The sequence below is a fragment of the Pongo pygmaeus genome, chromosome 5 (genome assembly GCF_028885625.2).
Source record: "Pongo pygmaeus isolate AG05252 chromosome 5, NHGRI_mPonPyg2-v2.0_pri, whole genome shotgun sequence".
Taxonomy (NCBI): Eukaryota; Metazoa; Chordata; class Mammalia; order Primates; family Hominidae; genus Pongo; species Pongo pygmaeus.
Window position 1 is genome coordinate 47,373,193 of NC_072378.2, and position 144,179 is coordinate 47,517,371.

At 40.4% G+C, this 144,179-nt stretch overlaps 1 protein-coding gene across 2 annotated transcripts; it reads right to left on the reverse strand.

The window, feature by feature from the left end:
- Positions 1–4,249: 4,249 nt before the first annotated feature.
- ADGRF1 (adhesion G protein-coupled receptor F1) lies at positions 4,250–55,358 on the reverse strand. 2 transcript variants are annotated; one of them, XM_054493148.2, is made up of 15 exons: positions 54,330–54,367; positions 41,559–41,670; positions 40,273–40,330; positions 38,423–38,572; positions 36,617–36,790; positions 34,533–34,633; positions 33,307–33,365; positions 29,224–29,375; positions 21,176–21,339; positions 18,534–18,722; positions 15,479–16,852; positions 13,788–13,829; positions 12,371–12,430; positions 8,058–8,124; positions 4,250–6,855 (listed from the first exon to the last, which is right to left on the reverse strand). In XM_054493148.2, the coding sequence occupies exons 2-15, from the start codon at positions 41,625–41,627 to the stop codon at positions 6,782–6,784; spliced, it is 2,733 nt and encodes a 910-aa protein (XP_054349123.1). In that variant the 5' UTR covers positions 41,628–41,670; positions 54,330–54,367; the 3' UTR covers positions 4,250–6,781. The 2 variants fall into 2 exon arrangements, with proteins under 2 accessions (XP_054349123.1, XP_054349124.1); XM_054493149.1 differs by lacking the exons at positions 4,250–6,855; positions 8,058–8,124; positions 12,371–12,430; ... (4 more) ...; positions 29,224–29,375; positions 54,330–54,367 and adding exons at positions 32,460–33,070; positions 55,217–55,358.
- Positions 55,359–144,179: the final 88,821 nt, after the last annotated feature.

The following is a 144,179-nucleotide window of genomic DNA, read 5'->3' on the forward strand; positions in this document are numbered from 1 at the left end:
ACTACAGAGTGACCCTCTGTCAGCCCCTTCATTTGTTCCGGAAGCATAAGAGAAATGGAGAAATTTAATCTTTCTAAAATAATTATTTACAGATCTGGAAGAGCTTATTCAACAGAGGGCTATGCAAAGTCTAAACATGAGTTCTATGTGAAACTTCCTGACCCTGGAATTTCTTACTCTGAGGGTCTATTATATCAGTACATCAGTGATCTTCATGTTTCAAACTCAAATAGTCAAGTCAAGGGCCTCATCTTCCCTGACTCTCAGCAGTATTTAACCCAGTTGCTGTCTTTGAAAACCTTTTTGAAATGTTTCTCTGAGCTTCTAGGACACAACATTCTCCTGGTTTTCCTTCTACCTCACAAGGGTGTTCATTCTCACACCTCTTTACTGGATCCTCCTCCTCTCCTCTCCCTTTTTGTAAATGGTGGGGTACACCAAGGATCTCCTCACTTTTCCACCAGTCCCTGCTAGGTGATCTCCTCTGGTCCCATGGCTTTAAGCACCATCCCTATGCTGGTGACCCCAGGAATGTATCTCCAGCCCAGACCTTCCCTTGAACAATGGGTTGGTATACCCAGTGACTCACTTAACATCCCAAATTGATGTCTCACAGTCATCTCAAAGACCTGAAGCAGCTGACTAATACCGCATAAGAGTGGAGAGCACTGAGCCTCCAAGTTCAAGCAAATAAATCAAAGCGACCTCTAATTTTAGGATATCCTGAATGTTTCCTTCAATTTACACAACACACACAGGTGCGTGCACAATTTATTTCTGTTTAATGAAAGTCATGTGAATATGATTTTAAGAGTCAAATAACTCTATGATTCCCTGCTTCTCAGAAACAAATATTTTGAACTGATTTAGCTGGTTCTTTTGGTATTTTTCACTTATTTCTAAATAACATGATTATAATACTACTTCTTGGTTTCTCACTTTTATTGATTTACAAAAGCAAAGAATGAAGATTTATCAGGGGTGTCCAATCTTTTGGCTTCCCCGGGCCACAGTGAAATAAGAAGAATTGTCTTGGGCCATACATAAAATACACTAACACTAACGATAGCTGATGAGCTAAAAAAAAATCACAAAATAAACTCACAATATTTTAAGAAAGTTTATGAATTTACGTTGGGCTACACTCAAAGCCGTCCTCGGCAGCATGCAACCTGTGGGCAGAGGGTTGAACAAGCTTGATTTAGATCTCTTTTGCCATCCTCTCCCCCACCAAAACACTCTCCAGTCTCCACCTTCTCAATATAGTTGCATTGTTATTAGTTTGCTTATATCAAAATCATTTCACATTATTGAGATTGTTTATATTCTATTAATAGCTGAGCTAGGTTGTATGCTTTGTTTTGTTTCTTTTCTGTGCAGCTTTTTGTTTCTGTTAGATGTTGTATTTTCTTTTTACTTGCTTGAATATATGTGTTCTAATCAAAATTCATCCCCAAACTCTCTTTCTCCAGTAAGTAAACCTCTTCTAAATAACACTCAGGTGCATTGTTTTTCTTTTTCTGAGCAATCTCTTCTGAAGATCCAGCCTGGATCTGCCCTGTAACTGCTGTTTGGGAAGTTCCTTTATCACCATCAGAAAGGTTCTATTCCCTCTGCTTCCTTTTCTATTGCATCCTTTGTTTTGCTGGGGCCATGTCTTCATCCTTCTGGGTTTACTCCCATATATGGCATGGCATATTCCTCAACAATTTTGAGGAAAGGGAGCATTGGAGAGAAATTTATTGAAAACTTCCATACATAAAAATATCTTTATTCTTCTTCACATTTAGTTGCTTCTAGGTTGCAATCATTTCTCCTCAACATTTTGACAGTATTCTTCATCGTTTTCTAGCCTATAATATTACTGTGGAGAGTTCTGATAATATTCTGGTTTTTGACCCTTTGTATAAAATCTGTTTTTTTTTTCCTTTCTGAAAGTGTTTAGATCTTCTTTTTGTCTCCTGTGATCTGAAATTTTGCAATGATGTTTCTAACTATGGTTTTACTTTCATCCATCCTACTGAGAATTTGATGGGCAATTTCAATGAGAATCTCATGTTTCTTAGTGATGACATTTTTTCTCCATTTATTTGTTTAATGCCCTTCCTTCTGCTTCTTTCCTCTTTTTTCTGAAAACTGTACTCAAGTTTTGAAACTCTTGGTTTTGTCCTCTAATCCTCTCTTTTCTAATTTACCTCTATTTTTCTTTAATTCTACTTTCTAGATCATTTCCTCAACTTTATCTTCCAATCCTTCTATTGAAGCATTTTATTAATGATATTTTAAATTTCAAAGATATCTTTTTGTTGTCTGTGTATTCCTTGTTATAGCACTCACTTTATAGAGGCAATATCCTACTTGAGGATAAAACTGATTGTCTCTTAGGTCTCCTGCCTTCTAGTATGGTTTTCCCTCCTAATGTGTATTTCTATGTTTGTTTCTTCATTGTTCTAGGTGAGCTTATACCACAGGGCTAAAAGTGAGACTGCATTGCCTCTCCCTGCCTTTTATTTTTTCTTTTTGGCCTCTGCATTTAATACTGGAAGCTTTTGTAAAGTACTTAATGATCCTAGACTGTTTGCTTATATTTCAGACTGAGACACTAAAAAGCTGATTTGATGGTTGGATTGTCTGTGTATGAGGACTCTTGGCCTTCCTGTAGGGAGATTATCTGGAAAAATAATTCCTTAGTAAATGTTCAAAGTCAGTATCTTCAATGTTTCCTCCTGTTATAATCAGATTCTCCAGAGATGCCTGTTCAGACTTGACTTGGGTCGGCTGTGTCCCCACCCAAATCTCATCTTCAACTGTAGCTCCCATAATTCTCACATGTTGTGGGAGGAAACCAGTGGGAGATAATTGAATGATGGAGACAGTTTTCCCCATTCTGTTCTCATGGTAGTAAATAAGTCTCACAAGATTTGGTGGTTTTACAAGGGGAAACCCCTTTCATATTGTTTTTCACTCCCTCTCTTGCCCACTGCCATGTAAGAAGTCCCTTTACTCCTCCTTTGTCTTCCACCATGATTGTGAGGCTTCCCCAGCCATGTGGAACTGTGGGCCCATCAAACCTTTTTTTTTAAATAAATTACCCAGTCTTAGGTATGTGTTTATCAGCAGCATGAGAATGGACTAATACAAGACTCTTGCCTTAAAAATGTAAGACTTGCTGCCATTGTTATATGTTAACTTTCACTAAACCTTTTGTTTTCAGGATGGGAAAACCTCTCCCAACTGATTCTGGTGTCTCTCAGTCCCAGTATCCCATCTTTTTCCACATCTCCATATAATCTATTAGTACAGTGAAGGAAAGGACATTTGCTTGGCTACTTGGGATTAGAGAGGTACCTGGGGAACCAGATGCTTCCTAAATTGAATGTGAACCAACCAACTCTACTATTCAGTCCCATGTTCATCCAAATTCTTAAGGTACCTGGTGCTGCAAAGTCTTAAGTCTCTTGGGGGATTCTGCAGTGTAAAGTAGGTTGCTTCTTGTTTTTCCCCACCGCTGGCTTAATATTTAACTTTCTCAGGTCTTCTAAGTCAGTTCACACCACCCCACCTGCTTTCCAAAGTTGTGTTGCTGTTTTTGCCTCTCTTGTTCCCTATCTTTGGAATTTCATGTCTGTGACCTCCAGTGATCCCTCCCTCCTGGCGTTCACACCTTTTGAAATGCCCTCCCCTCGATTGTGGCCAGGGCCTGTGACTTGGTTCTAACCTGTGAAATATGGCAAAAGTTATGGGTTGTCACTCTCCTAATTATCTTACATTAAACAAGACTCTCTGTTAAAAGCAGACTGGAGTTAGAGACTGTCCTTGCAGGCTTAATATTGTAAGTGGCCAAGTTGGAAAAGCCCATGTGGCGAAAAAAATAGGGGTGGCCTCTAGGGTCTGAGGATGAATTCTAGCCAATAGTCAGCAAAAAGCCACCATTCTCATTCCTACAACCACAAGGGGACAAATTCTGCCAACAACCTGAATGAGTCAGAAGTGAATTCTTCCCCACCTGCACCTCCAGATGACATGACAGTCTATCCAGTACCTTGATGACAGCCCTGTGTAACCCTGAGCAAAGTACAAGCTTAGCTGTGCATGGAATCCACCCATGACCACTTTGAGATAATAAATGTGTGTTGCTTTAAGCTGCTGAGTTTGCAGCAATTTTATATGCAGCACTAAACTATCATAATAAAAATGGAATAAACTATTATAATAGAAAACACAGCAATAGAAAATTACTACAATGCTATTCACTTTTTTATTATTTTATTGTTGTTTTAGTAGCATTTAGTAGCATTTAGTAGCATTTAGTAGATTACGTATGCGTAATCAGTGAATTAGACAAGCATGCACATACATGATATCTGATCAAACATTTTTTTGTCTCTCATCATCCTCATAAAATTTATTCAGTGGGAGAAGCTTTTTCTTCCATCAGATACATTCCAGTTATATGCCAACATACTCAGATAAGATAAGAGCAACATTTTGGTCATTTTAAATAGTTTGGTAATTATGACTTCCAGTTGCCTACAATAAGAAGAAACTACAATAATTTAGTACTAAGTTTTTCTTCCCTCCCCAACTGAGTCTTGTGTTGAGTTGCCTACTTGCACTAGCACATCTTCCCTTGCTAGTTGACATTTTTGCTAAGATTTCTCCCTTTCCTTCAACCCCACCTTGGACACTGAGGTTTCTGGCCTCCCCTTCCCCAAGGTACCAAAAAAAAGAAATTTGTCTTATGAGATAGGGCTGCATTCACATGGTGTCAGGGTTCTCTGGATAGTAATTATGTATAATAAGAGAGGGAGCATTCAAGAACTCCCAGAGAAATTCTCATAGCCCTGACTTCTCATCTTTAGCCTGTGTAGATTCTTTTGTATTCCAGGTGGTCATTTGTGACTCCTTCCTCATCCCACAATCTGGCTTCACCTCCCATTTCTTGATGCTGGGTTCCCTCCACCTCTTTGGACAACCCTATCAGAGAGGACCTAAAAGAGCCCCATGCTGACCTTCACTCTTGCATGTCTCACCATGGTTCATGGGAAACACATACATCCATTGCCCTGACAAACACTAGACATACAGGCTATTCTCAACAAAAAACTCATTCAGGGCTCTACTACCGGAGCTGTGGCCACAATTCTAGGCACAGAATTGTCCTAGAATTCCATCAGCCATGCACCCTAATTGTTGTGGTTCCATAGAAAGCTATCTGAGAAATCTTCTCTCACTAAATTTGAGGTCAAGGAGCAGACATTCCTCCTTTCCTCACTTTTGTGGGTAGGTAGAGTGAGAAGGCTCATACAGCAGTTTTCTGCAAGGAAATCTTTCTCATAAAATTCTGTTGACTGTCATATATATTTGTGGGGTATAGAACCATCTAACAGGTCCTCAGTCATTTCCTTTGAACCTCTCACTTTCATATTTCATGTGTGCTGCACCTTGGTGCCTTGTGGAAATCTAACTTTGAATTTCTCTTAGGTATGCTTATTTAATCTACCACCACTAACTAGAAGTTCCCCCAGCTGTCTTTATTTGCATAGAATGAAGGCTTTCCATGTCAGGAGGCTAAGAGACACTCCCTAAGCCTCTCAAAACAGCAAGGGTGAATCAAAGGCTTGGGTTCCTCTGGGCACTATGGTCACGGTTGAAACTCAGGTAGGTGAGCCAAATGTGATGGAAGTATGGAAGAGAAGTGTTGCTTCACATAGCATCAACTCCTGCTGCTTTGTATGTCATCCAAAAGTGGCACTGGCTGTACAAGAAAATAACTTCCACAAAGTGCCTATGGTGTATTATGAAAGAAAATAAGGATGTTTTAAGGTACCTCCCTGGAAGCTGACAACCAAATTCTCCCTTAATTTCTCTCTTACATAGAATTCTGGGAGTGGGGTACTGTGTAACTGACCTCATAAAGATTTACTAGAGCTGTAGGTAATTTTCAAGGCTTTTATTGGCTGTAGAAATGGTCTGGGAGACAAAAGTCCTAAAAATCCCCAATTCCCCTTAACTGGCTTCACAATCTTTGGCAAGTCACTTTACCTCTCTGAGCCCCCATGCCCTCATCTCTGCACTAGGTCTGCCTTGACACTTTGGTTTGCAGGGTTTAGGACCAGATGAAAGTGCCTTGTAAACTGAAAAATACCACATTACATATCATATCACACTATTATACTTTCTGATAAATGGTTACAAAGCTATCTGAAATGGAAGTTTACATTTTATTTCTGACTAACTTTCAACGTTAAGTGATAGAACCTAAAAAGCAAAAGCAAACATAAAATTCAACTGGAAAATTTGAAAGAGAAATGGTTTTTTCTCTAGGAAATTTGCACTAATAACTTTTTCCCACCCTTCCCCCACCAGTAACTTTTTGACAAGAAAATGAACGTGGCCTATTAATTTATCTAAAGCTATTTCACAAAATTTTCTTCCTTCAATCCAGATTATTGGAAATGCCATGTGAATAATGCTGTTTTATGAAAATAGAAACCATATTTTATAGTCAAGGTACCACTGACACAATTTCCAACAAAACCTACTCTTCTGCATTTATGGAGCACTTTCTTTGAATCAAATCACATGGAAATAAATCTTCTTTTCATTTAATTGAAGACAAAAGGGAACAGTAATGAAGCCACTGAGACATTCTTGTTTTATTCCCAGACCCCTAAATCAGAAAACCGGATCGAATACTGAGCATAATTTCTTCATTGACATTTGTCTCTAAATGTCAAGTTGTTTTGGAAATTTTTTCTTGATTTTATGATTCCTTGCCTTATTCATTTGAGACAAACTGAGTTAGCATGATGTCGTCGGAGGAATCTCCAGTATGAGAAAATGCATAATGGCCTGAAGGGGAAAAAAAAGGAAATAATTATTTTTACTCTGTTGAAATCAAACATGAGACCAAAGTGGAAATTAGCCTGTAGATTATTTTACAACTAGGAACAGTTTTAAAAAGATTCTAGGTAAAGACAAAAAAACTGTGGTTGGTGGAGAGAAATAGCATTTCACCGACACCACAGAGGCTTGCATTTGTCAAGTATCACTTATTTGAGAAATATCATGTTTTTCAAATATTGCTGGGAAATGACATAAAGTAGACTGAGATCACAATATGTTATTGCTGGAAGAATCTTAGTAATCTCTTAGCTTTTTATTTTATAGATGAGGAACAAATGCCCCCAAAAGGTAGAGACTTGTAAAAAGCGCTCAAGCTGACTGGTGGCAATAACAACAGAACCCAAGGGTCCGGGACAAGCACATTCTCCAGACACTTGAACTTTATCTGGAATTTGAATAATTTCAATGGGAATATAAAATGAGTTTCCTACATTAATGATGACATTAACATAACTGAATGCGAAATGGGACTTGAACTCTTAAGTATGATTTCAACTTAGCTTGTAAGGCAATGTCTCCTCCTCCATTTCCATGTTCCAACCTTCTCTCTCCTCCAACAATGCTGTGACTACTTGCAACGTTTAAACACTGGTCTTGCAGTTGCTCAACAGCACAGACTTTAGTAACCGCCAATCAATGAACATAAGGCCAATGCATGTCACAGGTGGAGGAGACAGTGATCTTTCACTCTTAGCAGGTGTGGCCCCTTCCTGCCCAGGGGCATTTTAGGGAGGAGGACATGTGCAACATCAGGGCACAAGCACCTGGCCGCGTGCCCACTGCTCGGCAGCTGGCACAAAGGGGTGATTCTCCAGTAAGGACATACATGGTGTTAGTCTAACCACACTCCTTCCCCTCAAGGCCTCAATGATCCATGCCACAGATTTATGTAATGTCAACTGGGGAAATAGAGATAATTTGTGATGACATTACATAAAGACACTTTCTGGTTCTCCGTAAGCAACAGGTCGCCTACATTGTTCTGTCAGCCCTGAGCACGGTCTGGATGAACTCTGAAAACATGGTTGGCTGATAATCCCACACTTCTCACATGAGTTTCTTACATGTTGCCATTGAATTTTATTCATATGATATACTCATATATTCTTTTCACACCTTTTGTAACCTTTGGTTTTATTGTAACTCACCTTTGTTTTGCAGTGGGTTGAAAGGCTTTGAGAATTTGGGTTTGGCAGATAAATCTGATGAGTTTTGCTGCACAAAATAAAAATAAGTCATTTGGACATTAATAGGATTCTTTTACTGTTGGTCTGCATTTCCTGACTTCCTGATGTCATTCGTGATTCTTTATTCCATTTTCATAGGTGCTATTCTCTTTTCAAGAATTTAGAATGGTTACTTTCTCACTCTTTCTTCTGCTTTAATCTATTTAAAATGCCTAAAAATTTATTTTCAAGTGAATGCTGTGTTCCTGTATATTTTTATAACTTCTAACAACAAACTAGAAAACAGTTTTAAAGGCAGCATTATCCCTTTTCATGTCTATGCTTACATTTCTTTGGATCACATTTGTTACTGGAAGGCAAACCCATGGAGGAAAATGGAGGAAAAACAGTGCTCCGACTAAAACTGATTCCCAATAAAGCTTTGCTTTACTCTTGCTCATCTTAGCTCTCAAACCTACTTTTGAATGATGCTCTGGTCATTGCTACAGAGGCTATATAGACTTCAATAATTTAACAGCTGAATTATAAAATTAAATAAAATATTGAAACAAAAAGCATGGACTTATCGGGAAAGATAAAAGTGTTTACATACATTATATATTTTTCTACTCATTAGTTCATCTTTCATTTGTCCATTAATTTACCATCTCATATTGAATGCCTTGTGTGCCAGATGCTGTTCTGGCACTGGGAATATTGGAAGGAAAAAGTTTCATTCCTTGCTACAGTCTATGCCACTAGGAAACCAAACCAAGGTGGGAAAAACATGTTCTTATTATATTCAGTAGATAGACCAGTGATAGTTTTTCCATTTTCACTGGTATTAAAGCACATTGAGCTCTGAAAAAAAAAAAAAAGCTACAAAAATAAGAATTAAAAAGATTTGAAACTTTCAAAGCAAAATAATTAATTTTCTAGAATTCAGGGCTCAGCAAACATTTAATGTTATAACCCTTTAAAAAAAATCATAAGGTCAGGGATCATGGCACTTAAAATTGCATCCTGTACCATTTGGAGATAGGAATTTTAGGTTGTAACATACTCAACATACTTCCTTGTGGTCTGGGAAGAAGTAGCCTCTTCAGGTGTGTGAAGTTATATGGGTCGAAGCACTTGGCCAAATAACAGGCCGTGAGTTACTGGAACTCAGATGTAGGTCTGTAAATCTATTCTTTGTGGAGGGGGGTCCATTGAGGCCACCAGAGTCTGTGTCTTGGCGAAGAGTTACAGAGAACATGCCTAGGGACAATGGAGGGTCAAGACAGGGGCCTGAGCATGGAGAAGATTTGGGGTCCATACAGTGTGCTGTGGCTTGAAGGATGGTCCTTGCTGAGATTATTGCTGGCTCTTCTTTCATTCCCTTCAGTCAACTATCATAGTCTCACTGCTCTGTTCAGGATCGCTACTTTACTCCTCCTTTAGCTATCTCTCAGAGGATGGCCTTGTCCACTACTTAAGAAAAACAAACAAACAAAAAAAGTATCAAGGTTCGAACTCTCAACATCATGACACTATAAACAAAAATAAAACTCTAAGCCCCTCCAACCAACTGAATGGATCCCCCTCTCAGACAAGGAGATTTCAAAGAAACCTGAAAAACTAGTTGAGGTTATGATGGGAAGTGGGGGTCAGACATGCTTCATTGTACTCTTCTCCCTTTGGAGCTCAGACACAAAACTGAGATCTTAAGACTGATAGAACAAATCCTTTGTAGCAATAAGATACCAAATTCCAACCAAACTCTAGCATAGCATCATACGACAGATAGGTCCTGAAAGAAATCAAAGTATTTTACCACAAAATGTATTTCTTTGACATATTTTGAAATGGCCCTGCAAAGCTGTCTCTTGTGGAAGAAATTTATATTCTGTAGAAAATTCCCTTCCCTTTCCAGATCTTTTTCTGATCCTGAAGAGATTAGCTGAGAGTCTATATCCTTTAAAAGGTCTGAATAGAACACATTTGCATCTCTTGCAACAAAGGGCTTCATGTACATAAAAAGAACCTTGGTCTACACAACCCCTTAGCTTAACCCAGAAACTCCTTTCTATTGATTCCAGGTCTTTAGATAATAACGTAACTCTTTCAACCAATTGCCAATGAGAAAATCTTTGAATCCATCTATGACGTGGAAGCCCTCCTGCCCCTACTTCGAGTTGTCCCATCTTTCCAGAATGAACCAAGATATACCTCGCATGTACTGACTGATGTTTATGTCTCCCTAAAATGTATAAAATCAAGCTGTAATTCAACCATCTTTGGCACACATTCTCAGAACCTCCTGAGGCTGTGTCATGGCTCATGATCCTTAACCGTAGCAAGTAAACTTCTAAATTGATTGAGACCTGTCTCAGATACTTTTTCACTTAGAATCCCAATTTATACATGTTGCTCCTCCTGCATCAGTACGGTACTTCCTGTGTCAAGCTAAGGAGCTAATCCCTCCATCTTCAGTCCGGCCAATCCCTCTGTCTTCCCAGGAGTCCTCTTCTGCCCATTATCCTCTCTTTCTTTCTCTCTCTCATTTGTTTTCAGAGTCTCTTCACTGGCTCACCCCTCCCAACATATGAACTTGTCACATCCTGGCAACTCTAGCCTGTCACTGCTGTGCTGGGTCTACGTCTGGTTACCACTCTCGCTGATTTTGCTCACCAGCGAGTTTCTTGGCAGGAATATTCATCAAGTGTGATCTCTTTCTCACCTTCTCATCATCTGTCATTTGGGGTCCTTGGGGTCCTGCTTTTTCATTCAAACTCTCTAAGAAAATTATAAATGCACATATTTTCTTCTTGAAAATAATGTATATTTATTTCAAAACAAATGAGCCACCTAGCCAGCAACAAACTCTCATTTTTGTCACCTAATTTGGAAATGAAATTGGGGAGAAGGTACAAATACAGACACTGCCTTCTCAGAAGTGTCAGTGCTTGATGTTAGAAACAGAGAGAAACCGTTAGGCATTCTTGCTTTTGCTTTTGTTTTATTTTACTTGGGAGCATTTTTCCTTCTTTGGTTTTCAAAAGAGAAAAATTTTGACTTTCTGCTTTGCAGGGTGGGGAGTGTCCTGTCTCATTATATTCACTAAAGGTTTTATCTTTGATGTAGTCACATGTGCTGTAATTTTCTCCTTTTCTTAAGTGTAGATAATGACTCATTAGTTTCACAACTTCTGGTTTGAGTGATTTTTAGTTCTTCCAGACATAAAATCTAAATTCCAGAATGTGAGAACTTCTGCTTTGAATAACTAGTCCAACATTTATTTTCTACAGTTGAGAAAATTGAAACTTAGAGACTAAGTGACTTTCCTAAGATCACAAAGCCAATTGGTTACAGAGTCAGAAATACAAGGGCAGGACTGGTCCACCTGCTCATGGGCCAGTGCTCCGTAATTTATAGCAGTGCTGTCTACTGAAAAATGCAGATCAAGGAAGATTTTTTAATGCCAGAGGAAAATTTCCTTATTGATTTTTATTTTAAAAAGTTATATTGTCTCTTGTAAAAATCTCTAAATACCCATATAGGTTTGGATGCAGTTAAGTCAGTTGACTTTTATAAAATACAGAAATTCTCTGCTTTAGAACTGAAAGGCCCTCAGTGCCTTGCTGAAAAACAAAAGTCTAAATAACATTGAAAACACAAAATATGTGTTCAAGCACTTTTGTTTCTAAATATACTATCCTCATATGGATTATACTTTTATGGCAAAGAATGAAACAGGAATCCTCCATTTCCTTAAAAACTTGTGAGTTTGTAGACTTAAGAGCTAAGATTGCAAGTAACAGAATCAGTGATACCAGCCTAAAAAAAGAAAATTATTAATACATAATACTTTTATATATTAGAAGTTAACCAAATTTAAAGACAAGAATTTAACCAAGATCTCCCCTTTTATCTGTCTAGAGAAGGAAAAATGGTTTACAGAAGGTTCGGAAAGTCAGATGAAGAAAAGGGCCTTGCTAGTTCTAAATATTGACAAGCAAGTCAGACTAAAGTAAATGCCATTGTTCAAAAGTATTCACTCACAAGCACCCACAGACTTCCATACTTGAGCATCTTTGTAAGTTTCCATGACTTCACAGTCATTCATTTAATCACTCATTCACTCAACAACTCTTTACTATCACTCATGTGCCAGGCTCCATGTCAGATACCAGGAATATAACGGTGAAAGAAAGGGTTTTACACAGAAGTTGGCTTGCAGCAAGACTGTATAAAGAGAAGAATGCAAAACCGGAACTTCATGTATTGGATTCACGGCAGTAGGAGATAATTACCTTTTCTGTTTGCTTCCAAGAACTTAAGGCAGACAAATTGTTGAACAGAAGTTGTCGCAGCTACAAGGGCAACAAAGAAATATTGAGCAGATACACATACAATCATACACAGACAAATCAAGAACAACTGCAAGTTGAAATGGTTAATAGTATTATTTCCTAGAAGCAGTTAGTAGACCATGAATGGATATCTGGTAGAAAGATTATTTTCTTCATCTCTTTACCTATAAACAAAACTAGAATTCAACAAAGAACAACAGTACCAAATGCCATACTCATTCTGATTTTAGACATTAGTAGTTGGCAATAATTGCTAAATTGAAGTGAAGAGTTTCCTAACCACATGAATGGTAAGACAAGGCAATTATTTAGTACAATTAAGAACAGCAAATTGCTTCTTTGTAGATAGCAGTTTGTTCATGTGCAAAATTGTTCCTATAATTAGCAACAATTTTGCTAATTATAAAAATTTTTTATTTTCTTATTAAAACAAAGACTGTACATCTATTAGCTTACGGCCTTCACCTCTCCCAACAGAATTGTTTAATGCTTGGGTTTATGAAACAAGTATATTTAAAATTTTTTTTCTATTATCTTTCATTTAAACTCACTGTTCTTCACTGGGAATTTTATTTAATGTGAGAGGCTATTTATTTATTTATTTTTCTTCAACAGTATACTTTGCGTTTTAAAATATTTTTATTTCCATTGGTTATTGAGGAACAAGTGGTGTTTGGTTACATGAGTAAGTTCTTTAGTGGTGATTTGTGAGATTCTGGTGCACCCATCACCTGAGCAGTATATACTGCACCCAATTTGTAGTCTTTTATCCCTCACCCCCTTCCCATCCTTTTCCCCTGAGTCCCCAAAGTCCATTGTGTCATTCTTATGTCTTTGCATCCTCAAAGCTTATCACCCACTTACGAGTGAAACTATACAATGCTTGGTTTTCCATTCCTGAGTTACTTCACTTAGAATAATAGTCTGTGAGAGGCTATTAACACTTACTGTTTAAAACTCTACAAGTATAGAAGTAGATATATATTTCAGCATATTCTAAATAAATGGGTAGACTAATTGAAAGAATAAAAGAGAATTCACCTCTTAGCAAAGCAATTTTGCTATGGAATTACTGCCATACCATAATTTAAATTAGAAAAGTTAAAGGTAAAAAGAATTCCCCTTTTTTCCAAAAACGTTTACATTACGTGTTTGATTAGTTCTGCAAGCTTTATCAGCAGTGACTGTTTAGTTCCTTTGTTTTCTGACTGAGCCTGACTTCTCTAAAAGCACAGAATTTTATTACAAAAGTACCAATAGTCCAACCTCTTATTATATGAATAAAGGCCTCAGAACAAAGGGGAGGGAGCCTAAGATGTCTGGGCTAGGGGTTAATGAGAGAAATAAGTGCACATACCTTACTGTCCAAGAGTATTCCAAAGCATAAGATAAAAAATCCCTTTAAAAAAAAAGAATAAATCACATGTATTGTATTTTTCTTTTCCAAAAAAGAAAGCATTTATATGTAACACTATTCAATCACCCCACATTGAAACTGTCTTCTTGTCTGTCTCCCTAAGAGACTATAGTCTCCTTGAAAGCAAGAACACCATGTGGCCTCCACAAGTGCATGGCACTATGCAAAGTACTCAAAAAAAATTTTTGTTGATGTCTAAATAAGCAAATGACCAATCGAATGAAGTTTTGCATGTGGAGCTTCATTCTCCCCATCGTACCATCCCAATCCAAAACAAATAGCATCCTTTTTTGTCTGTATCTTAGTCTTTCTTTAGACCAGGAATTTGATGTCTAAGCATCTATGATGGCAGCAGGCACAGAGATCCAATCCTATGGCCAAGTGGAGGGATTTGACCTATATCAGCACCCTTTCCTTCCAGTGCAGGTCTTGGGGAACCCTTGGTAACTGTTTTGGTGGATCTTGAATTCCTTCTCTCAGGCATAGCTCCTTCAGTTGGTGCTTGTTCAGACAGTGTATCACCATAAGACTGTACTCCTGCTCCCCAACAGGAGCACCCTAAACTTGTCACTGCTAGGGGCATGCTCTATGATTGCCATCCATACTAGCACCTGACTGTTCACTGGTTGCTGAATAGATGGAGAACCAACTTTTAGGAAACACCTATTGAGCATTTGTTATGTGCCAGACAATGCGATAAGTGCTAAATTAGCTCATTTAACCCTCACATTTATTTGATGATGTAAGTATCATTATCTCTATTTAAAAGATGAGAGAATTGAGAGACAGAGAGATTAAGCAATGTGCTAGAGGTCACACAGTTTGTAAAGTGATGTGTTTGAGCCCAGACCTATTTAACTCTAGAGTTCGAATGTTTAACCACCACTTCCCTGAGTCATTATCTGAGGTGGTCCAGCAAAACCTTCACTGAACTGGGATTGAAGGCTCTCGTCCAGATTCATCAAAACCTAATGATTGCTTTGTCCACTTCCTCTCTGAACACTCTCTGACTGTGCCAAGTAAAAACCCATTCTTTGTAGCAGAGATTAGCAAACTTTTTCTGTGATGAGCCAGGTGGTAAGTACTTTAGGCTTTGCGGGCTATACGGTTTCTTTTGCAACTACTCAACCCTGCCATTGCAGTGAAAGCAGCCATAGACCATATGTACATAAATAGGCATGGCCGTATTCCAATAAAACTTTATTTACAAAAACAGCCTACTGGTTGCATTTTGCTAGCCCCTTCTCTATTGCACCCTAGGAAATTCCTTTGCACCATTCAGAGTCAACAAGTACTTATGATGTATTTCCCTTTCTCTGTTTAATTTTTTCCCAGAGTTCTGCATAAGAGAAAGAGAACTGAGTCAGCAGCAAGCGAGATAGTTTGCCAGAAGAACCTAATAGATTTAAAGCCTTGTAATGGGTTACTGAAGAAATCCAATATTCTGCTTCAGTATGATAGTAACTAAGTAAGAAAAATATTTTTTTCTATTTATTGTTTCCATGCAGTTTTTCTGATGGTCTTGCTGGAGGCAGGGAGATGAGATAATCTCCAGAGTGGTTTTACCTGCCTGAGTTCTCTACTTATTCCAATCACTTGACAATACAATAGGTTATTGTTATTGTTCTCACCTGGAATGCATTGAGTAAAGCAAAAATAACATGCCAAGCCGGATTCTGGCTGTCCACTATTGTTCCTATTCCAAAGCCCCAGGTGAGCCCTAGCAGAGGGGTCAGAATGAGAAGGCTCTTCCCCATGCGGACGATGGTGGCCTTGTCATCCCGACTCAGTCTTTCCCCAACAGTCGGCCTCCTGAGCTTTGTGAGAACTAGAAGCACCACAACAAAGTTCACAGCCACAATAGCCAGTGCAGGGACAACAAAAGCCAGGAGTGGTTTGCTTCCATTGGACCAGTTAAGCCAACACACATCTTTCCTTTTGTAGGTATTGCTAGGTTGCGTGACAGCAATGGTAATGACAGATATAATGAGAGGGCACCCATAACCCAGGCAAAATCCAACAGCCGTCATCAAATGTTGGGCCATGTGATGGAACACGAGGATGATCCGGTAAGCCAGCAGGATGCCAAGCATGAGCATCCAGAAGAACAAAGAGAGGTAGAAGAAGTGTATAAAGAACACAGCAGCTGTGCAGACTCCAGAAGGGTTCACCGTGGTGTCCACTGTGGCACCAACAATAAACCAGACATCAGCAATCAAGAGGGACAGGGCTATGTTCACCATGCAAATATGACGTGTGTGAGAGGTTTGGCTTCTTTTCATCTGCTTCCAAAACAGAGCCTCGATGATCAGGCATAAAATGAGACTTCCAATGGAGATACCCAGTCCCACATAGGTGATCCATTTTACAACGGGGAAGATTGTAGGGGGGACAAAAGGTGACATCAACATGGAGAAGGAGGTCAAGTGAGTACATCGGCACATCACGATGTCTGGAGTTTCATTCACTAGGTGGCAGCCTGCATCGTTCCACTGCAAATGACTGAAATCCCAAAACACACAATGAGGCTGGCTCAGGTTTGACTCTATCTTGGAAAAAATTAGGAAAACTTCATTTATGGAATAGTTTTGAATAACCGTGGATATCACAGGTCCATTGACCTGAGCATTTCCATTTTTGGAAATGGGTAGAATGTTCCCCAGAGTCAACGAGGCCATGCTGATAATAGTTTCTGGAAGGGATCTCTGGAATTGGTCTGACCCAATTAACACATGGCCTCTGATGGGAATAGATGTATTTTGGGGACACATTTCAATCTGATAGCTGTAACCTCTTTTGGGTTGGCTTTTGGTCACTGGAATCCCTTTCCAGTTAATGAATTTCCGAGAAAAATTCAGAGGAAGAGCTGTCGGAGGCACCAGAGTGCTGATGTTTTCCAATGTCTCTAGAAACCTTGAACTGGCATACTTTTCTTCCTGCAGTAAGACTGTCCAGTTGGTTACTGAGGCTGAATTAAGGATATTGTCAGCTATACTGATGACATCCTGAAACACAAGGATGAGAGTCAATTTGTGTTTTTGAGTAAACAGATAAGAGGACCAGCAGTGGATAGTCATTAGCATTAAGAATAGGAAAAATGCCCAGAGAATTGGCTCAGTCACGAACCACATTAAAACTCATCAATCAAATTTAGCTCAGTTCCTCTGTACAGTAGAAGCTTTGGGCAAAATCTTGGGTCAGCAGAATCATGTAAATCCCAGGGTGATCACCCCAGAGCATCTGTAAATGCACTGGGGCTTCAGGACAAATGAGAAAGCATCCTGCAATTTCAGCTGCACATATGATGTGCATTTCCTCCTCTCTAAGATGTTAAAAATGACTACACTGCTATTCAGGCTGAGGCTCAAAGATGCAGACACTACTTTGTACTGCTTTCCCATATTATGTTTGTTTTGCTAACACCAGAAGTTCAAAACTCACATAAGAGATGCTCAAATTTTTAGGTTTCTTGTTTACTACAGTTTTTGTTTCTTGTTTCCTACTACATAAAGCAAAACAATTTTTAAAGCCTGGACCCAAGCATTGAATTGTCATGGGTTTTAAGAGTCAGTCTTAGTTTGAGATTCATTTTCCAAGCAACTCCTTGGAAGTTGTTACTTCCTCCCACAGAACCCCTTCTCTTGCTTATGGGTCTGGCTCCCAGACACTCTGCTGCAAGCATCTGTCACTCCACCTGAGTCTTACCCTGACCCAGCCCTCTCTGCCTTCTAGTCCAGAATCCCATGATGTTCTACTTCTACTGCCCCTAGAAACTGTTTTCTTTTGCTTTGTGTTTGCCTGCTTTGTTTTCACTCTTCATTTTATTTTTAGCATTTTTGTGTCATTTTGTTTCAGTTGGTCTCTTGTAAACAACATGTGGTCAGGTTTTTAAAAAAACAAATTGGAGTATCTTTTCTTTAACTCAGGGGGTTTAATTTACTGATATTTAGTGTCACTTCTGAAACAATTTTAATCATATATAGTTAAGTATTATTGTGTGATTATTTAACGTATATTATATAATCCAGTTTTGTAAAACATTATACCCTTTAACATATAAAATGTATACACCCAAAATGTTTAGAAGGATATTTATTGAACAAATATTTATTGAGCACATGCTATATATCACTTGTCATTCTTCTAGGTACTGAGGTGATACCTAAAATGTAAGCAGTGTCTATTTTAAAGTGACCAGACTACAGATAATTTATTTTTCTTTTTGCTTATTTGCACTTCCTATAGTGACCAAATATCATTTATGTAATTTGTAAGTTAATCTTTAAATATCCAAACTAAACAATATTCAGTTGATAGAAGGTGTTATGAAGGGAGTTCTTAAAATATACACAGTTCAAGTCTGAGCTTGCGGCCACAGGAAAGAAAAATTATAGATTGCAAACATGTTGAAAAGGCAGTGCCTATGTCACATAGTGCAAAAGCTCACCCCCTCCTCTAAGCCAGGTGCTGCCCAGGTAACCTGCATAAGAGCAGCTCTGTCTTCCTTTGAACTCACACTATTGATCCCGAGTTCCTTGTATACCTCAGAGGAAGCGGTAAAGTTCACATAAAGACGCTTACATGGCTTTCTGTCTTTTCCAATAGTTCCCCATCTTTAAGGCTTTGTCATTCCTCCTACAGGATCAAGCATTTAAAGTGAGCCCTTCAAGCATAGGCAGACCATACCTTCATTGTTGAATTGGACACCCTGAAATGGTTGGCCAGTGACAGAGATGAAATAGTGCTCAGAATCGATACCACCGAAGCCAGATTCCCCACTGTGGTTGATGGGTTTTGCCGAATGATGACCGAAAGATTTTGCACCAAGGATGACACAGCTGCCTCAGTGGCACTGCCTACAATCATACTGAAATTCTAGAAGCAAAAATGGTTAAGTTCTAGAAAACAATTACATGCTATGTTTCATCAAATTTAAATCAGATGTCTTGGCCATATAGAACTAACATTTGTATGGTGTGTTCTAACGTAGGATAATTACATAACAATAGTAACAAAGGCTGTTATTCAGTGATTTCTATATTTTAGACATTGCACTAGATGCTTTACCAGGGATTCATTGAATTCTTTCAACATCCTTTGAGGGAGGTACCATTATTATTTTCATTCACTGAATTCTTTCAATATCCTTTGAGGGAGGTACCATTATTATTTTCATTTTATAGCTAAGTAAACTGAAACTTGCAAAGATTTACTAAAAATCATTTTCATATAAATTATTATCTTAATTATACAGAAACTCATGTTCAATGAGATTTAATGACCTTCCAAAGAGCACTCAGCTGGAAATGTTAGGGTAGGTCTACCGGTACTAATCCTGTTATGTTCACCACGCTACACTGAGAATGCGTTGTAAGATGGGAAGAGACACATACGTGGAGATTTGACTACTGGGCTTGTGCTAGCCCCCGTTTTGTCACAAGATTTGGGTTTTTTATTTTTTTCGAGATGGAGTCTTGCTCTGTCAGCCAGGCTGGAGTGCAGTGGTGTGATCTCAGCTCACTACAACCTCTGCCTCCCAGGTTCAAGAGATTCTCCTGCCTCAGCCTCCCAAGTACCTGGGATTACAGGCACGCACCACCATGCCCAGCTAATTTTTTTTGTATTCTTAGTAGAAACGGGGTTTCACCATGTTGGCCAGGCTGGTCTTGAACTCTTGACCTCGTGATCCGCCCACCTCGGCCTCCCAAAGTGCTAGGATTACAGGCATGAGCCACCATGCCCGGCCCTAGATTTGGAATTTTACTTCTTTCTTGAGGCTCCCATCTACTTTTACTACACCAGGCTAACTTGGAAAGCAGCAAAGGAGGGCAGTCCCCTTCCACTCAACATAAGTCCACTCAGGAGCCCAAATGCCTGCCATTTTCCTTCTTGTTCTTCTCAACTGACAATGCTGTTTTCTGTTCAAGCCACCTGGGATCTGCCTGGAGCGAACTAGTGTCAACTGTTGCTCATGTCCAGAATTGAGGCAACGAAGGCAAGAGCAAGAAGAGACCCCAGAATCCAGCTAATCTAATCCCCTTCCCCAATTTACAGATGAGGAAACTGAGATCCAGAAAAGGAGAAGTAAACATTCCACAGTCCTCTGATGAATACTATTCTGGGGTTTTCTACTACAGCAGCAGCAGCAAGGTCTCTGGCTGGAATAGAAGTTCTGCTCAATATGGAAATCTACTTGCTGAACAGTATCTGTGAACTGGTCTTGGGGTCCTTCTTTTCTGTGACTTGAGTTCTTCTGATTCCTAGATATTTATTTCCTTCTTTCTATATTCCTTGTCTTAATACTTGAACCTTCCTAAGACAGCATCATGTGGAGGGCATAGCACCTGATATGGTTTGGCTCTGTATCCCCACCCAAATCTTATGTCGAGTTATAATTCCCAGCGTTGGAGGTGGGGCCTGGTGGGAGATGATTGGATCATGGAGGTGGTTTCTAACGGTTTAGCACCATCCCCCAAGTGCTGTCTCATGATACAGTTCTCACAAGATCTGGTTGTTTAAAAGTGTGTAGCATCTCCCCCATTCTCTCTCTCTCTCTCCTGTCACCATATGAGGATGTGCTTACTTCCCTTTCACCTCCCACCATGACTGTAAGTTTCCTGAGGCCTCCCCAGATATGCCTTCTGTACATCCTGCATAACTGTGAGTCAAACCTCTTTTCTTTGTAAACTACCCAGTCTCAGTTCTTTATAACAATGTGAGAACAGACTAATACAGCACTGGACTAGGAATAAAGTGACCATGCTTCTAATTCAAAACTATTGCTACCAGAGGAACTATTGGCCTCTTGGTCTTTTGTTTTCTGATCTGTAAAATGAGGTTGGTAAACCAGATGCCCCTTAAGGTCCATTGCAGTTCAGTCATTTTATATGGTTCACCTTTGTCTGACCCACTCCTTGCCCTAATTTCTGGTATAGATATATCCTTACTTGTACTAAGCCTGCTGGCTTATGACTCACACCTTCACTCTTCTCTTTAATTCCCAGGTCTCTGGACTTCTGAGGCCAGCTTAGGTGCTGCTCTACCATCCATCATAGACCTCCTCAGCATTGATACACTCCTCCACAATACCTCTGCCTGACAAAACTATCAAATCTGTCTTTTGAGCTGCAACCTAGACTCTGCTGCCCAGACGCTACCACTCATGCACGACTCCACGGGTTCACCAGGGTCTGATGTCATCCTTGCTCTTTGCATACTGGCCAATGATGCACATAGGTATACTTACCCTCCACCTAGCCATGCTCACTGGGATATTGCCACTCTGAAACTCAAGACCAGGGCAAGTCTACAAAGTGAAAATGCCTCACCTTCTTCAGTTCTTCAAGCTGAGAGAGCACACAAGTCTCCCTGATGACCTGCCACCCAGAGGACTCACACCTGGCTGTGATGTTTCCCCTGTAGCCTCTGCTGCAAGGCAGGGTATATTCATCATCCTTGGACCCAAATCCAAAGACAATGTTGTTACACTGGGCTGGAAACAAAAGAAAACAACGAAGAAAAATGATCCTAGAATATCCTGGCACTCTATATAAACCATGTTGTCATGTTTAAACGTTTTAGAACTCATTTTTGAAGACGAAATCCAGGCAAAATTCAGAAGTAAGAGAATTTTGTCTTTGATGTCCAGCTTCATCTGTCTCAACATTCCTTACTCATTCCTGATGCCTTACCCTCCCTGAGGCTGACTCCTCCTTCCAGGTGTCCGATCTATGCCAACAATATCACTTTTAATGGGCTATCAACTAGTAAGTATTAGGTGATAATAAGGAAAGATGTGATTACTCTCAGGAAATATTTTTACTCTTTAAAGGAACATTAGAAAGCCAGACAATTTTCCAGACACTATAGAATAAAGCAGTAATGTTATGGTTAAAAGATGGGCAGTTGCTATTTGTGGGTAGCACTTCCTACCTGTACCCCTTTAAGCATTTCTCACATTGCAACCAGTTGCTACTCTTGCTGCTGGCCTTTAGTAATGCATTCTTACCATGATTAGAACTAGGAGATGGAGACATTAACTGGAAGATCCACAAGGGCTATGATTTTTTTTTTGTTTTTTGAGATGGAGTTTCGCTCTTGTTGCCCAGGCTGGAGTGCAGTGGTGTGATCTCTGCTCACTGCAACCTCTACCTCCCAGGTTCAAGTGATTCTCCTGCCTCAGCCTCCCTAGTACCTGGGATTACAGGTGCACACCACCATGCCTGGCTATTTATTTATTTATTTATTTATTTATTTATTTATTTATTTTTGTGACTGAGTCTTGCTCTGTCACCCAGGCTGGAGTTAAGTGGAGCGATCTCGGCTCACTGCAACCTCCATCTCCTGGGTTCAAGCGATTCCCCTGCCTTGGCTTCTCAAGTAGCTGGGATTACAGGTGCGTGCCACCATGCCTGGCTAATTTTTTTTTTTGTATTTTTAGTAGAGGCAGGATTTCACTATGTTGGCCAGGCTGGTCTCGAACTTCTGATCTCAGGCAATCTGCCCTCCTTGGCCTCCCAAAGTTTTGGGATTATAGGCTTTAGCCACTGTGCTGGGCCTGGCTAATTTTTGTATTTTTAGTAGAGTCGGGGTTTCACCATGTTGGCTAGGCTGATCTTGAACTCCTGACCTGAAGTGATCTGCCCACTCTGGCCTCCCAAAATGCTAGGATTACAGACTTGAGCCACTGCACCCAGCCAGAGCTAAGATTTTTGTTTTCACCATTGCTGCATTTTAAGTGTCTAGACACTTTGGACTCTCAGTAAATATTTATAGAATAAATGTTGTTGAAAGAGAGTGATACAAATTTTGGTAGGAAAGGTGTAAAATTGAATGTAAAAGGAAAAGATAAAAATATCTGAAGAAAAACAGTTTGTGTGTGTGTGTGCGTGTCTGTCTGTCTGTCTTCATATGTGTTAAAGACATGATTTCTTGGATTGTGACTTAGAAATATTGTCAGCCTCAGAGCTCTTCCAACATGTATGCCAGTCAACTATTGCTGAGCCCTTTCCATCACAGCCTGCAGTGAAGTCAGTTCTCCACACTGTTTACACTAAGAGGTACAGATCAGATTTCCAATTAGCAAGAATTTGAAATAGTCGGTGGAAGTTAAGTTTCATCGTGGTGAGAGGAGGAGCCAAGATGGCCAAATAGGAACAGCTCCGGTCTACAGCTCCCAGCGTGAGCGACGCAGAAGACGGGTGATTTCTGCATTTCCATCTGAGGTACCGTGTTCATCTCACTAGGGAGTGCCAGACAGTGGGCGCAGGTCAGTGGGTGAGTGCACCGTGCGCCAGCCGAAGCAGGGGCGAGGCATTGCCTCACTCGGGAAGTGCAAGGGGTCAGGGAGTTCCCTTTCCAGGGGTGACAGACGGCACCTGGAAAATCGGGTCACTCCCACCCGAATACTGTGCTTTTCCAACGGGCTTAGGAAACGGTGCCCCAGGAGATTATAGCCCGCACTGGCTCAGAGGGTCCTACGCCCACGGAGTCTCGCTGATTGCTAGCACAGCAGTCTGAGATCAAACAGCAAGTCGGCAGCCAGGCTGGGGGAGGGGCGCCCGCCATTGCCCAGGCTCGCTTAGGTAAACAAAGCAGCCGGGAAGCTTGAACTGGGTGGAGCCCACCACAGCTCAAGGAGGCCTGCCTGCCTCTGTAGGCTCCACCTCTAGAGGCAGGGCCCAGACAAACAAAAAGACAGCAGTAACCTCTGCAGACTTAAATGTCCCTGTCTGACAGCTTTGAGGAGAGCAGTGGTTCTCCCAGCACGCAGCTGGAGATCTGGGAACAGGCAGACTGCCTCCTCAAGTGGGTCCCTGACCCCGACCCCTGAGCAGCCTAACTGGGAGGCACCCCCCAGCAGGGGCAGACTGACACCTCACACGGCCGGCCATGTACTCCAACAGACCTGCAGCTGAGGGTCCTGTCTGTTAGAAGGAAAACTAACAGAAAGGACATCCACACCAAAAACCCATCTGTACATCACCATCATCAAAGACCAAAAGTAGATAAAACCACAAAGATAGGGAAAAAACAGAGCAGAAAAACTGGAAACTCTAAAAAGCAGAGTACCTCTCCTCCTCCAAAGGAACGCAGTTCCTCACCAGCAACGGAACAAAGCTGGATGGAGAATGACTTGTCAAGCTGAGAGAAGAAGGCTTCAGATGATCAAATTACTCCGAGCTACGGGAGGATATTAAAACCAAAGGCAAAGAAGTTGAAAACTTTGAAAAAAATTTAGAAGAATGTATAACTAGAATAACTAATACAGAGAAGTGCTTAAAGGAGCTGATGGAGCTGAAAACCAAGGCTCAAGAACTACATGAAGAACGCAGAAGCCTCAGGAGCCGATGTGATCAAATGGAAGAAAAGGTATCAGCCCTGGAAGATGAAATGAATGAAATGAAGCGAGAAGGGAAGTTTAGAGAAAAAAGAATAAAAAGAAACGAGCAAAGCCTCCAAGAAATGTGGGACTATGTGAAAAGACCAAATCTACGTCTGATTGGTGTACCTGAAAGTGACGGGGAGAATGGAACCAAGTTGGAAAACACTCTGCAGGATATTATCCAGGAGAACTTCCCCAATCTAGCAAGGCAGGCCAACATTCAGATTCAGGAAATACAGAGAACGCCACAAAGATACTCCTCGAGAAGAGCAACTCCAAGACACATAATTGTCACATTCACCAAAGTTGAAATGAAGGAAAAAATGTTAAGGGCAGCCAGAGAGAAAGGTCGGGTTACCGTCAAAGGGAAGCCCATCAGACTAACAGCGGATCTCTCGGCAGAAACCCTACAAGCCAGAAGAAAGTGGGGGCCAATATTCAACATTCTTAAAGAAAAGAATTTTCAACCCAGAATTTCATATCCAGCCAAACTAAGCTTCATAAGTGAAGGAGAAATAAAATACTTTACAGACAAGCAAATGCTGAGAGATTTTGTCACCACCAGGCCTGCCCTAAAAGAGCTCCTGAAGGAAGCGCTAAACATGGAAAGGCACAACCGGTACCAGCCAATGCAAAATCACGCCAAAATGTAAAGACCATCAAGACTAGGAAGAGACTGCATCAACTAACGAGCAAAATAACCAGCTAACATCATAATGACAGGATCAAATTCACACATAACAATATTAACTTTAAATGTAAATGGACTAAATGCTCCAATTAAAAGACACAGACTGGCAAATTGGATAAAGACTCAAGACCCATCAGTGTGCTGTATTCAGGAAACCCATCTCACGTGCAGAGACACACATAGGCTCAAAATAAAAGGATGGAGGAAGATCTACCAAGCAAATGGAAAACAAAAAAAGGTAGGGGTTGCAATCCTAGTCTCTGATAAAATAGACTTTAAACCAACAAAGATCAGAAGAGACAAAGAAGGCCATTACATAATGGTAAAGGGATTAATTCAACAAGAAGAGCTAACTATCCTAAATATATATGCACCCAATACAGGAGCACCCAGATTCATAAAGCAAGTCCTGGGTGACCTACAAAGAGACTTAGACTCCCACACATAAATAATGGGAGACTTTAACACCCCACTGTCAACATTAGACAGATCAACGAGACAGAAAGTCAACAAGGATACCCAGGAATTGAACTCAGCTCTGCACCAAGCAGACCTAATAGACATCTACAGAACTCTCCACCCCAAATCAACAGAATATACATTTTTTTCAGCACCACACCACACCTATTCCAAAATTGACCACATACTTGGAAGTAAAGCACTCCTCAATAAATGTAAAAGAACAGAAATTATAACAAACTATCTCTCAGATCACAATGCAATCAAGCTAGAACTCAGGATTAAGAATCTCACTCAAAACCGCTCAACTACATGGAAACTGAACAACCTGCTCCTGAGTGACTACTGGGTACATAATGAAATGAAAGCAGAAATAAAGATGTTCTTTGAAAACAATGAGAACCAAGACACAACATACCAGAATCTCTGGGATGCATTCAAAGCAGTGTGTAGAGGGAAATTTATAGCACTAAATGCCCACAAAAGAAAGCAGGAAAGATCCAAAATTGACACCCTAACATCACAATTAAAAGAACTAGAAAAGCAAGAGCAAACACATTCAAAAGCTAGCAGAAGGCAAGAAATAACTAAAATCAGAGCAGAACTGAAGGAAATAGAGACACAAAAAACCCTTCCAAAAATTATTGAATCCAGGAGCTGGTTTTTTGAAAGGATCAACAAAATTGATAGACCGCTAGCAAGATTAATTAAGGAAAAAAGAGAGAAGAATCAAATAGATGCAATAAAAAATGATAAAGGAGATATCACCACCGATCCCACAGAAATACGAACTACCATCAGAGAATACTACAAACACCTCTACGCAAATAAACTAGAAAATCTAGAAGAAATGGATAAATTCCTCAACACATACACCCTCCCAAGACTAAACCAGGAAGAAGTTGAATCTCTGAATAGACCAATAACAGGAGCTGAAATTGTGGCAATAATCAATAGCTTACCAACCAAAAAAAGTCCAGGACCAGATGGGTTCACAGCCAAATTCTACCAGAGGTACAAGGAGGAACTGGTACCATTCTTTCTGAAACTATTCCAATCAATAGAAAAAGAGGGAATCCTCCCTAACTCATTTTATGAGGCCAGCATCATCCTGATACCAAAGCCTGGCAGAGACACAACTAAAAAAGAGAATTTTAGACCAATATCCCTGATGAACATTGATGCAAAAATCCTCAATAAAATACGGGCAAACAGAATCCAGCAGCACATCAAAAAGCTTATCCACCATGATCAAGTGGGCTTCATCCCTGGGATGCAAGGCTGGTCCAATATACGCAAATCAATAAATGTAATCCAGCATATAAACAGAACCAAAGACAAAAACCACATGATTATCTCAATAGATGCAGAAAAGGCCTTTGACAAAATTCAACAATCCTTCATGCTAAAAACTCTCAATAAATTAGGTATTGATGGGACGTACCTCAAAATCATAAGAGCTATCTATGACAAACCCACAGCCAATATCATACTGAATGGGCAAAAACTGGAAGCATTCCCTTTGAAAACTGGCACAAGACAGGGATGCCCTCTCTCACCACTTCTATTCAACATAGTGTTGGAAGTTCTGACCAGGGCAATTAGGCAGGAGAAGGAAATAAAGGGTATTCAATTAGGAAAAGAGGAAGTCAAATTGTCCCTGTTTGCAGATGACATGATTGTATATCTAGAAAACCCCATTGTCTCAGCCCAAAATCTCCTTAAGCTGATAAGCAACTTCAGCAAAGTCTCAGGATACAAAATCAATGTACAAAAATCACAAGCATTCTTATACATCAATAACAGACAAACAGAGAGCCAAATCATGAGTGAACTCCCATTCACAATTGCTTCAAAGAGAATAAAATACCTAGGAATCCAACTTACAAGGGATGTGAAGGACCTCTTCAAGGAGAACTACAAACCACTGCTCAAGGAAATAAAAGAGGATACAAACAAATGGAAGAACATTCCATGCTCATGGGTAGGAAGAATCAATATCATGAAAATGGCCATCCTTCCCAAGGTAATTTACAGATTCAATGCCATCCCCATCAAGCTACCAATGACTTTCTTCACAGAATTGGAAAAAACTACTTTAAACTTCATATGGAACCAAAAAAGAGCCCGCATCACCAAGTCAATCCTAAGCCAAAAGAACAAAGCTGGAGGCATCATGCTACCTGACTTCAAACTATACTACAAGGCTACAGTAACCAAAACAGCATGGTACTGGTACCAAAACAGAGATATAGATCAATGGAACAGAACAGAGCCGTCAGAAATAATGCCACATATCTACAACTATCTGATCTTTGACAAACCTGAGAAAAACAAGAAATGGGGAAAGGATTCCCTATTTAATAAATGGTGCTGGGAAAACTGGCTAGCCATATGGAGAAAGCCGAAACTGGATCCCTTCCTTACACCTTATACAAAAATCAATTCAAGATGGATTAAAGACTTAAACGTTAGACCTAAAACCATAAAAACCCTAGAAGAAAACCTAGGCATTACCATTCATGACATAGGCATGGGCAAGGACTTCATGTCTAAAACACCAAAAGCAATGGCAACAAAAGCCAAAATTGACAAATGGGATCTAATTAAACTCAAGAGCTTCTGCACAGCAAAAGAAACTACCATCAGAGTGAACAGGCAACCTACAAAATGGGAGAAAATTTTCGCAACCTACTCATCTGACAAAGGGCTAATATCCAGAATGTACAATGAACTCCAACAAATTTACAAGAAAAAAACAAACAACCCCATCAAAAAGTGGGTGAAGGATATGAACAGACACTTCTCAAAAGAAGACATTTATGCAGCCAAAAAACACATGAAAAAATGCTCACCATCACTGGCCATCAGAGAAATGCAAATCAAAACCACAATGAGATACCATCTCACACCAGTTAGAATGGCAATCATTAAAAAGTCAGGAAACAACAGGTGTTGGAGAGGATGTGGAGAAATAGGAACACTTTTACACTGTTGGTGGGACTGTAAACTAGTTCAACCCTTGTGGAAATCAGTGTGGCGATTCCTCAGGGATCTAGAACTAGAAATTCCATTCGACCCAGCCATCCCATTACTGGGTATATACCCAAAGGACTATAAATCATGCTGCTATAAAGACACATGCACACATATGTTTATTGCGGCAATATTCACAATAGCAAAGACTTGGAACCAACCCAAATGTCCAACAATGATAGACTGGATTAAGAAAATGTGGCACATATATACCATGGAATACTATGCAGCCATAAAAAATGATGAGTTCATGTCCTCTGTAGGGACATGGATGAAATTGGAAATCATCATTCTCAGTAAACTATCGCAAGAACAAAAAACCGAACACTGCATATTCTCACTCATAGGTGGGAACTGAACAATGAGAACACATGGACACAGGAAGGGGAGCATCACACAGTGGGGACTGTTGTGGGGTGGGGGGAGGGGGGAGGGATAGCATTGGGAGATATACCTAATGCTAGATGACGAGTTAGTGGGTGCAGCGCACCAGCATGGCACATGTATACATATGTAACTTACCTGCACATTGCGCACATGTACCATAAAACCTAAAGTATAACAATAATGATAATAACAATAATAATAATAATAAAAGAAAAAAAGAAAAAATAAAATTACCTGAATTAGAAAAAAAAAAAAAGTTTCATCGTGGTGCTGGGGGAAACAGCTGCCTATTTGTGCTGAAAGGCAGTTAGAGAACAATTCTTTATTCAAATGTCTCAAATCTACTTCCTGAGGACACAAATGAACTACTAATTCAAGGACTCTCTTAACCTAAGCAGAGGATGGGAATCCAGCATTACCTTTTCCGAACACTCTGAAAGAGCTGTCTTCTAATGGAAACAGCTTGTGAAGGGCTGTCTTAGCCTTCTCGGCCACCTGTTCAATGGCTGACAGCAGTTCAGATGCACTGCTGGAACCAACAACTTCATACCAAGCAACGATGCTTCCATTTCTGCAGTGATTATGGGGAAAGAGAAATGAGATTCACTACTTATTCATTCATTCACTCAGGGCCTACGCTGTGTGTACATGGCATTAGGTCCATAGGAATAAAGCAAACAGAGCTTACATTCTAGTGGATAAGGCAAGGCAAATAAAAAAACAAGTATACGCCAAAAATACATATATATATGATATATATACATAAATACATCTGTATATATACAGATATAATTATGGGGCCCCACATTAAATAAAGCTGGTTATGGAAGGCTTTTTTGTGCTGTGGGTCTTTGAAGCTGAGGCCTGAGGCCAGCTATGCAAAGAAGAAAAGGCCAGCTATGCAAAGAACATTGGTGTGGAATGTCAGCACAAGTAAAGGTCCTAAGGCAGGAAAATGCCTGTAAGTTTGACAAGCTTAAATACTAGGATGATTGAAATTCAACAGCTAGGGAGCAATAGCAGGAGATGATATTGGAGTGGTACCAGCAGTCAGATCTCATAGGACATTAGAGTTGGGATTTCATTCTTTATTAAAAAGTTTTCTTCTTTATTAAAAGGTAGTGACATCATAAGATTTATCTTTTTAAGACCATAAAGGCTGCTGTGTAGAAAACAGATGGAAGGGAAGCAAGCAAGGTACAGAGAACCCAGTTAGGAAAGAGCTGGTGGTGGCTTGAACTAGTTGGGTAGCCATGCATGTGGTCAAATTCAGGTTTTATTTGGAACCAGAGCCATAGAACTTACTAATGGAGAAGATTTGGGATGTGAAAGAAAGAAATCAGTCAATAATAACTCCAAGGAACGGAAAATCAAGTTTTTGTATATTCTTACCATGGAGTACTACTGGACTACAAAAAGGAAGAAAAATGAGGATGAATCTCAATGACATTATGCTGAGTGAAAGACGCCGAACACGCAAAAAAGAAAAAAACTGGATTATTCTACTTATGTGAAGTTCTGGAATAGACTAAACTAACCTGTGATGATAGAAATCATACAAGTGGTTGCTTCTGGTGTGAGGGGATGGCATGGAAAGAGGCTGGAAAGCAACACAAGAGAACTTTCGGGATTATGGGAATGTTCCATCTTGACAGGAAGGGACTTGCACAAGCGTTTTTCAAAGCTGATAGAGTCGTACACAGAGTTTGAGCACATAACTGTGTGCAAATTATACCTCAATAAAAGAAATTATAGCACAGGATGGCTCCAAGGATTGGGTCTCTGCAAGTGGAAGGACAGCATTGCTGTAATGGAAATAGGGAAGACAGTGGGAAAAATAAGTTATAGGTTAGGAAGGGGAGAGTCAGAGGATTCCCAGTTTGGACATGTGACATTTGACATGCCAGCTGGAAAACCAAGTGGAGACTGTCAAGTAGGCAGTTGGTTATTTGAGTCTGGAGTTCAGGAGAGTGCCCGAGCTCAAGTAATAAATTTAGAATCCATCAGCATACAGATGTGTTTGAAGACATGAAAGCACATGAGATCACATACATTAAGTCAATCCTGCAATAACTCATGAGATAAGCAGTGTATCATTCCCATTTTATAGATAGAAGAATGGTTGGGTGAAAAAATTATTAATTACTAATTGATCGGAAGTTCTGCAGCTTAAATTCTTACTACATTGAACTTCTGCTCACGATGTATAAATAAGTGCAGACACCCTTTTGTGCACTGATGGTCACAATACCTTTGCATTGATATGTCCCTTCTATTGATTACAAAGTATTTTCCTGCTTGTTATTGATTTGATTTAATGAAGTTAAACCAGGTTCCACAGGTGTGCAACTGTCCCGTTTGACAGATAAGTAAATACAGTGAGAGATTAAGATTTATTTTAATCTGGGCATGGTGACTCGTGCTTGTAATCCCAGCACTTTGGGAGGCCGAGGTGTGTGAGTAACTTGAGGCCAGAAGTTCGAGACCAGACTGGTCAACATGGTGAAACCCTTCTTTATTTTCTAAAATAATTTTTTAAAAAGAGATTTATTTTAAATCATATATGCAAAAAGTAAAACTTTAGGCTGGGCTTTGTGTCTCATGCCTGTAATGCCAGCATTATGGGAGGCCGAGGTAGGAAGATCGCTAGAGCCCAGGAGTTTAAGACCAGCCTGAGCAACATAGCAAGACCTCAACCAATTAGACAAGCATGATGGCAAGTGCCTGTGATCCTAGCTACTAGGGAGGCATAGGTGGGATTGCTTGAACCCAGGTGGTCAAGGCTGCAGTGAACTGAGATCGCACCACTCCACTCCAGCATGGGCAACAGAGTGAGACCCCATATCAAAACAAAATGAAACAAAACAAAATAAAAAGTTGTAGTTTATAGATTTGTGCCTACTTTTACAGTGATTTGGTCTGCAAATTATTGGAGACAGCTTATAAGATATACATGATAGAATATAAATTACAAGTATAAATAGAAAACAAGGATCACAGAAAAGAAAAATATGAATATTGAAAGTATGATCAACTGTATAAACCTCAATATTAAAAAAAAGCAGTGTTTTTGCTAGTATTGAATTTTAAAGAAAACTATTCATGTATGACTTAAAGGATAGTGCCCAGGACAATATGTTTATAGCAAATACTATTGAAAATTTCCTATGGGTTGGCTGGATGCAGAGGCTCACACCTGTAATCCCAGCAGTTTGGGAAGCCGAGGCAGGTGGATCAAGAGGTCAGGTGATCGAGACCATCCTGGCTAACACAGTGAAACCCCATCTCTACTAAAAATACAAAAAAATTAGCCGGGCGTGGTGGCACACGCCTGTAGTCCCAGCTACTCGGAAGGCAGAGGAAGGAGGATGGCGTGAACCCAGGAGGTGGAGGTTGCAGTGAGCCGAGATTGTGCCACTGCACTCCAGCCTAGGCGACAGAGCGAGACTCCATCTCAAAAAAAAAGAAAAGAAAAGAAGAAAAGAGAAAATTTCCTATGGGTGTTTTTAAGTTAACTGTGAAAAAAATATCACAAGTCAAGTTCTCTGACCTCTAAGCCACTTTCTCTAACAAGCAGACAGACTATTAATAGTTGGTAATTAATGTAAACATGGCTAACTAAACAACTTTTGGAATTAAGGCATAAACAAAAGGATAATTTACTAAATATTTCTTTATTTGCTGTAAACAATGACTACTGGGTTTTGAACTATGATGTATACATGATATCTGTGCAAAGATATCTCACCCAAAGCCCCACTTCTGGCTCCAAATTATGAGGCATCATATCTCCTATGGTTGCTGAAGGAGAAAATCCACCCTTCGACAACCCGCAGCCCTTACCCCCAACCCTCACTTTTTCCCATGCACTGTTACCATGGTCTCCTGCCTTCTTTCAAGTTTCTGCCCTACTGCTATTGTTTGTAGTTCTACTCACTGACCCACAGTTTTGAGAATGCTTTCCAATATTTAAGGTCCTAGGCCAGATGTGGTGGCTCATGCCTGTAATCCCAGCACTCTGGGGGCCGAGGCAGGCGGATCACCTGCGGTCAGGAGTTCGAGACCAGTGTGGCCAACATGGTGAAACCCTGTCTCTACTAAAAATACAAAAAAAGTTAGCTGGATGTGGTGGCAGGTGCCTGTAATTCCAGCTATTTGGGAGGCTGAGGCAAGAGAATCTCTTGAACCCGGTAGGCAGAGGTTGCAGGGTTGCAGTGAGCCTAGATTGTGCCATTGCACTCCAAGCTGGGTGACAAGAGTGACACTCTGTCAAAAAAAAAAAAAAAAAATTTAAGGTCCTAAACTCATTTAAGTGAGAATCTAGGCTTTACTCTTCAGACTTTTTAAAGCATCACAGATCCTTGTTCACTTAGTAAAAATCCTACTATAAAGATGAATTCTGTCCTGTTTTCTGTCAGGGTCACCTAAAAACAGCGCTCTGCCTTTTGCAGAACTGGCGCCCAATTCTGGGGATGCCCTTCTAAGACCATTGTGTTACTTACCGAAATTGGGTGACCTGAACCGACTCAAAACCTTCAATTCTTTCGTATGCTTTTTTAAGCTTAGAAAGAGAACAAAGAGCAATGTGTTAATTCTTCTTCCCATACTTCAGAAAGACATTTGAGCAAAAAATTGATGCAGACAATAAATAAATCAACAGTAGCAAAGGAGCAAAGAAAAGAGATACAGTGGGAAGTAATTGCATGTCATACAAATACAGTTAAAATAACAGTTGTGAATGTATACATACACACACACATATCCATACATATACACGTATAAAATGTATCTTTGAGATTGCTAATAAATTGTGAATAACCAACTGCTTAGAATAGGAGATGAATTTGATGCCAGATCATAGAATAAATTTACCCAAAATCCATTTTTTCCTTATCAAAAACAAGCCATTAATTTTTACAGGTACTTAGACTGAATCCATCTATTAAGTATTTGCTCAGGTCTTCAGTTAGAGCTACACCTGAGCCAGCATTCTAGACAGAGGGACACTGATCTAGTTTTTATGTGACTTTATTATAAAGTTGAGAATTTTGCTCAGTAACTCTCTTCAGCCTCTAACAACAGAGTTTTCTTTACAGAACAAATCCCAAATGCTGACAATTGAGCTTAGATCATGATTTTTTTTTGTTTTTTGATGTGGAGTCTCACTCTGTCGCCCAGGCTGGCGTGCAGTGGCACGATCTCAGCTAACTACAAACTCCACCTCCCGGGTTCAAGCAATTCTCGTGCCTCATCACCTGAGTATCTGGGATTACAGGTGTATGTCACTATGCCCTGCTAATTTTTGTATTTTTTAGTAGAGATTCGGTTTCACCATGCTGGCCAGGCTGGTCTCGAACTCCTGACCTCAAGTGATCTGCCTGCCTCAGCCTCCCAAAGTACTGGGATTACAGGCGTGAGCCACCGCGCCTGACCCATAAAAATTTTTTATAAAAACTAAAAATAGAAAATAATCAAGAAGCCTTAGTATATTGCTAAAATAAGTGAGCAAAACTGAACACAAGAGAAGTGCAAAGAAGTCAGCTGCTAAACTTTCCTAGAAAGAAGATGCTCAGGGAATTTCAACTGTGGGCAGAGAAAATAACTGTTCTGTAATAGCTCACTGAAAATGAATAATTAAGAATAAGTATTAAATATACATGCTGAATTAAAAACGTTTGAACTTGAGTGTAGCAAACAATTCCTTATGTAATAAGTAGACAGTACTTACTTGAATTTCAATTCCATTTGCATATTTGGAGTATATAGCAGAAGATGAATTCAAAAGGTCATTTGTAAACCTTTCATTAATTTTGAAAGTGCCCCAAATCTCTGTAGGAAATAAAAATAAGTTTATAGACATAATAAATTTCTAACTTGATTTTATTAGTAGCATACAATTCTAGAAGTACAATTCGGTATCATCTATTCAACAGTGATATTTCAAATTTTTTTCATAAGAAATGTTCACCTAAAATAACACAGGATGCATACATAAAACCAGAGTTTTCAATTGCAGATTTGGAATAGTAATAGGGAAGTGCTGGTAATCAAGGCAACCTTAAAAGCAGGTAAATGCGTGGCCTCTCAAGTGTCACTAAAGAAGGCATTCACTGAACTCTGAAATGTATCTTCATCTAGGCAATAAGCTTAAGCATTGTCCCTATTAAAAATTAAACGATGACCGTAGCAGCAACACTACTTGCTAACTCCAACACATTCCTTACTTACCCATTGCCAGTACTTCTCTGCAATGGGACAATTCTCTGTGTGGACAAATCCTATTTATCCTTCATTCAGGACCTAGTCAAATATCATCTCTTCCAGAAGGTCTTCTCTAATCCTCAGATGCAGAGTCTTTCTCGCCTCTAAATTCCTACAGTACTTTATCCCTATCTCCCTCCCATCTTCTTACATATTCCTAAACATTGATTTGTGTACATCTCATCTATGCACATCTCCATGGTACTGTGGGAAGCTCCTTATAAGTGTCATCCTTGTGTGATCCAGCTTTGTATCTTTCAAAGATGGATTAGACATGGACCATCTTTTTCTTTCCTTTCTTTATTTTATTTTCTTTTCTTTTCTTTTTTTTTTTTTTAGTCAGGGTCTCACTTTTGTCACCCAGGCTACTGTGCAGTGGCACGATTTTGGCTCACTGCAGCCTCAGTCTCCTGGGTTCAAGCAATCCTCTTCCCTCAGCCCCGCAAGTAGCTGGTACTACAGGCACACACCACCACACCCAGCTAATTTTTGTATTTTTTGTAGAGATGCATTTTTGCCATGTTGCCCAAGCTGGTCTGGAACTCCTCCTGAGCTCAAGCAATCAGCCTGCCTTAGCCTTCCAAATTGCTAGGATTACAAGTGTAAGCCGCTGTGCCCGTCTTTCAAAACATAGGCTTTCATCAACATTCATTGAAGAAATTACATTATTTTCTTTCTTGTATTAGAGTCTGGCCTCTACAACTAGTCTCCTAATTCATAGACAGCAAGAGAAATTCTTCTGTGTGTCCTCCTAGAATTTGCCCGTGATCTGGGTGTAAAGATGGTGGTTAATAAGTAATGTGTTGCCATAACCTGAATTGCTGTAGTCCCAGGAAGGAGATCCAGTATTCCCAATTTAGCTGGGCTATTTCAGGCTCACTCTTTGCTCAGTTCCACCAATATCTGGGGCTTCCAGTTAACTGGAGTAATCATTGCAGGAGCTTCGTAAAGTCCTTTATGCCCTGGAGTCCGTGTCATTTGGCTCATCTCATCTTTCATTGAACATAAACCTAAGTTAACCATAGCTCCCTCAGCTTCCACTGGTTTCCTAAGCTAGACTTTTAGATTTTGTTCTGTTTTAACAAGGCATTCAGTACACATATTTGTTGACAATTGAGAGACTTCTTTTAATGGAATCATTCACTATGTGTTCCTCCCTGCATTCATATCTCTAGACTCCCCTTTTCTTGAAATTGATGTTGGCAAAAGATGTGAAAAGAGAGTAGGAAGACAAATGTTGCTTACTCAAGCAGTTCCTCTTTTTGGAATTTTAGCAACTCTTCCTCAATCTCAATAAAATCATATGATTGCAGAGCTGAGCTGGATGGACCTAAAGGTTGAAGTGACCTTCACATGTCATCATGTGTTTCTGGATCTTCTGTACTATGAAAGCTCTCACTGGGTCCAGCCAGGCCTAACATGATATATCATCACTGTCCTTCAATCTCCCTGTAAACAAACATTGACTAGCTAGACAATGAGCAAGAGTCCCTCCTCTGTTGCATGTTGGGGTGGGAGAAGCCCCAGCCCAGAGCACTCTTAGTTGCTTACTTGTTCTCTCACAGAAATTGACACTCTGGCTGAGGTTGTTGAGATGACATTCACAGCTTGGTAGTGCTCCAGCCGTGTGAAGGTAGCAGTTCTGGGGATCCAGGCATGAGGAAGGAAACCAGGTGTAGCTGTCTTCACAGGTACACTGCAGGACCCCATTCAGGCTGTTGCAGTCTGCACAAAAAATAGAACTCAGTCTCATGGATTCTGGTTTATAAACTGACTACTGCTGAGCAGTGATTTTATTTTATATATGTTTATTTTTCAGATTAACTTCCCACATCTTCTATGAGTTTTGTTTTGTTTTGTTTTGTTGCCTAGGCTAGAATACAGTGGCACGATCTCAGCTCACTGCAACCTCTGCCTCCTGGGTTCAGGTGATTCTTGTGCCTCAGCCTCCTGAGTAGCTGGGATTACAGGCACGCACCATCACCCTGGCTAATTTTTGTATTTTCAGCAGAGACAGTATTTTGCCATGTTGGCCAGGGTGGTCTTGAACTCCTGAGCTCAAGTGATCTGCCCGCCTTGGCCTCCCAAAGTGCTGGGATTACAGGCGTGAGCCACCGCACCCGACCCTGAGTAGTGATTTCTGATCCTTAGCTCTTACATGGAATCTGGACCAAGGATTTGGTTGGTGCAAAAGTAATAGCAATTTTTGCCATTGAAAGTAAAATAATGGTAATATTTCTCACCAAAAGCTAGAAGGATGAAACCAGGACAGCAATATATTCAAGGTAAGAAAATGTCCAACTCAATAAATTCTGAGATTGGTATCAGAAAGCTAACAAACATAAAGCTACAATGGCTGGGATTAGCATGCAAAAGAAGGATGTATGCCCCATACATAGCCACTGCAATGGAAGAGAGAAGCAGAAGAGGACACTTGTAACAGGAGAGTTGTTTAAAGGATTCTAGAGCATATTTGACCACCATCTCATTGGAGGCTCCTTCCCATCCACCTGCCACCACTCCCAAGTAGGCCTTATAAGCAAGATGACAAAGGCAGAGAAACATTTTTGGGGAAGTCATGATGAAAAGTTTCTCTAGTAGCAATTCTGTATGCCTGCCCCCTTCTATTACACCTGAAATTCCCACAAAGTCATCTTTTTTTTCAGTAGATCAAAAACCAGGGCAAAGTCACCAGACACCTTTGTGAAAATATCCATGGTGTGCAGTGAATGGGTCTCAAGCTTTATTGTGACACAGAATCACCTGGAAGATCTCACCCTGGAGTTTCTGATCCTCCAAGTCAAGACGAATGAAGAATTTGCATTTTTGCTAAGTTCCCTAATGCTGCTGCTGCTGGCCTGGGGACCACGCTTTAAGAATCACTGCTTTAGATCAATATTTTAACTTCTCTGAACCCCACCTTTGTGCTTATTAATGCTGTTTGCCAAATATTTCTTGCTGTCTTCCAGGTACACAGGATTGCATATCATAGTCCCCTGAAGTTAAGTGGGGCCATGGAGCCAGTTCTAGCCAATAAGTTGTGGGCAGAGTTACTGTGGTCACTTCTGAGTTAGAGAATTTAATTGCCTATGGAAAACCCTCCAGTGTTTCATTTATTTTTTACTCAGCATGGGTACATATGAGATAGGGTCTGATACATCACTGGGGACTGGTGGCAACAAATACAGCCCTCTGCCAATCTGCAATGGACATGTAGCATGAAGAAGATATAAAGCGTTTGTTCTTTTAAATCACAGAGATTGTAGGGATGATTGTTTCCACAGCATAACCCAACCTAGCCTGACTGATACACCCGCCTTCCCCATTTACACATCCAGTCACCGAGAGCCACCTTACATGTGGTAGCCTTTGCTCTGATAATCTTAATTAGCCCGTGTGACCATAATAATGGAGGCTTCAAGAGCTTCAGAAAATTTCTCAAATCTCTTTTCTCCTTGGAATCTCTATAGGTCACCTGAAGCAGCAGCTGATATTCTTCGACTGGGCCTAAAGACAGAAAGAGAGTCAGAAACCTTTTTTTCTGTCCGTGGGGAAAATATTGCTGAGGAAGTGACTGAGAAACAATCATCAAATTCAGCCTGGAGGTCAAGGACTCTACCATGCTGCTTGTTCTTGAGTTCCTCTCATCCAAACATGGACTAAAAATGAACACTGAGGGCAAACACAAGCAAATGGTTCCCACACATGCCAAATATACATCTGTCCTCTCACTTCTGCCAGGCCAGCTGCCCCAGTGCTGTCTGTCCCTCCCCAGAATCACTCTCTCAATGTTATACACTTCCTCAGAGCACACCCAGAGTCAAGCTTCAGGTGTCAAGACTGAAGGGGGAAGAGGTGAGGAAACCCAAGTCAACCTTCCCTCCCCGGCTGCAAGCTCTGATCTCCTTGAAGTATCTCCAATATAAGACCCCTCAATCTCACACTTACAAAGAGCCCTTTCTTCTCCTGTGAAAATATTCCATTCATTAGCTGCGTTTGGGTATTTATATGAAATCCAAAAGCAAAACAAAACTAAACCTTCCTTTGAGGCTTGATGCACCCTCACCTCCAGCTCATCATTTCTGGACAGCACATTTTCTTTCCCCACGGAGAAGCCATTAACTGATTTTGACAGGGAAAGGAGAGGAATCCTATGAGTCTTCTCCCATCCAAAATTCACTTAAGCCCATTCGCATAAAACTTGACATGAAATTCCCAGGGACTTCAAGGTCTCCCGAAGCTCACCTATGAAAGACCCGACATCTCACACCATTGCACCCCACTCCCATCTCTTACTCTCCCCATCTCCTTACGAACTGGAGCCTCTTCCCCAGGCATTAGAAGTCCCCTCTGAGTGGTGGGAGCTGAGACAAGTCCCACTTCTCATCCACGCAGGTGCGCAGTGGGGAACAGGGTGGCCCTGCTCACATCGTCAAGGGTTAATGGCACTGGTTCTGGAGCCAAATTGACTGGATTTGAATCCTGGTCCCTGTGCCTAGTTCTGTGCCTTAGTTTCACTATCTGTAAAATAAAGATGACCACTGTACCTAACTCAGAGGGTCAGTGTGAGGGTTTAATTCATCTAATGCACTTCAAATAGTCCTGCCACATAGTAACATCCCAATAATAGTTGCTACATTTTTATTGTTATTTTTACTGTCAGGGAAATTGTATTCATGTCATTCCGAGTTGAAATTTTGATTTCATTTTCCCAAAGAAGTGTAGCCTTGCATGTGATAGCCGCTATGGTACTATTAGCACATTGCTGTATGGCATATTTATTGCATGGTAGAAAAACTATTGTGGACTGACCCAGGAACCTAACAACCACATGTGCATCACTGTTTCTGTGAGGAAATGTGTTCAGCACTAGAAACATCAGATCCACAGACTAAATTTCAGAACACAACTCATTTCTGGACTGGGGCTATGGCCATTAATTACATTGTTAGAATCAAGGCACAGAAGAAAAGAGCGTGCGCGAACAGCTACTTGCCAGGTCTGATGTAAGACACTATGCTCTCATGATATTATTTAATCTTCACAAATGTCTTGCTCATAGGAATTACTGTCATTCTCCTTGTACATATTTGGATGTTTAATAATGTGCCTAGGATCATACAACCAGTCAGGGGCACCACTGGGATTAGAACCCTGGTCCTTTGACACCAAAATCCACTGCACCATGCTGTCTAACAGAGCCTCACCCAGATGTTTTTTCTTATTCACAATGAGTTCTCTTTTTGTTTTGATGCCATCATTTCTCTGTTAAAAAGAAAAAAAAAATAGTTATGGTGAGGCTTTGAAGAGTTGTGCTTCATAAGGCATTGCTGAGTTTCCCAGATGAATTAAAATCATGAATCTAAAATCCAAGCCAGAGATGGTGGAGGGGCGGCCGGGGAAGGCCTCACTGGAGTAACTTTTGAGCAAACACCTGAAGGGTAAGAATATGCCTGGCAGGTGAAGGCAGAATGAGGACACCAGAGCTGCTGAGAGAGGAGAGTGAGAGGAGAGGCACAGGAGGTGGGGTCAGAGGGTCTCTGGGGAGGCAGGTTGTGCAGACCTTTATAGGCCATGGAAAAAGGGTTTTACCTTTTCCTTGAGTGAGATGAGAAACCGCTGGGGAGCTTTGAACTGGGGAAAGACATGCTGTAACTTACTTTGTAGCAGGCTCAATCCTGAAGCCCTGCTGAGAACAGATAAGCACAGAAGCAACGAGTGCATTTCTGGGGTTGTTGAAATCATGCAGGCAAGAGACAATGAAGGTGTGGATCAAGGTAGCAGCCATGGAAGGAGTGAGAAGTTTTTGAATTCTGGATATATTTTAAAGGTAAAGCTTTAAAAGTAATGCCAGTGGTTTAGATATGGAATGTGAGAAGAGTCAAGCATAATCCTTCAGGTTTTTTTGCCTAAGTAGCTGGAAAGATAATGATACCACTTGCTGAGATAGGCAACAAGGAGTGGGTTCGATTTTGAACAAATGAAGTTCGGAGGTCCGCTGGGTTCCCAGCTGGAAATAACATGCAGGTAATGGATATGTAAGTGTGGACAGGGGAGAGGTCTCAGATGGAGCTATACAGCTGGGAATCATCAGCATGTAGAGAATATTAAAACCATGATCCTAGATGAAAGCATCACGCAAGCGAGTGTAGATAGGAAAGAGAGTGTCTAAGGATTGCTAATGTCCATCCATGTGATTTTTCTGCATCCAAGAAGCCATAGTAGAGCATGTGTTGAACTGGAAAAGATCTCTAAGATAGTTTAATCAAAGATCCTCCTTTTGCAGTTTGATCATCTAAGCTCCGAAGAGATGAAATGACTTACTTATCCAAGGCCACACAGTGAATGTTGGTAATGTTGAAAAGAGAACTCAGGACTTCTGATCTCAAGTACATTAAATTATGCAGTTGCAGTCCCCTAGAGAGTGAGGGGTTCTAAAAGTGCCAGAACGAGAGATAGTTGAGAAGAGATACGAGACATAGCACCAACTCACCCCCAGGAAGCCACCGTGGCCATCAGTGAAGATGAAGAAAGAAATGAGCCACAGCACTCCAACTTTCATTTTCCCTGGACTGAACAGCAGCAGTCAGGTGCATAGTCTGTGACTAAACAAGCACGGTACCAGGTAAGGCAGAGGCACAAAAACAAGAAATTCAAGCCAAAATGTAAAAATGCACAAAGTGGTAAGGCCTCACTGAGCTGCTCCAAACCCCTGGGCGTTTGATTATGTTTCCACTCCATGGAACCTGTGACATCATGACTTCTGCTCCCGTTGCAGATGTAAATTTCCATCTTTACAAACTTACTAGAAGACTGCTCTAGAGCTCTCTTCCAGGTGATGGTATCTGACTAAACACAGGCTTTTTTTTTAAATCGTGACTTGCTTAACATTGCAACTAGGTGCATTTAACATCAGTCTTTTATATTTCACTGAGGTTTCCTTTTCATTTCAGGAAAGAAAAACATTAAAATAACCAAAGACTCTGTAAACCATTAATACCAGGATATAATTTGAGTGTTTAAGCATATAAATAATAATGAATCAATGCAGAAAATTTCCTTTTTCATAGTAGATATAATTAGCAAAAAGATGTCCTTGAGTTTATGGTTATCTCAAATAATTTAGATAAAACTCAGTACATAGCCCTGGTCACAAGATTAATCACTTATACCCAGGTTATTTTGTATCAAAAAAATCACAAAATGTTAGAATTGTTCTGTCTAATACAGTAGCCATTAGCCATGTGTGGCTATCTAAATTTCAATTACAGTTAAAATTAAATTAAATTTAAAATTCAGTTGCTCAGTCACATTGACCACATTTCCAGTGCTCAGGGGCCACATGTGGCTAGGGGCTACCATATTGGGTAGCTCAACACAGAACGCTTACATCGTTCCTAAGTTTTACTCCACAGCATTGATAGAACTTAAAGGAATATCTTCTTCTGACCTCTCAATGTTTCTTTTACATCTCGCAGGAGAAGATGAGAAAGAACTCAAGAGTCCTCCAGTGGAATAAGTGTCCTTGCTTAGCAGTCCAGAGTACACAGAGTAGGGCTCTCCATCCAGCCCTTACCTTGCTTCCTGGGTGTGCTTAAACTTCATACAAATGCTGCCATCTCTCCAGTGCCACCCTACACTGCCTTCTAATCTAAAAAGCCGGGAAAAGGCATTAGAGACAAGGAAGAACTACCACAGAGGTGGCCTATGTCTCAGCAGAGACCTTTTCTAGGGCTTTCTAGGGCAGCATGAAAAATAAGCAATGTGACATGTACAGCTTTTGAATTTACCTTCTCCTTTTGGAAGAATGATCCTCTTATGTCCCACCTTCCTGTTTGCCAAAGACTCCTTACAAATCTATTGCTTTAAAATTCTTTGGCAGCAGCCTGGGCTCTAGATTATTCTTCAGGGTCTTGTTTCCCCACAGCTTACCTGCTCTGAGTTCTATTCCTTCCCGCCTGCGCTTTCTGCTTTCTAAAAGAGATGAATGTTTGTCTCTAGAGCAGTGTTTTACAAACTTTCTTGACAGGATCCCATAGAAAGAAAGATATGTTATAACATGAATATATGTTTGTGTGTGTGTGTGTGTGTGTACCTTAGATATTTTCTACTTGTTTTTATTTATTTCATTTTTATTAGTAAATTGTTATATTCTACTAAACTGATTTTGCAATACCCTCATGAAGCACAGTCACATTGCAGAGTGGGGGTTGTGCCCCTTCCAGCCCCTTTTCCACTTTTTCTTCACTTTTTTTTTTTTTTTTTTTTTGAGATGGAGTCTCTCTCTGTTGCCCAGGCTGGAGTGCAGTGGCATGATCTCGGCTGACTGCAACCTTCACCCTCCGGGTTCAAGCGATTCTCCTGCCTCAGCCTCATGAGTAGCTGGGATTACAGGCGCCCATCACAACGCCTGGCTAATTTTTGTATTTTTAGTCGAGATGGAGTTTCACCATGTTGGTCAGGCTGGTCTCAAACTCTAGACCTCAGGTGATCCGCCTGCTTCGGCCTCCCAAAATGCTGGGATTACAGGCGTAAGCCACCATGCCCGGCCACTTTTTCTTCACTTCTAGGGAAGGATTTTTAAATTTGAATTCCCGGGAGCTATTTAGACCACAGTTTATAGTGCTGGAGCTTTCAAATGGGATAACAGTCTTGGTGCCTGCGGAGTGATCCGTTCTGCCTCTTTGTGCCAGAGTCTGCTTCCAAATGGGAGACCTGGCCTGCATACGGCTCTCTGCTTGCTCTGTCTGTGTTTCTCTCTCTCTCTCACCTCCTCTCTCACTTTGAAAAATCTTTCTCATACATGTAGTCCAGGCCTGAGGCTGTAAAGCCAGCTTGAGAAGGCCTGAGGACAGCTCTGGGCATTGTGGGAAAGCCTTCTCTCATAGACTCCACCTCTTTATTCCCTCTTCTCCCACCCCAGAGGTATATTCTGGCATCCTTGGACTTGCTACAGATGGTAAACTCTAACAGCGTCAGAGTTTCAGACAAGTGAGGAAGGGAGGGAAGAGAAGGAAAGGAGAAAACATTTAGGAGTTCATTAGAAAATGTGGGTGTCCCCATCTTACCGTAAACCTACTAAATCTTGGACAGGTCAGACCCAGCTATGTATATTATAATTATAATTATTATTATCGAGACATGTTCTTGCTCTGTCACCCAGGCTGGAGGTGCAGTGGTGTAGTCATGGTTCACTGCAGCCTTGACCTCCTGGGTACAAGTGATCCTCCCACCTCAGCCTCCTGAGTAGCTGAGACTACAGGCTAATTCTATTAATTTTTTTTGTAGAGACAAGGTTTCACTATATTGTCCAAGCTGGTCTTAAACTCCTGGGCTTAAGCAATTCTCCCACCTCAGCCTCCAAAGTGGGACTGCAGGCATGAGCCACCATGCCAGGGCAGCCCATGTGTATTATTAAAGCTACACAAGCAATGCTCACATCCAGGCAGGTTTGCGAGCTGTTATTCTAGACTCTTTTAAGTATAAGAAAAACGATTTCTCCAGGGGAAAGCGGCTGAGGGAGAGGTTGTGGCACCTGTGGCCTCCACTGCACCCCCTCCTCCTTAAAAAAATAAAAATAAAATAAAAAATAAAGATTTCTCCACCTAGCCTAGTCCTGTGATAGGAGTTCTACTCTGGGATTTGAAACCAAAGCTCAAGCGAATCAAAATTGTTTTCTTTGCTTCCTTGGTGCATATAGCTCCCTCTGGGATACAGTTGGAAGATTTAGGAAGTAAAAATACAAGGTACCCTCAAAATTTTGAATTTCAAATAAACAATTTTTTTTTTAGTTAAGTATGCCCTGTGCAATATTTGCAACATTATTTGTTGTCTAAAATTATTTGTTTCTTATCTGAAATTCAAATTTAACTGGACATCCTGTATTTGACAACTAGTCAAAGGTGGGAAAAAATGAAATCTCAAGGCACATGGTCAAAATGGGCTCTGTAGCTGTACTAGCCAGGGTCCTGTTCCCAGCTTTGACATTTATCAACTGGATGCCCTTTGGAATTGTCTCAGGTTTTCTATACTTGGTTTACCCATCAAGAATACGGGGAAAATAGTATTTAATTCACAGGCCCTTAGGAGAATTGAATGAGTACTTTGCAAGTAAAATACCCAGAGCAGTGCCTAGTATTTCAACCTTACCATCAGTTTTTATAGTTACTTGCTGGATTGTGTCAGAATTTGACTTCTCTGAGTGCACTTGGGTTAACTGATGGCCATCGCTCTGGAAATGGAGGGATCCCAGCTTTGAAGCAATAAAGTACATTTTTAAAGTAATTGAATTATCTGACTCAAAGGAGGGTCCACAGCAGCAAGGATGTCAGGGATTGCTTTCCTTGTGTTCAGGGTCATCATAAATCCCTCTGAACTTCCCCTTTAGTAAACATAAACCCTATGGTATTTTCATTGCTTCCATTCCAAGCCAGAATGGTCCTGATTATTTAGAAATTCTCAGAATCCTTGTGTCCTTGCCACAGATGAGGAGCTGTTGTTGTCATTAGAGCATGACATGTTTCCATCACACCTTGTGCTGTGGCTGCTGGGGCCAGTGATGCCTGACCTGCAGCTGTGTGGGCACCAGCTTCCTTGGGAAGACTTGGCCATGGTGGGACCCCGCCCCCCTCCCGGCCGCACTTCCTTGAATTCATTCAGTGAATTCATTCCCTGTCCTTCAGTTTACAGGAAACAATCATTAGAACTTGCTATTATGCCTCTGGAGAAGGCTGGCTGTTGTCTCCCTATTCTTTCAGTTATATACTTATGGACTCCAAATATCATTTATTTATGCCAACAGCTGTCTCCTTATCAACAGCAGGCTTAGTTGAAATTGCTCACACCTATACTTTCCAGCATTCTTGGCAGCAATCTAATCTTAGGCACAGTTGAACTCTGCGCTGTTTCTCTGGCATCAATATTTATGGGATTATGTTTCTTTCTCTATAAATAGAATTCCCAGTAGAGCTGTCTCTTTCCTGTCCATCTTGGCCTCACATGCGCCCATGTGCACACACACATTGATGAAAAGAGCAGGTCTCCACATAGGATCTAAAAGAAATCATGACTCAAAAAGAATTAGGCAGGTGACCTGTAAAACCTTAGTTTTGTTTTACCTCTCATTTTATCAGTTTTTGATAACGTTTTCATTGGCATCTATCTTTTCTAGGAACTGTTGGGCCACTTGCCTTTGAGAAAAGCTTCTGTGTGTTTCTGTAACTGGACAGAGACAGAGGAGAAGACAGCTGAGAAAATAGGTGGGAGGACAGAAAAAGATAGCCACTTCCATCTTTGGAAAAGTGGTTGGAAGTTTGGTAAGTTATATGAGCGAGACAAACTTCCTCTGGAAGGACAGTAATTTAAAGTCATTTAAAATCTCAGGGAAGGTCTATATACATGTGTGCACAGTAAAATTGTAAACACCTTTTATATTTTAACATGTTTAACACATTCATGTTTATAAACACAGCAGGAAGAGGTCTGGATGAATTACACGGTAACCTCATGTTTGTACCTCTTCTGTGAGGATTAACTCTGTGGGCTCGGTTTCCTCCTTCATACAGTAAAGGGAAAAATAAAGTGAGCTCAGATCTATTCACATTCGGGTTTCATTATTACATGCCCATTCCCCACATTCTATTTGTAGATTACTTATTTAATTGTTCTTTTATCAACGTCTGGCAGTCACCAAACCTAAGCCTGGAAAGATTACCGATTTCTACTCATTTTTATTCTTGTTTTCTCCTCAGACTGGTTATTAAATTCTTTAACATCTTTTGAGATGAGCTAAGAACCTACTAAGAATTTAATTATTGGGTTCAGAACAGAGGTATAATTTTTAAGAATTCTGGACTTATAAGTCTGGAAGCGACAAAAAGAATTACTTGGCTCAGTCAAACAGGAGCAATCTGCTAAACTTGCATTTGTTCAACTACCGTATACTGAGAGCCTCCAATTTCCCAGGCATTGTGCTATGCACTGGCTGTTAACAATATCGTCATGCAGGATTATCACGCATGGTAGGTCCACACCTCAAGAGAAACTCCAAAAGCCACAATCCAGACCCACTTTTGGGAACTTCTGGTTACCGAGAATCTCTGTTCCGGGATCCCTATTTTAACTCTCCTATGTTTCATTGACTGGTTGTGCCTTCAGAGTCCAGTTTGTGACCCTGCCTCCGAATCTGATCCGTTTCCATCCCAGAATTGAGATATGTGCTTCTAAGTTTGTGTTTCCTTTGCCACTCATTAGAATTTCATTCAGCTCAAGAGTATTTCTCCTGCTGCTGGTGCCTTCAGCCTAGCACAGCTGTCTGCTCCTTCCTAACGAGGATTCTGTTTTTCTATTTAGTCTGCGCTTTGCATCTGAGAAGAGTTTCACTCAGGATGATTTGGTGTTTTTAGCTCATTGCTCAGTATGCCTTCTGGCATTCTAGTAGGGTTCATTTCCCACAGAAGACCAGTCCAGCTTATTTACACTGTAAAAGGCTTAGCTGCAAGCCTCATGGGTTGGCTCTATTCCAAACCCTTGTAACTGAAGATGCTCACCAGCCGCTTCTGGTTCGGTATAGCAGGAGTGACCATGAAACCCTTAAAAGATGATTAACGGCATTCTACAAAAGGTGCCAAGCTCTTTCTTCTAGCCAAGATTTCAGCTTAGAAACAGGACCCAGTCTTCCTGTAATTCCTAGGTAGGGCTCATTTCTCATCTCCTCTACTCGACTTCATTTAAAGTAGGTGAAGTCCAGATAATTTGAGCTTCTTGAATTGTTTGCTTTTAAAAATAAAAAAGTACCTGAGCAGAACTCCAGAGAGGTGATAGCTACCTAATAAAAAGAAATACAATAATTCCTTCTAATTTACAAAGTGTTTTTAATAAGTTTTGATTTGATTATTTTGGCAATTGTGTAAGTGGAATTTATTTTCATTTCACAATTGCAGAAAATGAAAAGGTAACATTTAAATTCTAAATACAAAGAATTTCTTAACTATTTCCCTAAGTTTCTCAGCCCAAAGAATCAAGTATTTCCCTTAGACCATAAGCCAGTTAGTTTTTGTTGCTTGGGGCATGATTTTAATAAAATCATGATTGTTAATTTGATCTCCACCTGAGTTCCTTACAAACAATTCTTTTTTCAGAAAAAGGAAGAACATATATTTCAAAGCTATCTTCCTGTTCCTGCATTAAGTTGCATGTTCTCACTTACAGTGGCAGCTAAGCACTGGGTACACATGAACATAAAGATGGAAACAATCAACACTGGGGACTCCTAGTGCAGAGAGAGAGGGAGACGGGGAAAGGGCTGAAGAGCTACCTATTGGGCCAGGCGCAATGGCTCAAGCCTGTAATCCGAGCAATTTGGGAAGCGGAGGCTGGTGCATTGCTTGAGCTCAGGAGTTCGAGACCAGCCTGGGCAACATGGTGAAACCCCGTCTCTACTAAAAATACAAAAATTAGTCGGGCATGGTGGTATGCACCTGTGGTCCCAGCTACTTGGGAGGCTGAGGTGGGAAAGTCACCTGAGCCCTGGAGGCGGAGGTTGCAGTGAGCCAAGATCGCGCCACTGCACTCCAGCCTGGGAGACAGAGGGAGACCCTGTCTCAAAAACAAAACAAAACAAACAAACAAACAAAAAACAGCTACCTATTGGGTACTATGCTCACTACCTGGTGACAGGATCATTTGTACCCCAAACCTCAACATTACACAATATACCCATATTACAAAACTGCACAGGTACCCCCGATGCTAAAATAAAAGTTGAAATTACACAAGAAAAAACAAGCTATCTTCCTGACAAATATGATTGTCCCCAGTGTCGAAGGAGAGTCAGGAGCCTAAGGCTGGAAACACAAATGATCAGGCCTGCTGGAAAACCCCTGCAGAACAGGCTCTGTGGGACCTTTATATGTGAATGGTCAGATTAAAGATATCACAAACTCTTCTTGGGTGATCTATTTTAAATAGGAGTAAAACATACTTCTCCGACTTCTCATTCAGTGCTTACACTGATAAATCTTCACTGTTTCAAACCTACCAAAACCCACTAATTCTTTACGTTTCCCTTTACATATGAGTAGTATTTTCATCATAATTTTCTTAACAAGTAAAAATAAGTTTTAAAATCATATTCCCCAGATGCTTCTTCTAGAAATAGAACCAGTTGACTGGCATTCCGCCTATCCTGAAAATATCACATCAATTCATCCTCAGAAACCATCAAGATTCTACACCATACAGAATGAAAAGCAAACTCAAGATCATGGCAGTTTTGAACTCCCACAATTTGCCCTCAAACTTCCCTTCTGTTAAGCTTCCTTTCATGCACCTGAATTCCAGGCAAACCAGGATTTAACTTTTAACTTTTCTAAGTTAAAAGGAAAGTGCTGCTTCAAAAGGTTTATATATTTTGAGTTTTTATAGACATGGCCAAATTACCCTCCTAACCTGTACTCATTTATACTCACTGGTAAGGTGCAGAAATGCCTGTTTCATCACTCCATCTACAGTATCTTTTTAATGTTCCCAAACAGATAGGCAAAATTTTTGCCGTATTGTTTTAATTTTCCTGTGTTTGACTATCAGTAAGTTTAAGCATTTTTCAGGGATTTACTGACCATTTGTATTTTTTTCCAGCTTGACTGTTTAAGTCATTTTCCTAAGTTTTCTGTTGGGATGTTCATCTTTTTCTTAAAAATTGTGTGTTAGGAACTCGTTTTGTCTTCGTCGCTCCTGTTATAGGTATTTGCTCATGATTTGTACTTCATCTTTAAACCTTTTGCATTATTTTCTTCTGCACAGAAGATTAAAATGTTCATGAAATCACATCTGTTAATCTTTTCCATTATGGATTTTACTTATTCATTTTTACTTTTAGTTGTATTTAGTGACAGGGTCTCATTCTGCTGCCCAGGCTGGAGTGCCATGCCATGATCATAGCTCACTGTAGCCCCATCCTGGGCTCAAATGATCCTCTTGTCTCAGCCTCCTGAGTGGCTGGGACTATAGGCACACACCTATAGTCCATCCAGCTAATTCTTTTTTAATTTATTTTTTTGCAGAGACATGGTCTTGACATATTGCTCACACTGGTCTTGAACTCCTGGGCTCAAGTGATCCTTCTTCCTCAGCCTCTCAAAGTGCTGAGATTTCAGGTATGAGCCACCACACCCAGCCCCATTATGAATTTTAAACTTAGGGTTGTGTGAAGAATGTGTGGTTTTGTTTGCTTGTTTGTGTTTTGAGGCGGAGTCACGCCCTGTCGCCCAGGCTGAAGTGCAGTGGTGCAATCTCTGCTTACTGCACCCTCTTCCTCCTGGGTTCAAGCGATTCTCCTGCCTCAGCCTCCCGAGTAGCTGGGACTACAGGTGCACGCCACCATGCCCGGCTGATTTTTGTATTTTTAGTAGAGATGGGGTTTCACCATGTTGGCCAGGTTGGTCTCGAACTCCTGACCACAGGTGATCTGCCCGCCTCAGCCTCCAGAAGTGCTGGGATTACAGGCATGAGGCACCATGTCCAGCCGAAGAATGTGTTTTCTATAAAAAGATTGGAAAACATTCTTCTACATTTTAGTCTAACACTTACTTAGTTCTTTAAATTATTTTTAATACACTTAAATCTTCAATCTTTCTTAAGTTAATTTAGGTTTTGGGACAAAATAAGTAAATATTCAATCCTGCTGGAATTTATTTAGGTTTTCAGATTTCCTTTCATTTCCTCCAAGTGAATAGCCAAGTTTGCCAACTATATTTCCCAATGAAACAATTTTTTATCTAGACTACCTTGATAATCTTTATCAATTTTATCTATTTATTTTAAATTTTATTTTTAATTGACAAATAATAATTGTACACATTTATAGAGTACCTAGTGATGTTTTGATATATGTGATATACAGTGATCAGATCAGGGTAATTAGCATATCCATCATCTCAAACGTTTATCATTTCTTTGTGTTGGGAACATTGAATATTCTCCTTCTAGCTATCTGAAACTATATATATTGTTAACTATAATCATTGTACAGTGGTATAGGACACTATAATTTATTCCCCTATCTAGCTGTAAGCTTGTTTAATGAGGCCCACCTTTTTCTATACAATTCTGACCTAAATATATTTATAAAATTCTACACCTATCTACATCTTTTACCAATTACTTGCTTAATTGATACCTTGGTCAACAACATAAAAGAGTATGATATGCCTAAGAAATATATCATTAAGTGTCTTATCAGAAATAATTAGCTTGATTCTCTAAGAGATGAAGCATAGGGAAGTCTCCAAGTAGAGTCAGGCTGCATGCCGTACAAACACAAGTGTAAAAGGTGTTCATGGAAAATATAACCTGCTTAACACAAATTCTCTTTACCCAAAACTTTGCAGGTGTGAATCTGTTGTACTATGACAGGCTGTCCCAACTTCACAAATGTATAATAAATATCTGCTTATCCCAAAACAGTAAAGAAACTCTTATCAGGTTTTAAAGTTTTGTCTTCCAAGAAAGAAGAAAAGAATAAGAAAATTTTCTTAAGGACTTTAAAGTCTTTAGATTTGTGGACCTCTGGAGATTAAAAACTGACATTTGCACTAAGACCAAGAAGACACCATGAGGATCTGATAATGCTCATCAACAAAACGTAACTGGAGTTTGCAGTTTTAGGACTGCATACCTCATTGCTGTTCATCTCTGCATTTTATTTATTCAACTGACTACACGTAGGAAATTCATTTTAACTCTATGAAATGCTAGGGCATATTCCACTTCTATTATTAATTCCCATGACTTTTCATTCTCAACATGCCAGATCCCAGTTTCCATCAGCCACTGACCAGGAGCCTCTATGAGATTATCTGTGGCTTATTGGGGAGGGGAAGTGATAAGAAGGCTTCCCTTCCTTAGTGGTTTTGTGTACTATGGGTTGAGTTTATCAAGGCTTGAACCCAGCTGTGAATGGAAGAGGGTATGTTTCAGACCACGATGCTATAGACCTTTAGTACTATCCCTCCAAGATCCTAAATTGTTTTCACATCTATTAAAACCATGTATCTCTGGGCGTGGTGACTCACGCCTGTAATCCCAGCACTTTGGGAGGCCAAGGCCGGTGGATTACTTGAGGTCAGGAGTTTGAGAAGAGCCCGGCCAATATAGTGAAACTCTGTCTCTGCTAAAAATACAAAAATTAGCCAGGTGTAGTGGCAGGTGCCTGTAATCCCAGCTACTCAGGAGGCTGAGACAGGAGAATCGCTAGAACCTGGGATGTGGAGGTTGCGGTGAGCCAGGATTGTGCCGCTGCACTCCAGCTTGAGCGACAGAGTGAGAGACTCTGTCTCAAAAATAAATAAATAAATAGATAAATAAAATAAAATAAAACCATGTATCTATCCAGTCAAGAAATCTGAAGGCCTTGAAATCTTGCGAGCACTACTCTGCTAAGACAAACACAATTTAGGAAAATCCCAAGACGTATGTATTTGGCAACAGCGTTTCCCCTTCTCTACAAGCTATGGGTGTTCCCTGCCAAAGAACATTACAAAGAGAACCAGGCGGCTGGGCGTGGTGGCTCACGCCTGTAATCCCAGCACTTTGGGAGGCTGAGGCAGGAGGATCACGAGGTCAGGAGATCAGGAAATCGAGACCATCCTGGCTAACACGGTGAAACCCTGTCTCTAATAAAAATACAAAAAATTAGTCAGGCATGGTGGTGGGTGCCTGTAGTCCCAGTTACTCGGGAGGCTGAGGCAGGAGAATGCCGTGAACCCAGGAGGCGGAGCTTGCAGTGAGCCGAGATCACGCCACTGCACTCCAGCCTGGGTGACAGAGCAAGACTCCGTCTCAAAAAATAAAATAAAATAAAATAAAAAAATAACCAGGCAAAATATTTTGAAAGTTACAAATATAAACATTTAGATTAGGTAGGTTACATAACACAGCTTCCTAAGGGTGTCCTTAAGCAAAATTGTGAATTCAGTGATACTTGTCCTGGGGATGCCACCCCCCACTTTGTGACTTGTGCACCCTTGTGACGCACACCCCTACCACTGCTAATGCCCTCAGATACCCAGTACCCTCTTGCTTCTGCCAGTTTTTACTTTACTTACTCTCAGCCAAAGCACTAAAATCATTTATTTATATCCGAATTTGAATGAATGTGTTCATTTACTTTTTTAAAGAGATGTTTGCATTCCTTTAGTTGTGTAATGAAAGACACCAGAAGGCACATTGTTGTGAAAGTATGGTGCTTTCCTTGCCCTCAGCCCAGCAACAGACAGACCCTGTTATGGGGACACTGTCCGTGTTTTTTTAAAGAAATTTACTCTCCTTTTGGAGAAGAAAGACATACGAGGCATCCAACAATAATTCACATCAGCTTGGGGTTGTGCACAAAAGGTGAGTTTGCAAGTTGAGCTTGTCAGACTCCACAGGCATACACTCCTATTTCCAATCTTAATGCTTATTGGCACTATTTTACAAATGAAATAACCAGGACAAGACAACTAAATAATTTGCTCAATGTTTTACTACTTGTCAGTGGTTGAATAAAGTATTATGGGACCATTATTAGAACACTGTTGTCAATTTGGGTTATGGTTAGATAATGAGTGGTGCTTTCTTAATGAAAACAGAGCATTAAAAAAGGCTTGTGTTGCTTCACACAGAGCGCATCTGAAGTGCATACATTTGTTCAGCGGATGAATTTATCTCTCAGGAATCATCTGGGCATGTGTAAATTTCCTTATATTGGTAGCTGTAGACATGAGGGAATATTACCAACATCCTAGAGAAAGGATCACGAAACTCCACAAGACTAAGGGAATGAGTATGAATGAAGGTGGAACATCTAGGAGAGTGCACTTACTGAAAGCACCAGTGTATGTTGCATCCCCACTCCTACCTCTGGTCACATTCATATCCATGCACACACATGTACAAGCACAGACCCGTACACAAGTGGAGTGAATAAAAGAGAGTCCCCACTGTCAGGTAGAGACCCAGGGCCATGTGAAAAAGCTGAGTCTGGTGGAAGAATGTAAGCCTAGGGCACTCCTTCCTAAAATCCATATAGCGTGTTTGTCTCCTTCTACAGTAAGTTTCTTGAGAGATGGATCTTGCTTATTCATTTGTATCCTTGGCATCCTACGTAGGGCTGGGCACAATCAGCTTTCAATACAAAAGTTTGCAAAAAGATTGAATAAATAAATCAATAAAGGAGTGAAAAAAAAAGGCTTGTGTTAATATTCTAACATATTAAAGAATGTACCTTTATTTATTTTTTGTTATTCTCTCCTCTGTTTGTAATCTCCAGCCCATGAATGCTATTATCAAGTTGAGCTTAATGGATCTCAACATGGAAAAGCCAAGGTCATCACTTCTCCACGCCTCTCCCACCTTGACCTTCTTTCTATACCTCCTTCAGTATCTTTCCTTCATGTAGTCTCTGGCATGGTACATTACATAGGCCACCAGGTTTACATAAATGGATTTTTCATGAAAACAAAGAAAAGAGAAAAGAAAAATTATATATTTTCAAGGCCTCTACTAAGAAAATACAGTGTGTCATTTTATATTTATTTGGGGAAGTAGCAGGAGAAATGATTAGTCAATTCTAGGGTTTTTTGGAGTCCTGGGAAGAAGTTAAATTGAGAAGTACTTCCTGGTTATATATGGATTCAGGCAAAGCTTAAACTAATTCACCCTAAGGAAAAATAAGCTTAATTCTCTCAAGCATAATTTTATTTTAAGAGATTGCAAGGGTTAACGTATTATGAATTAGTGAAAACCATAAGACTGATACTTTAACAAGTATCTTTGGTGGAGCCCTTTTTATTCTAGGCAATCTACCTCCCTGGCACATCAGAACAATGGGGGTCCTGTGTTATCACAGAGGGAAGAGTGTGCTTTCAGTCAGAAAATCTGGAGCTTGAGCCTCAGCCAATCACCTCATTATAGTTAGTAAGCCGGTTGAAATCTGTTGTTTCTGCTCATTGCTTTTTCAACTCTGTTCCCTTATTTAACCATTTTCAGGAAATGAGATATTGAAATCAGAATTTTTTCTTCAAGGAGAGAAAAAATAATCTCAGATTAACAGGTAGTATTGGTCATCGTAATACACGTTCTTAGTAATCAAAGTACAGTTATTGGGCTTACCTGTTGATTTATCTCTTCACATCACAACTCGAGGGAGCCCTTCCTTCAGTATACTTGTGGCTCAATCACTTCTTATGCTGTTTGGGAAGAAAGTATTAGTATCTGAGCCACAGCAGCTCACTGGCATGAACACAGGCTCACTGATCCATCAGCAATTCCTGGCACACATTACTGCCTGTGCAGGTAGACAAGCCTGGGACACACCCCCTTCAAGAAGGAAACAAAATACTTTTCTGCTAACTCCGCCTCCCCCTTAAAGTCACTATCAGGTCTGGTAAGAGGAAGGAGCACAGAGCTCAAGACTTAATGATTCTCCCAGCAGACATAGATGGGTGTCTGAAATCACAGAAGGGAAATGGGAGAGAAAAGCTCTAGGGGAATGTGGAACACATTTGCCCTAGATCGGTTTACTACAAAATGCTACTCCATCAAATCTTCCTGTCCAACCTCTAAACACACTGGGTCATACCCTATAAAGCTGGAGGAATGCAATCGTTCATGCATAATTCCAATGAGGAGAGGTGGGTAATTCCTGCGGGGTAGAAATAAGGGTAGATACTGTTTTTCCTTTTCCAACTTTTTCATTTAAGACTAAAGAATCAACTAGCTACTTGCCCAGATAAAACAACCTCAGACTTCTGGGTGGGGTAGTACCGAAGGAGCTGTGGCAAAAGACAGCAACAGGGTGGATGCTGGGGTGGATGCTTTTGGTGTGTTTTTTGTCCTTAGAAAACCTAGAGTGAAACCTGATTAACTTCTTTAGTAAAGATTTGTTTTCTTTCCAAGGAGTCATCCAGTTTGAAAACTATGAAAGGTCAAGATTGTTATGTGCTGTATCTTTAGCCACATTGGCTCATAAGTTACTTTTGGTCAAGGTAATGAGCTACTAACAACCATGTCTAAATTAGCAATTTGTCATTCTGTTATAGAATAACGAAGGGGATAATAATATGTTAATTCTCAAAAATGCCACTGAAAAGAAAGCAAAGGATGTCTCTGAATTCAATTAATTTATTAATTTTCTTTTGTTTCCTTTAAGCACTCCACAAATGACTTGAGCTGGCTTACAATGTTAATGCATAAAATAAAACAGTGTGAGAATAAAAATTTTTAAATCATTATAAAAGCTCTATATAAACTATAAAAAAGGAAACTATAAAACTAAAGAGTCAATTAAGAAAAGTGATGCAAATAATAATCCCTGAAATTATTGTTTCATAAATTTGAAACTTATCTCTAGGGACAGAACTTCCTAACAGTTAAAGAAAAGGGGAAGCTAGTCAGGTACATTGTTCTCACAATCAGAAAAGAGGAAGCATCTATATTTTCATGAAAGAGTAAGTAAATTCTAATAGAAACATCTTTTTTAGAGTGAACAATATTCCCGTCAACATTTGAGCTTCTAATTGCATGTTGAAGACCTTTAGTGCTATGTGGGCCTAAACCCAGTATGACCCACTTGTCTTCCACACCAGCTGGGCCACTGATCCCTATCATACTCATCATGATTGGGTCTGGGTCTAGCCCACTGAAAAAGTTATCAAGAGAATGGGGCTTACCTGACCAACCCCAATTGTCAGGTAGACTCAAGCTTCAACCATTGTTCCTTTGTCCCCCATCAGCCTGGGTGGAAAAAAGCTAATCTCATAATCTGGTTGAGTTAATTCCATTCTCCTTCTGCTTGTTTTCTGCAGGGTTTTGCCTGTTTCACAGTCCACCAATTATAACTGTAGACCAAATTTCGATTCCAAAAGGATAAAGATTTCCAGAAATACATACTCTTACTCAGTAGGTCCAATGTCTAAAGTTTTAAGATGAGAGATGCCATCTTCTCAGTTCAGTGCCACCCCTTTCCTATCGTCTATATTAAATTGCAAGTGTTTTAAGTAATTCACTGACATCCTAGTAGGAATGTGTTTATAAAATGGAATTAACAATCTGCTAATCACTAGGGCAAGAAAGTGGCCATGGAATTGGGTGGAAACAGTTAAAATGACCAACTAGTGTGGAGTTTAAAGTGGTGAGGGCTTGAAGCTGAGATGGAAGCTCTGTTACCCACCTTTGGCTCATTGTGTCATTGCAGCCCAACAACTTCCTAGGGCCAAGGTATGGCCCTCAGAACCAAAGGAAACCCTACGTTGTCTCATTAGACCAAAAACACTTTAGCAGACACGAGTAGGTGAGGCAACCAGTAGACATCAATGATGCCATGAGCACATTGATTTTGGAGAAAATCTGAATCCAAACAGATGAATGCATTTAATAGTCTTTTAATTCCGTGTTTAATAGAAGGAAGTCACAGTATGTCCAATATTCAGATTGCTTCATAAATAAGGTGTGTTTTTGAAACTGATGACTCACCAAAAAGCAGTTGACTCACCCCTTCTAATTTCCTGCTAAGAATCTGTTAGTACACGCAACACTAAATTCCTCAATACTTCCTGGTGAGTTTGAGGAGCTCTCTGGTCCTTGCAAAGGACACAGTGCAAAAGGAAGCAGCATGGGTTTATGCACTGTGGCAGCATTCGGATATCTTGTTACCTTAAGAGCTCAGGACAAAGCCAACCTTCTGAGTTTAGAGCTGTGGAGCTTTGTTGCCCCTCTAGTTTGATTGTAATATTTCACAGGCATGAACAAGATGTTCACTTGAGCATAAGAAGCCAGGTAAACAAATGTATTTTGGTTCATCCTGTCAACTTTACATTCCACAAATGCTGGGGGAAAAAAAAGAAGAAGAAGAAAGTCCTGGGGCTGAAGAAGAGCTTCAAGCCTTCTAACTTCATCTGTTGGTGTTGGTTTAGTGAAGAGTCTGGTTGCTTGGTTTCCAAGCAGAAGAGCAGAGTCCCACGAATAAACAGCAATAAGCCTGAGTCCTGGGAGAAAGAAAATGCAAACAGAATCATGTTATTGAAACTAGTTATCTAAATTCATATGTCAACAAACTGTCCCTGAGTGAGTACTCGGTGTGAGACAATATCTAAATTAGACAGATCAGCAGGTGAACCAGAAAAGGACAGGAACCCAATTAGAGAAGGACCCTGCTGCCCATGTCCATCCATCAGAAGTGCTGGGCATTCTTTGATTTTGGTCATAGAGAAGTTTTACCCCAGGGGCTGCAAACACAAATGGCAGACTTGAGTGATGTGATGATGCAAGAGTGTGAAAGGCCCTGGACTGTTTCAGGTAGTTTTATTCCATAGTTGCAAAATGTTTGAAAGCACTATATATATGTACATGTATATATTGCAAGTATAAATTTTTTAACTGAAAGGAGGAGTAAAAAAGAGAAGAGATGAGTATAAACTGTAAATTTCAGTGAGACAATTTTTCTGACTACTGTGATAAAAGTCTTATCAAAGCTGATACAGGCTTTTCATACTCAGAACAAGGGCTTAAGATAAGGAGAGGTGGGTTTGAAATTATGAAGCTACCTAAGGACAAGTGTTGAACAATGTGACCTATGAGAAATTGCTTTTATCAGAGGGATAGGGTGGCATTGTGTTATAATTGAGACCTGGACAGCTAATTAGAGGAAGAGAAGAACTATCAAGCACTTAGTATCAGCCAACATTTTGTTGTTGTTGCTGAGACAGGGTCTCACTCTGTCGCCCAGGCTGGAGTGTAGTGGCATTATCTCATCTCACTGCAACCTCCGCTTCCCGGGCTCAAGCGATTCTCCAGCCTCAGCCTCCCAAGTAGCTTGGACCACAGGCGTGAGCCACCAATTCTAATTTTTGCATTTTTTGTAGAGACAGGGTTTTGCCATGTTGCCCAGGCTGGTCTCGAACTCCTGAGCTCAAAGCAATCCTCCTGCTTCAGTCTCCCAGAGTGTTGTAATTACAGGTGTAAGTCACAGTTCCTGGCTTAGCAAGTATTTTTTTTTTAATTTTTTGGTTTTTAATTTGTATGGGCACATAGTAGGTATATATTTTTATGGGGTACATGAGATATTTTGATACAGGCATACAATGTGTAATCATCACCTCAAACTTTTGAGGTTATGCAGCATCATTTCTTTGTGTTACAAACATTCCAATTATACACTTTTAGGTATTTTTAAATGTTTAATAAATTGCTGTTGAATATAGTCACCCTGTTGTGCTATCAAATACTAGATCTTATTTATTCTACCTAACGATATTTTTGTACCCATTAACCATCCCCACTCCCCCACTGCCCACTACTCTACTCAGCCTCTGGAAATCATCATTCTTTTGTCTACTTCCATCAGTTTAATTGTTTTAGTTTTAGCTCCCACAAATCAGTGAGAATATGTGAAGTTTGTCTTTCTTTACCTGGCATATTTCACTAAATGTCCTCCAGTTCCATCCACGTTGTTGCAAATGACAGGATCTCATTCTTTTTGTTGTTGTTGTGGGTTTCTTTTTTTTTTTTTTTTTTTTTTTTTTTTTGTGGTGGATCAGCCAACATTTACTGAGTACTTCCTATGTGCCAAGTACTGTTGTGATCATTTTTCTTGTGTTTTTATACTTTCTGCAACCCTATTTTACAGACAATGGAGTCAAGGCATCGAGCAGTTAAGTGAATGGTGAGCCAGAAAATCAACACAACCTGACTTCAAAGTCTGTTCTGTTACACTATTTTCTACTGCTTCCTAAAGACAGATGGAAAATACAAATAGAAGTGCCTGATCCTTGCTAAATAACCAAAGAAAAAGCAAAGGCAAACACAGGTACTAATGAGGTAGAACATTCTTATCATCTGAACCTTCCATAATAAATTGGAGAGCCATCAAAATCCTATAGAGTCCACACTTCATTTTATTCAAGAAGAAAGCTTCAAGTGTCACTAAATTCAAGGTCCTGTGTAAATCTGGCAGTTGGTCAGGACAGTATCTGTGGCCTTTAATCAGTTCAGAATGTACAGTATTGATACAGAATTATTATTCTCTGTACAGAATGTACAGAGAGAACACTGAGAAGAGAAAGCTATAACCTATAAAATAAGTGATAATCCTTTTTCCCCCTCACTCTGTCTGTGTTTAAAATAAGAGTTATACAGCACCAAGAAACCCACCTCTCCAGGCTCAAAAGATCCTCATGAGGCCACAGGAAAGGTACAGCTGCAGGCACCAGAACACATCCCCCCTGCAATCACAGGATGTGCAGGAATTCTACAGGGTCAGGACAGCCTCAATGGAGAACCTGCTATATCTTACAAGAATCCTCCTTTTTACCATGCAGATTCTAGAGTTCCAGACCCTTTACAGTAAGATGCATTTCTCCACCAGCCTACAGCATCAGAGAAAAATAACACAAGCAAGGCTTCTGGAGAACACTCATGAGTCTGCTGGATTAGAGGCTCACACCCAGCAGACTCAGAGTGCAAAGAGTCCTTCCTGTGGATGAGAAACTCTTCTAGAACAAAATTAAGCTGATTCTGTCCCTGGGCACTTTTTCTCTGGTGTCGTGGCCATGCTCAACTTCCTCATGAGGACAAACGTCTGAAAATGTGACCTGAGATTAGGACATTCTTTTTCACTTACTTGTTGTTTCAGCAAACCCCACATTGACTCCAGCACTTCCAAATGTCCTTTAGGCAAAGAGAGACATCTAGTGGCCAAGATTCACAATGTTGTAGAGGCCACCTGTTTACAAAATCACTATGGGGTACAATCACTTAATTTACCATGAAGGTGACTGAGGGACTTAACGGAGGGGGCAGGAGAAGAAGCAGTCCAAACCAGGTAACCTCTGTGACCTGAGTTGCCTTGTCCAGTTTTTCAGGACATAGATTCTGCTTGGAGCAGAGTTCATTCATTCATTCATCTATTTATTCATTTGACAAGCATTTATATTAAATGTCTACTAGGTGCAAGACACTGTGTTAAGCCCCCGGACTTCAAAATCTTTAAATACACTCTTCAAGCATCTATAATGGAGAAGGTAGGCCAGCAACAATCAGTTAAAATATGTTACGATAGGGGCTGAACACACTGTGCCACAGAAGGCTATAGGAGAGGCACTTACATGAATATTTGAGGATAAGAAAAAGTGTTTAAAACACAGGTCTCAAACTGGCACCCTGTGGGCCCCATCTGGCCAGCAGATGTGTTTTGTTTGGACCATGCTTTGTTTTTGTAACTCTGAATTAGTTGCCGACATTTAAACATCAGGGGATTTCACATGAAAATCCAAATTTCAGGTTCTTTTGGAAAATGAGAAGATCTGACAACATTGGTTTGTATTCCTGCAGGGTCACATTCAATTGGAGCTGCTTTCTTAATGTTTTTACATAACAGTCAATAATGTCTCCGCATAACAGCTTCTTTTAATAAAATGTTGGTAAATTTTACATGAACAAGGTGGAAAACTCAAAATTACAAAAGCATATTCAGTAAACTACCCTTGTTCCACAACTAACCAATCTTCACCTACAAAAGCATCCACTTTACCAGTTAGAAATTGTATAAATGCATATCCTTCTCTCACAGTTTACACCAAAGTTAATTTTATCTGGATTTAAAATATAAACACAAAATATGAAACTATAAAGATAGTAGGAGAAAACAGTTGTTGCTGATACATTCTTTAAATAATGTGTTGGTTTAATGGCAAAGGTATTCCTAAAGTAAGAACAAAACCCAGATATCGCAAAAAGAAAAAAAATGTTATTGTTTTGGTGTCTTTACATAAAAAGGAGAAAAGATTCTGCATGGTCAGCAATACAATAAACAGCATCCAAATAGAAATAATGATCTGGAAAAAAACAGGTATTTTCAATTTATTTAATAAATTTTTCCTAATATGCAAATAGTTCTTTGGAATCAATGAAAAAAGACAATCAACCAGATAAATAGACAAAAGGATATAAATAAATCCACCAAAAAAAGCATACAAATAGTTCTAAAGTCTATAAAAAGCAAGGAAACATCTAGGATAACTTGAAAAATGAAGACCAAAGCAATGATGGGATATTATTTTTACCTCTCAGGTAAAAGATCAAAAGCGTTAATGACAATATTGCTGCAGGTAGGAGGAAATAGGCAGTGTCATATACAGCTAGCGGGAATATAAGTCAGTAAATCTGTACCAAATGTTTACATTTACATATCACTTGACTTAGCAATTCTATTTCTAGAAATACAACCTACACACGTACTTTCATATGTGCAAAATGATATGTATACAATGCAGAATTATTTCTAATATGTTAAGATTGAAGTAATCTAAAAGTCCATCAATAGGTGCAGTGAATTGTATTTGTTCAAAATATGTTATATATGCAAGACATGAACTTTTTTGTTTTGAGAAATTGAAATTTTGAGGTTGTTACTATATTGTAATCTAGCTTAAGCAGACTAATACAGAAATTGGTACTAAGAGTGGGGTAAAGCTGCCATAAGAGTAATTTGACAATATATGACATTTGCTTCTTGTCTGGCCAATGAGCAGCAAAGAAATTGTTCTTGGAAACCATATGGGCATGACCTATATAAGAAACATTTGTGCTGGGCATGGTGGCTCACGCCTGTAATCCCAAAACTTTGGGAGGACAAGGTAGGTAGATCACTTGAGGTCTGGAGTTGGAGACCAGCCTTGCCAACATGGCGAAACCCCATCTTCACTACAAATACAAAAATTAGCCAGGCATGGTAGTGCATGCCTGTAATGCTAGCTACTCAGGAGGCTGAGGCAGGAGAATCGCCTGAACCTGGGAGGTGGAGGTTGCAATGAGTCGAGATTGGAACACTGCACTACAGCCTGGGCAACAGAGTGAGACTTCGTCTCAAAAATAAATAAACAAATAAAAATTTAAAAAAGAGAAACGTGTGATAAATGTGAATGGCAGTTAATATGCTGAATGAGTTTCGGGCTTCAAGCAAGAAATTTACAATCCCTTTTACTACAGCTAGTGGCTCTCTTGTCAGTACAGTGCTCTTAAAACATAGTTGTCGCTTCATTTGTTTCATTCCAATCAGCTGCATGTGCCATCATATACGCCTCACATTCTTTTCCAGGCAGTACCTTGAGTCTATCAGGCGTCAGTGGCAGAGCCACACCTTTGGTTTCTTTTCTGGAGTAATTTTATCCACCTGAAAGACTTAGAGCTACCTTACTCATTCCTAATGTTGAAGGAAAAAGATTTGACGGCCATATCCGTGACTCACTTCTTGTTATTAGGCTTGGATATAATTGGTTTTATATCCAAACCAAGATCATCTCAGTTTTATATTTTATTAGTTAGAGATAGGAATTAGTTACATCTTCTCTCTAATAAGTCCCAGAATTTATGGACTTTTGTTTTTTAATTTTACTTCCATTTGCAAAGTAGCTATCTTTTTCTTGAAATACACAGTCTAAACAATCTGTAGCAATTAACTTGTGCTGGTAACATTGTTTTGCATTGACCTACCGATTTGTTTCACACCATGGACTGAATAACATATCTTTTCCTCATTGATTTGAGATGCTACCTTTATTAAATACTAAATTCCTATGTGACTTTGGGTCAATTCATAGATTTTGTATTCATTTCATTTGTCTGTGTCTACTCAAGAACAGCTTAATACTCTTTATTGTGACTTCATCATATATTTATATCTAATATACTAAGTATTCCTCATTATTCTTCCTTTTCAGAATTTTTCTATTTCTGCTTGTTAATTTGTTCACATAAACTTTAGAATAAGCTTGACTTTCCCCCTCCCCACACACCACAAAAACCTATTGATATATTTATTGAGATTATGTTAAGTGTATAGGTAAATTTGGGGATAATTAATGTCTTTTGAGTTCCTCTAAAGAAGAATATGGCTTGATTTTCTACATGATCAAATAAAATAAAATAATTAAGCAGTGCTGATCGTAATTCTGAAAGACACAATTTTGAACATGATAATCTGTAATTTCAACCATAATTTGGGTTGAAATACCAAAAGATCAAAATCTCTAGTCTAAAATCTTGAAAATCACAATAAATCCCAAATGTTGAAACCCTGAAAGCTGAATTCTGGGGAAGGTATGAAGGAGTTTTCAGCTGTAAGCAGGGTTGTTGCATCATGTTAGTTGCATTATGTCAGGCAGAACTATTATTACCTTGTTTTTGTCTTTATTTGCATTTGGAGGGCAATTCAGATGACTGGATTGGCCATGTGATAAGGCAATGGTGAAAGCTTCCTTTTAAAAATGCATTATTTTGGCTGGGTGCGGTGGCTCATGCCTGTAATCCCAGCACTTTGGGAGGCTGAGGTGGGTGATCACCTGAGGTCAGGAGTTTGAGACCAGCCTGGCCAACATGGTGAAACTCCATCTCTACTAAAAATACAAAAATTAGCTGGGCATGGTGGCATGCGCCTGTAATCCCAGCTACTCGGGAGACTGAGGCAGGAGAATCACTTGAACCCAGGAGGCAGAGGTTGCAGTGAGCTGAGATTGCACAACTGCACTCCAGCCTGGGCGACAGAGCGATACTCATCTCAAAAACATAATGCATTATTTGTCTGCACTGGCATTCCTTTCAGCTGATGAAATTCCAGGAGCTTTTAATGAATTAAAGTCGCATTTCCCTGAAGAAGCCAGCAAAGTTACTGACTAGTTTAAAAATAATTATGTGCCTGGTAGTATAGGAAGACACTTATACAACAGTGTTGGGGTTCGATCAGCAGTATAGTTCCCACCATATTTGTAGTCTGTAAAGTGCATGTGGAATGGACTTTGCATGCGCAAAGCAACGTAGAAGTGTGGTACAGAAGACGGGAAAACAATAGGGAATGCTTATGTTGTTGTATGTTGAATCACAGAATTATTTCAAAAAGAGCAAGCACCATATAGAAAATGAAAGTGAACATATTCTCCAAGGAGAATCATACCCTAAAAGGAAGAAAAAGCTGCTATTCATCTCGATGCAAGACTTGAAAATAGAGCTAATGATAGTGAAAGCTGGCCAGCTCTTATGAACTGCCTATGCGCAATTGTGCATAGTCTATCCCTGTAATTGCTTTTTTATATGGTAAATTTTCTTTTGAGTTTTCTTTTCTTTTTTCTTTTTAAATTTTTGATTCCCAACTATTTTAAATTGACAGCATTATTTTTCACAATTTGCTGTGCTATGTATTTCATCTTTGCCTCATTTCCAATACTGGAGGTATAAATTGTGTAAAGACTTTTAGAGAGTTCTAATTCATTCTATGCGTTTTTTATAAACTTGACTCCATGAAAGTACATTTGACTTCATGTGTAAGCATTGTGTGTATATGTAAAAATATTGAAACTCCCTTAGTAAATGAAGAAATGTCCTTTTAGTGCATCTGCTTTTGTAAAAAAGAAAACTGCTCAAGGGTTTGGCTCTTTGAGTGACTGCATATGTGGTGGCGAGTGATCACAGGTTTCTATTGTTCTTCTCAAAAGACGTGGGTTGTCCATCACAGCATTTCAGATTATTGCAGTTATAAAGCTGAGTGTACACAATTACCAGCCATAGTGATACATGATTTCTACATTTCACTTTTTGACCTATTTATGAATACAGTCGTCTGCTCATAACTTATACCCATGCAATTGTTCCTAGTATGCCTAAGTGGACTTGCAAAAACAGTTTTTTATTATAATATAAGTTCTGGGATACATGTGCAGAATGTGCAGGTTTGTTACATAGGTATACACGTGCCATGGTGGTTTGCTGCACCCATCAACCCGTCATCTACATTAGGTATTTCTCCTAATGCTATCCCTCCCCTAACCCCACACCTCCTGACAGGCCCCAGTGTGTGATGTCCCCCTCCCTGTGTCCATATGTTCTCATTGTTCAGATCCCACTTATGAGTGAGAACATGCGGCGTTTGGTTTTCTGTTCCTGTGTTAGTTTGCTGAGAATGATGGTTTCCAGCTTCTTCCATGTCCCTGGAAAGGACATGAATTCATTCTTTTTTATGGCTGCATAGTATTCCATGGTGTATATGTGCCACATTTTCTTAATCTAGTCTATCATTGATGGGCATTTGGGTTGGTTCCAAGTCTTTGCTATTGTGAACAGTGCTGCAATAAACACACATGTGCATGTGTCTTTATTGTAGAATGATTTATAATCCTTTGGGTATATACCCAGTAATGAGATTGCTGGGTCAAATGGTATTTCTGGTTCTAGATCCTTGAGGAATCGCCGGACTGTCTTCCACAATGGTTGAACTAATTTACGTTCCCACCAACAGCGTAAAAGTGTTCCTATTTCTCCACATCCTCTCCAGCATTTGTTGTTTCCTGGCTTTTGAATGATCGCCATTCTAACTGGAGTGAGATGGTATCTCATTGTGGTTTTGATTTGCATTTCTCTAATGACCAGTGATGATGAGCTTTTTTTCATATGTTTGTTGGCCACATAAATGTCTTCTTTTGAGAAGTGTCTGTTCATATCCTTCACCCACTTTTTGATGGGGTTGTTTTTTCTTGTAAATTTGTTTAAGTTCTTTGTAGATGCTGGATATTAGTCCTTTGTCAGACAGATAGGTTGCAAAAATTTTCACCTATTCTGTAAGTTGCCTGTTCACTCTGATGATAGTTTCTTTTGTTGTGCAGAAGGTGTTTAGTTTAATTAGATCCCATATGTCAATTTTGGCTTTTGTTGCCATTGCTTTAGGTGAAAAACATGTGTGTTTTATTGTCTATTTTATTGTGGAAAGTGGGCTATGAAGCGTTCTGTTGTGTTTTTATAATGTTTCTCAAATGAACCACCTTTTAAAAATGAAAATAAAATATCTTTTAAATCATTTTTCCCAGAATTACATTTTTAGGATTTTGATCCTTCAGGATTTCAACCTTCAGAAATATGGTGTTCAGGGCTGTGTCTTTCGGGATTATGACTAAGCCCATTATCAAGGAATGAATCTAACAACTAGGCAGGAGTAATATTAAAATATTTTTAAATGTATTAAAAAACACAGAAGAAGATTCCTCAGTTATATCCCAAGGCTTGTGAGGTGTGATTGTATGCCTTCACGTATCATTAAAATATAAAATGAAATTGAACCTGATGTTAGAAAATATTTTCACCCAGGATAAGATTCTATTGCAAGTTTACCATGAAAGGGCAAATGGATGAAAGATATATCTTTAAAAAGAAATATATTTATTTCATAAAGAAAGAGAGGAATAAAAAGGGAGAATGCAGAGAGACACATAAAGTACGCTCATTTTTGCAATGATTTTTCTGTCCTGGTTACTTATTATTGTTTCTGCTCCTTCTTTATGGTACTGGGGTATAATGTCTATTTGTAGGCCGTTTCTATTTCCCTGCACACAGATGAAATGCAAGTAGGGTCAGGCCATGCACAGTTGTCAATCTATCTCCGGTAACCCCTTTCTTTTTCTCCCCTTCCTCACCTTGGCAGCCCTTCTGCCTGCAACAGCATGGTGGGGGCAGGGTACTGTGAATGATGAGGAATAAGGCCCAAACCTTTCCTGTGAAATATGTGTTCAATGCTTGAGTAAGCATTGATACTGATTATTAATAAGGGAGGAAAATGAGATGAACAAAATTAGAGAATATTTTTCTCAGAAGCAACATGCACTAGCGACTAATAAATTTAGAGTCTAACTTCTCTAAAGTATAACGCTATCCTTGTGTCATCAACTGTCAAAAATTTTCTTAGATCACCATTTATATGTATACATACATATATGTATGCGTAGGTATACTTAATTTAATAGATGATTGATCATGTGGCATAGTCTCCTGCTTTCCAACAATATAAAGTATTGGCAAGGGCGCTGAACAACTATAACACTCATAAAACTGTAGATATGTAAAATTGTACAATCACTTTAGAAAATAGTTGGACAATCATTAATTTAACAATTGTTCATTGTTAATGACAATTGTTACTTTTAGTTATAAGATTAAATATGCACTTACAATTTGACCCAGCAATCCCACTTATAGATATTTACCCAAGGGAAATGAAGGTAATAGACCAACAAAAATTGTTGTATGGGCCAGACATGGTGGCTGAAACCTGTAATCCCAGCACTTTGGGAGGCTGAGATGGGAGGATAACTTGAGGCCAGGAATCTGAGACCAGCCTGAGCAACATGATTAGATCCCATCTCCTAAAAAATTAAACATTAGCCAAATGTGGTGGCACATGCCTGTAGTCCTATCTGTTTAGGAGGCTGAGGCAGAAGGATTGCTTGAGCCCAGGAGGTCAAGGTTGCAGTGATCCATGATCATACCACTGCACTCCAGCCTGGGTAACAGAGTGAGACCCTGTCTCAAAAAAAAAAAAAAAGAGTTGCATGTAATATTCATAGATTTATTTGTAACAAAATCTAAAAGCAATCCAATGTTCATGAACAGGTGAAGGAACAAACAAATTCAGATATAACCATACAATGGGATACTACCAAGGAAGCAATACAGTATTCTTAGCGCAAGACACCTGGAAAAGTAAGCGATAATAAGGACTTTGCACTCTATGGAAAAACCATGTTGTACAAATGCGAGATATTACTTTCCTTGGTTTTAACCTATACTCTTCCTTCAGGATCGCTATCACTCATGGTCTACTTTGGATTACACTTACTGAAGATGCCAGCTAATTCTTTATAGTGCCTCAGTGCCTGTTTTAGTAGATGATCCCAGAACTAAGGTAAGTACTGTGTCAGACACAGTAAAGAAGTATACCAAGTCCCAGGATATAGGGAGCTGACAATTTTGTATAGTAAACAGTACAAATGCAAAAAAATTTGAGAATAGTATTAGACCTTACAATAAACATTTCCAATGCCTGTTGCCTGCCTATGTTCAATAAAAACAACAAAGAAGAGACAAACCATAATAACTTAAGAAGTTAATTAAAACTTTACAATATGCTACATCTGCTGGTCTTCTGTTCTCATAATTGGCACAAAAGAACATGTGGTGGGAAAGCCAATGTACCCATTATGTCACTTTTCAGAGATCAGGGTTCTACTTTTGTTTTTCCTGCTTCTCTTGATAAACCATCATGGTGCTATCATATATTAAAATTTGTATCTTTTGCTAAATTTATTCTGTCTCCAGCATATAACAACACCTCATGTAAGTTATTTTAACTTCTTGTAAAAGATTTTATTTTATTTAACTTAGTTTTAATTTTTAGACCTAAAAGCAGAATGTCGATTATTCTCAAGCTTAGTGCAACTTTCCTACATTCCGTTAGCTCTTATTCACAGGGTTTGATCACATGCTCATACTTTTACTTTATAAGCTGGAAACCTCATTTGTAATTTGTCACATATAAAACTTTTTAATGAAAACTTTTAAACAAATCCACATAAATTTAGATAATTTTGGAGAGGATACAAATTTGTCATGATAAATCCACATTCTTTTTCCTGATTCCCTTACACACCTACTCATAGTTAGGCAGGAGGCCAGGGATAACAGTACAGATACTTAACTGTGGGAAAGCAAACTTAAATGCCTGTCAAATGCCTGAGCATAGCAACATGGCCAGATAAAAGCATGTTTAATTTACTGAGTGTATTAGTCATGGTTCTTCAGAGAAAGAGAATCAATAGGTAAAAGAGAAAGAGAGAGATGGATAGATGGATGGTTGGTTGGACACATAGATAGATAGATAGATAGATAGATAGATAGATAAAAAAGATTTATTATAGGAAACTGGCTCATGTGATTATGGAGGCTGAGAAGTCCCAAGATCTGCACTCAGCAAGCTGGAGACCCAGAGATGATGCGTAACTTCCAGTCTGAGTCTGCAGGCCTGAGAACCAGGAGAACCAGTGGCGGTAGCTCCATGCTTTAGCTCAAGCAGTCAGATGGATAATGTTCCCTCTTATTCAGGAGAGTCAGACTGTGTGTTATATTCAGACCTTCAACTAATGAAGGCTACCCACCCAGGGAGGGCAGCCTGCTTTACTCAGTCTACCAATTCAAATGTTAATCTCACCCTCATAGAAGAATGTCTAACCAAATATCTGGGCACTTCATGGCCTAGTCAAATGGACATATTAAATTGGCCATTGTGCCCAAGTTAACTAACTACAAACTGTCCAGCCCAGAGGTTTCCAATCCATGGCTCTAGATTTTTGATGTTGCTCTTCTGAGATTCTACATGATTAAGTTTTACCATGTTCTTTGAAAATTGTAAAATTGTACTATATTATTGAGACACATCTATTTCACCAACCAGGAATAAAGAAAAATCAGTGAGGTGAATGAGTATCATACAGAAGACAGTGATGGGCTAAGAGCCTGCCATCCCTTGTCTATTGTGTGGAAAATTTCTAGCACTTCATCTGGGTCACCTTGGCCACCCAGATCCCCCTGATATCTCCCACAACATGATATGTAACACGTGAAGAGCCAATGCTAAGTCCAGCTGTCCCCAACAACCCTGACTAGCTATAGCAATCGCTGGACCCTTCACACTCAATCAACATGCATCGTTACTGTTGTACCGTGGCCCAACATCCCATGATTGTCTCCAAGGGCAATGTCTTTTCAGAGTTACCACTTAGGAACAGGGAATATGCAGAGAGTTACTAATATCAGCTCTTCCAGGCATCAGGACACTTTACAGATTTGGCTTGCATAAGAGGTATGAAAATAAAATCCAAGGGAAAGAAAAAGATGCTTTTTACTGACCACTATTTTTGGAGTTTTTAGAAAGGTGGTGTAATGTTTCACAGAACAGATTTCTGCACTAAGAAATGAAGCAAACTGCCCTTCAAAGAAAATTTGAGGATCCACCTTTCTCTATGTTGGGGGCTGTGGGGCAGTGAATTTCCTCCAGGCATAGCAATACCTGGGCAATTTTCCCACTGACTCATGGGACCTGCTGAAGCCGCCTCTTCATGCTGTTGTCTCACAGCAAACACCACAACACTTCCTGCACCCATCCCTCTTTGCACCTACCCCTTCCTTGGAGACACAAATAGACTTTGGATGGAAATAATTGAGGCATTATTTCCTCCTCACTCAGCATTTATGGAACACTTACTAGTGTCAGGAATTTTACATGTATATTCTTAATTAAGTTTCACAATGCAGCCACCTGTGGTGAGTTCTATTTTTCTTCCTTTTTACAGACGATGAAACCAAGGCTTTGAAAGGTTGGCCAGCTCACCCAAAGTCACACAATTAGTGGAAAAGGTGGCTCTGAAAAACAGGTCCATCCAGCTTGGATTCCTGAACTTTTCATCATTTATCTTTAAATAATTGCTTAATGTCTCTTTTTTCACATTTAAAAATCACAAGACTTTAAGTATATGGTTTAAAGCAAACTTTACAAGAAGTCTCAGGGCATTTCAGAGGTTGAAGTTCCCCTATTTGTGCATTGCATAAAAATAGTGTTTCTGAACCTATTGAATTAAAAAAAAAAAAAAAAGTCCCTGTAAAGTTCTTATTTTGGTCCCAGAATATAAATTTAAATTATTGCTTTTAGATTCTTAAAAAGAGTTCAAGCATTTGGGAACAAAGCAATGGAGGCCTTGAATCTGTCTACCTTCTTTATTACTCTATCCAAGATAATATGTATCATAAATATTAAATGTATTAAGTCAAAATAAATTTGATTTAATTAGCTTCATTGAGAGTCAGTGGAGAGGACAGATATAATTGGAAAAAGCTTGGCTTACCTGAGCTAAGCACTAGTGATTCCCACCCTGAGGGAGCACATAGATTAACAAAATACATGGTCAAGTAAACAATAACAGTGAAACTGCTTCACCTATAATGACAGGAATTGGGTTCTAACAGGACTGGTGATGATTGGGCTCCTCCATGTCATCTCATTAGCCTAACAATGATCTTATCCTGTATCCTACGAAATTGAATTCTGGTGATACCACATACAGTGATACAGCAGGTTTTCCTTATCACCAATATAATGGCTAAGAATTGGATCAGCAGATGGCCAAGGGTGTACTGAGCACCTAAGCCGTGTCTGACCATGGAAAATGTATATACATTGCACACACTCTGCCAACCCAACTCCATTCCCCATTTCTTCTCAGAATACCCTTTTGTCTCTCCTTTTCTACCATAAGAAAGAAGTGCAGAGGTTAAAAACAGGAGACAACTGCTGGTTCGAATCCAATTATACTTGATCAATCAGCTAGTGATGTTGAACAAGGTATTTCACCTCCCAAGCCTCATCCATGAGCCTAGAACAATTAATTCCTACCCCATAGGGTTGCTGTAAAGATTAAATGAGATAATGTATGCAGCGTGCTTCGCCAATGACTAGCATATAAGAAATGCTTTCTAAAAAGTTGCTTCCTGGAATATCCAATTGTCTCCTCTCCAATTCTTCAAGTCCTGAGATTTTAACTTACTGAGACTTAAAGCCTGAATCAAGTTCTCCTCCATAAAGTCTCCCTGCCGTTCCTGCGGGAATGGCATCCCTTAAATAGTCAACACCACACAGTTAAGTTTTGGATGATAGGCAACGCCTGAAAAAGAGGTGATGCTATGTGTGTGGGTTGGTGGAGCAGGGAGAGGGCAAACGGACGAACACTAATTCTACGGTGTTGCTTATGCTGGTCTGAGTTGGCCAGCACCGTGTCCCCAGAAGGGGACCAGAGACTATGTTTCTACCCTATCCTCTTTCCTCCTCCAGTCTCTTACTTTGTAGCTATATAACCTAAGGTAAGGCCAGGCTTTGGTTGTTTTATCTGTAAAATGAGCTGATTCTATTCTTCCTAGCTCAAGTCAGAAAGATGAACCAGATCCCAATGTAAGACCTCCTCTAGCTCCATCTTTGAGATTCTCCTGGCACGTGTGGTCCTGAGTGTAGGAGGGTGCATCACCCTGAAGCCAAGTGACCTGCACATCTGGTCACTCTAGAGGCCTCCATTCCCTCCAAGTGAACAGGACATGTTCTTTCTTCCCTCCACCCATTCCAGAATGTGGAATCTCTCTCAAATCAGGCCATGAGCAAAAAGCTGCTAGCACCCAGGCTGCCAGCAGGGCAGTGCCCTGGACTCCCTGGTGTAAACACTGATGAGGAAGGATTGAAGTTTGGCTCTGCCCATGCCTTTCTGTGCTATCTCCAGCCAAAGGCCTGGAGGCTTTCATCTGCTGAGCCAGGCAGTGTTAAACAACAACATTATTCTTCCTTCCTGCCTCGGCTGCACCCCTCCCTCTGGCCACTGTCTCAAAGGAAACAGCCAGTAAGGACTGGACAGTTGCTGCCATTTAGCTTCCTGTAAATGGGGAGGGTGCTGGGAGAGATGGCCAGATTCTCGGCTTCCTTTAACACTGACCGGGTGACTAATCCCAGGGAGAATTAAGAAATGGAAAGAGCAGGGAATTGGAGACTTCTTTTGGCTGGAAAAGAGGGGCAGATTTCTGATCAAAGAGCCCTAATCCAATCGGTAATCAGACAAAACCTGTCTGACTCCAGGTTCTCCCCTAGGCATTGCAGGAGAAGGACCCTGGCAAGAGTGACCAGTCCAAGGCCAACTCTATGCAGCAGTCCAAGGCCACTCTTCCAACAGTGGGAAGGCAGCTGTCCATGGCAGCCATTGTCAGGGTCACTGCATACTGCCATGGACGTTGTGCTTTCCCAAGGGCACTGGCCCAGTCAGAGCTGAACAACCCAGCGTCTCCAACCCTTGCTAAGCTATGTGCTACATCTGCCCAGAGGGGATATCTTTTCCAATTTTCACAAAAGCTCCATAAAGCATGGGCCGTATGTGCGTTCGTGTATCTGTGCCTCACGATTACTATGCCTGGTAGTTTTGCAAATAGAGGATCAGTAGCATCCTTATAGCCAGCTGCCCTTCTGCATCCTCTCAACACCATGACTTATTTCTTCTTTCTTTCTTCCTCCTTTTCCTCTCCCTTCCCAAGTACATTCTCCTTTTCCTCTTCCCCTTTCCCTTCCTTTTCCTTTGACCCTCTCCTTTTCTCTTCCTCTTTGCTCCCAATCTGTTGTCACATGCTAGATGGCCAGCTTATCCCTAAATGCTCAGAAACACCCTGGAAGGAGAGGGGCAAGTAACAGCAGAAGGAAGCCACAAAGAAAAAAGTGTTTGATACTCAGAATAGAATCATTTTCCTTTTTTCTAAAGTGTTGCCTTTTAGTAAGTGGCAGGTCATTTTGTGAGATGGCAGAAAATATCAAGAGGGTGGATTTTTAAAACTTTGACCAGAAAAAACTTGAAAAAGTTATTTAGCTCTCCCTTATACACATTTGTATGCACAAATGCACTGGTAGAGTTAAATTATATTTTCCTTTTTAACTGACTGCTGTAGTAGGCACAATAATGCCCTTCCCGTCCCCAGATATAGCCATGCCCTAATCCCCAGAATCTGTGAATATATGACCTTACGTGGCCAAAGTTTACAGATGTAGTTAAAGCCGCTAGTCAATTGACCTTAAAAATGAGAGATTATCCTGGATTACCTGGTTGTGTCTAATCTAATGACGTAAACCCTCAGAAGCAGAGAAGTTTCTTCAGCTAGAAGCAGAAGAGATATGTGGCAAAACAGGAAGCAAGAGAGATGCAACAGAAGGGGAGGTGAAAGAGATATGAAGCTGGAGAGAGAGACCGACACACAGTTGCAGGCTCTGAAGTGCAGGGGCACCTATGCAAGGACCATAGTGAGGCCTTTAGGAGAACATAGAAAGCATGAGAAGGAAAGTGGGCAGTCATTAAGAGCAAAGACCAGCCCCTGGCTGACAGCCAGCAAGGAAGCATAGACCTCAGTACTACAACCACAAGGAACTGAGTTCTGCCAACGACATAAATAAATTGGAAGTATTTTTTCCCCAGGGCCTCCATTAAGGAATACAGCCTGGCTGACACCCTGAATTTAGCCTAATGAGACCCGTATCAGACTTCTAATCAACAGAATCATGAGAAAATAAAGGGGAAAATAAAGAGAGAAGATATGAAAAGTATTGTAGTCCCCTCTTATCTGTGGGGAATATATTCCAAGATCCCCATTGGATGCCTGAAACCAAACCCAAATGCTGTCAGTCGGAAAACATTTTTGTTCATGTATTTCATCCATTGTATTAGTCCGTTCCCGTACTGCTATAAAGACAAACCTGAGACTGGGTAATCTGTAAAGAAAAGAGGCTTAATTGGCTCACAGTTCTGTGGGCTGTACAGGCTTTGGCTTCTGGAGAGGCCTCAGGAAACTTACAATCATGATGCAAGGCGAAGGGGAAGCAAGCATGGTCTTCCCATGGCCAGCAGGAGACAGAGAGTGAAGTGGGAGGTGCTACATGTGCCTAAACAAGCAGATCTCGTGAGAATTCTGTCATGAAACAGCACTAGGGGGATGGTACTAAACCATTAGAAACCACCCCCTTGATCCAATCACCTCCCACCAGGCTCCACTTCCAACACTGAGGATCACAATTCAGCTTCAGATTTGGGTGGGAACACAGGGCCAAACCATATCACCCATGCGTTTGTCTTTTTTCATCTTAACTAGGCACTTATGCACCGTGGGCTTAACTTTCACATTTTGAAGTGTGACAGGAAAACTAACATGAATTTCTTTTTCCTTCCTCACAATTTCACAGGTGGAAGAGTTGTTCTTACCATAGATCTTAGCAACCTCAGCATACGATTCTTTTTGTTTCCTTATTAAGTCAAGAACTTTCACCTTTTCACATAAAGAAAGCACTTTACGGCTTTTCTTTGGCATATCCGAATTGCCAGCAGTACTACTCTTGTGCTTTAGGGCCATTATTAAGTGAAATAAGGGTTATTTGCACACAGTGCCCTGACACCAGGCAAGTCAATCTGATACCTGGCTTGGCTATGAAATGACTAATGGTCAGGTAGTGTATATACTATGAATACACTGGACAAAGGAATGATTTACATCCTGGGTGAGACAGAGCAGAATGGTACAAGATTTGATTATGCTGGTCATAATGGCACACAATTTAAAACATATGAATTGCTTATTTCTAAAATTTTCCATTTAATATTTTTGGATCATAATTGACCATGGGTAACGTTAACTACAGGAAGTAAAAGTGTAATAAGGGAGGGCTGTTGTACTTTTTTAAAATGACTGAAAAGTCCCCAAATATGGCAAAAGACATAAACTTACATATCTGAGAAACTGAGAGAATCTCAAACAAGATGAATCAAAGGAAATCCACACCAAGATACGTCATAGTAAAATTTCTGAAAACTAAAGACAGAATAAAGCAAACCCTCCAAAATTTAAAATAGTTAATGTCATACAAAGAATGTTCTTCATCCAAAATGTTATCAAACTAGAAAAAACATATTTCTAATCATCTGGAAACCTAAAAATACACCTTGGACTAACCCGTGTCTCAAAGAAGTAACAAAAAAGTTAAAATGCATTAAACTGAATAAAAATAAAAATAAAACATATCAAAATGTGTGGAACATGGTTAAAACAGGGCAGCAAGAAATTTATAAAATTAAATGCATACATTAGAAAACCATCAAAATATTAAATCAATATGATAAGCTCAAAATTTTTCAAGGATTCTCTAGAATTTTCAAGAATCTTGAAAATAAGAGCAAAATAAACCAAAGCAATTAGAAGGAAGAAAATAATAAAGCAGATATTTGTGAAACGAAAACCAGAAAAATAATAGAGAAAAACAATAAAACAAAGAGCTGGTTCTTTGTGAAGCTCGGCAAAATTGGCAAACTTATAGCAATGCTAATTTTTAAAAGGGAGAGAAGACAAATTACCAATATCAGGAATGAAACAGAAGCTATCACTACAGGCCCTGCAGACATCACAAAATAAAGTAATACTACAAACAACACTACACACATCATCTTAACAACCTAAATGAAATGGACCAATTCCTCAAAAAACACAAACTACCACTACTCACCTATTACACAGTGCATGACTGTATGAAATACAGTATTAAATACAGTCATGCACCACATAATGATGTTTCGGTCAACAATGAACTGCATACACAATGGTGGTCCCATAAGATTATAATGGAGCTGAAAAATTCCTATCACCTAGTAATGTCGTCACTGGCCTAACATCACAGTGCAATCCATTTCTCACATGTTTGTGGTGATGCTGGTGGAAACAAGCCTACAGTACCGCCAGTATAAAAGTACAGCATTTACAATTATGTACAATACATAATACCTGATAATGATAATAAATGACTGTTTATACTGGTTTGTATATTTGCTCTACTATACTTTTCTCATATTTTAGAATGTTAGAGTGTACTCTTACTATTTAAAAAAAAAGTTAACTGTAAAACAGCTTCAGGCAGATCCATCGGGAGGTATTCAAGAAGAAGGCATTGTTATCATAGGAGATCATAGCTTCATGCGTGTTATCATCCCTAACACCTTCCAGTGGGACATGATGTGGAGGTGGAAGACAGTGATATTGATAATTCTGACTCTGCTGGCCTAGGCTAATGTGTGTGTTGGTGTCTTAGCTTTCTTTCTTTCTTTTTTTTTTTTTAATTTTGAAATGGGATCTCACTATGTTGCCCAGGATGGCCTCAAACTCCTGGCCTCATGTGATCCTCCCTCAGGCTCCAAGTAGCTAGGACTACAATCACTTGCCACCACACCCAGCTTGGTGTATTAGCTTTTAACAAAATAGTTTCAAAAGTTTAAAAAATATAAAATTTTAAACATAGAAAAAGGCTCACAGAACAAGCATATAAAGAAAATATTTTTGTGTGGTAATACAATTTGAGTTTTAAGCTAAGTGTTATTACAAAAGAATCAAAAAGTTAAAAAAATTAAATGTTTATAAAGCTTAAAACATTACAGTAAGCTAATGTTAATTTATTATTAAAGAAAGAAATTTTTTATGAATTTAGTATAGTCTAAGTATAGTGTTTATAAAGTCTATAGTAGTGTACAGTAATGTCCTAGGCCTTCACATTCACTCACATTCACTTCATATTCAGTCACCACTCACCCACTGACTCACTCAGAGCAACTTCTAGTCCAGCAAGCTTCATTCACAGTAAGTGCCCTATACAGGTGTATTTTTTATAAATTTTTATACCAGAAATCCCCAACCTCTGGGCAGAGGATCAGCACCCCTCCATGGCCAGTTAGGAACTGGGCCACACAGCAGGAGGTGAGCAGTAAGTGAGTGAGTATTACCACTTGAACTCTGCCTCCTTTCAGATCAGCAGCAGCAAGTGATTCTCATAGGAGCATAAACCCTACTGTGACCTGTGCTTGTGAGGGATCTAGATTGCGTGCTCCTTATGAGAATCTAATGCCTGATGATCTGAGGTGGAACAGCTTCATCCCAAAACCACTCCCCAACCTTGTCTGTAGAAAAATTATTTCCCATAAAACAGGTCCCTGATAAGAAAGATTGGGGACTTCTGTTTTATACTGTGTTTTCACTGTACATTTTCTATGTTTAGATATACTTGGATACACAAATCCTTACCATTGTTTTACAGTTGCCAACAGTATTCAGTACGGTAACATGCTATACAGGTTTGTAGACTAGGAGCAATGGGCTATCCCATATAGCCTAAGTGTGTAGTAGGCTATACCACCTAGGTTTGTGTAGGTACACTCTATAATGTTTGAACAGACAAAATTGCCTAAGAATGCATTTCTTAGATAGTATTCCCATCATTAAGTGATATATGACTGTAGATAATTTTTAAAGTCCTCTGACTATTATTACTATAATTTTAAAAACCCCAAAAAGGAAATCTCTAGGATCAGATGGTTTCACTGGAGAATTCTACCAAACATTTAAAGAACAATTAACATAAATTCTACATAATCTCTTCCAGTAAATGAAAGAGAACTGAACACATCTCAATTCACTTCATAAAGCTAGTATTACACTGATACCAAACCAGACAAACACAGTATAAAAAAAGAAAACTACAGACCAATATCCCCTAGAGACAAAAAAAAAAAAAATCTCTAACAAAACATTAGTAAATAGAATTCAGCAAATATAAAAAGGTGTACACCATGACCAAGTGAAGTTTATTTCAGGGATGCAAGGCTAGTTCAATATTCCAATCAATCCATATAATCCACTATACCAAAAGGCTAAAATCACATGATCATATCAATTGATGCAGAAGAAAAGCACTTATCAAAATTCAGTCCCTCTTCATGATTGTTTAAAAAATTTTTCAGAAAATTAGGAATAAGAAGGAACTTCCTTGACTTGATAAGCCACATCTATAAAATGCCTACAGAGAATATTAAGCTTATTAGTGAAAGACTAAATACTTTCCTCCTAAGATCTGAAATGGAGTAAAGACATCCACTCTCACCACTACTTTTAACCAACATGTTGCTGGAACTTCTAGTCAATGCAACAAAACAAGAAAGGAAATGAAAAATATACGGATTGGAATGGAAGAATAAAACTCTCTATATTTGCAAATAGCCTGATTATATAGAAACAAAACATCTATATTTTGTTTTCTATATAGACAAAACAAAAACAAAAAAAATCCTTGAACTAACAAGTGAGTTAGCAAGGTTGCAGAATCAATATGCAAAATTACTTATGTTTCTATATATTAGTGGTTGCATTCCTGGGAATTCTGTAAGCAAATGTTCATGTGCACACACACAAAAGCTGTACACGAATGTTCATAGAAGCTATGTTCATAATAACCCAAAACTGGAAATAACCCAGATGTTCTTCAACAGGTGAATGATTAAGCAAACTGGTACATTCATACAATGGAACACTTCTCAGCAATGAAATGGAACAAAATACTGATACACACAACAACCTCTTTGTTTTGTTTTGTTTTTGAGACGGAGTCTCACTCCGTTGCCCAGGCTGAAGTGCAGTGGCGCCACCTCAGCTCACCGCAATCTCTGCCTCCTGGGTTCAAGCAATTCTGGTGCCTCAGTCTCTCGAGTAGCTGGGATCAAAGGGATGCACCACCATGCCTGGCTAATTTTTGTATTTTTAGTAGAGATGGGGTTTCACCATGTTTTCCAGGCTGGTCTTGAACTCCTGACCTCAGGTGATCCGCCTGCCTCGGCCTCCCAAAGTGCTGGGATTACAGGCCTGAGCCACCGTGCCTGGGCAACAAATCTCCTGATGAATCTCCAGAGAAATATGCTGAGTGAAAAAGCCAACCCTAAAAGGTTACATGCTGTATATTTCCATTACTTAAGATGATTGAAATGACAAAGTTATTGTTATAGAAATGGAGACCAAGTTAGTGATTTTCAGGAGCTAAGATGGGATGTGAATGGAAAAGAAGTAGATGTGACTTTAAAAGGCCAATATGAGGGATCTTTACAGTAATGAAAATGCTACATATCTTGGCTGTACAAATGTCAATATCCTGGCTGTGATATTGAATTCTACATAGTTTTGTATGATATTAAAGATATTACCATTAGGGGTAACAGTACATTGGATCTCTGTATTATTTCTTACAACTATTTGTGATTCTATAATTATCTCAAAATGAAATGTTTAAGAAATTAAATGTATACATCGTGCAACAAGGCAAGGTAAATATGGTACCCACCCACTAAGTTTTTAAGAAAACAAACCACAAATAAAAGTCATGCAAATTCACTGCAATTCACATTCTATGGGTTCCAAGCAACGCATAGCACCATTCCACATTCCAGGCGAGGGGAGTTAGATTCCACCTATTGATGAGTACGTGGTAAGGTCACATTATTTAAAAAAGTGTATGTAATGGGAGATACTGTTGTGGCCAAATACCATCTGCCACAATGAGTAATGTTATTCACCACCATCCTCTTTTTTTCTCTTGAAAAAGTGCCTGAGGAGGAATGAATGAATCCTTTACTTCATTTACTCCTTATTTTTTATCATATCCCTCATCCCTTCTCTTTCAAAAGTAACTCTCTCTCCATCTCCCCTTATTTAAGGTTCTGCCTGCTTGCACTGTTTTTATTGATGTTGAGATGGTTGCTGGCCGGAGTCTTCTGAATGTTGACTCTGGAATATAAGAACAGATACAAATAGGTACTGATGGTATATCTATGTCTGCCCAAAAGAAGTGTTTTGGAAAAGGTAAATTGTGTTTTGTAAATCAAATTACTTCTTAAATTCCTTCAGGAGATTTTACGCTTGATTTTAATAAATGTGTTTATAAATCTTCTCCTCATTTAAATATTAAATGGTTCTGGATTTATGAGTTTACCAAAAGCAAAGGATATCCTTTGCCTGTGTGACACTAATTTGCCAACTACTTCCTTTACGATAAGGGGCCATGTTCTTCCTGTTTTCAACTCTAGAGGTCCCTCCATCCCTTGCTGTTTTCAAATCCAGAGGTCCCTCCATCACCCTAATAATGTGTTGTCACTGTGCCCCTGCTAAAGGAACATGATACTGCTACTTCACAAGGGCTACTCTCTCTCCTCAAGAAGGTAAATTGGTTTTCCAATAGGGATGAAGAATTTTGACAAATCCATCTAAAGCTTTCGGTTGACTTCCCATTGTTGGGCCTTCCATGGAGTAGGAGTAGTTACCCTCTTGCAATCTCTCAGCTGTTGATTAAATAGGTAAATGGTCTAGATACAGTGAAGGAAGGAAGTATGTTTTGCTACTTAAGAGATGCTTTTTGATCAATCTATAAGACAAATCAAAGACCTAAACTTGAATTTTTGCTTAAATTAAGCTATAGCCGAATTCCTACTAATTATTTCATGCATGAGAAAGATGTCCTGCCTCCTTAATACCTATAACTAGGGATAAGGTTTGAGTCGTAATAATCCTTGGGAACAAAACTCACTGGCTTGAATTCACGCTAATAAATGACTACTTATTCTTCTCTGAGAGGTATTGTTGGGTGTGCTCTTTGTATGTGGAAGGTTTAGAGAAAAATTAAACGGTAGACCAGATGCAAGGGTGGAATAGCCCAGAAGAGAAAAGTACACAATGCAGGGGTTTAAGACCTATATGTAGCAGGAGAAGCTGTGGGCCTATGCGGAAATATCACAATTTTCTCTTTTTATTGGTTCTAGGCCCTATAACCTGTGTACATGAACACAGTGACTCATCGATTTACTTGCCTATTTTTTTCTTTGAAGTTTTTCATTTCTACATTATACAGAGCCTTTGACAGCTTAATATTTGGAGTTGTAAGAACATTTGAGTTAGGGAGCATTTCAGAGAGATTCATGTCCAACCTCCTTTAGACTCTGGAAATCCTCCTCCTCATATGGAGAACAGTTGAAAACATTAGGGATGCTTAGCCTAAAGAACACAATGGCCTTCTTAAGGTATTTGAAGGGTTCTCGTCTGTAAAATATTTGATGCTTGCTTTCTCTGAACCTGGGTGATCAGAGTTCAAAAACTTACTAAAGGTCAGATCATCCCAACTTCAAAAATGATGTTTTCCAATAGATATAATCACCCATGAGCAGAACAGCCATTTATTTAGCTCAGATGCTCTGTAGGGGCTTCAGGCTTTCAATGCATTGTAGGATGTAATGACTTTTAAGTATGCTTTTCACCCTGAGATGCTAGAGCTGCAACTGTCCAATATGGTAGCCATTAGCCACATGTGGCTGTTGAGCACTTGAAATGTGGCTAATCCAGTATGTAAAATGCATGCTGTATTTCAACGACCTGGTACTAAGAAAATGTAAAATATCTCATGAATAGTTTTATATTGATTATATATTGAAATGATAATATTTTAATCAATTAGGCTAAATAAAGTATATTATTAAAATTAAATTCACCTGTTTCTTTTTACGTTTTTAAAATTTCTCCCAGAAAATGTTAAATTACATATGTGGCTATGTGGCTAATTGTATATTTCTATTGGACAGCATTGTTTTAGCTAATTTGAGGCTTTTCAACTCAAAGCCCCATACTTTCCTTAAAAGAGCATATCTTCTGGTCAACTGCACTATGACCCTTTCCTACTTCATGCCTTAAAATGTACCTAAGACTCATCCTTAGGGTAAACAACACTGGCACTGTAAGACAGAGTTTCCAGAAAGCATTTAACGTGAATTTTTGAAGTAGATGGGGAAGATAGAGATCCTTAACCTGTGTCTTGATTAGATTCTCTAATCCTCCCCCCATTACCCATTAATAGTTTAGTTTATAAGATTAGAAGATTAGTTTATTTGATCTTGAGCATCTGGCTCAAGTTGAATTTCAAGAGTGTTGAATTTCAGAGGATTAAACAAACTAGCACCCAAAGTAGTCAGGGAACATGGAAATGGATGGTGCCACAAATCAGGGTAGATGACACAATCAGGCCTTTCTCATTGGTGGTTACAAAAGGATGAGGGTCTCAGGGTAGGGTGAGACCCAGGATACTAGGCAGGTACTGAAGGCCAGTGGTTGGAAAAGATCCCAGACAAACACCATTGCCTCCTTATCCCACTGCCTGCCCAAAAATATCTCCAGGAGCAAAGAAGTCTCTTTTTTGTTTTTTGAGACAGGGTCTCACTCTGTCACCCAGGCTGGAGTGCAGTGATGCAATCTGGGCTCACTGCAACCTCTGCCTCCCAGATTCAAGTGATTTTTTTTCCACCTCAGCCTCCTGAGTAGCTGAGATTACAGGTGTATGTCACCATACCCAGCTAATTTTTATATTTTTAGTAGAGACTGGGTTTCACTATGTTGGCCAGGCTGGTCTAGAACTCTTGACCTCAGGTGATCCACCCACCTTGGCCTCCCAAAGTGCTGAGACTACAGGCATGAGCCACCACACCCAGCCAACAAATCTTTGGATGAACACCCTTTGCTGGAGAGGGATCTCTCCACTGAATGGCATGCACAGAGTCTCAGTTTCCTTTTATGTAAATGAATCCCTGCACACAAGGGTTGTTGTAAGGATTAAATGAGATAATATGAAGAAAGTGCCTAGTACAGAGGAAATACTCAGTAAATAGGTTCAGCTATGACGTCTTTTCTCTGACACCATTAGGCAAATATTCTACATAGGGGCACCTGAGAATGTGTTCCTCCTAGCTACCAAGGAGTGAGGCCTGTGCTTGCAAAAAATGAAATAGCAAAGCACAAATTCAAATTAGTTATGTTGCTAGCCTGTAAAAATAAAATGCAAACTCAATTTGAAAAACTTATAAATTTAAATTGCTAAAGTGTTTTCTAACCCCAAATTACAATTATCTTCAAAGTATTAAAGAGCATTAAAAGCACTTATCCTGAAAGAGCTATTTTAATGTTTGACTAATAGCAGAGAATGTTCTCACACAACCTAACCCTCAGTAAGCACTCCACAAATGCTAACTAAGAGAAAACTCATACTCTTGGTTATTGAAAATCTCAGGCAAGCCAGATAGCTTTATCTCCTTTCTCATGGCAGTCATCTTGTAGAGCAAAACTGATCCACGGTTACTACTTGAGATTTGTAAGTTGCCCTTGTAAGACTGGAAATGGTAAGAGTCCATTCATTGATTCAGAGAAAGATTTATTCCGTTCTGGCACTGTGAAAAGTGCTGAAACAAAAATGAACAATGGTGGTAATAAAGGACAATAGCGTCCAAGTTCAAGAATGTACAGAGTGCCATGAGGCTTAAAGGAGGAAATGGCTGTACCTGGAGGTGGGGGTGGGGTATTATTCAAGAAAAGCCTCCTAGTGGTTAGAGATGAAATAACCCTGGAGTTGGGTCTTAAAACACAGATTTTTAGGTAATGTGGCATAGATGAGGGTTAGGGGCAGAGAAAAATTGAGCAACAAGACAAAAAAGGAAAGGTAAATAGAGAGAGGTCAATCTGGGCAAAGTGAAAATAGAGCATATGTTTAGCTTGTGGTCTGTGTGTTGTGGTGCAAGAGGTGTGGGTGAGAGATAAATGGAGAGCTGAGGGGCAGGCTGGGGCTAGATGATAATAGGGTTTATTGGTTCCCCTGTGGAGTGTGGACTGCATCCTAAAAGCAATAGGAAGCCATTGAAGGAATTTCACTACAGCTGCTTTAAGGAAGATCGATTGCAGACACACACACACACACACACACACACACACAAACCCAGAGGCAAGAAGAGCATTTTAATAATACAAGAAAAAGACAGGAACAGAGGAGGAGAGCGCCAAATACATATCAGAGATGCCAAGGAAGGTCAAGTCTACAGGATGTGGTAACTGACTAGGAAGCCATAGGAGGTGAAGGAAAGAGGAAGAGGGAGGATGACCCCCAGGTTTCTAATTTAAATGGTGGTGTCATTCTGCAGATTGGGGTACAAGTTTTATAGGAAAGGTAAGCGCAATTTGGGGTGTGTTGAGTTTGAGCTGCCAAGGGGAAGAGATCTTGAAGGAAACAGTTGGAACTTAAGGGGAAAGTCTGCAGTGGAGATATAAATATAGGGGCCATCAGTATGTAGGTAGAAGATGGAACCATGGACATAGAGGAAATTGCCACAGGAGATTGAGAAGGGATGAGACCCAAGGACCCTAAGGAATTTGGGGGTGGGGGTGGGAAGGAATAATCAGAGAGTGAGAAGGAAAAGTATTCATCTTCGATGAATAGAAAAAGGCCATAAGGTACAAGGGCTTAGGAAAGTTCATGATGCTTTAGAGAATATTTCAACCTTGTTCCTATTGGGAACTTCAAGTTCAACTTCAAGGTCATTATATGTGCATGCTACTGTCAGCCAGAAGAGATGAAGTTTCCTTGGGTTGGGGTCAGGGTTGGAAGAGGGTAGGGAGAAATTCTCGAGAAGGAAAAGTAAGAGGTGATGGTGTCATGGAAATCAAGAGTAGAATTTCAAGAAGTGATTAATGGAGACAAATACTACGTAAAAATCCAAACAAGGTGAGGCTAAAACAAGTCCTTTGCCTTTAACAATTAGAAGGTCATTTTCAAAATGTAACTGTATGAGATGATAGACCTGTTAATCTGCTTCACTGTAGTAACCATTTTACTCTCTATCTATTGTAAACTTCAGATATACATAACAAAATTTATTTTTTTAAAAAGAAAATAAAGAAGGTATTTCATGCCTTATTTCAGAACCATTTCATTGGAATTGTGGGCTATGAGTGGGAGAGTTGTTGTGGGGGAGGCTGAGGGTTTAAAGAGGAAACCAATGTTGTGGAAAATATAGGCTGCAAAATGTAGGTAGGAGTAGACATGTCCAATAGAAAGGATCCTTTGAAGGACCTTATCTAGGAAGGGAAGGGAAGAAGAAGGAAAAGTATTGAGGAAGAAGAGGAGAAAGACACAGGTTAAGTAAAGGTGAGGAGGGGTGTTTTTAAAAGATGAAGGTGGGCTGGGCGTGGTGGCTCACGCCTGTAATCCCAGCCCTTTGGGAGGCTGAGGCGGGCGGATCATGAGGTTAGGAGTTCAAGACCAACCTAGCCAACATGGTGAAACCTCGTCTGTACTAAAAATACAAAAATTAGCTGGGCGTGGTGGTGAGTGCCTGTAATCCCAACTACTCGGGAGGCTGAGGCAGGAGAATCGCTTGATACCGGAAGGCAGAGGTTGCAGTGAGCTGAGATTGCACCACTGCACTCTAGCCTGGGCAACAGAGCGAAGCTCTATCTCAAAAAAAAAAAAAAAAAAAAAAAAAGATGAAGGAGCCCTGAGCATTTTTATAGCACATGGAAATGGAGCCAGTTGAAAGAGAAAAGGACGATGCAATAGAAAGCAGAAATAACTTGGAACAAGTTCCTAGAGGAGACATTTGGATGAGGAATACAAGAGGCGGGACTAGCAGTAAACTGGAGAAAGACAGCCTTTGTGTGAAACCGAAGGAAGAGAGAGGTGGGGAGGAGGGGGCATATCTTCCATTTTCTCTCAGAAGTTGGAGGCCAGTAGCTCTTTGGCAGAGGAAGGCCTGAAGGAAAGGATGAAGGTTTAGAAGGGCAGATGTGGAAGGGGTGTGGAAGAAACAACGTGGCCATTTTCATGATGGTTGGAATTAAACCCTCTAAATGAATAGGAACATTCTGTTAGAAAGGAAAAAGAAATGTGTTTAGGCTGCAGCCCCTGGGGGTGGTTTTAGCTTGAAGAAATCACCAACTTATTTAGAACCCTTTTTGCCTGTGATTTTTTCATACTTCTGTGTTCATTTTAATTAAACTGGCCTTTATTCTTGTGAGTAATCAAGGAATATTCTGAGATGAAGCATGTCACAGCATGCAAAACAGCAACACTCATTTCTCCCCCTGGATCTAGTCGGCAGCCACCAAGGGCTCACCACTCTATTAAAATGACACGGCCGTCATTTCAGTGAATTGCAGTATGTCTGGTTTGGCAATCTGCAGAGGTGATTAAGGATCCCTGTGAAAGAGATGAGGTTTCTGGTGCTGAGAGGAGCAGGTCTACTCTGTGTAACAGTATTGTAGCAGAAAAGCTCTGACAAGAGAGGGTACAACGTCCTTTTGGACACCAGATCATGGGGCCATGCAAGATGTTATCTGGGCTTGTTGGCCTTGGAAAAAAAGACGGTCTTGGAACAATTTGGGCAGGAAGACAATGGGATTCTTTATTTCTTGGCACAGGAATGAATGAATCTTTATCCCAAATGCAAAGCAGGCATTAAATTCAAGGACAATAAATGGTGAGACCAGCATTCCAGGAACAATCCCAGGCTTTCTCTGTGTGCTCACAGTGAAAACAGTTCCACAAGGCTTCAAAGAGACATGTGGATTTCTTTTTCTCTTTTTAAGTAAACAAAATTAAGAGAGAACACGCACTTCCTACAGCTGCGAATTGCCCAGAATTTCTCCCTACCCTATTCCAACCCTGACCCCAACCCATGGAGCCTTCATCTCTTCTAGCTGACAGCAGCATGCACATATAATAACCTTGAAGTTGAACTTGAAGCTATCCAAGCACCCCAATAGGAACAAGGTTGAAATATTCTCTAAAGCTTCATGTACTTTCCTAAGTCCCTCGTACCTTTTGGCCTTTTTCAATTCATCGAAAATGAGCATAAATTTCTTTGAACAAACCACAATATTGATCATGTATGTTTACGAAATTGATAAAGTTGAGGAGGATCAGACAGTTCACGTTGCAAAAGTATGCACTGTGACACTCTGAATAGCAAGCTCCTTGATGCATTTTTAAGACTGGTTTTTATTTATAGAAATGAATGAGTTCGGTCTTCCGGTACAAAGGGTCATACCAGTATTCCTTTAGCTCAGCCTTCAGCTTGTGAAGGAGAAGCTTGATGCTAAAAACTGGCATTAAAAAACTGGTGCGAGTCAGGATGGGACCTGGAGTGAGCTGCCCCTTTACTTTCTACTTCCTCTCACCCTGGCAGAATGCCATCCCCACAAAAAGTCAAGTCTTTGTAGAAGCCGGCAAAGCTCTTTGTGGAGTCACCTCTTGCCACTTCCCAGAAATCACTCTCGAGTCAGGGAATTGCAAATAAAGTTTGCTCCACATCACATGATCCCCTCCTCCCACAAACATCCCTCCTTGAGTCCCACGGTTTACATATCCCCACAAGGTCAAGTCAAGGACATTTGGTCACATACGGAGTTATAGAAACAGTACACATAGAGCAGGCTGTGCAGCAAACTCAGAGATTAAATATTTTGCTAATTCCATGTAGGCTTTCACATGGGACTGCTTCCCTTTGACAGAGAGTTATACTTTTCCCAGAGCAAGAGTAAAATGTGACCAATCCTTCATGGCAGACAATTCTAGTTCAGTTCCATGAGTATTTCTGCAATAGATCTAGCATTTGTCGAACATAATGAGGGACAAAAAAAATTAAAAACCAGGTCTGGACTTCGATGATCTTATAACCGAGATTAAAGATAGGAAACATGCACATCTATGAAATAGTTTATTGATTTATTCATGCAATCAACAAAATTCTATCAAGAATCTACCTTGTCACAGGCACTATGTAAGATACTGGAGAAATAACAAATACATAAGTTTTGCTCCTGCCTTCAAAATGCTCGCAGTGTAACTGATGAAAACAGACTCATCAGTATAGGGATCAGCGGTGGCAGGAAATAGAGGCAGAAATAACTTACATATCCAATAAATACTGAAGGAGTTCACTGCAGAAGAAATGAGCAAGTGCATCAGAAATCAGGTGAAACAACATGGATGAATAGAACTTAGGGTTTTCTTTTTTTCTTTTAAATTTTATTGTGGTAACACTTAACCTGAGATCTATCTTCTTAACACATTTTAGTGTATAATACAGTATTGTTATCTATAGGCACGATGTTGTACACCAGATCTCTAGAATATATTCATCTTATATAACTGTAACTGTATACCCAATGAACAGCAACTCCTCGTTTTCCTCTCCTCCTAGCCCCTGGCAACCACAATTCTATTCTGTGCTTCCATGAATTTGACTATTTTTCAGATCTTCGTATCAGTGGAATCATGAAACATTTGTCCTTCTGTAACTGGATTATCTCGCTTAGCCTAATGTCGTCCAGGTTCATCCGTGGTGTCACATATTGCAGGATTTTCTTCCATTTTAAGGCTGAATAATATTCCATTTTATGTGTATAGCCCATTTTTTAAATCCATTTATCCATTGATGGACATTTCTGCATTTGGGCTATTGTGAATAGTGAAGTAATTAACATGGGAGTTCATGTTTGGAGAGACAGGCTTTGAAGTGAACGTTAAAGGATGGTTAGGTTTAGATAAGTAGAGAGAAGAGGTGAGGCACTTCAGTAAGAAAGAATCAAAATGAATGATGTTACCAAGAAGTCTATGAGCATGGTAGCTCCCAGGATAGAATGAAGTAACAGCTTCAGTGAACCACTATACATATTCATAGCTCTTTAAAATGCAGTAAAGTATCCTGCTCCACACCTAGGCAATTGGTCACAAAAAGGTTAGTGAACTGACTATTAAAATATAATATGAGCATATGTATAACACTTGCAGTTCTGTCTCTTATTTCCTGTACATCTTTGGATCAGTTATTTAATTTCTTTGAGACTCATTTGCCTCAATCATAATATTACCTATTACCAAATAAGCTTGTTGTGAGAACTAAGTAGGTTATACATGAAATATAATTCAAACAGTGCCTGACATATAATATGTACTCAATAGACATTATTATTAAATATAGAAAAAGTACTTGGAGGCTGGGCATGGTGGCTTGTACCTGCAGTCCCAGCACTTTGGGAGGCCAGGTGGGCAGATCACTGGGGCCAGGAGTTTGAGACCAGCCTGGACAACATGGTGAAACCCAGTCTCTACTAAAAATACAAAAATTACCTGGGCATGGTGGCGCGCACCTGCAATCTCAGCTATTCAGGAAGCTGAGGAAGGATATCACTTGTACCCGGAGGCAGAGGTAGCAGTGAGCCAAGATCATGCCACTGCTCTCTAGCCTGGGCATCAGAGTGAGACCCTGTCTCAAAAAAAAAAAAAAAAAAAGTACTGAGAGATATGGTAATAATGGCTAACACTTATTGAGTGCTTACTATAGGCTGGGGAATTTACTAAATGCTTTACAAGTATTAGATAATTTCATGTATAGTAAAATATTAACAAGATATGTCTGGGCAGCAGAGCCATCAACAGATGGCTAGGGAAGATTTCTCCCTGACCCTGCCTAATATCTTCCATTTGTGCCTGTTTTAGGTCAGACACCTAGATGCAGCGTTTGAGACAGGGATTTCAGCACATGCGATTTATTGAGGGGAGTCTCAGAAGAAAGGGAGAGCAGGAAGGAGATGGAGCAGGGAAAGAGCTAGACAAGAATGTCCTCACCTGAGCTCCGGCTTCACCCTAATCTCAGGGAGCGTGAACTGTACCCCAGAGTTGGTTCTGCTTCAGGCAAGGGGACCACCTATGTACCACTCATTGGCTGCAGGCTGCCCCTGGACTGAAGGTGGTGAACGTAACCTCCCTTGGGACGCCAGTCAGCCTATGGTAATTCTCTGAAGGAAGAAGGAGCAGCTGTAAACTGTTAGCAGCCCACACTCTTACCAGGTGAAGGATGGATACACTGGCTCAGTAAAAGGGACCTAGGTGCTGGGTAACAAACCACCCCAAACTTAGTCACAGAAAACAACAGCAATCATTCATTTCCCTTACGAATCTACAATGTGAGCAAAGCTTGGCTGGACAACTTGTCACTATATTACATGGTATCAGCTGTTGCAGCTTGAACACTTGGGGGTGACGATGACTGCTGAGGACTGAAGTCATCTGAAGGCTCACGATGGTGTTGGCTTTTGGCTAGAACACCTATACATGGTTTCTCCACAAGGTGACCTCTCCTCCTCACAGCTCTGGATTCCAAGAAGGAGCATTTCAAAAGAACAAGGAGAACGCACTTGGTATTTTTATGACCTATGCTTGAAAAGTCACAGTGTCACTTCTGCCTTACTGTATTTGTCCAGACACCCATAAAGGACCAGCCAGGTTCAAAGAGAAGTGCTATGGACTGAATGTTTGTGTCCCCCCAGAATTCACATGTTGAAGTTCTAGTCCCCAGTGGGATGGGATTTGGAGGTAGGAGCCTTGGGAGATGATTAGATTTAGACAAGGTTATGAGGGCGAAGAACCCATGATGGGATTAGCACTCTCATAAGAGAAAGAAAACAGAGCCCTCCGTCTCTCCACCACGTGAGGAAACCGTTAGAAGATGGCCATCTGCAAGCCAGGGAGAGGGCCTCCACCAGAAGCCAGCCATGCCGGCATCCTGATCTTGGACTTCCCAGTCTCAGGAACTGTGAAAAATAGACGTCTGTTATTTAAGCCACCCAGTCTATAGCATTTTGTTACAGCAGCCTGAACTAAGACAGGAGGTGTGTTAGTCTGTTAGGGCTACTGTAACCTAATACCACAGACCAGGTGGTTTAAACAATAGAAACTGTATTTTCTCACAATTCTGGAGCTGAAAGTCCAAGATTGGGGTGTTGGCAGGGTTGGTTTTTCTGGGGGAACTCTCCTTGGCTTGCAGATGGCCACCTTTTTACTGTGTTCTCACATCATCATCTCTCTGTGTGTGTACATGTCTAGTGTTTCTCTGTGTCTCCAAATTTCCTTTTCTTATAAAAACACTAGTCCTTATCTGGATACAGTATCTCATGCCCATAATCCCAGCATTTGGGAGGCCAAGACAGGAGAATTGTTTGAGGCAGGAGCTAGAGACATAGCTAGCAACATAGCAAGACCCCATGTCTACAAAAAACTTTTCAAAAAATAAGCCAGGTCAGGCGTGGCAGCATGTATTCCTACCTACCCTGGAGGCTGAGGCAGAAGGATCACTTGAACAAGAGGTTGAGGCTGCAGTGAGCTATGGTCATACCACTGCACTCCAGCGTGCAGACTGAGAGTGAGACTCAGTCTCTTAAAAAAAAAAGACACTAGTCCCTATAGATAAGGGCCCACCCTAAAGACTCATTTTAATTTAATCACCTCTTTAAAAACCTTGATTCCAAAGAAGTTTGTATTCTGAGGTACTAGGTGTTAGGATTTCAACACACAAATATTTGTGGGGGGCACAATTCAGCACATGACAGACAGAAGGAAACACAGACTCCACCACTCAGTAGCAGGAGGGCCAAAATCACATTGTAGGAAGAACATGTGGGGTAAGATATATTGTGGGGACCTTTGGAAAATACAAACGATCTCAGGCACCGACATTTACTTCAGCGCCTTAGCTTTTCATCTTTCATCTTTGATTAGAGCAAACCTCAATAAAAGTAAAATGTTTTGCAAAGAAACATTGACTCACTTCTCTATAGTTGTCACCTTCCAACCAGTTTGCTGTCTTCCTACACAGAAATTCTGAAGCCACTACTCTCTTCTGGGTAATGGAACTATGAATGCTGTGTTATTTTTAATAATAGTATATTCTTATAGATAGATTATATGTTACATAAAGTGCATATATTTGTAAAAAAAAAAAAGTTATAGAAATAATGCACTGATGAAATGTGGCATTGGTAAAGTACTACTTAAACTCCCAACCAGAATCTAAATTGTAGCAAATTAAGACTGCCCAATTCACTGTGTTTCAGAAATAAAGTCCCCCTCATATTGGAAGATTGTTATCTTTTAAAAAAAATTTTTATTGTTCTTTATCTGATTAGAAATTAATGCATGTTTGGCAATCACTGTTGATTGGATATACAATGTTCTCTATCTTTCCTAACACACTTTTTATGCTTTATTACAACATTTTTAAATTAAGAATACATTTTTAAAATTAAAAATTAACAAATCATAAAATTATACACAGTGAACAATCTTCTTTCCACCTCTGTCATTCGCTCAGTTTCCAATACTCTTTTTTTTTCTTTTTTGAGATGGAGTCTCACTCTATCACCCAGGCTGGAGTGCAATGGTGCAATCTAGGCTCACTGCAACCTCCGCCTCCCGGGTTCAAGTGATTCTCTCACCTCAGCCTCCTGACTAGCTGGGATTACAGGCACCTGCCATCATGCCCAGCTAATTTTTTTCTATTTTTGTAGAGATTGGGTTTCACCATGTTGGCCAGGCTGGTCTCGAACTCCTGACCTCAGGTGATCTGCCTGCCTCAGCCTCCCAAAGTCCTGGGATTACAGGCATGAGCCACTGTGCCTGGCCAGTTTCCAATACTCTTCTTAGTGTATCTTTCCAGAATTTTATTGCATTTCAAGAAAATGTTGTCCTCCTTTTTCACAAAATGTAGTCATTTTACACATTCTTCTATACACTTTGCCTTTGTTGCTTTATATTTTAGAGATCTTTCCATATAAGTTCATAGATATGCATACATCTGTGACACATGTAAGCATAGCAGATTACTCTCCATAGAACTGGCCCAACAGAATGTATTGTCACTTTTGTATTTTTGCAAATCCGATTGGTGAAAAATGGTATCTTTGTGTAATTTAAATTTATATTTGTCTTACTCTGAGTGATCATGAGCATTATTTTATACATTTAAGAGTTATTTGAATTTCCTATTTTATGAACTGTCTATTTTTTAATTCATTTTTTATATTGGCTTACTGGTCTTCTAAAAATTTTAGTTCTACTGTGCTTTTATGTATAGGGAAATTCGCCCTTTGTCAGAAATATGAGCTCTGTCTGGGCGCTGTGGCTCATCTCTGTAATCCTAGCACTTTGGGAGACCAAGGTGGGTGGATCACCTGAGGTCGGGAATTCAAGACCAGCCTGACCAACATGGAGAAACCCTGTCTTTACTAAAAATACAAAATTAGCCAGGCTTGGTGGCACATGCCTGTAATCCCAGCTACTTGGGAGGCTGAGGTAGGAGAATCACTTGAACCCGGGAGGCAGAGACCATGCCATTGCGCTCCAGCCTGGGCAACAAGAGTGAAACTCCGTCTCAAAAAAAAAAAAAAAAAAAAAAAGGAAAGAAAGAAAAAAGAAATAAGAGCTCCATTCTACTTCTAAACTTCAATTTTGTTAGGTATTAGACTGGTTAAAACATCCTGATGCACATGCTTACAGGGAAAAACTTAGAAAATGGAAAAAGAAAAATAATCAGCATAATCCCATAAAACAGATCCCATTGTTGACCTAAGCAACTTTTCTCGACCTATTTTTCTAAAGAGATGAGAGTTACAGAAAAAAGAAAGGAGGGAAACATTTACTGAGCATTTACTATATGCATTTTATTCACATAATCCCATTTATAATCCTTAGAACAGTTCTATCAGATAACTTATTTCCATTGCATAGCTAAGAAACTTGAAGTTCAGATAGTTTTAAAAAACTGAGTCAATATCACACAGCTAGTGTTCTGAAGAACTCTAGTTCTTAAGAACTGGAACTGGAGTTACAACTGGGAACAGCCAGACCCTAAAATTCCTGTTTGTCCCATAGTTCTTGTTGCATTCCCAGCCCCTGTGTTTTAATAGTAGGCTGTTATGTATTTGAAGATCCATAACAATTGAATAACAGAGCCTTTACACTAGTAAAAAAGCTGTGCTGTTAAAACCAAAACCAAACCAAAATCATAACCCAGCTGATAACAACCCTAGTGAAGAAGAAGAGAACTTCGTTGTTGTTTTGAATACCACTAGAATTCATTTACTCCTAGTCCTGGAACATTTCACAAGTCAGGAACTGTCACATTCATCAGGAAGTAGAGCCCAGCTGGCTGTGGCTGGCTCTTGGCCATGTGCAGACAACCCCTGGTCATTTGTCAATGTTCCTCAGGAGTGCCTGCTTCATGTTAAAATCCTGGCAGTGTGCCTCACTCCACTGTATAATTGCACTGGCCACAGTAAGGCTGACTAAATCCTATTGATGCTTCTGCTAATTCCATGGGCCTTGCAGGCTGGAAGGGCCCAGAAACAGAACAGGGCACACCCAAAAGTGCAGTCCAAAGACTGTAGGCTCCTCTGGTTTTTTGACATGGGTAAACATTTCACTGTCAAATTGTCAATATGCAGTACTGGCAGAGCTTTCTTCTCAGCTAGAATAGAATCTTGGAACTGGAGTGGACATCAGTCATTCCCTAATACCGTGTTTTCAAACTGTCCTCTGAGGACACCTCAGATGGTAAGAGACCACATTGGGGGCATCCAGGAAAACTAAACAGGTGAGGGTCTTCATTTTACACCCTGTTCTAGTCCATTCAGCTGCTATAACAAAATACCATAAACTAAGTAGCGTATAAACAGAAATTTGTTTCTCACAGTTCTGGAAACTGGGAAGTCCGAGATCAAGGCAGATTCTGTGTCTGGTAAGGGTGCTTTCTTGCTCACAGCATCTTCTTGCTGTGACCTCACATCAGGAAGAGGCAAGGGATCTTTCTTGGACTTCTTTTGTAAGGCACTAATGCCATTTATGAGGGTTCGCCTCATGATCAAATCGCCTCCAAAGCCCGCCCACTGCTAATACTGTCACATTGTGGATTAGGATTCAACACATGAACTTGGGGGAAACATGAACATTCAGATCATAGCACAACTGAAGTTCAACCAGATCAGCACTACTTCTATCTATGGCTTCCACATAAGATTTATTTGGAAATGGCTCCCAGATAAAACAAGCATGAGAACCGCTTCATTTTACTGGTGTAGAAACAGAGGCTCAGAAAGGGCGTGATATGGCCAGGTCACATGGGAAGTTAGGGACAGGCCTAGGACTAGTAGCTGACTCCTCAGCCAAAGCTTTCTCCACTCTGTGGGCTCTGTTACAGTACTGAGTCCTCCAGTTTGCTTTGTTCCTTGCCCTTCTTCTTAGGAATTTGCAGCCAGCTATTCCTCAAGCCCTCAGCTGTGGATCAAATCACTCTGAATTCTCAAAAGCTCCTATGTGATGCCAAGCTCTCAGTAAAACTGTTCTTGGCTTTTCCCAAGTCTTCCCCAATCACAGCACATCCTGCTCAGCCCCGCATCATGCTGAGCCTTGTTGGAGCCTAAGGCAAAGGAAAAATACGTGGCCCTATAAGCACTTACCAAGATATCCTCCTACACTTTAAATCAAGTAAAAGCATTAGTAAAACCTCTGCCATTAAAACCAAAACCAAAAATCTTGTCCATACACAAAGCATCTCATCATTACCAACCCTCCTCATATGCCCACACAGGAGGATGCAAGAGCAACACAGATCCAAGAACCAAGTGCTGATGGAAAACAGCCTTCCCTGTCGCACAATAACCCAATGTCATAAGAAAAACAAACAGCAGCACCTTGTCTTTATGTAAAATTTTGGTATTTTTTTAATCACAGCTTTTTACAGGAATTTTGTAGTTTTTTTTTCCAGTATTACATTAAAATGTTTATTTTGATTGCTGTTTTTTTGGTGCTCGCTTAAATTTTATGCCTGTCTCCCCTGACCCTAATCCCTATGCTGCAGTCGGGCAGCTCCTCCCCACCACAGGGATTTCCAGACTCTTGTCTAGTCATTTATAGAACCCAAAGACACAATAGCCCATAGAGTCAGCCAATATTTTGTCCCCCTTAAAAATTCTGGATCTGGCCAGGTGCGGTGGCTCACACCTGTAATCCCAGCATTTTGGAAGGCTGAGGTAGGTGGATCACCTGAGGTCAGGAGTTCAAGACCAGCCTGACCAACATGGTGAAACCCTGTCTCTACTAAATATAAAAAATTAGCCAGGCGTGGTGGCACATGCCTGTAATCCCAGCTACTTGGGAGGCTGAGACAGGAGAATAGTTTGAACCCAGGAGGTGGAGGTTGCAGTGAGCCAAGATTGCGCCATTGTACTCCAGCCTGGGCAACAAGAGCGAAACTCAGTCTCAAAAAAAAAAAAAAATTCTGGATCCCCTTGTTATTTTATTATTTATCTCAGCTCTCTTTTCCCCCACCCAGTTTCAAATAAGAGTTCTTTCTCAAATTCTAATCCACTTTGGAAGGCAATGTGTTCTCTGTAGGTACTGAACCAGAACAAGGTAAGGCCTTTTGGACTAAGTCAGACATGTAGATTCCAGAAAACCACGTGAAGGAGTTGCCGAGGTTTGGAGTTCTCAGTTTAATTTGTATTCCTAAAACTTCTTCAGTCCTTGCAATTCCTCATTTACACAAAAATAGTGTGGGATTTGGGGCTGGCCCAGTATGGACTTCTCAGGCACCTTCATGCCCCCACAGCTGTTGATTTTGAAATAGCCGATGCTGACTTGGAAACCGTATCTCAAGGGAGTATGTGAATAATCTGGGGGATTAATGGCAGGCAGGTTAAGCAACTTCCCCTGCTTTGTGGCATGGCAATACAGGTGCAAAAACACTAGGTTGAAAGAGGGACAATAATGTTGTTTTGCTCTTTTCCTTCCTTCTACAATATCTTGGAAGTGTAGTCAGCAACCTTCTTACCCACTTGTTTACCCAAATTAGTTGAAAATACTGGTAGTGGTTGGTTGTGGCCGGAACCTCCCTCAGCCTTACCTTCTCTAAGTCCGGGGACAACCAGCTGCAGGAAGCCGGCTTCAAAGGAGAGAGCCAGGAGTTTCTTACACATGTCCGAGCCTTGAACTTCAGTGGCCCTGCCCTTTTATGTTTACGTGCCCCTAGTCTTGCTCATGTCCCTAAATCTGGGATGTCCCACTTGAATTCTATTGCTTTCCTTCTTGTTCTCATTAAAGCTGGAGGGGTCATTTCTCTAGGGAGACTTTTTAGATGCTCACATCCGGATTTTGCTAATCCTTTCATTCTGTGATTATAAGCTGAGGCTTCTATTGAGTGGGCCTGAAAATCTGCAGTAGAAGCATATCTGGAAGGCCCTAATCAAATAAAGTTAAGTTGATGTTCCATTTTAATTTATTTGTTGACTTTTTAGCCATATTTACTTACATGTTATTTTTAGTGTTTGCTCTAGGAACTACAATATACATTCTTAACTTTTAACAACCAACGTAGAGTTAATATTATACAACTTCATGTAAAATATAACAAATTTGCATCATTCATGCAATAGTTCTGATAGATATTACATCTACATATATTATAAGCTTCATATTACAATGTTGTAATTTTGGGGTATTTTTTTTTAGATGGAGTCTCGCTCTGTTGCCCAGGCTAAAGTGCAGTGGCTCGATCTCTGCTCACCACAGCCTCCATCTCCTGAGTTCAAGTGGTTCTCCTTCCTCCGCCTCCGCAATAGCTGGGACTACAGGCACATGCCACCATGCCTGGCTATGTGCCTCTTTTTAGTAGAGACGGTGTTTCACTATGTTAGCCAGGCTGGCCTCACACTCCTGACATCGTGATCCACCTGCTTTGGCCTCCCAAAGTGCTGAGATTATAGGTGTGAGCCACCATGCCTGGACAATTTTGGGGTATTTTTAATGCACAGAGGACATCTTTCTGTTTCTTCATACAACAATTAATTTGAGATTATATCCCAGGCATTGCAAAAAAATACATTGTAGAGACTTTGACTTCTGTTATGTTCCTCTGAAAGGTATTGATTTCATGCAGAAAAGAATGAGTTCATGTCATTTGCAGGGACATGGATAAAGCTGAAAGCCATCATTCTCACCAAACTAACACAGGAACAGAAAACCAAACACCACATGTTCTCACTCATAAGTGGGAGTTGAACAATGAGAACACATGGACACAGGGAGGGGAACATCATACCCCAGGGCCTGTCAGAGGATAGGGAGCAAGGGGAGGGAGAGCATTAGGACAAATACCTAATGTATGCGAGGCTTAAAACCTAGATGATGGGTTGATAGGTGCAGCAAACCACCATGGCACATGTATACCTATGTAACAAACCTACATGTTCTGCACGTGTATCCCAGAACTTAAGGTAAAATAAAAAAAAAATTTCTGCACATGTCCCCTAAACCTGAAATAAAAGGCTTAAAAAAAAAAAAAAGATATTGATTGCACAAGACAAGAATGCGTTCTCTCACCACCCCTATTCAACATAGTATTCGAAGTTCTGGCCAGGGCAATCAGGCAAAAGAAAACAATAAAGGGTATTCAAATAGGAAGACAGGAAGTTAAATTGTCTCTGTTTGCAGATGACATGATTGTATATTTAGAAAACCCCATCCTCTCTGCCTAAAATCTCCTTAAGCTGATAAGCAACTTCAGCAAAGTCTCAGGATACAAAATCAATGTACAAAAATCACAAGCATTCTTATACATCAATAACAGACAAACAGAGAGGCAAATCATGAGTGAACTCCCACTCACAATTGCTACTAAGAGAATAAAATACCTAGGAAAACACCTTACAAGGGATGTGAAGGACCTCTTCAAGGAGAACTACAAACCACTGCCCAAGGAAATAAGAGAGGACACAAACAAATGGAAAAACATTCCATGCTCATGGATAGGAAGAATCAGTATTGTGAAAATGGCCTTAGTGCCCAAAGTAATTTGTAGATTCAATGCCATCCCCATCAAGCTACCACTGACTTTCTTCACAGAATTGGAAAAAACTACTTTAAACTTCATATGGAACCAAAAAAGAGCCCACATAGCCAAGACAATCCTGGACAAGAAGAACAAAGCTGGAGGCATCATGCTACCTGACTTCAAAATATACTACAAGGCTACAGTAGCGAAAACAGCATGGTACTGGTACCAAAACAGATATATAGACCAATGGAACAGAATAAAGGCCTCAGAAATTACACCACATATCTACCACCATCTGATCTTTGACAAAACCTGACACACACAAGCAATGGGGAAAAGATTCCCTATTTAATAAATGGTGTTGGGAAAACTGGCTAGCCATATTCAGAAAACAAACTGGACCCCTTCCTTACACCTTATACAGAAATCAATGCAAGATGGATCAAAGACTTAAACATAAGACCTAGGACCATAAAAATCTCAGAAGAAAACCTGGGCAATACCACTCAGGACATAGGCATGGGCAAAGACTTCATGTCTAAAACACCAAAAGCAGTGGCAACAAAAGCCAAAATTGACAAATGGGATCTAATTAAACAAAAGAGCTTCTGCACAGCAAAAGAAACTATCATCAGAGTGAACAGGCAACCTACAGAATGGGAGAAAAGTTTTGCAATCTATCCATCTGACAAAGGGCTAATATCCAGAATCTACAAAGAACTTAAACAAATTTACAAGAAAAAAGCAAACAACCCTATCAAAAAATGAGCAAAGGATATGAACAGACACTTCTCAAAAGAAGACATTTATGCAGCCAACAGACACATGAAAAAATGCTCACTGGTCATTAGAGAAATGCAAATCAAAACCACAATGAGATGCCATCTCACGCCAGTTAGAATGGCAATCATTAAAAAGTCAGAAAACAACAGATGCTGGAGAGGTTGCTGAAAAATAGGAACGCTTTTACACTGTTGGTGGGAGTGTAAATCAGTTCAACCATTGTGGAAGACAATGTGGAGATTCCTCAAGGATCTAGAACTAGAAATACCATTTGACCCAGCCATTTCATTACTGGGCATATGCTCAAAGGATTATAAATCATTCTACCAAAAAGACACATGCACACGTATGTTTATTGTGGCACTATTCACAATAGCAGAGACTTGGAACCAACTCAAATGTCCATAATGATAGATTGAATTAAGAAAATGTGGCACATATACACCATGGAATACTATGCAGCCATAAAAAAGGATAAGTTAATGTTCTTTGCAGGGACATGGTTGAAGCTGGAAACCATCATTCTCAGCAAACTATCAGAAGATCAGAAAACCAAACACCTCATGTTCTCACTCATAAGCGGGAGTTGAACAATAAGAACACATGGACACAGGGAGGGGAACATCACACACCAGGGTCTTTTGGAGGTGGGGGGGCTAGGAGAGGGATAACATTAGGAGAAATATCTAATGTAGGTGACGGGTTGATGGGTGCAGCAAACCACCATGGCACGTGTATACCTATGTAACAAAACTGCACGTTCTGCACATGTATCCCAAAACTTAGAGTATAATAAATAAATAAATAAATAATTGTATTGATTTTGTTTCCTGAAGTTGTTCCCTGTGCGTATTAGGGTTCAAATTAGTCAGAGATTCAGATGGAGTTTATAAGCAGAATTTAGGGCTTTCTCTCCCTAACTCCATCTTTTTCAGAATTTTCTCCTCACTTTCCAGCAGCTCTGGTTGTCTTGAATTCCATCTTTGGGTTTTTTAAGCCAGTAAGACATAATTTTCCACTGGTTTTATTCACAACAGAGGGGATAGATTGCGGCCTGCCCTCATGCCAAAAGCTGAAAACAATTTTCTAAAAATTTAAAAAAGAGAAATGTACCTAGTATCATTCCCTTCATCCATGAATCAACTCTCTTCCAGTATCTGTGTGCTTGTCCTCACTCCCTTGGGCCTTCAGTTAATTTTTTACAATATTTTGTCCAGATTTTATAGTTGTTATCTTTATGTAGATTGGCTCAATAGGAGGTACTTCACTAGGCCAGAAGCAGAACTCTCTCAAATGATGTTGATTTGATGTTTCTTCTAATGTAAAAATGGGATGGTGTAGGTGGAGGAACAATTTGAAGTTTTGTTAACAACCTGGTGATACTTTCAGTTCATGAATATTTTTGTAGTGCCTTCCAAGTTCTTGGCACGGTGATAGGTATTTAGAACACAAAGATAATAAAACCCATCAGCCCTGCTTTTGAATCAGTTTACACTTTTATTCCAGTTAAGAGAAAAGAACAATCTTCACTGTCTTCCGGTCTACAAAATGGGAGCTCTCTATTGGCCTCAGCCTAGAAAAGGGGTTAAACTCATTATCACAACTGATAGGGAGAGGTAGAAACACAATTTGGTGCTAAATTGTGTCCTTGTCACTGCTATTTCACTCTATCCCTATGCCAACCCCAGTGATACCATTGATGTGTTTTCCTCACCCTCCTCTTACAGATGAAAAGAAAATGAAACTCAAAAAGGTTCAATGTGATTTGCCTTCAGTCGCATGGTTAGTAAAGGGAGGAACTGAGCAGCAAACTCACTCTGTCTGGCTCTAAACCCTGATTTCTTTCCACTTCCATTGACCAAATTTGGAAATATCCGGCCTTCACCTCACCATTCCCATCTCACTCTCACCATATCGTTGGACTCCAGTTTCCTTGTCTGTAAAGATAAAACTAACATGTGCTCTTGGTATCTGGCCTTGCCCCACCGTGCCCTGCCCTGCCCTTCCAAGATAGACCAGATGATTTAAGGACTTTGGTGTTTCTACTGAATCGTAAAGTCTACCTTTTGAATACTGTGAAGATAAATCACTTTCAAGGTCTTTTGTTTTAAACTAGGAATCTCTGAGTTTCAGGCAACCTGCACCATTCACCATTGCCCTTGGAGCTCCCTTCTCTGAACTCCTGTGATTCTTTTATTTTTTTTTTTGGAGACAGAGTCTCACTCTGTCACCCAGACTGGAGTGCAGTGACACGATCTCTGCTCGCTGCAACCTCCCACCTCCTGGGTTCAGGCAATCGGTTCTCCTGCCTCAGGCTCCTGAGTTGCTAGGACTACAGGAGGGTGCCACCATGCCCAGCTACCTTTTGTATTTTTAGTAGAGACAGGGTTTTGCCATGTTACCCGGGCTGGTCTCGAAGTCCTGACCTGAAGTGATCTGCCCACCTCAGCCTCCCAGAGTGCTGGGGTTTCAGGCGTGAGCCACCGTACTCATATTTCTCCATATTTTTAAAGATACTAAGTCCCAGACAGGTTGACTTGTCCAAAGTCACAACAGTTAGGTGTGACAAGGATTTCCCCCAGCTTTCCCTTCTCTGCCCTTCAGTGAGACTGTGGCTGTCTTAATCCTGACTCACACAGTGGAAACTTAGCAAGTGATACTAATGATAATCACATTCACTGCCATATATGAAGACCCTGCTTGCCTACTGGGAACTGTCAGTGGCTGTACTCACATTATTCAAACGTAACAGCAATCTTGCAAGTTAGCTGTCACTGCACCTGGCTTACAGATAAAAACAAAAAAGGAGATTTTTGAAATGTTAGCCATCCCAGTCAAAGTTTCACAGTCAGCAAATGGCAGATCTGTGATTTGAACCCGCATTCCAAGGCCCATACTCTTTCCAGTAATTTTTTTTTTCTTTATGCCATCTTTCCAAGAGGAAAAGATAACATGGAAATGTGACAAACTGTGAGGAGAATTTACACTCTGCAGTCACTTGATTCAATGTATTCACTAGCAAAAATTCCCTCATTTATTTTCAGCCTGATTCCCACAGTTCTTGAGTAGTTTATCAGATAATGCTCTTTTTGTCCACCCTGTGGTGCAGAGCAGAGAGAGGCCTTGGAAAGGCAGCTCACACAGCAGTGATGGGGCAAGGTGGGTCCAGTGTAACAAATCCACCAAATTAATGCCAAGGACACAGGGACTCCAACACTGTTTTCCAGAGGAATACACTGAACTGAGTCACTTGGGTATAAACATGTGTTTCTGCTCAGCAGAGCCAGACCCCACCTAACAAGCTGTTTCAGGGATATAAGCGGAACTAATCTGTTTGCTCGTGAGGGTTGACTCCCAGCTGATGTATTTCAGTTGTTCTTGGCTCTACAAGCAAATGGGCATAAGGGAGTAATTGCTGTAGGTTCCCCAACTTGACAACCAAAACTCCTGGGTGTTTACTGGGCATGCTCCATCCTGGCAGCTACTTTCAGCTCTCAAGAGAGACAAAGCCAGAGAAGCAAAGGAAAAAACCAGGTGGTGAGGGTTCAGCTTTATCTAGTAAAGCCAAAAATAGATAAAGAATTGTCAAATGGTCCTGAAAATGTGTAAATATGACAAATGAGATCTGTTCTGAACTTCCGTGGGACTTAATCCCTGTGCTGATTCAGATTTTTTTGTTGTTGTTTTTTGTTTTTGTTTTGTTTTGTTTTGTTTTTGAGACAGAGTTGCCCATTCTGGAGTGCTCTGTTGCCCAGGCTGGAGTGCAGTGGCATGATCTCGGATCTCTACAATCTCCATCTTCTGGGTTCAAGTAATTCTCATGCCTCAGCCTCCTGAGTAGCTGAAATTACAGGTGCATGCGACCATGCCCAGCTAATTTTTGTATTTTTAGTAGAGACGGGGTTTAACCATGTTGGTCAGGCTGGTCTAGAACTCCTGACCTCAGGTGATCCTCCTGCCTCGGCCTCCCAAGGTGCTGGGATTACAGGTATGAGCCACCGCGCCCAGCCCTGATTCAGATGTTTTGCTCAGGGCTTGGATGTAAATTCCTCCCATGTAGAAACATAGCTATATGCATCCGAGTAGTCACGGTAGGCAGGTGTTAATTGTTTTCAAGCTATTTCCTTACAGATCGTGTTGATAATTGAGTGGAATGGACGTGGAGCAAGGCATGTCGCACAACGCTGAGATACGCACACTGTGCATTTACAGGCCCATAAACCAAGAGGTCAAACAGCCACAGTGGAAAAAGCAAGAGGATAAAAGGGTAGTTTCTTACCTCACCATTACCTTTATATGCTGAGGCACAACCCTTAGCTTGCCTGTGATAGCAAACACATGACTGAGTAACTAGATATCAGAAGACCTAGGTTCTAGTCTGAGCTCTTCCATGTTCCCACTTTGCAACTTGGTGGCCTCAGTTTCCTAAAATCTGGGCTTTGACTCTTGATATAGAAAACAGGAAGCACAACAGGGTAAAAAGTGCATTAAACTTGGACTAAACGACCTGGGGGAAGGTATTTAACCTCTCATAGCTGACTTGATGCAAAAGTCATTTTTCCACAATAATTTATGTAGTATTCTCAGGGAGTGTGGCAAAAAGCAAAATAGGCAAAACCCCTGCTCTTATGGAGCTTACCTTTTAGGCAAATAGACAATAAGAAAATAAACAAATATGTAGACATAGAATACAATGCCAGATAGTGAGAAGCTGTATGAAAAAAAATAAACTGGGATAAGGAAAAAGGAGGGTTTGCCATTTTAGAGTGGCCAGAGGCAAATAATATTGACCTCAGCAAGTTATTTTGAGAAAGCTAAAGGATAATGTATTTTAATGTATTACATCATGAAGTAAATGTACCATAGTATTGTTATTATTATTATTATTATTTTGGAATGGCTGAAAGGACAACTTCCCACAAGATGAGAGTGGCATTTTCAGGCTATGTTCATGACTAAGTAACAAAGCTCAGCATACCAATTGCTGGCTTTTCATTTTCTCTGGTTTCTTTCAATGCTGCTTTCTCAGCTTTCTGGGATTTTTTCGTCTTCCTCATTTTTCCTTTTTTCATTTCTGCGGTGGGAACTTGACCTTTGGTAGCATGAACTTAATAAATGTAAAAACTTCTTATGAGGAAGTGGTGTTTGAAGGCACTTGATAAGGAGTCCATGGGTCATCTCTGTTCCCCAGCATTTGGGGATCAGCACAGGGCTCGGGCTTGGAGGCATGATGAGGAGCCTGTTTGTTTTGGAGAGACCCATCCACCAGGTGGTAGAATCGTCCTGTTTAGGAAATGAGCCCTGAAGCAGTCAGACCAGTGGAATTCCTCTGCCCAGAGCACAACAAAGGGCTCCACTGTGCAGCCACATCCTGGTCCAGAAAGTGCCTGCCGGTAGCAAAACTCAGACCGTGCACCGGTCTGACTCTTGGGTTCAAGGTTCCAGAATTAATGGAATGGATTTTTAGGGTTTTGGAAGAAAGCCAATCACTGAGTTGACTCTCCCTCATCTGAAGCAAAACTCTCTGTTTAGTTCAAGTGCAACTCAATCTACATGTTTCTAAGGAGTTGCAGCCTCAAGCTACAGATCATTGCCCGTTGTGTAAACAGCATTATGGGAAATTACAAAATTAAAAAAAAACATTTTAAATGTTTCTGCTCGTCTGGTCATCAGGCACTTTCCAATATCCTTTGAATCTGTTGTTGTTTCACATGTTTCTCACCTAAAACTGTTTATGGAATGGACTTTTTCCTAGAAACTTATGGCACCCAGCCTTCAAGATGGCCCCTAGTGATCCTCACTTCTGAGTATCCATGCCCTCTGTAGTCCCCTCTTACCTTGAAGCAGGACTGATTCATGTGACCAACAGAATACAGCAGAAATGGCAGTGTGTGATTTCTGAGGCTAGGTCAGAAAAAGCATTGCAGGCCAGGTGTGGTGGCTCATGCCCATAATCCCAGCACTTTGGATGGCAGAGGTGGATGGATCACTTGAGGTCAGGAGTTCAAGACTAGCCTGGCCAACATGGCAAAATCCCATCTCTACTAAAAATACAAAAATTAGCTGGGCATGGTGGCACATGCCTGTAATCCCAGCTACTCGGGAGACTGAGGTAAGGGAATCCCTTGAATCCCGGAGGCAGAGGTTGCAGGGAGCCAAATCATGGCACTGCACTTCAGCCTGGGCGACAGATCGAGACTTCATCTCAGAAAAAAAAAAAAAAGAAGGCATTGCAGCTTCTATCTTGGCCTCTTGGGTTGCTCAATCTTGGGGAAATGGGCCACCCTACCATAAGGACACTCGAGCAGCTCCACAGAGAGGCTCCCTGGGACTCCTCACCTATGGCCAGGCATGTAAGGAAGCAGCTTTGGAAGTGGATCTTCATCCTTAATCAAGCCTTCCTGTGTTAGAGCTCTGGCCAGCATCTAACCACAACCCAAAGGAAGACCTTCAGTTCCCAGCCAGAGAAGTCACTCCTGCATCCCTGAACTATTATTGTGAGAGATAATAAATGATCCTTGTGTTAAGCCATTATGTTGAGCATCATTTGTTATACAGCAAGAGATAATTAATACAAAACTTATTCTAAGGTGCCAAGATTGAATGGAAGAGACTACAGTCTCCTGAACCCAATGAGTTTGAATCTCTTCAGTCTGAGTAACAGATTCCAAGGAATGCTGCACCATTTTGCCCAATACCACACCAGTAATTCTTAGAAAATATTTTCCTATAATTGACATTGAATTTTGGGGTACTCATCAAGTCCTAAGTTTTGTCTTTAAGAAACTTGTGATCATTCTAAGGAACAAGCCTGCCAAGCACTGCCTCTGAGCATGATCTTACAGATGTGCTGAGTTTCACATTGTTCTTAAATTCTACAGATGATACACCAGCTTTATGTTTAGCCATGTTTAGTATCTGAGAAGGGTTGAAGGCTGCTGGAATGATGTACATTAGCTCCCCGGCATTTCTGGCTTGCTATGTGCATGGCCACAAAGGGTTTCTCTCTCCACAAAAAGCCAGAAAACAAATGGACAGAGATGCTGACAGTTGCAAGCTAAACCAACAAGCTCAGAAATGGTAAGGCTTGAGGGGATACCGGGAGGTACACCAACATCTGTTTCAGTTACCACATCCAGGCCTCAGGCACAGGAAGATGGCAAAGATCTAGTCATCAGCATTGTGGCTACAGCATGGTGACTGAGACTTAGGAAAAAAATCAAAGCCCAGTTTTCCAAACAGATGATGAATTCAAGCCAGACTAGTAGCAAAGTGTTCCTAGACTTGATGGTTTGTCTGAGCTTCCGAAATTACTTTTGCTGGGAAGAAAAAGAAGAAGGCTTAGAGTCTGGGAATCCTCCCGCTTCTGTCTGCCCTGACCACAGGCACAAGATCCCCCAGGCACACCCTGGTGGATTGTGCTGTCACTTCATTTCCTTGCTGCTGACTCTGACCTCAGCTCTTCCTATGGAATGTCCTATAGAAGCTACTCAGGAAGCTGAGGCAGGAGAATCTCTTGGCCTAGGAGGCGGAGGTTGCAGTGAGCTGAGATCGTGCCACTGCACTCCAGCCTGGGTGACAGAGCGAGGCTCTGTTTCAAAATCAAAAGAAGAAATGACAAGTCGGTTGTTTAGAAATAAACCCAACCAAAGGCTCAAAGAGGACCAGAGGATAGAATTCCCCTTCTTAAGGAAATTAGTGAGTTAAAGTTGAACCCAGCACAAAGTAGGTGGTAAAAAAATGTTAGGCCATTTTCTCCCAGCCCCTGCTGCCACTGACTTGGGGCTGCAGGGCAGAAACAGAGCCACAGAGCCATTCTGCATCTGCTCTGTAAGCTCTCCTGTAACTTGTATCTTAATAAAGAAAACACAGACAGTGAATCTGAGTCCTCTGTTGTGTATTTGTACTGCCTTTCCATTGAGAAATTCTCCCCGCTGTTGAAGGGTTGTTGCTGAGGCCCCGTTGGACTGAGACAGTTAAACAGGATGGAACACGCAGGAAGGCCGGCGGGGAACAAATCAGCATCATGAGGACGAATTCGAGGAACCAACTGTTTTTTTCATCACTTGCCCAGTGGTTCCATGACATTTCACACTCAGGGTCACACAAGGAAAAATATTTCCTCCAAAGTCCCCTAGCCTTTGTCTTTAATGTACTTTGAGGCAAGCACTTATATGAGAAGGAACAGGAGCAGAAAACTCTTTGTCCTTTTATTCTCATGCTTTTGGCTTCTCTGACTTCAACCTGCAGAGGGCACTGATCCTCAAAGAACCGGAAGACCTAGGCCTGGCATTGCAGAAGGCCAGCTGTTCACCCTGCAGCGAGGTGAAATCCTGAGCAGTTCTCTGTGAATAACTTATACAATGGAATTTAACCAGAGACCTTATGAGCATTTATAAATGGAGTCTTTCCCCCCATATATTATAAGGAAGCTCGCAAACCATGGCTCATGCTGTTCATTCCTTCCCTTTAGAGATGTTTTCCCCACAATCCTATCATTAGCACCATGCCTCTAATAGACTTTCTCTGGAAACTAACCCAATATTTCCTGGTCATGTTCAGTATCTGAGTAACATCAGAAAACTGAGAGAAATCTGGGACCCAGGAGCCAGTCCAGAGATTTTCAAGGTCATCGGGAGGTGATGCTACATGTTACCAAACACAGACATGAGTTTTACAGGCTAAAAACCTGATTCGACATCCCACCTCTGTTTCTTATGACCTTGGGCAAGTTATACAACCACACTGCAAGCTTACCTGTAAGTGGAAATTATAATTAATGTTGTAATATTGTGGCATGTCATCATTTCATTTGGGTATGTAAAATGGTAGCATTGTACCTAGCATAAAATAAGTGCTTTGTAAAGCTAGTTCTTTTTTTGCCATCCTTCTCTCTATCTTTAATGATACTATACAGGATGGTATGATTTCTAGGCATCTTTCTAAAGAAGCTTCACCACTGTCTTGAATTCAATATTTGCCCCCCTAAAAAATAATTTTTTTTCATTTGTCTGGCCTTCCCTCAAACAACAAGGAAGAGTAAAGGCCACTTCAGAGTCAGAAAGTTAGCTAACCAAGAAGCCCTAGGGCTCTCTTCACTGTTGTAACTCTGATTCCTACAGAATTGCGGGGAGTGGGCAGAGTCTCCAGGCCAGATCAGTCTATGGGGGATGAGTGTAGAAACTAAACTTAGCAGGAAACTCTCCTATAATGTGAGATCCCCCAATCCCAACCCCATGCCTACTTCAAGTGCCTAATGTATTTCAAGGATGATACAAAAAGCCAGGCTTCATAATGAATCAAGAAAGTTCAGAAACCAATCTCGAGTAAATGTGCCCTCTTCGTATCCCAAGATGCTCCCCAATGAGTCACTGAGCTAATCTCATGGAGCAGGTCCAATTCTCAATCTTGAGACTGCTAGATCCTTGCCCTCAAGTATCTTTCTTTCTAACAAGGGAGACAAGGAATAAACAAGCAATTACAACATAGTGAAATAAGCACGGTGCATTTTGAGCCGAGTGTCACATGTCTAGGACTAAAATTGTAAGAGATGGGAATCTGGGCTATGTTGAAGACGGCTTACATCCTTCATCACTTGCCGTGTTTGGATGCCAAGATGACTTGTGGTATTGCAATTCCCTGCCTGTCTTATCATGCAACTTCTGTGCCGCAACTTATTTGTAGTAAGGAAGGGCTAGAAATTAAGCTTAGGATAACACAGGGATAGATGTAACCAGAACCCGAATCATAGAATAATGTGAAGAAAAAATCGTTTAATCTTTTTTTCAATGTGGCTTTAGAATTTCTGAGGCTGCCATACAAAATTGGAGGTATTTTTAAAACCTGGCATTTATCAGTCATCCCAGTTTGCCTGGAACTGTCCCAGTTCTAGCACTGAAATGTTCATGTCCTGGGAAATTGCTCAGTCCAGAACAAATAGAACAGTTGGTCATCCTAGCTCTGTTCTGGGCATAGAAGCACCAGCAGAGCACAGAGAAAATGTACCATCCTAGTGCTAAGGCCTAAATCAAGAATGTCTAAAATCATAAACAGTCGATCTACAAGGCCCACGTTGCTTTCTGAGTGTGAATGTGTAGATATGTAATATTTAACAAATACATTGGTAAGTCATGAATGAATATGAAACTACAAGAGTACAAGAAATTGTGTTTTTTTGTTCTTGACAAAATTGCCTAGAACATAGGCTCCCAAGTTTCCAAGAGTGAGTGGAATTTATGTTTTCCTTGGTAGGCTTAACAAGAGAGCAAAAAGGCTAATAGCATAGGCATTGAGAGAAGACAGATCTAGCTTTAAATCATGGCTTTATTGCTTACATGCTGTGTGACCCAAGGTAAATTTCTTAACCTTTCTTTACACTAATTTGCTTTTCTTTAAGATAATAATATCTACTTTGAAATGTTGTTCTACAAATTAAAATAAAATTATCACAATGTATGGAATATAATGAGTACTCAAGAAATATTGACTACTATCAAAAAACAAAAGCAAAAATAAAACCTGGCATTTTGTTGTCCCTGGGGGTACCAAGTAGAGACAATAAGGAACCTTAGCTCAGAGCAGCTGGGTGTGGTGGTTCATGCCTGTAATCCCAGCACTTTGGGAGGCTGAGGTGGGCGGATCACCTGAGGTCAGGAGTTCGAGACCAGCCTGACCAACGTGGAGAAACCCCGTCTCTACTAAAAATACAAAATTAGCCAGGCATGGTGGTGCATGCCCGTAATCTCAGCTACTTGGGAGGCTGAGGCAGGAGAATCGCTTGAACCCAGGAGGCAGAGGTTGCGGTGAGCTGAGATCACACCATTGCACTCCAGCCTGGACAACAAGAGAGAAATTCCGTCTCAAAAAAAAAAAGAGTTACACAGTTCAGGAAAACAATTTTGTTATGAAATATTAGTAATACATATTTAGACCTATTTCCAGTCCCATTTTATTTTCATACGTTCCCATGGCAGAAAAGGACCTTGGGCTGAATGTCTTCATTTGCTCCTCCAGATTCACCCTCCATCTTCCTTTGTTCTCTGTGCCTGGTAGGCTGGCCTATGCGGTCTCTAAGAATAGGCATTCTTGCCTTCTGGATTCTGGTTGGATTTGGCTTAAATCAGCTGGCTGTGTCTCTCAACTGAAGAGCAGAGGTCCTGTCAAGAGGCCTTCTACCCTCAGTCGTCTGTCTCCTGGTTCTGGGAACCCCATTTGCCTCCTGTCTTCACATTTAGGGATGCTAATTGCTGCGGTGGGTTACCAGCCTCAGGGTTCTGCACCCTTCTATGGGGTTTCCCAACAGTCCAACCACCCATTTGTAAATCATCCCTGTGTGAACTCTCCTCAAATTATCCAACAGGAAGTACCTTTTGTGTCCTGCTGGAACCCCGACTGACACAGGCATCAAGAGAACATTTAGCTCAGTGATTTCTAAACACAGATCTGGGAACCAGTTCTGAACTGGCCACATCACAACCACTAAGGGAGCTTTTGAAAAATGCAGATTTCTGGATCTCACAGCTAGAGTACTAATTTCATGGGTCTTGGGTGAGGCCCCAAAATCTGTACTTCTTATGCCTCCTCTGCTATTTCTCATGCACAGCCAGATCTGGGAAGCATTCCCTGCTGAGGCCCCTAGTGGGTCCTCCTTCCCCATCACTGCCTTTTGTTCTTGGTTCACATTTCACATTTCGTGAATTCATTATGGTTACAGACAAAAAAAAAAATACAGTATATACAAACACTATGTATGTCCTTGTGAAGGTCACCTCCAGAGGAGTAGGTATTTTGAGTTGTTTTTTTCAGGCCTACAACACTGCCTGGCACATAGTTGCTACTCAGTGAATACTTGTTAAGTGAAAGCTGAATGAATAATGTATTAAGAACATTCACAGGACTTCAAGGCTTGGATTAGTTCGAATTTATGACTTCAAGGAGGGTATAACCTAAGCTCAATATTTGATTGAGATCCAAACAATAGAGAAAGTTGAATTCATCGCTGAAGCTGATAATGGGTATAATTTCAAACTAGTGGCTTTCCTGGAATTTTCCCCCATCTGTCCTTCAAAGCCTGGTGTACATGGCAGTAGAAAGGGTGGCTGATGCTAAAAGCCAGGGAGCTATTGTAGCTGTTAGTCAAACTTTCTAGCCCAAACCCGAAGTGTAACTTTCCCCTGGTCTGTACCATCATAAACATTTTGAGTACTCATGGTGCCACTAGTAACCCAGAGGTTGCTGCACGTTTTCAAATTAAGTGTTCTCCTGGAAAATAAAACCCATAGTCAGGCAGATCCTTCCGATCCCCTCCTATCCCCAACTCTCTAATTGCCTGCAGGGACTTGTCCCTTCTCTTTGTTCTCCACTTTCCTCATCTTTTAAATGAGTTGTTAACAAAATCATTTCTTGGCTTACATTTTTCTGACAACCAACAGCAGTAAAATATCTAGCTAATTGAACTCTTTTCCTGCTAAGACTCAATTTACTTGAATAAATTTGGTTAGAAAGCATTCTAGGGGAGAAACAAACTTCTCTGACTCTTAAATAGGTCATACTGATCCTACCCTTCGTCAACATCTTTTCTAGAGGACGTTTAAAAGTCAATGATAAGGCTGAGCACAGCAGCTCATGTCTGTAATCCCAGCACTTTGGGAGGCTGAGGCGGGTGGATCACCTGAGGTCAGGAGTTTGAGACCAGCCTGGCCAACAGGGCAAAACCCCGTCTCTACTAAAAATACAAAAATGAGCTGGGCATGGTGGCATGCACCTGTAATCCCAGCTACTCGGGAGGCTGAGGCAGGAAAATCACTTGAACCCGGTAGGCAGAAGTAGTAGTGAGCCGAGATCACGCCACTGCCTCCAGCCTGGGTGACAGAGTGAGACTGTTTCTCAAAAAAAAAAAAAAAAAAATCAGTGATTCATTTTATGGTATTTTAAACCCACTGACTGCCTACGGGCCAATAAGGCATATAGGACTGCTTTCTCTTTTCATAATTGGCCCCAATCTGATTCTTCTCTCTGCTCTTTCTAGCTTTTCAGTTACCTCCATTGGTAGTTACGGCTTGCAGTTGTCAAGATTACTCCTAAAAGTAAAGCTGCCAAATAAGAGTTTTCTGTGTAGGTAAGGGCTCACTTAGGGCTTTGATACAAACATACATATCTTCCCTGAGTTATGCAGGAGCTGATGTGAGAGGAATCGTCACAATTTGAGAAAGGTGAAAGAACGTGTGAGTTCTAGGATTCACAATATTCAGTTGTCTAAAAATATTTTTAAAGACTTGAATAAAGGATGAAGAAATTTATGCTATTTAACTTAGAAAATAAGTCTGAGGAATGACTAGATCTTGCTTTTCAAATATTTAATGCTTTTAGAATAAGAGAGAAGCAATACTCTTTGATGGGACATGTCCCCTGAGTGCAGGACGAAAGGAAGCAAATGGGAGGGGAGCAGAAATGCCATCTATGCAGCAGGGCATGGCCAAAAGGGCTTCATGGGCTGCTCAGACTCTCAACAAGGAGGAATCTGGCACCTCAGGGAATAGGGCTCAGATGGGGCTGAGCACGTGTAGATTGGCTGAAGGTCTCCACAGAGAGAAGTGGGGTTTTCAGGCCCACCCCATCTCTTCCACTTGCCATTCCCCTTCCCCATCTATTCATTGCTTATCTCCATCCTCCTCCAGCCCCAGGTAGACTGACCTCTAAGTGCAGATCTCCTGGGCTTCTTTGCTCTCTGACCCTAGTTGGATTAGCCAGTGTGAGGGACCATCAAGAGACTGGAGGGTGGGAATAGATAGAAGTCCAGCCCTTCATTCTCCTGTCTTCCTGTGGCTTCTTCACAGTTTAGCTGTGTCCCTCTGTCACTATTACTCCTGTCCAGAGCATGGATCTTGCTCTCAAAAGGCTCCAATAACATGCTGTCTCCCCTTGCCCCTTCAACCCTGGAGACAGTGATGGCTTCCTACAGCTGCTGGTCCCTCAGGGCTTCACCCTTGCTTGCTGATGCCCTCAATCCTGCCCTCTTTATTAAACTCTCCTGAGGAAAAAAAAAAAAAGTGCTTTTGGGAGAATATGCAGCTCAGATGAGAGAAAAGGAGAGTTAGAATGGATGAAGAAAGAAAGAATGACTATGAAGGTTGCTTGAAATGCCCTTGTGAGGGAGTTTTGGAATCACCAGGCCTTGCAATCTCTAAAATTAGGATGACTTACTAAATTTACATGCACTCCTGCCTGAGGACAGGGGGATGGATGCTATGGATTCTCAAATTTCCTTCTAATTTTATGATTCTATTTTCCCATACTCCTCTTCCTACTTTAAACATGCTTGAGCTATGTTACCCATAGGTTCCCAATTACATCTAATGTCCTTCAAAGCTTCGTTCTTTTGGGAGTGTTACAGAGAAGTGAAACTGTCTACTGTCTAGGAGAAACGGAAGTTTGGGGTTTTTAATACATAGTGTGAATTCTGGCCTTTGGAAGTCCTTGTGCCCTGAAACGACCAGACTCAGTTATCACAGCACCAGTCCTGGCAGCATCTGAGGCACTCCTTTGCATTATGCAATAAGGAAATATGAGCCATCAGGAAGCAAACGAGCTGAAAGCCAGGATTTAGGAAAGTACCTAATATCTTCCAACAGATCTCAAGTGGACATACTTACACATGAAGAAGCATAGGCATCTTGGGTTAAGTTTGGGCAGCTGAGGTTTAAATCTCATCTCCTTTACCAATAAATCCAAGTGCATTTTTTTCACTTCTCAATGTTGTACTTCCCTTTATGAAATATGGGACTATTATTCCTTGATTTTATGTTTGTATCTCAAAAACCAGCATTCAAGCAGTGAAATATGAAATGACCGTCCTTTGGCTGCCTAGAATTGGTCAGGCAAGGTAATTGCTGTTAAAGAAAAAGTGTCCTCCCATAATTCCCAGGAGCCCCTACTTTCCCCTGTGTTAAGGCCCTCTCTTAACTTAGTCATCACTCCACCCAACTCTAGAGGAGGAGGCATCAAACAAATGATTCAAAACATTTTCTTTCAAAAATAATAATAAAACTGACAATGCCTTTCTTTCATGCCACAACAGGGAAATCTTTACTGCCAAGGAGAAAGACAGCTTGTTACCTGCACAAATTGGCAAATGGGGCCCATTGCCATGGGAGAAGTTTGTATTTGGTGCCACACTGGCTGAGAAAAGACAAATATATCCCTGGAGAAACTGTTTGGTTTAATTACCCAAGAGTCAATCTAGCCAAAACTGCTTGCATTTAGCAATTTTTGTTGATTATAGTTCTCTCAGTAAACATCAGATGACAGGAGACAGCAATGAAGAAAGACAACTTTAGGGTTAAGGGAGGCAAAAAAAAAGAATTTTTTATAAGCATTAAAAAAACCCAACTCAGTCCTCCATTTTCACAAATATACTGGTTTAAGGCTGATCTGCCAATTTCAGGTGTAGCTGACATTGAATATCTTTGGTCTGATATCCAATTAGGACATAACAATCATAGAATTTTGGAGCTTCAAGAAACTTCAGAGATCATAGAGTCTAACTCCTTTCTACAGATGAAGAAACAGACTTAGGGTCTGTTTATTTCTCAGTGTTTTTAAAGTGCCTTGCTGAATATTCAAGAAACTGAGTAAAGATTAGAATGAAGGTCTTTCAGCTCACAATGCAGTGCCCTTTTTCACATGTCGTTCAAGGGCCATTTTTAGCTTAATGGCTTGAATGATGGGACCCAGACTTTAAACTAGATCCACTTATTGAAAGGAGGGAGCCCTGGAATACCAATTTTTATAAGAACCTTCCATGGAAGCTTCAGAATCATTTTGTACCCATGGGGTCCCCACCACCATGTGAGGGCATACTTGTCTTCTTTGCCAGGCCCAGCAAAATGTTGAAATGTTATCTTGGGGGGGAACTAAATGCCCATGCTTTTGATGGCAGTTCAGACTCCCCATCCTCCCACAACAACACCCCTGCCAGCCCTGGTGTACTGGCTTTGAACAGTTTCACACAGTCCCCTTTGAGACAGCCCATGCCTCAAGTGGTCACAGCCATCCCCAAAGGCTCAAGAGAAGAAGCCAAGACACCAGGTATCTTTGGTCTCCGTAATTACCCGCTGTGCACTGACAGGACAGGAAAGGATTCGCCATGAAAAGCAGTGTTTTAAAACAGAAATGAAGCTCATATTTCAGGGGAAAGAAGGAGTTCAGTTTCAGGGTTGGTGAGAATGAGATGCTAAAGGACATTGAAATGGAAATGTTAACAGACCACTAGAGATGCAGAACTGCAGCTTGAGAGAGGAGTAAGGGCTGGAGACCCAGAGAGGAAGTCGTCCACAGCAGGGGAACAGTTGAGACTCTGAGGTGTTCATGGCCCAGAAGCAGCAGCAACAATGAGGCTTTGGAGCTAAATTCCTCCTGGATTCAAATTCTGGCAGCACTATTTACTTGGCATATGATTTTAGATCAAGTACTTAACCCCTCTCTGCCCCAGTTTTCTCATCTGTAAAATGGGGATAGTAATAGGACTTTACTTTTGAGGATTAAAGGAGTGAAAGCACACAAAGTTAAGCTAGAAGAGTGCCTGGCACATATAAATGTTAGCTAGTACATTTCTTTTGTTAGTCTCAATATTAAAAGTTTTCAGTGGTTCTCAGGCCCCTCAGGGGAAAATTCAAATTCTTTTGCAGGGTCTCTCTGTCCAACATTATGCCTTATTCTCAAGCCTCCTTCTCTGCTATTTTGCCTGTTAGGGGTCAAATTGTGTCTTCCAAAATTCATACGTTGAAATCCTAACTTCCAGTACTTCAGAATGTGACCTTATTTGGAAATAAGGCCATTGCAGATGTAATTAGCTAAGGTGAGGTCATACTGGAGTTGGATAGGCCCTTAATCCAATATGTCTGGTGTCCTCGTGAAAAGGGAGATTTGGAACAGATGCACACAGGGATAATGCCGCGTGAATATGAAGGCAGAGGTTGGGTGATAGGGCTGCAAGTTAAGGAACAACAAACATTGCCAGAAATCCAACAGAAGCTTAGAGAGAGGCGTGGAACGGGTTCCCCCTTACAGTCCCCGGAAGGAACCAACTCTACTGATACCTTGATCTAAGACTTCTAACCACCAAAACTGTGAAACAATACATTTTGTTGTCTAAGCTACCCAGCTTGTGGTATTTTGTTATGGCAACCTGAGTAGATAAAAACAGTGCCTGTCCCTCCCCCATGCAGCTACAGGGTACGCCGCCCCCCTCCCCACCCACCATATCTCCATGCCTTGGCACTGGCTGATTTCTTTGCATGGAATGCACCCCACTCCACCCCTCTTTGTCTGGCTTGATAAACTGCTGCTTGTCCTTTGAGATTTAGCTTAAGCATTTTTTCTTCTGTGACTCTTTCACAGAACTTCCCTTCCCAAAGCAAAATTGATCTCTTCCTCCTCCACCATGACCAGCCAGGACTTACACATTCCTCTCATAGCACAAGCGTGTGGAATTGCTGTGACTGGCCAGTGCTGCCTTTGCCTTTAGATAAGATCAGGCGCGTTCAGGATGCTATGGCCGTAGACTGCCTTTGCCTTTAGACCAATGTTCTCAACCTTCCCTGCATACTCATTAGAGTCAACTAGCCTGATTTTTTTTGGTCAGACCCTACCCCTGAGATTCTGATCAGGTGGTCTGGGGTGGGGCTCTGGCAACAATATCAAAGGCTATCATGTATTTCTAATGTGCAACTGAGAATAAGGAAAACTGTATTAGACAGTGTTTCCAAAGGACAGGATTTCAGCCTTATTCTTTGATCTCTTATCACCCTGAACAGTGGCTGGCCATGAGTAAGCACTTAACAAATGTTGGTTGAGCTGGATAAAGGAGCCCAGGTCCTCTGTCCATTTTCTGCTTCTACCCTGTCCTCTCCATATTTAACCCTTCACCTCTCCTCAACAAAACACCTGAAACAAGCCTCGTGGACAAATGCTGTCCCGAGGTCTAGAGAATTAGACTGTCTGAAATCAGCATAGGCTGGGGGAAGCAGAAGAATGTCAGTAGTACTTTTTTTTAAAAAAACAAAAACAAAAACAAAAACAGAATCTCTCTCTGTAGCCCAGGCTGGAGTGCAGTGGTACGATCTCAGCTCACTGAAATCTCTGCCTCCCGGGTTCAAGCGATTCTCCTGCCTCAGCTTCCTGAGTAGCTGGGATTACAGGCCTGCGCCACCAAGCCCGGCTCATTTTTGTATTTTTTGTAAAGGTAGGATTTCACCATGTTGGCCAGGCTGGTATCAAACTCCTGGCCTCAAGTGATCCTCCTACCTTGGCCTCCCAAAGTGCTGGGATTACAGGTGTGAGCCACCACACCTGGCCAGTAGCACTTTCAAATAAGGCAAAACAAGCAAACATGCAGAAAGTACTTATTTTAAATATCCATGTCCCCACCTTCAAATATCAAAAGCAGTCTCTTTCCTGTCTGTGAATGTAGGACGTGGGCAAATGGCTCATCAGCCCCAACTTCTATCCCCTCCATGCCTTTCCTTCCAGGATTTCAAAAAGGAAATGCAGTGCTGGCTTTATGTTTCCCCAGTGTTTCCAACCAACCACCGCTTTGTGAAAATGGAGTATGAAAAGATTTTGGAGCCCCAGTTTTTCCTTCTATCACCTCCAGATTGCTCGTCAACATTTTTTCTCCCTTTCTCCTTCCTCTATATAAATACTAAGATGAAAACAAATGATAAGGGGCTATTTGCTTTCTTTTTCCTGAGGATAAAATTAATATATGCTCCTTACACAAAGTTTAGAAAATAGTTTTTAAAGGTAATAAAAAGAGCCCTTGGTAATTCTGCCATGAAGAATTTGGGGGCTGAGTTGGGAAGCTCACTTATGGCCAGGAGTTTGAGACCAGACTGGGCATCATAGTGAGACCCTGTCTCTACAAAAAAAAAAAAATAATTAACCAGGCATGGTGGCATGCACCAGTAGTCCCAGCTACCCACAAGATAGCTGCAAAGAGCTATGATCGTGCCACTGTACTCTGGCCTGGGCAACAGAATGCATTCCTGTCTCAAAAAAAAGCAGAGAGAGAATTAACTGTTAAGGTTTTTGGTATGTTTTTATTATAAATTACATATCTATATAAGGAAATTATTTCTGTAAATATATGTAACGCATGTATAATGTTTCCATAAATAATATATGTAATGCAATTGTGTAAGAGAGAGAGGAGACAGAGAAAGGTAATGAAGCATATATTGGCTATCTCTTGGTGGAGACATCTGTCTTCACACTGTGTTCATTTGTTTTTTACATATCCAAAAAATAAAGACTCAACCCTACAATGCTTTAGACAAAATATGTTCCTGAAGATTCCAAAGAGGAGATGGATGATGGTTTCCCCTAGCTATTGGAAGATAGGCACACATAGTGCAAAAGTATTCAAGGAGGATATAAAACTAAAAAAGAGCAAAATGTTCTTCTTCCTCTGAACTGGTCATTAGGGAGGATTCTGTTTTAAGCTCTAGAAGAGGGCTTGGCGATCCACAGCCCACAGATCAAATCCAGCCACACTCATTCATTTCAGTATGTCACGGCTGCTCTCGCACTACAATAGCAAAGTTGAATAGTTGTGACAGAGATGTGACAGAGACCATATGGTTCACAAAACCCAAAATACTTACTATATTCAATATTAAATATTACTGGTTCTTTACAGAAAAGATTTGCTGATCTCTGACCTAGAGAATTTTGTTCTAGTGCTAGGGACTCCAAAATTTAGAATTCCTATTTGTATTTTTGTTGTTGTGTGGTTGGTTGGTTTCTGCTGCTAGGGAGGAAACTTCATTCTTGGTGGAAGGGAGGAATGAGGGAATCCCCACTATTCCGTGGGGGTAGGAGGGTTTCCCTTGGAGTCTAAGACTTTGAGCCTTAGTGAACAGTCTAAGGGTAGGACAGTTTCCCTTGGAATATGAGACTTGGAGCCTTAGTCTGTAAGAAGAGGAGGGAACAGGTTCTTTAGGATTAGATCAGTAATAAACTTTCTCTAATATCACCCTACCCTCCACACTGCAAACCACAGAAATATCCCTTATCAACATCTATGGGGGTAAAAGTGGATTAAATTGTCCTAGAGCTAAATTAGGAACATTTCCAAAAAGTCAGACAGCAAAGAAGATTTTACAAATTGCAAAGACCCATAAGAAATTTATTTCTTGAAAACTGATGTAGTATGGTGGTGAAATGCTTTGGCTCTCAAGCCAGACAGACATAGATTTGAGTTCTACTAGCTGTGTGACCCCTGGAAACCTCAGCTTTATCTTCTGAAAAACTAGAATTATAGTAGCCTCCTCATAGGGTCGGTATGAAAGGTAGATTTGATAATGCATGAAAAAGATTTAGCACCATGCCCAACATGTTAACAGAATTCAATAAATGCTTGCTGTTATTTTGAAGACAGTTTTCTGGCTGATTCATATACTAGGAGTGCTATAATTGTAATTTCCTAAAAAGATTTTTAAAGTATTATTATTAATGGGCCTGACAATTTTTAGGCATTTAATAAATGATACCAATAAAGATCTATTTTGGCTGGGCGTGGTGGTTCATGCCTGTAATCCTAGCACTTTGGGAGGCCAAGGCAGGCAGATCACCAGAGCTCAGGAGTTTGAGACCAGCCTGGGCAACATGGTGAAACCCCGTCTCTACTAAAATACAAAAATTACCTGGGCGTGGTGGTGCGTGCCTGTAGTCCCAGCCTCCTGGGTTCAAGCAATTCTCCTGCCTCAGCCTCCTGAGTAGCTGGTACTACAAGGCAGAGGTTGCAATGAGCCAAGATTGCACCACTGCACTCCAGCCTTCATGACCAAGTGAGACTCTGTCTAAAAAAAAAAAAAAAAAAAAAAAAAAAAGATATATTTTATAGATTACTTTGACTAATGGAGCATCTTTCAAACTTCTTCGGTTGAATCCATGAGAAGAAATATATTTTATAATGAAACATCACATATGCTTGTGTGTGTGCCTGCAGTTATAGCTGAAAAAAAAATGCCCATGAAATAGTACATAACCTTCCTACATGCAATGCACTTTGATATTTTCTATTATATATTTTAAATTGTGGTCATAATCTAATCAATTAATTTTACAACCCACTGAAAGGTTAAGACCCACATTTTCAAAAACATACAGCATGGGGCCATCCAATTGCGCATCCTGTCCACATGATTGTCTCTTACCTCTAACACAACCATTCTTTGCCATTTTGAGACCTATAACACCTTTCATTGTCATTTATTTTATGTTTCTATGTCCTGGATCCTTAATTATATCTTTTGAAATAAAAATAAAGTTTTAGGTCAGGCGAGGTGGCTTATGCCTGTAATCCTCAGCCCTTTCGAATGCCAAGGAGAGTGGCTTGACCTGAGCCCAGGAGTTTGAGACCAACCTGGGCAACATGGCAAAATCCTGTCTCTACACAAAATTTTAAAAAAAATTAACCAGGCATAGTGGTGCATGCCTGTAGTGCCATCTACTTAGGAGGCTGAGGTGAGAGGATCACCTGAGCTCGTGAGGCCAAGGCTACAGTGAGCCACGATCGTGCCACTGCATTCCAGCTTGGGCAACAGAGTGACACCCTGTCTCAGAAAAATATGTTTTTATTCTTACTTGGAAACTCACAATTTTCTATCACAATGGAGGAAACAAAAGAACTCTCAAAAATTGTTTTCAGAGGGAAGTGAGTTTATATTTGCAGAAAATTTAAGGGAGTAGATTGTTCTGTCTTCCACAGGAAATTTCATAACATAAACCATAGAAGACAACCTGAAGCAAAAATTATCTGCCTGTTGAGGTCTGAACCAGGATGTGAAAGTTGCTCAGAGACAAGACATTGAGCAAAATATATGAGGAAAAAAAAACTCAGTCCTACTGGTTCTTATTTCCACCTACCCACCTCACCAGGATTGCTAATGGTGATTGCTAGTGGGCTGGATTCCAAAGACTTAGTATCAAGTAATTTAAGATTTTCTGTTGTATCTTGACCCAAGAAGAATCAATCTTCTTGACTCATCTCCCCCTCACTACACACATTCAAATTTTGTAAAGTATGATTCCCTCTTTCATTGACAGAAACACAACCAATATCCACAGTTTTTGCTTAGATGACCTACAAACATGTAAAGCTGTGAAAATCCTAGGAAATGACTCCAATGCAAATAAATGCCAGCTCCAGAACTCTACCTGCATTCCTGAGCCAGGATGGAACTGTCCTGAGCCAGATGAGACCAACTTGCAGAATTCCAAATCCTGAGACTTCCTTTCCTTTCTGTTTCACACACATATTTTCTAATGTTAGTGTGTATAACCTGCTGACCTTTGCCCCCACTGGAATTTCTGAACAAGCTACACATGCTCAGCAGGGTTAGGGAAGTAATTTGAGTTTCAACCACAGCGTTTTTAATTTTTTTACTTTAATCTTTATCTTTCAAACATGATGCCTTAGATAAATGCTACCCCCCAAAATCTCAAAATATTAGTGATAGAATGGTGACCCCTTCTCTCCCTTTTTCTTTTTTTTTTTTCTCTTCCAATTTGCTGATTTTCCTACATTTTCTTCAATGAATTATGAGGTGAGGGAGATTTTCTTTAATTGCTTGAGGAAAAATTATACTCTTCTTCCTCTTAAAATATCAAGGAGCTTGTGCAAAACTCTTAACTGGTTTGTTCTTAGCTGAGTATCAAAGGCAAGGTCAGAAGAATATGACAGTTTTATGTATAGTAGCAATTTTTTAAGATAGGCTTTCTTTCTAAGCAGCTTATGTCCTTCAGGTTCAGATCCTGTATCCCTTTGCCATTTGGCAGCGCTAAGCCTCAGTTTTTATATCAGGAAAATGAAACTAATAATAGTATATTATTCATGGTTGTGTTGAGGAGGATTACATCAGATCATCACAGCATGCATGCGGCACACTCATGTCCCCTGAGCAAGCATATTGTAAACATTTTCATTATTTTTATTATTACTTTTGCCTTAGGATTCCTCTTCCAAAGCCAGAGCCCCTAATCCTGGATAGAAAGAGGACTCCAGCAGCATAACAGAGGCAAAGCCTTACTTCTAGCCTTCCCAGGAATTTCCCCCCAGTGAACAGCCAGTCTTGTGACTGGAAACTGTGGGAAAGACCTCTAAGATGAAGACGTAACCTAGTGAGTATCCCATGACAGATCATTAAACCCTCCGAAAGAGACTGGCCTGCTGCTCCAAACAGGCTCCCCAGGGGCAAACGTTTACCCTGCCCTTACTGACAGTTCCCAAAAAGCATGCTGTCAGTGACAGAGTGAAGTTGAGTGAAGCCCCCCTGAAGATGCCCCAGCGGGGAGGTGCACCCACAACGTGGGTATGAGGAGCAGATAACATGAGGTAAAAGGAAGCCTGGGTCTGCAACTCATGTTGACAACATTACCCAGATGTCCCCAGACCCCACAGCTTTAACCCTATGTCCTAGAACCATGAGCTGGGAACACATGAACTCAGAACGGGGTTCACACATATCCCCGGATCCCAGAGTTTCCTGCCAGGCCTCCTGGCTGGGAAATCTTTGCAGACCCTTATGGAGGTGCCAGGGCCATCTCCAAGTTTTCCAGATTTATTGAAAAGATAACTTCCTGGCTGGGAATGTTCAGAGTAAACCACTAAACTGGAGAGGGAGAGACTTTCAGATTCCCTAAGGCCAGCTCGCTCTTCTTTTGAATGCCCTGTACCATACCTAAGCCTTTAGAGACACTGGTGAAGTAAATGGTGAACTCTGGCTACTCTCTCAACCCACAAGATTAGTCTAAGAAAGGTTTTCATGATATAAATGTTAGAAACTGATTATCTAGGCAGGGCGCGGCGGCTCACGCCTGTAATTCCAGCACTTTGGGAGGCCGAGGCAGGCGGATCATGAGGTCAGGAGATCGGGACCATTCTGGCTAACACGGTGAAACCCTGTCTCTACTAAAAATACAAAAAATTAGCCGGGCGTTATGGCAGGTGCCTGTAGTACCAGCTTCTGGGGAGGCTGAGGCAGGAAAATGGCGTGAACCCGGGAGGCGGAGCTTGCAGTGAGCTGAGATCACGCCACTGCATTCCAGCCTGGGCAACAGAGCGAGACTCCGTCTCGAAAAAAAAAAAAAAAAGAAACTGATTATCTAAACCTCAATCTCAAGAAATGAAGCTGCAGACACAGCACAACATTCCCCTGCATTTTCCAGTCTCCAAATTTGGGCCCAGAGCCCTGGCGACCCAGGAGGCTGAGAACAGCAAAACAAGACATTTTGCCTCATGCTTCATTCCCATCTCCGGAAATTTCCTGTCAAATCTGCACCTGTTTTCTACACCAGGGCTTTACAAGGCTCATAGTAACCGCCCTCAGACAGAGGAAGACTCTAGGGTTCAACTGGGTCATCCTCCTGCCTCTCAGCAACTACACCCAACTCGTGAGATACACTCACATCTTGGTAAATTTGACTTCCCTTAAATATCTTTTAATCTCTTTCCAGGTTGAAACTTTTATAGATGTCAGGGTTGCACATTCTGATGTAGAGTAAGAAGGAAGGAGTTGTTCCCTAAATTTTCCCTTTCTTCCCATGTGCAGAGTTTCTGATTTGCACTTAACAGGAGGCTTTGTAACATGTACACCACAGCCATGTATTACAGAAACCACAGGTTTCCAGTGAATACTCCTGGGTTAGTTCAGTCCATTGTGCAATGTACAAAATCTGGTTACATTTCAGGTCCTGTAACTTCCTGAGATATAAGGGATGATGGGGAGGAAGTGTTAAAGGTAAATGTGGTTTTGAGCCAGGATGATTGAGGTGTGGTCTCTGATAGAATAAGCAAGTCAAGAAGTGGAAAAATATTATAAAAGTTAAGATAGCAAGAGAACAGATTTGTGGGTACATGTCAGTTCATCAATGGGAGCGGAATCAATTATTTATTTATTTAGAGACAAGGTCTTGCCCTGTCTCCCAGGCTGGAGTACAGTGATCATGTGTGATCACGGCTCACTGCAGCCTTAACCTCCTAGCTCAAGCGATCCTCCCACCTCAGCCCCTTTTCCCACACTCCCAGGTAGCTGAGAATACAGGCATGCACCACCACGCCCGGCTAGTTTTTATTTTATTTTATTGTACAGATGGGGTCTCACTATGTTACCCCGGCTTGTCTCAAGCTCTTGGGCTCAGGTGATCCTCTTGACTCAGTAAAATCATTTTAGAGGGCTTTACACCTTCATTCTGGATTCAGAAAATATGAATCTCATTAGATAAATGAGATTTTTTCTAAAGACTTGAGGCAGGGAAGATTGCTGTGCTGCAGAAACTATTATTTGTCACAGGAGGTAACTGGAAGAATAGGAAGGAGATCCTGCAAGATAATATGAAAAATTATTTGATATTTATATATAGATTTAATAATTCTTCCATTTCTGGCATAGTCTTCAAGGAAAAGGGAAATTGTAGGGGTGATTGTAGGGGAACTAACAAGGCTTCCTCTCCCTAAGTCAACTCTGAGTTCTGAACACATCTCAGTATTTGAGAACAGTTCTCAAGTCCCCCAGAAACCTTCTATTTTTTAGTAGAATAGGCTCAGTTCCATCAAGTGATGGTTTCCAAAACCCTCAACACTCACTCTCTTCTGGATATGTTTTAGTTCATCAGTGTTCCTCTAAAAATGTAGCATCTAGAATATTAGAAAATCTCTAAATGCCATCTGATCTGGTAAAAATTCAACAGATCCATCATCTCCCTTGTGCTGGTCACATTTTTCCCCTCAATGCAACTTAATGCCACATTGGATTATTTGCTGCAATGTGGCAGTCACAAATGGCTTGTATTGCCTTTGCAGTCAATTAATTCCAGTTTGTCTTTTTCAAATGAATTACTAGTTTATACTTACGCAATTATTTTGTTTTGTTTTTTGTCTGACTAAAGGCAAAAATTTACCCCTGTTAAATTATACTATGTAGATTTTAGCTGCCTGCCAATGAGCTTATTAAGGCCATTTTCAATCTGGATACTGACTTCTCATTAACCATCCTTCCCAGCTTTATGTCATTCCCAAATTGGTAATCAGGCCAGTTACAACTTCTCTCAAATGTTCAATAAAAATATTCAGCTGTAGGGAGAGAAACAAGCCAAGACCACTGTGGCATATGCTATTATTTTCCTCCTTCTCAACTGGGTTCTTCTTCAGGATCATATGGCTAGTGTTCACTTCATTAACTTAGAAAATATGCCATTCCATTATATAAGTCATTGAAAAGCTTAACTTTTTTCACAATGCATTTTTTATAAACTTCAATGGTTTGACAAAATGTAGAAGTAGTTAGTTCATTAAGAAAAATGTGTCTATGTTATTAAATTGAATTAAAGAATAATGAAGTATTTTACTTGAGGCTCACATTTGGGTTAATGACATAATAATTTTCTAGCACTAGATCAAAGATGAAGGCCAAAGGGAGAGTTGAGAATCCATAAAATGGATGTATACCATAGGATGTATACCATGTAGCTAATCAAACCTCAGCAGTATGTTGACATCACAATTACTTAATGATATTCCTGAATTTTTTATGATTGCATAGGCACTGAAATCACTCTGGGGCTTAACATAAATACAGCAATAAAAGAGAGCCATCTAAAATAGCATTAACCTTTTAAAATCATGTTTCCCATTGAGTATAAGCTAAGGAATTGGGGTAATTGAGTGACTCATTTTGGCGTGATTATAAAAGGGGCAGACGGGAAACGTGCAAATATGTTGATATTCACCTAACAAATATTTTTAATGAATTAAATTGAGTCTATCCCTGGCTTTGTATTCCTGAAGAATAATCACAGTTTCTCAGTTAAACATTCTCCAGCCTAACCCATATCCTCACCTTCTCTCATCTCCACCAAAGAAAATAATGAGATTTGACTTGCTGAGATGGATATGTATCTCACCCCAGCTATAACCTGAGCCTCTTTGACCAGTGAGCTTATGGGAAGGTCCTTTCCCTGCCAGGGGATCAGAGACCACCTGCTCTAAGAAGAGCAGGGAGAAAGTTGGACACACGCACAGAAAGTGGGGCATACGGCTGAGTAGGGAACCTATTGCAGGGTAATGACGTTTCTCGTCCCTCCTCGGGTCCACCTGGCTGGCCTGAGTGTGGCAAGAATATTTCAGACTCATTCAAAGAAGCCTCACACTAGAGTGACCAACCTTCCCAGTTTGTCCAGGACTAAGAGGTTGCCAGGAACTGAGAGGTTGCCCAGCACAATGAACTTTTAATACCAAAACTGAGAAAGCTCCAGTCACACTGTGATGAATTGGTTACCTCATACATATAACTGAACAGGAGGATTGTAAGGGCTTATCCAAGTCAACAAATCTCTTCCCTTAATTCTCCCTGAAACCAAAACTAATGGGGGTGTAAGGGGTGGAGAGCTGTTCCTAATGTTACCTGTCAAAGCTCAAGGTACTGAATGTGACTCCTTCCTATGAATTCCTGAGGATGTGCAGGGTTGGTGGTTTATCATGGGCCATAATCCAGGATGTGAGAGTGGGTGGTGTATCATTGGCCATGTAACATTGTGGACAGGAACATAGACTCTGGTTTCAACTGCCTGAATCCAAATGCCATGTGACCTGGAGAATTTTTCTTATCCTCTCTGTGCTTTCATGTTCTCACTTGTAAAATGGGAATGAGAGTTAAGGCCTAACTCGTAAGTTTGCTGTGAGAATTAAATGAGTTATGATAAAGAGCTTAGTACATTACTGGTCACATAGTCCATAAGCATCTGCTATCATGTCTATCTTTAGCAATCCAGCAGATCTTTGTTTGACCTTTGATCATTGCTTGTGGCGCGCTTTGTATGATCACTCTTTTTCAGCTTCAAGCACCGTGCTAGATACTAAAAATTCACTCATGAATAAGACTAAGTTCCAGCTCTGCCATGGCCACAGTATAGTGGGCAAAACAGACAAATTGGCAATTGTGCTGGTAAAGTAAGAAGGAGAACAAGAGTTAAGGAGCCTGTCATGGGATATCTTAGAGGGTGACATAATTCTGTCTTCCCAATTAAGAAAGTGATATCTAGAGTGAGATCTGAAGGAGAAGGAATTGGTAGGACAAAGACAGGGAGGAGGCTGATAGGGCATTTCAGGCAGAGGGAAACAACAACATTTGATTGCTGTAAAGTATGAGAAACATGTCACTAAAACATTAAATTCCATGCCCTGTGAGTTCCACCGATAGACCTAAAGTTGTGGAAGAAAAAGAATTGTCTCCTATTCTCCCCTTCTTTCTTTTGGTAAGAAGACCCTGTTCTCTGCTGGGTTTTAGCCAAGTGCTTAGCCCCCGAGATTTCCTTGAAACTAAGCATGACCTTGTGACTAACTTTTGGCTAACATGCCAACTTCCAGGATCCTTTTTTTTTTCCCCTCTTTTTTTTAAGGAATGTGCTTGCCCTCCACTTCCTCTCTCCCTCTTCCCGTGGGCTGGAATATGTGGATTTGGAGTGAGCTAGTTTCCACAATGCTGATGAGTACAATATTTCAGGAGGCAGCAGAACAGCACGAAGAAAGAAACCTGGATCTGCAAGTGCCTAGCAGTGAACAGACCCCACAAACACTGGGCCACTGCTTCTGGACCATCCTAATAAAGTAATGCAAACAAACACGTCTCTCTTTTTAAAGCCATGATATTTGAGCGTCTCCTTATTATGGCAGCTTCCCTATACCCTAAGTAAGAAAAAGATAAAGGGAAAAGAGGAATAAAGTTGAAAGAGGAAATGGAAGTAGGTAGGAGAAAAGAAAAAGAGAAGGAGGAAGTATGAAAGATGGAGAAAAATAAGGTTGACAAGAAAATTAAAAAAAAAAAAAAACTGTTTAAGCTTTCTAGTGCTTAAGCAACCGAGGATGGTAGTATTTCCAAATAAGCAAATCTGGAAATTGAGGAAAGGTGGCCTGAATGAGTTAAGGCCACAGGCAAGTGAAAAAGAGGCATGTTAGTGAGCTGGCCCGGGGACTGCTCTCCACCCTCTCGGGCATCATGGCCTTCCCTTCTCCATGTGGAAGGAAAACTTCCCTGATGAGCATTAACTTTATGTGGGTACTTCATATATGCTGAGTGCTTTGCGTGCATCACCTCACTTAATCCTACAAGGACCCTAGAGCTAAGTTCCATTATCATCCCTACTTTCCATTTTAGGAATGAGAAATTAAATAATTTATCCAAGATCACACAGATAGCAAGTCACCGAGATAGGATTTAAATCCAGTCAAGTGCCTCCATAGTCTGTTTGTCTAACTGCTGCCTTATACTTCATACCAGGTTGGAGAGTCTTTAGGGAAGTCCCTAAGGAATAGTGATAATGCTTCAAAGTTTCAAAGAAGTTGAAGTCTAACCAAAATAGGGATATATTTTCAGCTGCCTTAAAAAGAACACAGAAGAAATATAATTCGTATAAGTTTATCCACTCCACTGCTCATAGTTGATGGGCTCACTGGGTGGTGGGGGTGGGGGGGCACCTAGACCAAGGGCAGCCAATCTATAGTGTCACCACTGGATATGCCAGTTGCTACAGCTGCAAAAATATAAGCTGACCAATTAGAGTTACCCCATTATACACTTGAAGTTGAAAACATCAGCAGAATATGCAGTTATCTACAGGAGCTAATGTCTTGATGTTGAGATAGAAGCTAGAGAAGACTTGGATAAGTTTGAAGTTAATAACAAGCAGAAAGTACGAGAAGGGAGAAAAGTGAATAAAGATGGTAAAGTTTCATGGGAAAGACAGCATGTAGCCCATGAACGTGAGCCAGGAAGAATTGCACAGGTTAAGTTAAGGTCATTTGTATTCACAAAATAAAATAAAGGTCAGGAGATGGAGATGGAGCAAGTCTTTTTTTCTATGTAACCCTGAGAGTCAGAAGAGAAAGAAAAAAAAAGAGCTGGGGGGAGCTTATTTATCTAAGACAGTGCTGGGAACCCTTATGCACCCTAATATTTGTTTAGGGTATCTTTGAGGTAAAAACTATTTTAATAATAATAATAGAAAAAGGAGGAGAGGGAGGAGGAGGGAGAGTAAAAGGAGAAGGAGGAGACATAATTTGTCCTTTTCACTTTCATTCTATTACATTTGTACAGAGTATAAGAAGTTCATCAGCCGGGCATGGTGGCTCACGCCTGTAATCCCAGCACTTTGCGAGGCTGAGGCGGGTGGATTACCTGAGGTCAGGAGTTCGAGACCAGCCTGGCTAACCTGGTGAAACCCCGTATCTATTAAAAATACAGAAAACTTAGCTAGGCATGGTGGCGGGCGCCTGTAATCCCAGCTACTCGGGAGGCTGAGGCAGCAGAATCACTTGAACCTGGGAGGCGGAGGTTGCAGTGAGCTGAGATGGCACCACTGCACTCCATGCACTCCAGCCTGGGCGACAGAGCTAGACTCTGTCCGCGCCCACCTCCCCCCAACCAAAAAAAAAAGAAGTTCATGGCCAGGCGCGGTGGCTCATGCCTGTAATCCCAGCACTTTGGGAGGCCGAGGCAGGTGGATCACAGGGTCAGGAGATGGAGACCATCCTGGCTAACACGGTGAAATCCTGTCTCTACTAAAAATACAAAAAATTAGCCTGGCGTGGTGGCTGGCGCCTGTAGTCCCAGCTACAGGCTGGGAGGCTGAGGCTGGAGAATCGGTTGAACCCGGGAGGCAGAGGTTGCAGCGAGCGGAGATCACGCCCCTGCACTCCAGCCTGGGCAACAGAGCGAGACTCCATCTCAAAAAAAAAAAAAAAAAAAGAAATTCATTAACATAGTTTGAGATTTCACGTTGTGGCTAATCTTTAAGAAACAACCACCTGTCAAGTTTAAGTACATTATTAAAGAAGAATATCCAGAATTACCTGAAAGTTTATTAAAATACTTTTCTCTTTTTCAACTAAATAAATGTGTGACAGGCTAGATTTTCAATCAAAATGCTACACCACAATAGATCAAATGAAGAAGCACATATGACAATCTAGTTATCTACTAATAACCCAAACATCAAAGAGGTTTGCAAAAATGTAAAGCAATAAATGTAAAGTCTTCCCACTTTGTTTTGAAAAATATAGTTATTTTTCATAAAAAATTGTATTATTTATGCTACCAAAAATGAGTTTTTATTATTTTTAAATGGATTAATAAACGTTTTTAAACTTTGTCGGCTTTAATATCCACTAAGGTAAGTAAGACAGTCCACATAAACCTCTTTGGGGTCTCCAATAATTTTTAAGAGTGTAAAAGAGTCTTGAAACTGAAAATTTTGAGAATTGCCCCTCTTGTTTTTATTTTTAATAGACTTTATTTTTTAGAGCAGTTTTAGGTTCACAGCAAAATTGAGCAAGAAGTACAGAGATTTCCTGTACAGCCCCTTCCCCTACACATGCATAGATTCCCCCGCACTCACTATTCCCCACCAGAGTAGTTCACTGGTTACATTTGGAGAACCTACATTTACATGTTATTATCACCCCAAATCCACAGTTTATATAAGTATTCACTCTTGATGTCATGCATTCTGTAGATTTTGACAGTCATTTAATGACATGTACTCACCATTAGATTATCGTATAGAATAGCTTTACTCCCTAAAAATCCTCTGTGTTCTGCCTTTCTCTATCTAAGCCCTGGCAACCACTGATCTTTTTACTGTCTCCATAGTTTTGCCTTTTCCAGAATGTCATATAGTAGTTGAAATTATACAGTATGTATAAGGAATATGCATTTCAGCCTCCTCCGTGTTTTTACGTGCCTTGATGTTCATTTTTGTGTGTGCTAAATAATATTTCATTGTCTGGATGTACCACAGTTTATTTATCATCTAAATACCAAAAGACATCTTGGCTACTTCCAAGTTTTGGCAATTATGAATAAAGCTACTATAAGCATCCACATATAGGCATTTGGGTGGACATAAATTTTCAGCTCCTTTGGGTGGATATCAAGGAGCACGAATGCTAGATTATACGATAAGAGTATGTTTAGTTTTGTAAAAAACCACCAAATTGTCTTCCGAAGTGGCCATACAATTTTGCATTTTCACCAGCAATGAATGGGAGTTCTTGTTGCTCCACACCTTTGTCAGCATTTGGTATTGTCAATATTCTGGATTTTGGACACTCTAAGAGGTGTATATTAGATTGGTGCAAAAGTAACTGTGGTTTTGACTGTGATTTTAAATCATTATAACTAGGCTCAAACATATCTTTATTAATCAAAATAGGAACCATTACAATCAACACATTTTTGCCAAGGAGAAACGTTTGTCTATTCCTGTAGCATGGAAGTCTGTGCTTCAGGGTTCAACAAACGCTTGGAAAGCATTTTCTGCATCCTGCTGGTTGTGCAAGTGTTTTCCCTGCAAAAAGTTGTCAAGATGCTTGAAGAAGTGGTAGTCGGTTGGCTAGAGGTCAGGTGAATATGGTGGATGAGGTAAAACTTTGTAGCCCAATGCATTCAATTTTTGAAGCATTGGTTGTATGACAAGAGGTTGGGCATTGTCATGGAGAAGAATTTGGCCCTGTCTGTTGACCAGTGCTGGCTGCAGGCATTGCAGTTTTTGGTGCATCTCATCAATTTCCTGATCATACTTCTCAGATGTAATGGTTTCGCTGGGATTCAAAAAGCTGTAGTGGATCAGACTGGCAGCAGACCGCCAAACAGTGACCATGACCCTTTTTTGGTACAAGTTTGTCTCTGAGAAATGCTTTGGAGCTTCTCGGTCCAACCACTGAGCTGGTCATCATCGGTTGTGGTATAAAATTCACTTTACGTTGCACATCACAACCCGATCAAAAAATGGTTTGTTGTTGTTGCATAGGATAACAGAAGACGACACTTCAAAATGACGATTTTTTTTTTTTATTTTCACTCAGCTGATGAGGTACCCACTTATCGAGCTTTTTCACCTTTCTAACTTTGCTTCAAATGCAGAATGACCACAGAATGGTCGACGTTGAGTAATTTGGCAACTTCTCCTGTAGTTGTAAGAGGATCAGCTTCGATGGTTGCTCTCAACTGGTTGTTGTCAACTTCCAATGGCCGGCCACTATGAACCTCATCTTCAAGGCTCTTGTCTCCTTTGCAAAACTTCTTGAGCCACCACTGTCCTGTTAAGTTCGTTAACAGTTCCTGGGTCAAATGCATTGTTAATGTTGTGAGTTGTCTCCACTACTTTACAACCCATTTTGAACGCAAATAAGAAAATCACTCAAATTTTCTTTTTAAGTGAAATAACTCAAAAATGGAAAACCAAACATCGTATGTTCTCACCGATATGTAGAAGCTAAGCTGTGAGGATGCAAAGGCATAAGAATGATACAATGGACTTTGGGGACTTGGGGGGAAGAGTAGAAGGGAGGTGAAGGATAAAAGACAATAAATATAGTGCAGTGTATACTGCTTGGGTGATGGGTGCACCAGGATCTCACAAATCACCACTGAAGAACTTACTCATGTAACCAAATACCACCTGTACCCCAATAACTTATGGAAAAATGAAATAAAATAATAATCATCATCATTTGCTTTTTGACTAACTTCATTTCCATAGTCTAAAATAAATGTAAAATAAAAAGCAATCAGTAAGTCATTAACAAAAGAAACATAAAGCAAGAATGCACATTAAAATGGTGTATAACATAACAACATTTATTTAAGAATGTATTCCAATATGAACAGCAAATTTCAACAATGCAAAAACTGCAACTGTGTTTGCACCAACCTAATAGTAGTATCTTATTGTTGTTTTAATGTGCATTTTTCTAATGATATAAAATGTGGAGCATCTTTTCATATGCTTATTTGTTATATGCATATCTTTTTGGTGAGGTATCTGTTAAGATCTTTAGCCACTTTTTAATTGGGTGGTTCATTTTCTGATTGACTGAGTTATAACAGTACTTTGTATATTTTGGGTAACAGTCTTTTATCAGATAAGTCTTTCGCAAATTTTCTCCCAGTCTATGGCTTGTCTTCTCATTCTCTTGACACTGTCTTTTGCAGAGCAATTTTTATTTTTAATGAAGTCCAGCTTATCAATTGTTTCTTTCAAGTATTATGCCTTTGGTTGTATCTAAAAAGTAATCACCAAACCCAAGGTCACCTAGATTTTTTTTTAGTTATCTTCTAGGAATTTCATAGTTTTGCATTTTATCCTTAGGTCTACTTTTTCTCCATTGTATTACTTTTGCTCCCTTGTCAAAGACCAGTTGACTATATTTAGGTGGGTCTGTTTCTAAGCTCTCTTTTCTGTTACATTTATCTGTTTGTCTTTTTTTTCACCAATACCACATTGTCTTGATTACTGTAGCTTTACAGTAAATCTTGAGATCAGATAATGGCAGTCTTCCAACCTGGTTCTGCTTCTTCAATATTGTATTGATTATTCTGGGCTTTTTGCCTTTTCATTTAAACTTTAGGATTAATTTGTTAAAATTCACAAAATAACTTGCTGAGATTTTGATTGGAATTGCAATGAATCTACTGATCAAGTTGAGAAGAACTGACATCTTGACACTCTTGAGTCTTCTTATCCATGAATATGGAATAACTCTTCATTTATTTAGTTCTTCTTTAATTTTAATTTTAATTTTTTTTTTTTTTTTTTTTTGAGACAGAGTCTTGCCCTGTCACCCAGGCTGGAGTGCAGTGGTGTGATCTCAGCTCACTGCAAGCTCTGCCTCCCAGGTTCACGCCATTCTCCTGCCTCAGCCTCCCGAGTAGCTGGGACTACAGGCACCCGCCACCACGCCTGGCTAATTTTTTGTGTTTTTAGTAGAGACAGGGTTTCACCATGTTAGCCAGGATGGCCTCGATCTCCTGACCTCGTGATCCGCCCGCCTCAGCCTTCCAAAGTGCTGGGATCACAGGCGTGACCCACCGCGCCCGGCCTCTTTAATTTTTTAAAGCAGTTTGTAGTTCTCTTCATATAGATTTTTTACATATTTTGTTATAATTTACACCTAAGTATTTTATTTTGAGGGTGCTAATGTAAATAGTATGATATTATATTTTTTATTTCAAATTCTACTTGCTCATTGCTGGTATAAGGGAAAGCAATTAATTTTTTATATTAACCTCATATCTTGCAACCTTGCTATAATTGCTTATCAATTCCAGGAAGGATTTTTGTTTTTGTTTCGTTTATTTTTTTCGTATTTTCTACACAGACAATCATATCATCTGTGAACAAAGATAGTTTTATTTATTTTATCCTCATCAGTATACCTTTTGTTTCCTTTGTTATCCTATTGCATTAGCTAGAACTTCCAGTATGACCTTGAAAAGGAGTGGTGAAAAGGTATATCCTTGCCTAGTTCTTGATCTTGTTGGGAAATCTGGTTTCTTATAATTGAATACAATGTTAGCTGTAGGGTTTCCATACATATCTTTTATCAGGTTGAGTTTAGTGTCTGACACTAATCTGGGGGAAATTCTCAGGGTTTTTTTTTTTTTTTTTTCTTTTTTGAGACAGAGTTTTGCTCTGTTGCCCAGGCTGCAGTGCAGTGGTACGATCTCAGCTCACTGCAACCTCCGCCTTTCAGGTTCAAGCAATTCTCCTGCCTCAACCTCCCGAGTAGCTGGGATTACAGGTGCCCACCACCACTCCTGACTAATTTTTTTGTACTTTCAGTAGAGATGGAGTTTCACCATGTTGGCCAGGCTGGTCTTGAACTCCTGACCCCAAGTGATCTGACTTCCTGGGCCTCCCAAAGTGCTGGGATTACAGGTGTGAGCCAGGCCAATTCTCAGTTATTATCGCTTCCAATATTTCTTCTGTTTCTTTCTCTCTTTCTTCTTCTGCTGTTCCCATTCTGCGTGGTATACCTTTTTAGTTGTCTCACAGTTGGTGGGTATTGTATTCTGGGTTTTTTGTTTGTTTTTTTTTCAGTATTTTTCTTTGTTTTTCAGTTTTGGAAGTTTCTATTGAAAAAATCCTCAAGTTCAGAGATTCTTTCTCAGCCTCATTCAGTCTACTAATAAGCCTATCAAAAGCAATCTGTATTTCTGTTATGGTGTTTTGATCTCTAGTACTTCTTTTAAATTTTGTCTTAGGATTTTCATCTCTCTGCTTGCATCGCCTAACCATTTTTGCATCCTATCTACTTTATTCATTAGGTTCCTGACATTTTAACCATAGTTATTTTAAAATTTCAGTCTGATAATTTCAACACCCCTGGTGTATCTAAGTCTGGTTCTGATGCTTGCTGTCTTTTCAAACTGTGGTTGTTTGCCTTTCTGTATACCTTGTAAATTTTTGATAGTCAGTCATGAGGTACTGGGAAAAAAGAACTGGTATAAATGGGCCCTTAGTAATGTGGTGGTAAGCTGTGGAGGAAGGAGAAACATTCTATAGCCTTACAATTAAGTCATAGTCTTTTAATAACCCTGTGCCTCTAGACTATGAACTTTACAAATGCTTGTCGGTGTTCCCTACTCTCAGGTGGGACAGGGTGGCTAGAAAAGGCTAGAGGTAGGTAGTTCCCTTCTCCCAGGTCAGTCAGGCTCTGGTAAAATCCCAGCAGATTAGGCTCTGGTTAAATAGTTTCCCTGAGGACAGGCCTTGTTAAGAAGAACAAAATGCTCTGGCATCTTTCCAAATGGCTGTTTCTCCCCTCCCCCTGCCGGAAGCATGAGGGAATTTTTCTCCAATACTCACTGTGAGAAGCTGGTTACATTACTAGAGGTAAAACTGAGAAAAGTGTACCTCCCACCCCAATCACGGCTGGATCCCCCTGAGGATTTTAACTCATCAGGTTGTCCACATTGAGCCTCCAGCTTTGGTCCATCACAGTTTTTTGTCTTTCTACCCCAGCACTGATTCCCATGGAAGTCTCTGCTCCTGGGTTTCTGCTCTAGTAAGTTGTGATTCTCTGTATTTGCCTGTCTGTCTCTCCAACTGGGGGACAGCAGTTTGCCCTGTGACCTCACTTCTGTTATTGATTTTTCAGTCTGTTCAGCATTTTACTTGTTAAGACAGAGTGGTGACTTCCAAGCTCCTTATGTGCTGGACCAGAAACTGGAAGTCTGCCCTAGCGTTTTTTAAGCCCCCTTCATCACTTTGAATTTTATCCAGCCTGCTTCACACTGGTCACAAACTCCTGGGTCACTGCTTTTTCACCATTTTAATCCAATATACTCTTAAGGTGCATTTAGAAAGAAAGAAAGTAAAAGCCAGTATGCATAGCATTCTGTGAGGCCTCTGTGTTTTAATTCTCCCTTTAATTATAACCTTAAGTTATAGCTCTCTAGCTCATTTCATTTAGCAGAAGCTTGATGACCAATTCAGATGAAATCCTTTCATAAGTAAGATCATGGATGTTGGCTTACATTGAAATATCTTTCCCCACCCCCCGCCGCCCTGTTAAATTCTTTATTTCACTCCAAGGCATACTGACTTTACTTTGCCCCCTTTTTATGGACGCAAAATACTAAGTAGTCTTGATTGAATCTTAGAATAGCCAGGCACAGTTTTAAGGGCCTTACATGCATGACTTCACTTATTTATACCAATAACACTCCTGAGGTTGCTGTGAAAATTAAGTGCTTAGAAAGTGTTCAGTAAGCAGGACATGCTCAAGAAACAATGCCCATTACTAAATCTTCTCAAATGCCTTGTGAATTGCTTATTGTTATCATTCCCATTTTACAGATGAGAAAATAGATGTTAAGCAATTCCCCAAGGTCACCCCTGTGGCACAGCCAACCTTGGAACCCAGACACTCTGGCTTTAGAACCTATGCTTTTAACCACGATATTTATGACTTTGATTTGCTAGAAATTTATGAAAGTTTTAGGTAAGACAGACTTTTAATATTTTGATTTTAGACCCCTAATGGTCTCTAAAATTGGGGAAATAATCCTGTTTACTTAACTTCCTTTGTTTTTTTTCAGAAACAATTATAAATAAATTAACTTATAATTCCTTAATATTATCCTTATCAACATTGCAGAAAAGGCAGTAAAGAGTTGACAATCACCTGATATCGTGGAAATTATATGGAGAAGTTTTCCCCAAATATCTTCTCTCAAAAGATGAAAACTCTTTTCTGGTAAAATTATTGTTATTTTTTGTGGATTATGGATTCTACAGGCTTCAAAATAAGATCAATTGATTTGGCTGACTTCACACATGTTAATGGCAAGGCCAAAACTCAAGTTAGATCCTTCAGGGGTCTTTCCACCAGAGTATGCATTTAGTTGGTGCACAGAAAACCTATGCCAAAAACATTACAAGCAGAAGTTAAAAGACTGGCAGGGGAGAGTCCACATATGTTCATGTTGCTGAGGTGTCAGTTATTATTAATTATAACAACCATGGTAATACTTTTACCTTAGCAGACCTTCTGCTCTGAAGGTCTGCCTCGGCCTCCCAAAGTGCTGGGATTGCAGGAATGAGCCACCACACCCAGCAGTAAACAATGAATTTCTATTGTTTATAAATTAAACAGTCTAAGGAATTTTGCTATAGCAGCCCAAACTGACTAAGACCACATCCCACTGAATAACTGAATAGTTATTTTACTAACCGTGGTACTAAAATGATTAAGTACAGAGCTGAGATCAAAAACATAATGAAGGCCGGGTGCAGTGGCTCACGCCTGCAATCCCAGCACTTCGGGAGGCCGAGGTGGGCGGATCACCTGAGGTCGGAGTTCAAGACCAGCCTGGCCAACTTGGTGAAACCCTGTCTATACTAAAACAATATAAAAAAATTAGCTGGGCATGGTAGCGCACTCCTGTAGTCCCAGCTACTCGGGAGGCTAAGGCAGGAGAATTGCTTGAACCTGGGAGGTAGAGGCTGCAGTGAGCTGAGATCACTCCACTGCACTCCAGCCCGGGTGACAGAACAAGACTCTGTCTCAAAAAAGAAAAATTATAATGATGAAGTTAAGAAGACTATTTAGTGAGTAAGCATTAGAGTCAAACTCAATTTTGCACCAGAGTTACATTTCCAAGTGGGTAAACTAAGACAGTGTGAGAAGGTACCCAAGCTCTCAGAGCCAGCATACTCTTTAGGAATATAGTTTCATTTTCTTTTAGTAGCAGAGTAATATACCCTCAGTTAGAACAGATGGGAGCAGGAACCAGCCCTTTGGTTTCTTTTATTATGTACAATCGATGGGAAAAATAATAAAAATGTAAAAGTAAAAAGTGAAAAAAAAATCAAAAACAGAGCTGAAAGAGGAAATTAGGAGTTTTGTCACAAATAAGAGAAGTTCTGGGAAAATTACTTTTAGGGAGTTGGCAACAACTGAATTTGTACACATTGAAAGGAAAAAAAGAGAAAAGGTAAAGAAGCACATTGCTCTACACCTAAGTGGTCTCTTACCAGTGTGCTTTGTAAACTCAAGACACACAGTACTGAGGACTTATAAAAGGCTTGCCTCAGTAACTAAAACGTCTTTCAAAAAAGCAAATATAAATAGAAGTCATTTACAATTATTAAAAAAGAATTGTTTAACCCATCACAAACTAAACCACTACTAGGAGAGAAAAAGGTCAAGAGTGGCACAGTACCAAACAGGACCTCTGTGCAGAATGGTAGCATTGGGTGGGAATGGCACCTGGGAGGCTCTGGCAAATTTGATGATGAATAAGCAGCACGTGACAAGAGGAGTCCGAACTGTCCCCCTGGGTATGATGATGTGCCAACGTGCCCAGAAGAATCTTGGGTTCATGGTGAATGATGTTGAGCGCCTCATTTGCACATGCATTTAAGCAGAGTAAGCAGAACACAGAACAAAATCTGGTGCAAAAATGCAAAAACCCAGATCTTGGCCTAGGAGTGAGAAACTTTTATTCTAAGACTGCTATTAGGTGAGACAAGTGAGAGGAAGTCCTTTGCTCCAGATATTTCTGTGACCTCCTTTTCAAGGCTCCGTGGTGAGGACTTGCAGATTTCTCTGTGTGGATGACAAATATTTTTAGCACATTGGAGCTATTTTTATGCTGAATGTGGACAGCAAATTGACCCTCCCTCACTACCCCCAGCCCACATGGAAGGGATAAACAATCACTACATAACTCTTCACACTTTGGAAAGCCCTCCTTCCTTTCACCATGATAATAATTCTGTAAGCAGAGCAGCAATGATTGTGGAGGACCTCGGTCACAGGGCAAAGCAGCAGCTGTCTTCTGTGAGTCTCATCTCTGCTTCATCAGACCGGTAATAGCTAAAAAGAAAGAGAGAGAAAAGAAAATGTAAGAAAGAAATTTCAATGGAGAGGAAATGTCAGCAAGCCCATCTCTGAGCCTCCATCTCATAGCTTAGAGACTGGGGAGGATCATGCCTCATTTTTTGTTCTGTATTAATGATGCTGGGTATTAAGAAGCAACTGCGTGTAGCCATAGGCATTCGGTTGGCAAAATTGCTTGAGGCGTTTCTCTATAGCTCTCAATGCCACCACAGACAGCAAAAGTGTTCAGAGAAGATTTTTTTTCTCTTTATTTGTATTTAATATATGTGGGGCCAAAAGGTACATATTATTCTCTACAGTGCCAAGCACTTGGCAGATGGTGGAAAAACCCAGCATGGACAGCCAAAACTCTGCTTTCAGGACTGGGGAATGGGCCAGGGACAAATTACTGAGTGAGCCCTACCAAGATTTAAACACAGGTGAGAAGGTTAAGTCACATGAGCATCAGGGATAGTCTTTTTACAAATAAGTTGTTGGGTTGCGCTTTAAAACCACAAAAACAACAGTGTGATTTGCAAAAGGCCAAACAATATTGAAATGTACGCTTACCTATAAGGCCAAGTCTCCTCCCCTTCTATCCTTCCCTACCGTCCAGATAACTGTTCTTAATGGTTTGGTGTGTATTCTATCTACCATGCTTCATTATAACCAAGCAAACATACATATGTATCATATTGAGATTTTTTTTTTTTACTCTACATCTAATCCATCAGGAAATCTTTTAGCAATACTTTCAAAATACACCCAGAATCTGAACTGTCCCCCAATCCAGGGCCACCACCAGGTCGGAGCCTCACCATCTCTCACCTAGATTATTATGGTAGCCTCCTAAATGTTCTTCCTGTTCTCTTTAAGATTTTTTAAAACAAAAAATGCATGTCCCTTCCCGCCTACATCCTCTAAACCGTCTCATTTGCCTCAAAGTCAAAGTCCGCTTTTTACCTGACAAGCCCACCCCACTGCTGCCCCTCAGCTGCATCTCCTACTCCTTCTCCCATTCATTCCATGCCACAGCCTGAGCTCCTGCTCACACTCTGCCGCAAACACACCAGGCAGGCTGCCACTAACCATGGACCTTTGCCACAGCTGGGCCCCTCTGTCTAAAAACTCTTCCACAAAGACCCGGATCACCCTGTCCCTCACTTCCTTCAACCCTTTGGTCAAATGTCAACTTTTCAGTGTGGCCCACCCTGCAAACCCTATTTTAAATTTAAAATGTTGTGTCCCACTCTCCCTCCCCCTAAAATCCACTTTATTTTCTTAAATAAAGTGGAGTGACCTTCTAGTATACTACGTAATTTACTAGAGTTAGTATTTACTGTTCTTCTCCGAACTAAGAGGTATGCACAGATTTTCATCTGTTTGTTCGGTATTCCAAAGGCCTAGATCAGTGCCTGGAACACAATAAATGTTGGATGACGAAGGAAAATGATTACATCACATCCCATAGGTATGTGTTGCTATAATTTAGTCACTCTTGATAAGGAACTAAACAACAACAACAAAAGATCCCAAAAAAGAACAAAGCACATCATGTGGAATAGAATGAGGAAATCATACAAAGCAGGACCAGATGCCTCAACTCTAACATGTATTAAGACTAGACCTTTTAAAATGTAATAAACACCACCTTCTCTGTGAGTGTTGTCCGGTGTTGGTGGTACCATTGGAATACTGGAAATAAATAACAATAACAGAATTAAATGCAAAATATCCGAAAAAATAATTAAGGTCAAGCCTCATGATTTAGGAAAAGTCACTCTTTTTTGTGGCGAGGAAAGTCTCATCTATCACCCAGGCTGGAGCGCAATGTTGCGATCTCAATTCACTGTAACCTCCACCTCCTGGGCTCAAGTGATTCTTGTGCCTCAGCCTTCCAGTCGCTGGGATTACAGGCACATACAGGCTATTTTTTTTTTTTGTATTTTTAGTAGAGAAAGGGTTTTACCACGTTGGCCAGGCTGGTCTCTGACCTCAAGTGAACCACTGCCTCGGCCTCCCGAAGTGCTAGGTTTACAGGCTTAAGCCACCGCGCCTGGCCTTAGGAAAAGTCACTCTTAACTGTCTGATCTCTTTTTGAGCTAGCTTTCTAAAAGCTGGGAGTTATCAATGCTAGCTCTATAGTGCTATGAGAACTAACAGAGCCCAGGGTCTTCGGAGAGGAGAAAAGGAGAAATACTAGAAAAGTCTATGTGAGATCAAACCCCTCCACCCTCCACTGTGCTAATTCTGCCAGCTAGACACCTTTGTTGTAATTCATTTTGTTTATTGTTGCTCCTTTTATAGCCTCCCCATGCTGTGTAGTTTCTAGGGAAACAATAAAGGGTGTCAGATATGGCAAGGGTGAGGAAGGGATTAGAGTACCCACACTGCTGAGTGAAATTTATTTAGGTTACAGGAGGGGAGGAAATTCACTCCAGGAATTATTGTGATTGCTCTCATGTCTCTAACAGTCTATAAATATACATACCAGAAGTTCAAACCTCTCTCCTTCCTAGAGCTCAAGTGCCTTAAAAGACAATTGAGTCTGATTGGAGGGAAAAGAGTCCTAGCAGGCATGCAACTGAAACATATTAAATTCAACGCAGTTGTTAAACACCTAGCTAGTATTTTAAATGTCTCCATCCAGGCATATTTTTCTTTCTCATGCTCTCCACTGCCCTCAGCACATCAAATATTCTTTTGATATACACAAGACTATCACATAATTACTGCAGTATTACTCCACCAAGACAGTCAGACTGGCAGCTAGCCCCTCTCTTTGGGTTAAATACTGCCCAGCATCCTAAATTCTTCCAGATCCAGGGTTTTATCTCCTTCCAGGTGATGTGGTCTAGAAGTGAGAATGGGAATGGAACAAAGAAATGTCGCGGGATCTAATCTGGCTGTTTCCCTGGCAACTTGCTGTTGAGTCAAATCCCAGAGTGGATGGCTGAGTGGCACCTATAAGAAGCAGATGTTGGATTCATTCGTTCATTCATTCAATTCTTCCAACAAATACTTATTAAACGTGTAATATGTACCGCAAATTGTGCCACCATGAGGATAATGACTTTAGTCTGGTGTTTCCTTAATGTTGTTATTGAACCATACAAAGATTCACAGACATAGACCCTACCCTTAACCATCATCTTCTCCTGTGAGCGAGACAGTGTTTACTTTTGTAACTACAACTCAATGTAGAAAGTAATTGTTGCATAGGATTAACTTGGAGTATTGTTATCTGATAAAGTGGTGTCAGAGAATCCAGAGAATTTCTGCCCAACTAGGAGTGAGAAAAGAGGGAGAATGTGGGAGG

Excerpts from the sequence above, each read along its gene's own strand:
- ADGRF1 (XM_054493148.2), bottom strand. The coding sequence starts at position 41,627 with ATGAAAGTTGGAGTGCTGTGGCTCATTTCTTTCTTCATCTTCACTGAT. Across the intron at positions 38,573-40,272 it reads GAATAAGAAAAAACATCTGG|GCCCAGTCGAAGAATATCAG; the intron begins GTGAGGCTCTGT and ends TTCTGTCTTTAG. Across the intron at positions 33,366-34,532 it reads CAAATGGAATTGAAATTCAA|CTTAAAAAAGCATACGAAAG; the intron begins GTAAGTACTGTC and ends TCTCTTTCTAAG.